The following is a 144,179-nucleotide window of genomic DNA, read 5'->3' as shown; positions in this document are numbered from 1 at the left end:
GGAAGTATCAATCCCAGGCTTAAATTTTGGACCACAAAGGGAGAAAGGTAGCTGAACAACAGATCATCTCTTTCTGCTTCCTGACTGTGGATGCAAAGTTATCCATTGCTTTGAGGTCTTGCCACTATAACTTCCTCACAATAAACTGGTCATTCCAACTGTGAGCCCAAATCAACCCTTTCTTTCTTTCTTTCTTTCTTTCTTTCTTTCTTTCTTTCTTTCTTTCTTTCTTTCTTTCTTTCTTTCTTCCTTCCTTCCTTCCTTCCTTCCTTCCTTCCTTTCTTTCTTTCTTTCTTTTGTGTGTGATCTTTTAGAATAAAGTTGATTTTATTAGCATAAAAAAAATCACAAATCAGCCTAATATCTACAGTTGCTTCTGTTGGGGGTATTTTATATAGCAACAGGAGAAGTAACTGAGTTCTTGATCCTAAGTAAATATCTTATAGCATTATTTATTATTATTATTTATATATTATCAGTATCTAATGTCATTATTATTATTATTATTATTATCATTGTTTCATACTATAGGCATTTCCACCCTAGAGGTGTAGATATAGATAGATATAAAGGCCCAGAAAAAGGGCCAGTGATAAATGATTAAGTAGGTCAGAGTAGGGTTATTGAACTAGGATGACATTATTTTGTCTTTAGCTTTTATATATTCAATGTTGTTTTCGCTATATGAACAGTCTTATGGAAGAAGACTTTCTTTTGTAAGATGAATCTTTTATTTATAACATAATAATACTCCCTCCAATGTTTATGCTTCAGAAATCTTCCTCTGAGTTTTTCTTTTAATATGTTCAGATCCCGTTTCTTGTCTCTGATAAATTAAGTTTATCTGGGTTTTCTAGAAATGCTTTTGGGATTGTGGTAGGGGAGAAAGAAAGCATTTTTTCAAATGTAAGTGTAAATCACAAAACAATCTTTTGCAGAGTAATATAATAACAGATCCATGCAAATCCTGGTGGATTCAAGCTATAATTCTCTTGCAGTTTTCAGAATAAAACTATGATAAAGAGTGTAAGAGTGAAATATATATATATTTATTATATATTATAATATACAATAATAATATATATTATAATATATAATTTATAATATATATAATATATTATATATTATATATATATATAATCAGAAGCTTTCAAAATCTTCTTGTGTGAGATTTAAAATGAGTAACCTTAATTTTCCCCAAAATTCTAAACTGCCCAGGCTATTATGGTGGCAATCCCAAAGAGGCCTTATGTGGATGTTTGTCCCTGTTGATTTTTCAAGAATCTCATTAATTCCTTTTAAGTTCCAAGAAATGCATTAAGGACTAGATACAATGTTTACTATGGACTACTTTTGTGAACTAGTTCAATACAACAGTAACCAACTGTTATTTGGGAAAGGCAGATATTCTTAAAGTACAATAGAGATGAAGTAGCCAACCAGCACTGTTGGGACACCCTTTCAGAAATGACACTTAGCAGATTCTTTTAAGTTGTGTAAGCTTATCAGATGGAAGGGAGGAATAAGGAAAATGTCCTAGGACGCTGGGCCCCAAAGTAAGTCAAGTCATGAAGGAGAAATGGATCTCACGTGTTGGTTAGTGTTCTCATTGTTGTAACCAAATAAGAAATAAGAAGCAAATTAAAAGCAATGTAAGTGAATGGGAAAAGGATTTATTTTGATGTAGAGTTTGAATGGCTATAATCCATTATGTCATCAGAAGGCAGGGTGACAGAATTGGGGGCGGGGTTTTAAGCTAGGAGCTGCCATCAGGTAGTGGAGAGAGGTTTCTCAGCTTGGGCTAACAAACTGGTTTTTTGTTTGTTTGTTTTTATCTGACAGTAACTACCCCGCTGTACCTTCTTGTGAGTTCAAGGCTAGCCTGGTCTACAGAGCAAGTTCTAGGACAGGGTCCAATATACACAGATAAACCCTGTCTCAAAAAAAGAAACAGAAATAACAAAAACAAAATCACAATACCAAAACCCAAACAAACAAAACGTTTTCCCAGTGAGTATCCAAATGCACCAGACAAAGTAACAAACAATAATGAGATCTATTTATCTTTTATCTCGTAGTTTATGGTGACATGTGTAGGATAATGTATAGCATATCTATGTTTAAATTTGGGAATGTATTGTAGGAGGATACAGGTAGTAATCACACATTTAATTCTATAACTTGGTAACCACCTTCACTCCAGAAAGGACCTTATATAAGGAAAATAACATTGCTTTCATAACCAGAGTTTTCTTTAGGGAAATGTATTTATATTAGAATGACTAAGAAATGTTTTTGCATATGGTTTTTCTCTAAAACAAACAACAAACAGACCCTGATTAGTTGATATTTTAAAAAATCAAAATAAATTTTTTTATTTTTATTTTTGAATTTTTTATTTTATTTTTTTTTCATTTTACATATCAACCACAGTTCCCCTTCCTTACTCTCTTTCCCCCTACCTTCCCCCCACTCAAACTCCTATGCACTCCTTAGAAAGGGCAAGACATCCATGGGAGTCTGGCATGAGGAAGGACCAAGCCTTTTACTCCCGTCATATCAAAGTCTGTACATAGGGAATGGACTCCAAAAAGCCAGTTCATGCACTGGGTCCCACTGCCAGTGGCCCCACAGACTGCCTAAGCCACAGAACTGTCACCCACATTCAAAGGTCCTAGTTCAGTCCTGTGCGGGTCCCCCATCTATCTGTCCAGAGTCAGTGAGCTCCCACTCCCACTAGCTTGGATCAACTGTCTTTGTATGTTTCCCCATCATGAGCTTGATATCCTTGCTCAAATAATCACTCCTTCTTCTCTTTGGCTGGACTCCAGGATGTAGGCACAGTGATTAGCTGTGGATCTCTGCATCTACATTAATCAGCTACTGGAAGTTTGTTTAATGATGACAATGAGGGTCATCATCAATCTGATTGAGGGGAAGGTCAGCTCAGGCACTCTCTCCACTATTGCTAAACTGGGGCCATCCTTATGGATTTCTGGGAGTCTCCCTAGCGCCAGATTTCTCCCTAACCCCATAACTGTGCCCTCTATCAAGATGTCTCTTTCCTTGCTCTCCCTCTCTGTCCCAACCTGACCATCCCATTCATTTGTGTTCTCCTCACTCCCCTTAACACCGCCCCCCCCAATTTACTTAGGTGATCTTATGTATTTCACCTTTCCAGGGGCATGCATATGACTCTCCTAGGGTCTTCCTTGTTACCTAGCTTCTCAGTGTTTTTTTTTTCTTTTTTTTTTAAATTAAATTATATAATTTTACAAATTTTCACCTCCTCCCCTCCTCCTCCCTTCCCTGCCCTGTGGGAAGTCCACGTTCCTCTCCCATCCATCCAGGTCTAGGAAGGTGAGGATCCAAACAGACTAGGTTCTGCAAAGCTAGTATATACAGTAGAATCAAAACCCAGTGCCATTGTCCTTGGCTTCTCAGTCAGCCCTCCTCGTCAGCCACGTTCAGAGAGTCCGGTTTGATCACATGCTCCATCAGTCCCAGCCCAGTGGCTCAGGTGCTAAGTGTGGGTGCTTGCAAGTCCAGAGGTCCAGAGTTCAATTCCTGGCTGAGAAAGGGTGGCTTTCAGCCCTCTGGCCCGATTGTGTGCGCCCTCTTGTGGCGTGCGTGAAAAAAGACAAAATAAATTTTAAGATTTATAATGGCAGAGGTATTTATTTTAGGCCCACCCTCACCAGATTGCAAACTAGCCTGCTCATATTCATAACTCAAAAGGCAATAAGATGTAGCTCCTGGTCTGAGAACACCCACCTGATCTAGAGTGGTCATGTTTGCTCTAAGAAGAATGGCAAGCTTGCTTCTCCCCAGTTCTCTAAATCTACAAACAAAACTGTTAATCTGAGCTGCACAAAGAAACAACTGCATTTCCAAAGCTGGGTGCCTATATCTATGGTCAGAACACTTAGTGCAAAGCATTATTTCAATATATTTAGTTGGCTTTTTTTTGAAAATTAATAGATGTATGTAGTAAAGGAGAGAATTTAGAAACTGATTCTTAACTCCATTTTCTATTGACCTGAATGTATATTTTTAATACCTTATTTCCTCAGAGAACCAAGCCCCCATATTCTATTAAGGAAAAGAGATTGAGGTTGCCAATTGAATGATCTCTGGAAATAAGTTGAGTCATAGTTGGTGGGTTCAACTTGGTTATGTATGTCCATTTTAGAATGAATTCAATTCTTAGTCTTAACAGAAACATAAATGAGCATAATGGTTTGAAGTAGTATTTGCTTGTCATATGTAAGAATTGATTTAAGGGATCAAAGTTATAAACAACAAACCAACCAACCAAGAAGCAAACATGCCGGTAATTGAAAAAAATAAACTAATATGAACAATAGCCATAAAACAGAGACATCCTCAGCCACGGTTTTCAGCAAACTGGTCCATGAAAGCACAGAGCCATGCCTGCAGAATTCTTTTGTATGTCGCTGTAAGAAAGATTGCGGCTAATACAGATACAAAAGGGAAACAGCTATTCTTAAATGCCATCTATTTTCCAGACCTGAGCTGTGTAAGGATTCAGACTTGATTCATTCAATCACTGCTCCCAGCAGTGTTCTTGCCAGAATATTGCTTTCTTGACTGTTCAGGAAAACCCGAAATAAGATTGGTTTGTATGCAAGAAAGACCTCAAAGAATGAAAAAAACAAGTGATTGGCTTTGAAGCCCACAGACGTCCCTTCTACACTTCATGTTGTTTGAATTGTGACTTTTTTTAACTTCAAAAAGCAGTCATAAAATTGACATTAAATCCAAAACATGAATCTAGAAGTTATAGTTTGTGGAGATCCCAAAATAACAGTCTAGTTCTCTGGTGAAATTAGGTATTCTATTTCATAAGCTATGAAAAAAAAAAAAAAAAAAAAAGCTAAAGCTAAAGCTAGCAGAATTAGATAAATACATTTTTCTTTTTATAATTTTTTACTATCATTTTACATTCCAACCACAGTTCTCCCTTCCACCCTTGCTTCCGCCTTTCCTTGCCTCCTCCCCCCCAACTCACCCTCTATCGACTCCTCCCAATGGACAAAGGCTCCCATGGAAAGTCAACAGAGTCTGGAACACAGCTGAGCATGACATCTCACCATAGGGAATAGATTTTAAAAAGCTAGCTCATGCACCAGGGATAGATCCTGGTCCTACTGCCAGGTTCCCCTCAGATAATCCAAGCTCCACCACTGTCTCCCCCATATAGAGGGGCCTAGTTTTGTCCCATGGATACTCCACGGCTGTCAGACTAGAGTACATAAGTCTCCACAAGCTTGGATCAGCTGTCTCTATAGATTTCAGCATCATTATCTTGACCTTCTTTACTCATATATTCCCTCCTCCCTCTCTTCTACTGGATTCTTGGAGCTCGGCCTGGAGCTTGCTTGTAGATCTCTGCAACTGGTTCCATCAGTTACTGGATGAAGGCTCTATAATGATAGTTGGATATTCACCAATCTGATTATAGGGGAAGGCCAGTTCAGGCACCTGCTCCATTATTGCTTGGAGTCTTAATTGGGACCATCCTTATGGATTCTTGGGAATTTCTCTAGCACCAGATTTCTCTCTAATCCCATAGTGACTTTTTCTATCAATATCTCTCTTTCATTGCTCTCCCACTCTGTCCCTCTCCCCTCATCCATCCTGTTCCCTCATGATCTTATCTCTCATCCCCTTTCCTTTACCACTCCACCACCAGATTACCAGAAGAGCTAGTCTAATTCCTCATCCCTGGGCGATCCATGTGTGTCCCTCTTAGGGTCTTCCTTGTTACCTAGCTTCTCTGGGGTTGTGTATTATAGTTTGGTTATCCTCTGCTTCATGTTTAATATCCACTTATTAGTGTGCACATACAATGCTTGTCTTTCTGAGTCTGAGTTACCTCACGCAGTATGTTTCTTTCTAGTTCCATCCATTTGCCTAAAAATTACAAGATATCATTGCTTTTACCGCTGAGTGGTGCTCCACTGGGTAAATGTATAACATTTTGTTTATCCATATTTCAGTTGAGGGGCATCTAAGTGTTCCCAGGTTCTGGCTATTACAAATAACACTGCTAGGAACATTGTTGACAACTGTCTTTGTGGTATGATTGAGTATTCTTAGAGTATATGCCCAAGAGTCATATCACTGGGTCTTGAAGTAGATTAATTCCCAGTTTTCTGATTTCCAAAGTGGCTGTAAAAGCTTTCATTCCCAGCAGCAGTAGAGGAGCGGTCCCCTGACTTCACATCGTCTCCCACCTAAGCTGTCCTCAGTATTTTTTATCTTAGCCATTCTGATAGGTATAAGCTGGTATCTCAGAGTCATTTAAATTTACTTTTCCCTGATAATTAAGAATGTTGAGAAATTCCTTAAATGTCTTTTGGTCATTTGAGATTCTTTTGAAAAGTCTGTGGCTAGTTCTGTAGCCCATTTTTCAATTGGATTGTTTTACATTTTTCCATCCCCTGTTTTACATTTTCCATCCATAGCCATATATAAAGTTTTCTCTTTATATATGGCTGTAGTTTTAGAACTGAGAAATGAATTCAAGGCATCACCCATGCAGGATAGGCATTTTACAACTGAGCTCTGCCCCAGCCAGGCAGGTTGAATTTTGTCAACACAAGTCTAGAAATAACTGGGAAGAGGAAATCTCATTTGAAGAACTGCCTACCTCGTACTGATCTGTATATACGTCTTTGCAGGTATTTCTTGATTAATGGTTCATGTGAGTATTCTTGGGTCTTTTGAGCAGGTGGTCTTAGATGCTACCAGAAAGCAGGTTGAGCAAACCAGTAAACAACTGGTTTTCTGCTACAGTTCCTGCTTCTATGTTCCTGCCTTGAGTCCCTACCCTGTCTTTGCTTCATAGTGGATGACAGCCATAAATTGAAATAAACGCCTTTTCCCCAGGTAGCTTTTGGCCCTGTTTTTTTTTTTTTTTTGAAGAGAAATTTAATTGGTATAACAGTTAAGTCACATGTTTAAAGGTTATGTTAATGATTTTTACCACATTCTACATAATTTACTGTGTTAGAAGTACTTCCTAAAAAGGCTGGTTTGTTAATTTTTGTAATCCACATCTTGTTTATTCCTGAATAGTCTCAGTAAATGTGCTACTACAATCCGCAGTGGAATCTGTTGAACACTGAGAAATGATTGGTTTAAATTGTAGCTCCCAAATTAACATGCTCACTGTGTGTTATTTTGACTTATAATTTTCCAATGGTCTTTTATAGCGAAGATGAGTTCAGTGTCACAATTTGTGATTATTTTGTGTGTGTGTGTGTGTGTGTGTGTGTAAGGGGGTGTTTGTATATATATTCTCTGGAGCTTGGTATGTGCCTTAAATTGTTTATATTAAAAAGATAGAAAATAAAGTGTGATAAAAATTCTGTATGCATTTAACTAGTTCTTTTAACAAAATGTGGTGGATACATTTACAAGACAAAACCTAAAGCTGGGGGTAAATGATCTTAAATAATCAAGGGCTGGTTATACATCTCAGTTGTAGATTGCTAGCCTCTCATGTTCATGATCCTGGATTCCATCCTAAGCACTGTAAAAAAAAGTTAAAAAGTTTAAAAAGGTGTTAAATTTTTTAATATAATTTTCTTAAGTTAATTCTGCACCACTAATTTTTATTTGTTGATAGTTTTCACATCTTTAATATATAACTGACATGTAAAATGAGTACACACACTTTTAATATAGATGTGATGATTTGATATATATTTACTGTTAAAATATAATTGATGTGTAAAATGAGCGTGCACACTTTTCAGGTAGACATAATGGCTTGATATGCATCACAAAATACGTTTATGGGAATTGCTTTCAGAAGTATAGATGACTCAAAATAAATTGTATCACATCACGGAGAGCTCACTCTGGTATAGGCTCCTGAGAGCTGTGTCCTTGGAACTCTCTGCCTACCAACCATCCTGAAATTAGCTTCCTTCTCCCAGAAACTGGTACTACTCACACAAATACACAGAAGGGCTTGGGAGTCTTGTGGCTTTCTGAGCATCCTGGACCTTGTTGGGATCATCAGCTTGCACTTTTCAGAATCTCTTTCTTCCCTGCAAGAGGAAATGTGGTTCTGGCAAAATAACTGTACAACCAAACTCCATGTGCACAAAATGAGATTAAGAAATTCATATGAGTAGTAAAAGGGGCCATGGTAAAGCAAGTTGGCAGCTCTATTATTGGGATATTCATTCTCTTCTTTAAAAGATGAAACATGGATAGAATCGAGTCCTCTTTTTGAAAAGAAAATATAGTATTTTCCTAATTTTACTCAATTGCGTCACTGTTTTTATTTTTACACTATTAAGAAAAAAAAATGCTTAACGTTTAATATTCGGTAGTGTATGCCGTACCATCTAATGGTATCTCCAGACCATCTATCAGCACTTTTTCATGTTCTGTTTGCAACTGATAATATTAGCCCTCTACACTCATATTTCCCCTTCCTATCTCTTCCCCCTTTTGTCCCACAAGCTGTTCTATGCTACTTCAACACAGCTTAGCTACCTCCAATTCCCAAAACACTATCCTGTCCTCAGAGCAGCCTTTGATGTGCTTTACTGGAACAATTGTCCCCAGTGAAAGCTCCTATAATATCAGTTCAACTCTGTCACAGTGTTAATGGCTATTATAAATAGACATTTGTGCAGTATGACCTTAAAGAAACACTTTTGCTCTGTGAGTTGTGAGTGCTCAAAGAACAGGAGTCCTGCTTTTGCTGTTGTCATCTTATTACCAGTTTCACTTGTTATTTTTTTGATAACTCATTATTCTTGATAACTTGTTATTTTCCTGATAGAAGAGTGTCCGGAAAAGCAGAAAGCAATATACCATTTTGGAATAAATACTAGACTACAGCACATTCACATATTTCAAACTGTATTCTTTGTTTTGTAAACCTTAAATCTCTCTTCATGAATGATAAAGCATTGAATCTATTAAACAGAAAATAACTGTGATAAATGTCAGGTGATAGAACTGAGGTGTTGCATATTCAATAATTGTTCACCTTTATGCAAAACTGTCTCAATGTCATCTTAAAATGGAAATAATGGCAGTAATTATAATAAAAATAACAAGCAGTCACTTATGGCAGACATCCGACTCAGTCATGTAAGACACCATCTAAATCCACCCCTAGAATTCTTACGTATGTCAAACTAAAATAAAAATAAGATACCATCTTGCTCTGGTGTAATACGAGGTGTGCAGCACACTTGAGCCATTGTATCTACGGTTGCATTTGTTTTACCTAACCGAATCATTAGGAAATTAAATGGAATATTTATGAGATGCACTGTGAACAGAGTTCACCAGAATACACGTGCTTGATCAATAATTATTATGTCTTCTTGATTCGGATAGAAAGCACACTGCCATGTCAGCAGAGTTGAGCCATACTACTTGAGGACTCGTGCTATGCGAATGAATGATTTTTAGTTAAGCACCCAGAATGTGTTCTAAGGCCTTAAATGTCTTCGTCAGACGCACTTTCGGTTCATGACCCTTTGCAGTCATCCACCGTTGCTCAGTTTCGCTTGTGAAAATTTGGACAGATGACAGTGCCCATTTAGTATGCCAGCCTCTGTAGTGCTGCCTGGCCAGAGGAGAATAGAACATTGCATCCTAATAGCATGAGTAAAGTGCAGAGCACATAAATGATTTCCCCTCCCTCCAGACTTACAAAATTATATTTTAAATATGTTTACATCAGAGCTATGGTGTACCATAAATGGGTTTCTTTAACATGTATTTCTGAAATAGTTTAATACATGAAAAGTAATTACTCATCTCACAGAACTGTGTGAAATAAAAGAAACAATGTCCTATGGTCATTTCCAACTACTGAAGAAAACAGCTACAAAAGTGAGATCATTTTAAGCAATAGAGACTCTCAAAGGTAAGTTGAATAGATTTACCTATTATGAACTTAAAAACATTATGTATGAAGTATAATGGGGCATGGGATCTTGGGGGAGCGTATTAAGGTTTTAAATTATTTATTGCATGAAGCCTAATTTTCTATTTTTCTTTAAGTCTGTGGTGTATAACCTTTTTTCTGCAACATAGTTGCTTCACGTACTTCTTAGTTTGATCAAGCAGAGCCCTTTTGCACTTAACTTCAGGAATTTTCTAACCTCATTTTGTAAACCTGACTTTTCTAGAACTTTTAAAAAAAGACATCAAATGCTTCATAATAGTAATAATGTATATAAAATTATAAAGGTTCACTTTCCAGATAAAGGAAGCTTGGGAATACTCAACTCATAACAAAGCCCTTAATTACTTTTAAAAATCAATAATATGGAAGGTAAGTATTTTGGAGCAATGTTTAATAACATAGCAGCCATTTTCCAAAATTTTACATTTATTTATTTAGCAACTGTTCATGTGTGTGTGTGTGCATGTGTGTGAATGCAGCACATGTGTGCATATATGTGCATATATGCTAATGTACATGTTTATATGTTTGTGCATGTTTGTGTGCCTCTATGTTAGTGTGTGTGTGTGTGTGTGTGTGTGTGTGTGTGTACATGTCAAAGGGAAGCTTGCAGAAGGCTGTTCTCTCTTTCTGCCATGTGTCGTCTGGGAACAAAACTCACATATCAGACTGGTCTGCAACAACAGTTCTGGGCTGAGCCAACTCATCAGCCAATCAAACCATGTCTACCATAATCTTTGCATTAAGTGAGGCACTATTTAGGTGGTACCTAAATACAGGTAAATCTCTTTATGAAACTTGCATTTTGAAACCGAAATATAATTAGAACTTGCTAGAATGTTATGTTTTGTCATTATTTAAATGCATTTTATCATTATTTAAATACATAATATTTTGTGTTCATGTTTTTTTACGTTATTTTTAAAATGTACCATAATAAGTGCTTATTGAAGAATTCTGAAGTCAGGCATGAAGGTATGTCTGTGAAATCCCAGTATTGAGGTGACTAAATTTGTAGACAGATTCTGTTGAAATTTTACTTTATAATGAAACATCTTATTTTCTCTATGGATGGTGATTTAAGGTTTCATTGGATATAATATTCTGTGCTAGTTTCTGAGGTCTCTTAAGAGTCTGCAGAACATCTGTCTAGACCCTTCTGGTGACTAGAGTCTCCAATGAGAGGTCATGAGTAATTCTAATAGGTCTGGCTTTATATGTTACTTGATCTTTTTTTCATAGTTATTAATACACTTTCTTTGTTCTATATGTTTAGTGTTTTGAATCAAGTGTTGAGAGGTCTTTGCCTTCTGGTATTTTTTTGGTATTCTATATGCCATTTGTACCTTTTATAAGGCATCTTCTTTAGGTTAGTAAATTTTTTCTTTGATGATTATGTTGAAAATATTTTCTGGGCCTTTGAGCTGAGTGTCTTACTCTTATTCTATTTCTCTTCTTCTTAGATTTGATTTTTAATAGTTTTCCAGATTTTCTGGATGTTTTGTGTCAGAAGTTTCTGACATTTAACATTTTCTTTTACCAATGTATCCATTACTTCTATTGTATCTTCAATTCCTAAGATTTTCTCTTCTATCGCTTATGTTTTGTTGGTGAAACTTCCTCTGTAGTTCCCGTTCACATTTCTAAATATTTCATTTTCAGAATTTCCTCAGTTTAGGTATTCTTTATTGATTATATTTTCATTTCTAGGTTTTTAACTGTTTTATTTGCTTTCTTCAACTGTTTTAGCTTATTTATTCAATTTCTAATGAGTTGTTTATTATTCTATGTGCATTGGTGTTTTGTCTACAGGTAGGTCTGTGTGAGGGTGTCAGATCCCTTGAATCTGGAGTTATAGATAGTTGTGTTGCCACATAGATGCCAGGAATCAAACCTCCTCTTGAAGAGGAGACAGTGCTTTTAGTCACTCAGCTCTCTCCAGAGCTTGCTTGCTTATTTGTTTGTTTGTTTGTTTGTTTGTCTGTCTGTTTGTTTATTTATTTATTTATTTATTTATTTATGGGATTTATTAATTTCCTCCTATTGTTTGTTTGTGTTTTTCTAGAATTCTTTAAGGGATATATTAATTTCCTCCTTAAGAACCTCTATTATCTTCATGTAGTTAGTTTTAAGGTATTTGTGTGTGTGTGTGTGTTTCAGCTCTGTTGAAATATTCAGGGCCTCGTGTGGTAAATCAGATTGCTGAGTTCTCCTGGATTTAATTTTCCCTGGTTGTTATAAATTGTGGTCTTAAGCTGGCATCTAGACATCTGGGTTTAGGGTGATGCAATTCTTAAATATAATTTTTGTTTCAGTTTCTTCATATGTTTTAAAGATATACTCTTATTTCTCTTTTTTAGTTTTATTGGATAATTCTAGAGAAATTTTTGGTTTATCTTCTTGGGTTTTGTTTTGAACAGTTGTTGACCTTCCTGGATATCATGATATATCTGTGTTTTCAATTTAAAAAGACTGTAGGCTTATAAAATATTATGTTGAAGTATAATATGTTCATAAGTGTATTCAAAAGTACAATTAGAATTATTACAAACCATACAATATATTAAACCTTTATTCTATGAATCAAGAAAATAGAGGTACAGAAATAATAGCTATATGGATGATCAATAGATAGATAAGTGGATGGCATATAGATGATAGAGACTTACATAGATGGATGGATAGATAGACAGATAGATAGATAGATAGATAGATAGATAGATAGATAGATAGATAGATTTGCCCTTTTGATTCCACATAATTTGAGGAAGCACCTGGATTAGGGCATTAGGAAACTACTTATTAATATTTATATTCTTGGGTTCTACATTCATGTATATAAATTTTTCTTTTCATGCATAAAAGTAAATAAATTTTTTTCTTTAATTTCATTTGTTTGGTTTGTGGGTTGTTTTTTGTTTCTTTGTACACACACACACACACACACACACACACACACACACACACACACACCTGTGTTACTTTGAGGAATATTAATCCTTCAGGAGGCTCCACTTCAGTAATTTTTTTGTTGCTTTTATGAGTATGAATTAGAGTTCTTTTTGTGGATGTAACTCAAAGAAGTCCTCAGGGGAGCTGTATTTTGCACCTAGGTTTTATATAAATTTTAACTTTTTCTTGCTTTCCATTTTGGTAAGAATATTGACTTTTCCCACCTATTAAAGATCCTAGCACATCTACCTTAGGTCAGGGACTTTTCCTAAGGGATATTTCTTATAACGTACCCTATGCTGGGATCAAGATGACACAGAATATATTTGGCTCTTAGTCATCCTGTTCTTATAATCCACTGTCAGTTTCTCCTTTTGTGTATTTTATGGAAACAACAATTACAGTAAGGTAATGAGCAATATATAACAAAAGGACAAGGTTTCTAATGTTAACCCTTGCTCTCAGGCATATCATTCCCTAGAATAAGAGACCTTAGTAAAGCAACAAAATACCATGTTGCTACATTTAGCTTCAAATTTTTCAGGCGACCTTTCAGGGTGATCTCTTTGTCCTGGGAGACTACAGCCCATAGTTCATATGCTTAGAAAGTTCAATCATAAAATGCATGCTCCAGCATTTCTGCTGATTCATTTAAGACTTATATTTTGGCTTAATGTTGTGCAGACCAGGATTAAATGTACTTTTGGATTATGTTCATATGGATATAGAAGGTTCCACTGATTTGTATTTTCTACACAAGCTTAGAATAACAGGTATAGTTCCAGCATGACAAGTTTAGACTGGTTATAAAAGCTAGTGTTTTTACTTCATGTTGGCTTATTCTTACAGTGGCAGCTTCATGGCTTTGTTTTAAGATACGGGAACAAGCACCATAGATTCCATTTTATTTCTATCCTTCTGGCATAACTTTAAAACCATCATAAAATAATCAGGGAAAGTGTCTCTGTGAACAATTATGAGAAAGCTATTTAAGCTGAATGCCTGTAAGAAAAACTGCAAGTATGAAGTTACTTTGTTGTAAGACATATTTATGACGAGGATTATTATAAAGCGAGGTGACAATAGCAGAGCTGTATAAGCCCTAAAGAATTAGATAGTTTGTTCTAAGAACCTCCTTGTCTTCTCTATTCCTTCCTTTAAATTTAGGATAAAAAATGTATACAGAGCCTCATTTTCAATATTGTGCTTACAGTTTACGATTTTTACGATATTTACAATTTACCACATCGACTACCATTTACACAAGAAATATTTCAAAATACTTAATTTGGGGGTGGGAAACATCTGTATCCAATGCCATTGCCATTTAAAATTTCTACACATGAAATTTCTAAGTTTATCTTTGCCCAAATCTTCTTTTCTTATATGGAGAGAATGTAGAAGAGCACTAAGTTGTCCTATCTTCCTGCCTGTCTACATTAGATTTACCTTCTCTCATTGGCTGTGAGCACTTCTTTATTTTAATTTAAAAAGAAAACAAACTATCCTTTTTTATTTTACATACCAATCCCAGTTCCCACTCTCTCCCCCTCCTCCCGTCCCCTCCACTTACTTCCCCACCCCACCCCACATCCACTCCTCAGAGAAAGTAAGGCACGTTGCTTTGGGGAAGATCCAAGGCCCTCCCTACTATATCTATGCTGAGGAAAGTATCCATTCAAAGAGAATGGGTTCCCAAAAATCCAGTACAAACAGTAGGGATAAATCCTGGTGCCACGGCTAGTGATCCTGCAGTCTGCCCCAGCCATACATCTGTCACCTACATTCAGAGGGTTTAGTTTCGTCCTATGCTGGTTCCTTCTCAGTCTGGCTGGTGAATTCCTATTAGCTCAGGTAAACTATTTCAATAGGTATCCACATCATGGTCTTGACTCCTTTGCTCATATTCTCACTCCTCCTACTTCTCGACTGGACTTTGGGAGCTCAGCCCAGTATTCTGCGGTGGGTCTCTGCCTCTGTTTCCATCAGCTGCGGGATAAAAGTTCTATGGTGACATTTAAGATATTCATTAAACTGACTACAAGGCAAAGTCAGTTCAGGCACCCTTTTCTCTTTTACTTAGGGTCGTAACTGGGGTCGTCCTTATGGATTCCTGGGTTTCTCCAGTGCCATGTTTCTTGCTAGTCCCGTAATGGTTCCCTCAATCAAAATATCTCATTCCTTGCTCTCATCTCTGTCCTTCTTTCATCTTGACTATCCTGTTCCCTCAAGTTCTCCCTCCCTCTCCCCTTCCCTCCTCTTCCTCTTCTACCCTCCCCACCCCCATGCTCCCAATTTTGTCAGGTGATTGTGTCTATTTCCCCTTTCCAGGTGGATCTCTGTACGTTTTTTTTAGGGCTCACCTCATTGCTTAGCTTCTCTAGGATCACAGATTATAGGCTCGCTATCCTTTGCTTTACAGCTAGTATCCACTTATGAGTGAGTACATACTGTGCTCATTCTTCTGGGTCTGCGTTACCTCACTCAGGATGTTTTTTTTCTAGTTCCATCCATTTGCATGCAAATTTCAAGATGCTATTGTTTTTTTTTCCCACTGAGTACTACTCCAATGTGTAAATGTGCCGTGTTTCCTTTATCTATTCTTTGGTTGAAGGGCATCCTTTATCTATTCTTCGGTTGAAGGGCATCTTGTGGAGGCCTGAAAATGTGAACCTGTTTTCACATTGACCAAAGGTCAGAGAGTTTTGGAACTTTCCTCTAGTTCCTTCAAGGTTATTGTGCTTTCTACCACAAACAAAAGTCCCACCTAGCTATTCAGAGAGTTCTGCTCTCTTGAGGTTATTGTCAGCAGGTGTGGCTAATAGCCAGACCTTTTGCTCCAGGAATAGAGAAATAGATTGTTCCTACCTCAAACAAGAGTCTAAGGATCCAACTAAGTTCCAGTTCCCTTTACGGAGGCATCTAGGTTATTTCTATTGTACCCAGGACTCAACATCTCACAGTCTTTCACACCACACTTCCTCTGCCTGGAGCAATCTTCTTGGGATCCTACTCATTCTAACTCATCACTCTCCTAGGAAGACATCATCACCCTGAATGTCTCCTGACTTGATGGTAGAAATCCCATTGTAATAATTTGTCTAAAAGTCTCTAACTCTTTCAAATAGTAAATTTTTGGATAGTAATTTTTTTCAGGTAATTCTCTGTACCTAATTCGCCTTTAGATCTTCAGTATTAAGCCCAATTATTAATAAATACGCTCATTGCAGAATAGGTGCTCAATAAATATGTACTAAATGAATGCAATTCTTATGACTTGCAATTCAGCCCCGATAGCATTTTATACCCAGATAAGCACTAGTCATCAGCTCCCAGACAAGATTTAGATTTCCAAGAGATTACAAACTCAAAAACAGAATCCCAGGTGCTTTTTAAAAAAATTAGCATAATATAGTTCACAAATTCCACTGCAGACTCTGCTTTTGAAATGCTGAGGCACAATATTAAAATACAGAGAAGATGAAGCTCATTTGCATGAGCGAATTATTTTCTCCACACAGAAGGCAATTACTACTCTCAGATTCCGTGTGGGATTCTATTTTTGCTGTTGGTCTAAGGATCAGAAGACCTGGTTTGTAGTTCTGTGTCCTCTTTGCTGAAGCCATGAATAATAATTAGAGAAATTTTATGGAAGCTCTGTTTTCTTATCCACAAACTGAGTGATAATACTTGCCACAATCGTCTCTTACTGATATGGTAATGTCTAAAATGGACCAATGCACTTAAAAGTACCTTGAAATACATAAATTGCTGCAAATGTGTAAAATTTTTTTTCAGGTAAAGTAAATTAGCTTATTATAAAAACAAAAAGAGAATAATGTGAATATTTGGGAGCAAAAATAGATGAATAAAAATTCTGGATATATTTGATCAAATGTCTTCTCAATAGCTATGTTACCAATATATTACCTTAATACTAGCTAAATTGCTGACATTTTGATACTGGAGTTCATGTAGATTATCCCAGTTATTTCTACCTGCATATCCATGAAGTAGGAATAGTTATAATCATCACTTACAGGTAAAGGACATTAACATGCCAATACTGAGTAGCAAGTTTGCTCCTTAGCATTGTCAAGTTTTAGTATTTAAACTAGTTTAGATGAGGAAAAGGTGTGTGTGTGTGTGTGTGCGTGTGTGTGTGTGTGTGTGTGTGTGTGTGTGCAGTGTGTATTTAACTTAAATTTAGATCCTTGGAATATTCACGCAAAGAGTGGGGAAAGGCCTTAAAATGCTAGCATATATTCTTGGTGACAATGCACTTCAATCTTCCTTACTTTCAAATACATTAAGGGAGGTCACGTCTAGCACACTAGGTTTGCATATACCTGACTTGAAGTTTTCTCATACTTCATATGAATATACATACTGGAACATTAATGGGGGAAGTCTAGGTAGAGTCTGTATGTGGTGCTATGCTGTTCCTTGAAACCCCGTGTGTCCTCTTGAGACTTTCCTTTCCCTGTGTTGCTTCAAGCATGGTGTATCTACCTCTTTGCTTATTCTGATACCAGAGGTTCTTCTTCAATATTTTCTTCTTCCCTGATTTACTCTCCTCATTTTGCACAACTACCAGTTTCTTCTGGTTGTCAGTGTATCAGGATTGTTTCTTTCTGCCATCCCCTCTCTTTAACAGTAGTCAAGAGGTAATTGGAAGGATCATCATGAATCTAATCCTCAACACTACCAGTGCATTTTTGAACAGTTGTATTGATATTTACCATCTCATAAATACAGTCATGCTATGCCTTTAAGGGGTGCCATATCCAACTTTGAAATGAGGGCTTGTGCCTAGTCTTATTGGAATCTGTTAAGCCTTAGTTGAGGCCTGCTCTTTGTTTAAAAGGAAACAAAGGAGGAGTAGATTTAGGGGAGAGGAGAAGTGATGGGGACTAGAAAGGAATAGAAAGAGGGAAACCTGCAGCCAGGATGTAACATAGGAGAGAAAAACAAACAAACAAACAAACAAACAAACAAAAGTGTTTGTGGATTCTAGTTATTCCTGGAGTGTAAGACTACAGCTCATCTAGGTCTCTAGGTTCTATATGATCAGCTTTACTTCATCTCATATTTTGATTTTATTTTTACATTTTATATCTTCAAGAAAAACTGGGTTTATGACAGTTTAGCTAATACCCATGTTTATATCCTGTATAAATTTGCCCATGCTTAATTCCTCTGCCTGGAATGCTCTGACTCACTGAACACATAACTTTGATATTATGGAACCCTTTCCCAGTCTTCACTTCACGTATCAGTTCACAAGGAAGCCATTCCCCATTCCTCAACCACCTCTAGATTGAAATCAGATTCCCTAGGTTAAATGCTTTCATGGCATATTAGGTGTTTTTAATAGTTCATACCACAATGGCTCTTAAACACTATCAAAATCATTCATATAGTTATATAGACAACACAATCTATCCTTATAAATGAGTGAAATTGACGAGGAGGGCCATCTGTCTTGTGCTATTTTCATTGGTTAATAAAGAAACTGCCTTGGCCCTTTGATAAGACAGAAAATTAGGTAGGCGGAGTAAACAGAACAGAATGCTGGGAGAAAGAAGGTAGACGCCTCAGGAAGTCGCCATGCTTCTCCTCTTTGAGTCGGATGCAGGTTAAGATCTCTCCTGGTAAGCCATCACCTCGTGGTGTTACACGGATTACTAAATATGGATTAGTCAAAATGTGAGAGCTAGCCAATAAGAGGCTAAAACTAATGAGCCAAACAGTGATTAAATGAATACAATTTGTGTGTTGTTATTTCGGGTATAAGCTAGCCATGCGGGAGCTGGGCGGAAACGCAGCCCGCTGCTCCTTCAACATGAAATAAAAAAAATGAAAGGAAGATGGTAAAAGATGATAAATGACTTTCCGGTTGCATCTCCTACCACAAGTATTTTATATCTGTTTGAGGACAAATTTTATAGCTTTCTACTTGTTCTGTTTGGTTCTTTCATGTTGTGTGACTACAGAGTAGTGTCTGGGATAGAGTTGACATACAATGGTTAGTAAGTAGTGAGGGAATATTTTGGGTTCCTCAGTAGATCATTTAGGGCTCTAGAATCCTACCTTGCTATCATAAAAAAGTATGAAAGCAATTTTTAGTGCTTAGATGAAGGGCAATGCAGGCAATGTTCAACATGGTCAATGTTCTGGCATGTTTTAATTATTTAACATCTTAGAGATATTGATGACTCATCCTAGATCTATGTCCAGAGGAAAGCATCCTTTGGTCTAAGAACATGTATGTAAGTAGAAAATGAGCTACTATGTCTTAACAACCTAGAACACCTTTCAACGTTATTCTACCTAAGATCACTAGGTGGCACTCCATCTTGAGACTGCCTGTAGTAAAGACCATCAATCTCCCCCAGAGTCCCCTAGGAAACAGGATTTAGAAATGTCTCTTTAATTGGTATAGCTACTTAACCCTGCCCTATCTATCCTAGTTCCTATGTGATTTTTATTTCTCCTTTTTACTTTTCAGGTGCTCGCATGTTTCAATTATTCTTCCAGTCACTCTTTCAATTACCTTTTAATGAATGTCTACATGTTTGGAGTACATTCAAAAACAAGTTAAATAAAGTCTCTACTTTCAAAAAGCCCTGTTGGTGGTCAAGGAGTGAAGTAAGGAATGCTAAACATAACAAAAGCACAATCTAAATAGTGCTGTGCATTGTTAACTGTGAGTAGAAAGCTTACACTCTTTCAAGGGAAAGTACCTGATTTGTTTATGTTAATATTATGTGATGATTAATTAGCCAATATCCTATATGAGCTGTTTTCTACCTTACAACCCAGAAGGACAAAGCACTTTTGACACCCTCATTTGGGCAGGAACAGACTTAGGCCCTTGATGATGTTCTAGTCTCTGTTTCCATGCGAGACAGCCTTTAGATACGGAGCTGTATAGTCTCCTAATGAGATATAAGTGTGGCATTAGGCAGGTAGTTTGGTTTCATTATCACCAATTCTTACAGTGTGGACTTAACCAGTGGAAATAAGAGCCATTGTATCAGATGACTGGAGCTGTGAAAGCCTGGGTACTTGCAAATGATCAGCTGAAAATGAAGCAATTTGCTCAGAAAAAAAATAGGAAAAAGGAAAATCTAAAGGGCATACCGAGACACAGACAGTTTAAAAGTACATCTGATCATGGGATTCATTTATGCAGGAACATTAACAAAACGAAATACTTTCAGATTTTTAATAAATTATCTTCATCTTTGAATACTTTTGTCTTTTATCTAGTTCCATATCTGTTGTATATTCTTGGTTTTTACCCCCACACATTTACTTGACATACATAGGCACTTTTAACATCTATATTGTCGAGAAAGCATTGATGAAGGTAAAACGTTTCCTGAGCAATTCCATCATTTGTGTCCACTGAAAAGGAAATCTCCTGTGTCTTTAGTATTGGTTTTAGTATGAAATTTACGTTTTGTTCATATGAACCAGATTTCAGAGTGTGGTTCTGGTGTGTCTCCAATTTAAGGAAACAAGCTCTCCTGCTGAAACTCACATTCCTCTCCTCATGTTGTGTGTTGGCTGTGTGAAAGGTGACCATGAGGATAAATGCTATCATCCAGCCTACTTTCTTCACTGTGTTTGGCTTGCCTTCCTTAAACCATATTGCCCCATTACTATTTTTGAAGATGTTCCTTCTATAACACTCAAGTTTTGCCTTTCCTGCTATTGTAAGGCAGGCTGTGACAGACTCTTCCTGTCATAATAATATGTTAGATGTCATTAAAGGCTATGCCTAATGCTTCCAATACTTTCTTATTCTAAGTTTAGATTAAATTTTGGAGAGTTAGCTATTTATTCATTTATTGGAACAAACTAGTTGCAGCAGGTCACAGACCTCTCCAACTGTAATCCTTGCTCATCTCATTTATCTGATTATGTAAAGATTTTTATCCATCCCATATGTTGTTGGCGACAGCTAAGAGATAATAGGATTAGATGGCATTAAGTGACAATTCTCATGAGAACCCTGAATAAGACCAAGAGATCTGATAGGAAGTCTTTCTAACACACACGTATACACCACACACACACACACACACACACACACAAAACTGAAGATTGATCATGCTTTAAAAGCTTAGGTGAATAATTTTGTAAGGAAAAATGCATCTAACCAATAAAAGTACTAATTGAACTGTAATGCTGACCTTTAAAATAACAGATGTGATTAAATGCCTATAGCTAGAGTGGCCTTCCTGTCTCAATGTAATGCTTTTAAGTGTTTCATTCCTCTCTGATTATTGACTTTGGCTAATATATTCTGTGGATTTACACTTGATATATTCAGGAAAGTAGAAAATAATTAACCACCACTTAGGTTACTGTCAAGAATGATGAAGTAACAGCGATCCACTAGGCTTTCATGGACTGCTAGCTTCACAACATTTTAAATCTCCAGATCTCATTAGTCAGACTTCCAGCACAGTGTCTGAAAACAAGTCTTATTTCTATTTTCAGAAGGGACCCTTGAATTTCTTGTCATTTACTTGAAAAGAATTTCAGTAAAGGCAGGGTTGGATAAACAGGTACTAGCTAAACTCTTGAGAGACCCGGTGGCTAAACTCTACCGAATGAGTGATTGATATGATATACCAGTTTTAGAAAGCAGGGGATATAAGAGAAAAGAATGAAAGTCTTATTTATCTTCAGTGGAAGTTGAATGAACTAATGACTTTTGTAGGAGTACTTACGTTGCATACCAGAGTTATACGTTTCATCAATAGACTTCTCATGGAGACAGTAGGAATTGCAACTATTATCCTTCAAATCTGACAGGTACAAAAGCTTTGGTACTGTGGTTTCAGTGTCCCCCAAACTTTATTGCACACTTAATCCCAATACAATGGCTTTGAGAGGGGCAAATTTAAAGGGTGATCATACCATGAGAATCCTATCCTCGTGATCCAACTAATACCATGATTGTAGGAGTAAGTTTTTGCAAGGAGTAGCTTCAAGACAAAACACTAAGTAAGGCCTTCTTCCATTACTTCCATGTTATTGTTGCTAGAAAGTGGGATATGGACTCTTAAGGAAGATTATCCTAGGATCTGTCGCTTTAATGCTGTTGATCTTATTGAGCTTCGAGTTTACTTTGGAATCATTCTCCCACCCTAATTTCCTCCTTCCTACTTATGCTCTATGGAGTAGAATATCTATTCATTTTTTTCTCTCATAGTACTTTGGGAACACATAGCTGGTAATTGTAACAGTCTCTCAGTTGAAGGGAAGTTTGTCATAGGGTGAATCATGATGATGTGGTATTTCCCTCTGTATACTGTGAATATGTTTTATTACCAGTGGTTAATAAAGAAGCCGCTTTGACTCATGACAGAGCACAATATAGTAAGGTGGAAAATCCAAGCAGAGAAAGAGGAGGAAAGAAGGCAGAGTCATGGAGACTCATGTAACCACCCAAGGAGCAAGAGGTAACAAACCTCATGGTAAAATATAAAATATATTTTATAAAATATAAAATAATAGAAATGGGTTGATAAAAGATGTAAGAGCTAGCTAGGAATATGCCTTAACTGTTGGCTAAACAGTGTTGTAATTCATATAGTTTCTCTGTGATTATTTGGGTCTTGGGGAGCAGGAAATGAAAGTTCAGTCTCTGTTTACATCATGATTTGAATTTTATTCATGCCTTGTTTGACTGACACTTAGAACATTTGGATTTTGATTCGGTACCTAAGCCAGTCAATACTTGGAGGCACCAAATAAAAACAATGCATCTTAGACTGCTTCTTATGTTAATTTGGTGGGCTAAGGTGGGATGGTATTGAATATGTCCTTATGAGTCTTGTGTTAGAAATTATGTCTGTGAGAGAGGGACTGAAACAAGGGCCTTGGGAATGGCAGGTAAATCCCATTCTATGGAAAAAAACCTCCCAGCTCTGTGTGGTGGAAGCTTAGTCCACATGAAAATGATGAAAGACAGAAAGTTTAAGAAGTGAATGAGTTGATGCACTCATGGTGAGAATGATTTAGTTACTATGAAAGTGGGCTCCCGAAGAAAAGCGGGGTTTTTACCCTCCTGTCTTCTCCCCCCCTCACACCCTTCATGTCTGCTTCTTGCATACCTCCTACTATAAAATAATGCATCATGAAGAACCTTACTTGATTTGTTTTTATTTTATATTATTGTTATTACTATCAATATTATTTTAATGCCTTTTGTATTTTAAAAAGACACAGAAAAAGGGTACGGATTTGGGTCGGTGGGGAAATACAGAAGACCTTGTAGGAGTTGGGGAAAATCCTAATCAGAAAATATTATATGAGCAAAAAATCTTAAAAAACAGATCAGAACTTTCTAAAAAAAAGTGATAAGAAAAAGAGAAGAACTTTACCAAATATAGTTCCCTATACTTTGGACTTCCTTGCTTTCAGAATAAAACATAAATGCCTCCGCTTTATTAGGTGCCTGCTGTCGGACTTTTTTTTTTTTCCAGAACACACAGATTAAAGCACCAGGCTTGTTTGCTAAATTTCAGAAACTTTCTTAAAGGCAGAATGCTGGAAACCAAATTCAGATCACTGTGGTGCCACAATGATTTTAAGCACAGCATTGTTTGGTAGGGGGGAGAAAGAAATATCATGTAATTTAATGAGTCCAAAAGAACAGAGGATTTCACGATTTCACTTGGTGAACAGCAGGAACTGGAATTTAAAGGGTGGAAAGAAGAACAGTTTCCATAAAGAAGTTCAGAATCTGAAATGTTTCTGTTCCAGGCATTTTGACTTTCAAACTGACCGAATGAGGACATTTTCTACAGAACTCAAAGTAGATATTTGGCTTTTTCTGCTATGTTCCACAAAAAATTATGGCCCTAATATTTGCTCTTATTTTGCATTATGTCTAAGAGACACAGTTAGAGTCAAGCTAGACAAGACTTATTCTATAATTATTATCTCTAGATCAGCTGACTAAGGCTGTTTCATTCCCTTTTTATTCATTGCATGATTTAGCCTCTTTCATTTTGATATAATTAAAACAGAATCCACTGTTGAATTCATGTAACTACTACCTTCAGCTATTAATTAAGAAGTCATTCAAGCAGGAATTGGGAGAGTTGGAGGTTAAAAGTCACTTTCCATTTGCCAAAGCCTATAAGAATGACCCACAAAGCAAACTGTGACCTATTTCAAAGAGATTGTGCCAGAAAATTATTTGGAGTAAAATGACAGTTGGGCTTAGATTGTTCTCACACATGTCTGGAAAACTAGTTTGACTATGACAATAGCATTTTCCAGTGCCTTTGAACACCAGAACGATTTTCCATTAATGTCTTCTGTTGGTTTGAGTAGTATTATTTAAGAACAGAATAAGTATCTGTGCAGGTTGCTTCCAACATGCCTTGCCTCTTTTATTTCTTTTACTTTCTGGTGGCTTCTCAATTTGCTTCTAAGTAGAACATTATTAATATAACATATTGACTAGACATTGTAAGTTTCTTGTTATCTTTAATTGAGACCAGCAGACAGATTTTTGTTGTGGTTGCTGTTAAAGATCAAATGGTAACTGTTTGGGGCAACAAGTAAGATGTTGTTTATGATGCATCAGCATGAGCTATAGTGGGAAAGCAGTCATAGGCAATACATACATGTGCCTGCACTGTGTGTCAGGTAAGCTTTACTTAAGTAAATAATTAACAGGAAGAACTAGGGAGTTGTCAATCCCCAACTTAGTTTATCAGGAAGTACCCCAGACACGTGCGGTAAGTTGGAACTGGAATTTTAGAAACATCAAAAGTATAAGGTGGGTTTTTTTGTTGTTTGTTTGTTTCTTGTTTTTTGTTTGTTTGTTTGTTTTTTGTTTTTTTCCAGTCCTTTTAAATATAAAAGTCTAAGACAAGCATTAAAGGAGGGAATTTCTTAAAGCTGAACATGGACCCAGTGACAGACGATATTCTTCTCCCAGGTATGCCTTCTAGTAGCTTCATCTGTATTTGCACAGATAGTTACAGAAAATGGATCAAAACAAAAGGAGAGAAAAAGAAAAACCAGCTACTGGAGATTGTGGAAGGATATCTTCTAGCAGCCTATCATTTTGTATGTCCATTATGCAAATTTATGCTAATTTAAATGGGATATTTGGCAGGCCTCAGGGATCCCCATTTAGTTGCAACTAAGGAAGTTCTCCCTAAAGAATACAAACTAGAATAGAATTGTTCTGATGCCTGATTAATCTTTTTTTGTGGTCTGCATAGAGCTGCCCGCTCATTTATACCATTCCCTGAGCGGGGACATCTCTGCGGTGTCCTTTTATTTTTGCAGAGATCACACTGTGAGCATGCTTAGACTCATCCTTTTCATTTGAGCTCACAGCTCCCTCTGCTCACTGGGGCTTTGTGGTTCTTGATGGCAGGCACAGGCTGGAGGGGTCTTTCAAGCAGAAACATTTCATGTTAGGTGGTAGACTGGAGTTGAGCGATTTTTAACTTCGAGTGAGCTGTGGAGATGAAAGCAGGGGGTTGACTTTGGAACCAGGGTTTCAGAGTGAGAGACTTTTTTTTTTAAATTTTTTTTTTATTTTTTATTTTTTTTCCTCATTTTTTTTATTAAAGATTTCCAACTCCTTCCCTTCTCCTCCCCCTTCCCTCCCCTCCCTTCCACTCATACCCCCACTCCACCCCTCTCCAAGACAAAGAGCCATCAGGGTTCCCTTCACTATGTTAAGTCCAAGGTCCTCCCAGCTCCCCCTAAGTCCAGGAAGGTGAGCAACCAAACTGACAAGGCTCCGGGGAATAGGATGGTTGGGATATAGGAAGGTTGGATATGGGAACAAGGAATTATATATCTTACTTAAGAGTGAGAGACTTTTAAAAGTAGGGGTAACTTTCCTATAATGCGTTTTTACTGAGAAAACACTTTGAAAACACTAAGGGCAAACTCAAGGTTGTGGACTTTGAATGTAAGGATAAATAAAAACACATCTGTACAGCATTAAGTATAAATTTATCTAAAGACTAACATAAAGTGGCTTCTGTAAATATGAGGGCGACAATGATAAAAACAGAATTATGGTGGGATTATGATACCCCAGTTACACTTGAAAGTGCTCTAGATTTACTAAATAATTTACATTCCATTTTAAACAAACTCCTTAAGATGTCTCCATTCTATAAATTAAATCTAAAATTCTTCATGTTAGATAAGGATAGTCCTAGCCACTTTTATTATATCTATTGTCTTCTGCATCATCCATATGCCCTAGATATTTGGTGTTATTTGCTATGCTTTCAAAAGGCATTTTGGGGAGCTGGGAGAGAGCTCAGACAGTAAAGGCTTGCTGCACAAGCATGAAGAACTGTTTGATCCCTAATAATCCACAATAACGACTTGGTGGCATGAGCCTGGAATCACAGCACCCCAGAGAACAAATAGATGTCCCTGGCTTACTAGATAACCAGCTTAGGCTGCTGACAAGTTTGAGGCCAATGAGAGACTCTGTCTCAGAAGGCAATGATGTAGGTGTGTCTTCTATCTATCTGATGATTTCATTGGATAATTAATAAAGAAACTGCCTGGCCCATCTGATAGACCAGCCCTTAGGTGGGTGGAGTAGACAGAACAGGAAGAAGGAAGTGAGGTAGATGGCTCAGTCAGATGCCACACCTCTCCTAAGTTAGGCAGACCGCCGTGCCTCTCCTCTGAGAGAAGCCAGACGGGATGAAGCTCCAGCCCAAGATGGACGTATGCTAGAAACTAAACGGTAAGGCACCACGAAGTGGTGCTACACAGATTATTAGATATGGGTTAGTCAAGATGTGAGTAAGAGGCAGAAAATAATGGGCCAGGCAGTATTTAAATGAATACAGTTTGTGTGTTGTTATTTCACGTGTAAAGCTAAGCATGCGGGAGCAGGGCAGCGGGAATCCGGCCCACAACTCAACACTACAAGGCAATGTAGGTGGCTTCTGAGAAATGACAGCTGAACAACTGAACACCCGTGTGCATCTGTACTTGAGTGCACCTGCTTATGCACACCCATAAATAAAGAATTAATACAAACAAATAAGTTTTTTTTCATTTTATTTTCCTCTGGACCAGAAACTTCTTCGGTGCTGAGGTTATTAAAAAATAGAATTCCCTTTCAACTTTTAAGGATCCGACTCTCTAGCTGGGAAAAAAAAAATATTTTAAGCTATTTTTGGACTCATCAATTTCAAGTTTGGAATGTTTGTTATTGACCTAAAACTGTCTCTTTAAAATTTTTCTTTGCAAACTTCATAAAATGCATTTCAAACATTTACTCCCAAATTATCTTTACTTCTGATCTATCCCACTCTCATACCACTGGGCTTGGTGCCATCATTTAAAAAATATTTGTTTGTTTAATAACCTATCAACTACAGTTTGTGCTGTTCATATACTTCTGGGTATGAGGCCTTCGGGTAGATCATGACTGAATTTTCTGGAGGCCCACCCTCAAAGAAAACTGACTCTCCCTCTCCTGAAGCTATCAGTTGTCCACATTTACTTAGTTAGGGGTGGGAACTCATAAACTCCTCTCCTACTTCTTGTAGAATGCTGATTATGTTGTTCATGCATCAACAGCCACAGCTGCTGTGATTTCTTGACTATATATGTCCTGTCATGTCCAGAAGGCACTGGTTTGCTTCTAACCTTCATGACTCGTGGCTCTTACAACCTTTAAAGTGAGCTATCTAAGGATATGCGAGAACTTACAGATGTTTCTACAAAATGAAGAAGTTATATATAGTAGGATTAATGTGATTGCTGTCTCTGGATTCTTTTTTTTTAGAATTACTCTATCAATAATTTTATATTAAATTTATTTTTACATATAACCATTTTAAAGGATATTCTTTATATATTCATAAAAAGGTATATTAACTCTAAAACATGTTTTTGCTTACCACGTAGAAAGAGTATGTAGATTCCAATGGTATCAGGTGTTTAATTAAGGTCTCTCTGTTTAATGTAATCATAGGCTGGTGTCAGAGGTGCTCCTGACTGTCACCTGGGTATTTTATTGTCCTTTATTCTCTTCATTTTCACAAAAGTAAACAAAAATATATCTTCTAGGCAATAGATTTTTTTGGTACTTGGTTCACCTATATATTTCAAAATACAATAATAAATTTCACTTATATACAATGCTATTATTAAAAGAAAATTTGATTCCGAGGCCTCTAAATAGTTAGGGGAAAAAGTAACAAATTTGGTTTGTGGCAGTATTAACTACTTTGACATCCAAAGATTCTTCTGTCGCTATTAAAGTTTTCTAGAAGTCTGATTAGTGTTGGGTCATCAATCTAAATGTGAATTTGAAGGAGTTATAACTTTCTTTGGATAGTTAAGGGAGTTGTATTATAGTGCCAAGACAGTTATTTAATGATTGTTGGTAGTTTTTCTTTAAGTCAAAATAGCCCATTATCTAACAACAGAACCCCAATTTTGTTTTTTCTTACCTTATTCTATGCTGTTTGTGAGTATCTGGACTTAGTGGGGAATAAAAAGACCACCGTATCTTCTGAGTTTGAGGATTAGCTTAGGGTTACTTATGTGACCTAACCAGGTTCAGTTAGAGTTTGTGGAAATATGAAGAAAAAGAAGAAAAAAATATTCTAATAGTAAGATAAGAAATAAGTTGAGTTGGAATCTTCCAAGGCCAGCATGTCAAATTTGAGAATAAACCCTTTGAAACATAAAACAGAGCTAAATGCTGAAAAGAGAAGAAGCCCTGTGACCATCCACCGGATCCTTGATGTAGCCTGGGGACGATGATAAAGGACCTGGGTTTCCTTTAGTTTCTAGGATAAAGAAATTTGAGTTATGTCTTATATATTTGTAATTGAGGCAGTTTAACATAGTATACCAAAGAAAGATCAGATGAAAATACACAAAGCTACTTTATGTTTAATCATCATCATTAATTGTCCTCAAAGAGAAAAAAATTTCAATTTACAAGAAAAGGAAGAATAAAAGAAAAGCATTTCAGGTAGAACTAGTTTTACATTATAAAATCATTGCACATGAGGTGCTGATTTCTTAGTAGGTAAATGAAGCTTTGTTGCACTGAGGAATTGCTGGTCTAACAGAACAGGGATCAGGTGAGACTCAGGAGGAAAAAGTCCAAGTCCCTCATGGTAGGTGGAGACTGCTTATTCATTCCTGGCCATCCAGACCCGAAATAATTACACAGAAACTATATTAATTACAACACTGTTTGGCCAATAGCTTAAGCATATTTCTAGCTAGATCTTACATCTTAAATTAACTCATTTCTATTATTCTATGTACTAGAGGCTACAAGGTTTACTTGCAAGGTTCCAGGGCCCGTCTGTCTCCTTTGTGGCTACATGCCAACTCCCTGAGTCCATCCTCTCTTCTCCTCTTTCTCTGCTTGGAATTCCCGCCTTGCCCTATTCTGCACTGACATAGGCTCAAAGAAGATTCTTTATTAGGTAATAAAACATATTCAGCATGCAGAGAGGAATCCCACATCGCCTCATCTATTATTTTGTTAGTGGGAGTTCCCATTAACAAATCTGTGCCTAGGCAGATTTTCAACTGGGCAAATAATTCCTGCATGCCATAGGCCAGTTATATGGAGTAAAATAAAAGACTGGTTTATATTAAATATTTAAAAGTTCCAGGCATCATAATGGCCATGTGTGGATTTCCTCCTTCTGTTTTAGGTAAGTTTGACCGTGTTCTGTGAGAACTGGGGTAAAACTGTTTGCTTCATTGCATTCATATACAGTCTTTCAGCCTCTGTGATACAGTGTCCTAAAGGTTTTTGCTAACATTTTCCACAAAATTTTATTCTGTTGCCCAAGGAACTAACTGGGGGCATCTCCCTGGAAACCTGGGAACCCCTCTAGGGTCAAGTCTCTTGACAACCCTCAGGTAGCTCCTTAAATTAAGATATATGCTTCCCTGCTCCCATATCCACCCTTCCTATATCCCAAGCACCCCATTCCTCCGAGCTCCCCCCGTTCTCCCCTTCACACTTTTCTCTCCCCATCTTCCCTTGGCCCAGTCTTGCCCAACCCTCAAGTTCCCAATTTTGCCTGGCAATCGTGTCTACTTCCAATATCCTGTGGGAGCCTTCTCAGCTTGATCGATCACCTTCCTGGACCTGGGGGGAGTTGGGAGGACATTGGTCTTAGCATAGAGTGGGGAACCCTGATGGCTCCTTGGCCTTGAGAAGGAGGGAGGGGAGGTATGGGTGGAGGGGAGGGGAGGGGAGGGAAGGGGGAGGAGGAGGGGAGGGGGGAGGAGGAGGGAAGGAGATAGAAATTTTTAAATATAAAAAAAAATAAACCATGAAAAAAAAAATAGAAAAAAAATTTATTCTGTTGTTGTACAACCACATCCATTGAGTCTGCTGGTGTTAAATGAAATAATAGTTTTTTTAAATGCCGTGTGTGAAGCAATGAACATCTGTTTTATGGACTAATTATGTGATATGTGGTGAGCTTGGTTCTTGTTACTGTTCATAGCTGTGTTTTGAAGGATTGGTCAATGAGCCATATCATAAACACTGTTAAAATGGGATTCTTGTGCATGAATAAATCTGAGCTCTTTTCTGTACTCTCAGCAGACATTTTATAAAAGATAGACTTGATTTCAAATGTATTTTGTAGCCAGAATGAACTGCCTGCTGTTAAATCATCTTACCAGGCACAATGTCTGATTTAGTGAAGCTCAGTATTTCCTTACCAGACAACTGTTCTCTCTTTTCTCTTGCGTGTGTGACTCCACTTTGAGACAAGGTGGAGGTTCTATAAATGGCGGGGGTGGGGAAGGCAAAAAATAAATTGTGTATGGATTCCTCAGGAAACAAAAACAGCTTTATGATATATGGTTAAGGATCGGCAACACATCCTTTAGCATTTGTCAAAGAAGAAGAAGGGAAAACAGGATTGCCGGTAAAGCAGAGATTGGCAACTGTTCAGGAGAGTTATTAATTTGGTGTGGCTGGTGGGTCAGATCGTCTGCTCATTCACGTGAATGTTTTTTTTTTTTCTTCTCTCAGTTTGACTTTGCAATATCCTTCTAATAGGGACCAGAGGTAATGGGTCATTTTGCACAACTTATAAAAGCAGAATGAAAGCAACAATTTCTCCTCCAGGAAGCTGCGGTGAGGACATGCTTGGGAACATCAAGGTCATACATGTGGCCACTTAAATGGCTTGTTCAAAACCAGAGGTCCTCAGTGTTTCCAAGTACTGCAGCTTCAGAGAAGACACTGTGACTTTGCCCAAATATACGAGGAACTTGTTTTCAAATGGAACATTATGCGTCAGGTGGATGCTATGCTACTTCATTCTAAGCTTACTGAATTGAACTGATATATTAATTCTATGATGTATGTCTTCCATAGCCATGCCTTCAAGGGATAAAATAGATTTATCTCCTCCTCGTCTTTAAAGATGAATGGTACAATAGATAAATCATAGATTTTCTGGAGCTATGCTCTCTTAGAGTGCTAATCAGCTTTCCATTACTACGCCAAAATATCTAAAACAATAAATTCAAGAAAAGGAAAAGTTGATTTTATGAATTATGATTTCACAGTTCATGTTCAGTTGCCCTGGTGCTTTTGGCCCCTGAGCAACCAATTTAGAAGTATGTGGTGAAGTAACCTCCTGGGGGCCTTTCCAAACCCAGTCCATAGCACTTGATACCTTAGCTGTTTGGCTGTTTTACTTATGAAAATATGCTCATATAATTTTCCTTACATATAATATAGGAGAAACTATTTCAAAGGTTTGTGAGGATTAAATAATAAACTTCAGTAAAAGTGACTGATATATTTTCTATAAGTTCTCCTTTAGTGTAGCATATCATTATTATGATCCAATTCTAATATTCTGTTCATTCCTGTTTTTCTCTGCTTTAGAAAAAAAATATAATAGCCACATAGTCTATTCCAGAATATTTACCGATTTCATAGTCTGTTTTTATTGCTGCCCTCTTAAGTGCCTTTGAAGACAGAAAAACAGATGGTTAGCTCTGAATGACTGTGGTGATGATTGACTTGGGAATGCTTTTGAACAGTTGAACAAAAATAGTAAATTTCAGGCCCTCTTTAAACTTTTGTTTGACAGAATCAATTGAACAATCAAGTAAACATTTATATTGAAGACACAAGGTACAAACATGGATGTGTGGTTCTTTCACGCTGTCTGAATCTTGTTGCCTTTAGTGTCTCAGCTCTGTGCATTTAGGTTAAAAGTGAGAAGAGAATCCAGGTGTCAAGGCTGCCCACACACGGTAAATATCTGTTAAATAATTGGCTTTTCGGTTAGCAGCAGTTTCACACGTGCCTTGTTACCCACGTTTCAGTTACTTTGTTCGGCTGACTACTCGTGTGTTATGGAGTTCTGTCCTGGGCATATGGAATATTATCAACATCCCTACTCATTTAATTCTCCATTTTTCCTCCCTCCAGTTATGACGACCAAAATCATCTCCAGAAATTGCTAAATGCCACAAATGTCAAAATCAACTTCATGAAGAACAACTAATCCAAGTTTATCATCAGACCTTTTTTTTGCCAAATGTATGATTTATTTTTGGAAAAAAATAATTAAACTAATAAGGTCTTCCCAATAAAGGGGAGAATTAACAATAAGAGACCATACATACCCTGGTTACATGTAGATGACCACATTCTGCAGAACGTGGGTGTGTTCAGCACATACTCCAGAATATGAGTAGCATTTGCAATGTTGCAATCTAAGCCACCTGCCGATGTAAACCCATAAATGATGAAATAAATACCTAGAATTATATATATTTCTCAGACCTTTTAAAATCAGAATTAAAGATGAGGAGGCCAGTTTTTAGTTAGCAACTAATTATTTAAAGAGATTTCGCTGTGTCATCTGTCTGGTAACTGCTAGGGGAGTTCACGAACCTGGCACACCTTTAAACCCTATGTCTTTATCTGACTTATCTAACTGTATATAGCACAGAGGTCTGTATGTAATGATTGAAATGGACAGTTTATATGGTACCATAGTGGATAAGATTTACCTGGGATAGAGTGGTGACTTCAGAGTGTCTCTCCAGCTGTCCCAGTATCCTCTGGACCATAGTAGAAAGCAAACTACGTGGTCCCCTTGACAGCTTTTGGGAATCAGTAATTTTGCAAATGGAATGTACTCCTTATCTAAATTATATGGCAACGACGAATCCATTTTATTCAGAAAGGCAGAGTAACTTTACACAGTTTGCCTGCCCACGGACAGGGGTTCTTAGTGTGGAAGGGCACCTGATTTCGCTTCTATTTGTGATAGTCTAATTTAATTTCCTTTCCTTTAAACAAAATATTCAAATTTTTCCTAGGGGAAAAGGGCCTAGGGTCTGGTTTAAATCATTCATGCAGACTAGTCTATGAAATACAATTGGTGTTGCTTGCGGGTGGTTTTACAGACATGAGAGATCTAAATTTTACATAACTGTGAAAATAAATTAGGAACTTCTCCAGATAATGCTCTGCAAACTATAAATCTCCCGTGCGGTTTCAAATTCTGTCCAAACAACTTGGCATTAAAATGCATTCAAAAAGATACACGGGGCTCAAGCCGGTGTAAGGGATGATGGTAATTAATAGGGAAAGGCCGGAGAAGAAGAGAGGAAATGAAAAGTAGCAGAAAGGGATGGGGAAGACACAGAGTGTGAGAGGACACAGGGAAAATGAATACCTGAGAGTAATTTACAGGGCAGATTTAGTAAAAGAGAGATGAGAACCCTTGATTTGAGATCAGATTTCTTAATATGAATAGTGTATGCAAGACAGATAATCGCCTAAGAAATTGGACTTGGATAGAAAAGTGTTTGTGGTTAAATGTTATTCATAAAGCACTGTTAATGTCATTCGTAAAAGAGTCACTGGTTGTATCAAGACCACCATCAAAGTGTTAGAAGCAACGATGGGATTCAGCACATGAAAACTAGTCTTTTCCATCATCAGCCTCTCAATACAGAGTAGCCTGGGCTGAACGGGAAGGAGTTTCAACACAGAAGCTGGACTTGACCAAAAAGTTTCTGATTCAGTAAGATCTCAAGTATTTCCCTTTGTGATAAGTTTGTGTGCGGTGCCAAATCTACTAGACTAGGAGCCACACTGTGAACCACACACACTTAGTTTTCAACAGCACCTACGTGAAACCTTCATTCTGGTTGCAGAATGTAAGTGAAGACTACTACCCCCAAAGTGGGGTGTGTGTGTGTGTGTGTGTGTGTGTGTGTGTGTGTGTAATTATTTAGAAGTGTATGTACGCTCTAATCCACTTTGGGATACTTTGTTGGAGACATAGATTAGCTTAGTATACAAAGAGAATCAGTGGTACATGCTAATGTCCTCACGGATGTTTTATATTATTAAAAATTGTGTGAGTCGGAGTGTGAAAATGTCTGTGAGGCTGTGCATCTGTGAGTGTGTGCTGACATCTGTGATTATGTGTGGCAGAGTTTCTGTGCTATTTGGATGGAGTCTCTCTGGTTATGTTTTCCTTTGTTTTCTGATTACTTTTTTCAGCAAGACAGATGGAAAAGATGTGCTGGTTGGCAAATCTAGAAATTACACTCTCAGAGATCACTGAAAAAACCATTTCACATAGTTTCAGAATATGAACCATTAAGGATATGTCAGGTTTTTATCCTCAGTAAGTAATTTAGAAAAAAAAAATCACCGTCGTTTATGAAGAAAGATTAATTTAGATAGTGAATGTTAAGGTTTAAGTGTGGAACATTCCCTTCAAACTCATGTTTGAAAACTTTGTCCACAGTTGCTGGCATTGTTTTGAGAGATAGCAGAAGCTCTCAGATAAGCAAACCAGTAGGCATACACAGGGTCATGTCTGAAATTATACTGACTTTCACTTCTAGGTGAAGTTTCTGGTTCATGGTTGGCCACTATCATGTGATGAGTCAGTTCAGCTCCTATGAAGATGGGCTGACACTACTGTCACGTGTTCGACACTGGTTTAGGTTCATGTCTGTTGTGGTTAAATGCCCTGACTAAAAGCTGCTCAGGGGAGAAAATGGTTTATCTCATTTAGGTCACACAGTCCCTCACTGAGGGTAGTCAAGAACTCAATACAAGAACCAGAAATTAGGCCTTCTGGCTATTGTGCCTAGTATTGCACATCTGAAAATATTTAGTATGTTTATTTTAGAATTGCCTGCCTAGGGAATGGCGCCATCTTCAATGAGCCCTCTGGCACCAATTAATAATCAATACAGTACCCCACAGACATGCTCACAAGACAATCTTATCTAGGTAGTTTCAAAATTGAGAGTCTCTCCTCCAGATAATTCTAGGTGCATTGAATTGACTGTTAAAGCTAACCAGAACGCCTGCCACAAAAACCTGAAATCCTCTGAAGCTATGTGTAAAAATCTGTCCAGCCGCTCTCTCAGTTGTTCTGTTACAGCAAGAAGAAAAGCTATTAGCATTTTTGACGATCTCGAATTATAAGAAACTCTAAAGGACAATAATATAAAAGCTGTGACTATTTGAATACTTGTTTCCTCATTTCCAAGAAGAAACTTCAGGTATCCAAATCAAACATTTTTAGTGCAATTTGGGAGAAATTTTATCCATATTCAAATAATACTTTTTAGTTATCCTGTATGCTGTGCAATATCTAAACTGGAAATAAAGCACTTCTAAATGAATCAATCATATTTTTAAAGACTTGGTCTTTCCATAGAACCAAGCTCCTCTCATACTTGTATTGTTCATTCCACAAGTTCTCCAGTGCTGAGAGTAAAGCCCTTGGGTACCACATTCAGCTCTTGCTCCTAATTTTAAAGAAGCTTGCAATATCTAAGGATGACAGCTTATAAATTAACATACAATATAAAATTTTCTATAATGAGGGTATGAAGTAGAATGAGGGTGGATAAAAGGGAATAGAAAATATAGTACAAATGGGTAACTGTTTTTAGAATGAAACACCTAATGAGTGATGAAAATAACCATTTAAAATAATTATTCAAATCCAAGATAACTATTAGCTTTAGCGTGAGTAAACTATAAAAATAAGAACCTGTAAATAAATTTTCTAGTAAGTCATGTTCTCAACATTAATCCATCCAAATAAGGTTCCTCCTCCGTGAATTACTAAGTCATTTTCTGTTCATGCTTTTACCCTTGTAAGTGTTCAAAATAGCTTGAGGTATTGGAAATGCATGTCCATTCACTAAGAATTTAAAATTACTTGGAATAATTTACCACTATTTCTCAACACAAGCACTGAAATCTTCTAATTGTGGGCATTCTTGACTAGAGGTATGATAGAAGCTGGAAGGAATGTGGCTTCATGTGTTTCTAAGGGTTCCAGTCTCACTGAATGTCAAAGCAAGGACTGAATTTTAGATTATTTTAGGTTTATAGTATCAGTATCGTCTTTGCAACATTATATTACTTCCCTTTAAAAGCTGAAATGTTCCCATGTTTGGACTATTTTCAAAGATGAGTAGGTTTCAAATGAGAAGTTTCTTTGGCCAAGAGTGTAAATCATCTTGGCAAGTGAGATGTGGTATAGTAGATTGAAATAGTAACTTGAATTGACATTGGCAAGAAATCATAGAAATTATCCTTCTTTTAACGAAATAAGTTTTTTTTTCTTTTTAAGTTAAAAATATGCTTTTTTTTGGAGGAGTAATTTATGTGCTTCCTCAGCAGATCCCGTATTAGTAGGGTCCTGGAAACAGCAATGGACCTTTTATTTTGTTTCATTGATTAAGGTAGAAATTGCTTGTTATAAACCTGAAACTTATTCCCCCAAACTCATATGTTGAAGCCCTAACTCAGCTACGGTAGTGCTCAGAGATACAGATTTCAAAGGAAAGATTACAAGCCCAGGATTGCTGGAAGCAAAGACCTGTGCTTGATTATAGCCATCTTAGTCACAAATTAAGTAAGCTATTCAAGAAGCCTCAGTAGGGCAAGTTCCAGGCCTAGGATAACCGCTATCTCCCTGTGAGTTAAGATTGCCTGTGACTTGCAGATCCCAGGCACCAGAAGTGATTAGCATTTCCCCCTGCAAACATTTACAGACCCTCAGCATTTCCTTATCTCTTCCTATCTCCAGACCTGGCATTCCCGTTAGATCAATGCCATTCCAGAAACCTACCCTCACTCTGCCTTTTTGCTATATAATGTTTCTGAGAAAAAAATTTAGCAGCTTGATCAGAATACAGACTTGCTGTCCATTTCTTGTGTCTCTTGCCCCTTTCATTCCTCTTTCTTCCAGGGCCCAGGGAGCCCGATTCGTTTCCTACTGGTCATGACATGGGATCTTACTCCAATGGAGTTGATGTCCTTATTGAATAAGGAAGAAAATCCAGGTAACTTTCTCCGTAGAGGGAAAGGACCATGTTAGGACACTGTGAAGAGAGTCACCCTTGTAGTGGCGTTTCATCTGTATTTTAATAAATAAAGCTTTTCTGAAGATCAGAGTGTAAAGCAGCCCCACTGGTCAGCCTTACAGACCAGGCAGTAGTGACACACACCTTTAATCCCAGTAGCCCCACTAGTTTGCCGTATAAACTGGGTGGTGCATGCCTTTAATTTCAGCCCTAGAGATGAATATATGCCCAGAGACTTGCCTCTTTTGTGATTCCATAACTCAAGTTGACAGTATTAACCATCCCACATGTATTAAGTAAAACAAATTAAGTAAAACAATACATATAAAATGTCTAATGTAGTGTTCTGTACATTAGCTATAATTGTTAACAAAATTGAATGATTCTATGCATATTAATAAATATATAGTATTTGAGACACACACAAAAAAAAAAAAACAAAAAAACAAAAAAACAAGAGGAGACAGCTCACAGGCACAGTCTTATTCTGAGAATCCTGGAGGCAGAATTGTCATGTTGGACTGAGGTAGATGTAAGAACCAGTGGCGGAGTGTTTTGCTTTTCTGAACTTCAGTTTGAACCCCTATTTCTGTCTCAGGGTTTTTATTAACCATGCTACACATCCCCAAGTCACAAACACTCTAGAACCTTGATTTTGGACTTCCTGTGTCCAGAACTCTGAGATTAGTATGTGTTCTCAAAGCTGCATAGCCGAGAGTATCATCATATAGCAATCCAAGTTTGCTGACAAACTGCCTAATGATAAGAAGTAGGGCATCCTCATTGTGTCCATGATTTCTGTTGGTCTCACTGTCCTTGTTGGCCTCAGTATCAACAGAATATTACTTAACTGGTAGAGACTTGACGGATATTTCTGAGTACTGTTTCTTAAAAAGACTTAAAAGATTCCTTGGTTGCAAGACTAAAAAGCAAAGGTAAGAAATTGCTCTAAATATACATGATTTTATATAATAAATGAATGTAGTAATTGATGTTTTGCCTTTAGAAAATCTCTATATATTCATACCGTGGCTAAGGAACACTTGTTGGTATATATTTTAGCTTTGTTTGCTTAGTACACTGCTCAAGTGCATGTACAACATGTACTGCGACTAAGGCAAACAGAACAACCAGCATATCCATTTCATTAAGAAAAGATTAGGTAAAGAGTCTGAAAATTTCCCATGAAACTTTGATGTACAATTCTTCCCTTCATTAAAAGCAAACAGCCTTGTTTCCTGGGATTATGCTAACCAATTCTACAAAAATGAGAATATATATTGATAAAAAAGTGTTGAAATAAAAATGGTAGAAAATATCACCAAGAAATTGCCCCAAGTGAATACCATACCAGAAAATGAGACAAGAGAGTGAAATATAGAAAGTGCCCTTGAAAATGTACACTCCAAACACTTCCAGTTTATATAGAATTAAATCTCCATTGTTCCGAATTCAGGTCACTGTCTAGTTCATGTGACATCAAGAGAGAGCAGACAGAAGAGGCTCTTGTTCTAAAGTATAGAGCCTGCCTCTCTGAGACTTTGGAGCTCATTCTGACCTCCCCTACTAACATACTCTGTGGCTCAAGGCAAATGAGTTAATCTTTCTGTGACTTCATTTATGTCTTTGTCAAATGGAAATATTAACACCTACTTCATGGAGAACATTCAGCGGTTTAATTAAATTAGTGCTTTGAAGTTCTCAAATGAAAGTTGCTATAGAAATGCAAAGGACAATTACTGAAGTCATTTCTCCTTATCCTGTATGCAATATGATGATTGAAGCACATTTATGTTAATTGGAAAAGTGACTAATTACCTAAGAAATCCTTCCTCATGTTGTTTGATATGCAGGGCAACAGGTCAAAGCTCTTTATAATTAATTGGCGCAAACTTTAATTATTTGGTAACAACAAATAATTTAACCTATGAAAAAAGATTTGGTTGCTTCAAATCATTCAGATATAAAAATTCTAATACTTAAAGCTAAAAGAAATGGGATTTATCTTATAATCTGTATCAGAAATGAGATTCCTTATATCATTACCATGTAACTGTTTTAATTCTATGATTGCTTTCCTGGTGAAAGGCTTAGTTTGCTTTTTGTTAAAACACAAACAAAAGAAATAAATATCAATAATAACAAAACTACCTAGTGTCATTGATAAGGAAGATATGGGTTCTCTGGGGAAAGTTTCCATTAGCAAACAAGGAGGTTAACTTCTCTGAGAAGGAAAAGTTCTAGTTCCTACTCTGGGCTGAAGAGACAGTTCACAGTTAAGAGCATATATTACTTTTCCAGATGCTTTTCAGAGCATCCAAGTTCAACTAACTCATTCTTAGCACCCATGTCAGGCAATCCCAGCAGACCTACACCTTCTTCAGGTCCGTAAGTTCTTTATACTTTTATAGTTATGTGTTCTCTTTTTCTCCTCTTCCTCTCCCTCTGTCCTAGACACACACACACACACACACACACACACACACACACACACACACACACGCACACACACACATAAAGATACATAATTAAAAATAGCATAAATAATGGAAAAGTAATTTAATCAAAAAATGTTCCTATAAGATACAAACCTTGCAGCGCTTCATTCTTGCTGCAAAGAAGCCAAGAGGGCTGCTGAGAAACATGAGGTAAAGAAACCAATAAGCCCAGTAGTGGGTTATTATTTACAGTGGTGTTGGAAAGAGAGATGATGAGACAGACTGTACATTTCTGTTTATGAAAGAGGGATAGTGACAGGTCTACTAAGGATTCTCTATAGAAGTGGGATGAATAGTGGCGTCTAATTGTGGCAATGAATGAATTGGTACCGATTTTCAGTCAACAGACATTGGGAATGGTGAATCAGCAGAAAGGACTTGAGAGCAGTTTTAGACATAGGTGTTATAGGGCAATCTGGAGAGAATACAGTTGCTTTCTAAAATAGCCGTTGCACCATTCAGGGATATTTGAGATTCCCTTGGATTCAGGTTTTAAGCTCCAATTACTCTCTACAGTCTCCTCAGAAACTATAAAACCAATGCTTCTGTAGGCTGCAGGGTGGAGCAAAGAAATCAGGGTCCAAAGTGAGGGGCTCTTGAGAAAAGAATGAATGAAACAAGGGAAATATGTAAATATAGTTAGCTACTTTTTGGCAAGGAGTAAGGCAGTGCTATGAAATAGTGAGGGCTTTCAACGATCTGGGCTGAGACAGCTGGACATCACATGGGGAAATTAATGGAGCCACAGGCTTTCTTGTTTCACCAGCCTAGAGCCTCAGTGGATGATAGTTCCAAACGTGAAATGCAGAACTACAAAACTCCCAGAAGAGAATCTAGGAGGAAATCAGTATGACTTTGGGATTGGCAAGGATGTTTGGTTTTAATGGTAAAGGCACAAGCCAACAAGGAAATGATTAGTAAGGTAGAGTTCAGCAATTCAAAAAGCTCTGCATTGTGTAGGGCATTGTCAAGATAGTGAAAAAAAATTGAAAAATCACTTTAAAGTCTGAGAATAAATATTTGTGAAGGTAATATCAGATAAAGAACTTAATCCAAATACAGAAAGAAATGTTAAAGATTAACATTAAGAACATTTGTAATTAAATTAAAATTTTTCAGAGATTTTAAAAGGACACATTACCGAAGAAGGTGTGGATGTTAAGAAAGTATATAAATATGGTCCATATCATTGTTCGAGAAATCAAGTTGAAACAGCAATGGAAACTCGGAGGCAGAGATCCATGAATACTCCAAGTCTGAGGCCTGATTGATTTATATAATAACTCTGATGGCAGCTAGGGCTATATAGTAACTTCAAAACCAAACAGAAAACCAGAAACAACAATGAGTTATTATCATTAATACAGCGACCCAAATTCACAACACTGACTGAAGCCGTGCTAGTGAGGATTAGAAACATCAGAACTTTAACCCAGTGCTGGTGGGAATTCAGAATTTACGGGGTCAGTTTCTCACAAATCTCAACATTCTCATCAAGCAGTTCAGCAGTTTTACCCCTTGTTGCTGATTCGAAGGAACAGAAAATATATGCCTACACACAAAAAAGTCTGCACACAGGTTTACAGAATTTTGTCTATATCTGGACAAAACTGGTTAGTGAATGTAACATACTTTAGTGAGGGAGAGAATAGATAAACAGTTAAAAGACACAGATTCAGACAATGGATTGTCCTTCATCACTGGAACAAAATAAACTATTAAATAAGCCATAAGAAGAAGTGCAGGGAATTTAAATGCATATTGCTAAGTGAAGAGAGTCAAACTGAAAGGTTATATACTACTCTATCCCTACTCTATGACATAGAAAATGCACAACTGTAGCCACTGTGAAAGCCAGGGTTGGGAGTGGGAAAGGAGCAAGGGCGTTTACATGGCAGTAAGGTTTCTCTGTCAAGTAGTATAATAATGGCTGTGTGCCACTGCATGCTTGTTCACCTTTGTGGAGTGTTTAATACCGAGAGTGACACCGCCGTTAACCTAACTTTTGGAGGTGGTAATGTGTCAGTGTTGATTTATCAGTTGCAAAGCATAGATCTACCTAATCAGGAAATCGATAAAGGGGAGGAGCTGGCAACACATCTGGGGAGAAAACAGGGCATAGAGTTTCTATCTGAACTGTTCTCAGAGACCTATGCGCTGACAAGTTGTCCCCTAGCGTGGTTCTATGGCCAGCAGGAACATTAGAGGTGTGTTCTATGGGGAGGCCTGAGATCATGGGGTGTTCCATGATCTCAGCCTCTTCTGCTTTTTCCCTTCTGTATCCAGTCCTTAGATGAACAATTTTATAGTGTGTTTGTACATCACAATGAGCTGCCTCACCATGGGTTCAAAAGTTATTGGGTCAACCAACCACAGACAGAAACTTCCAGAATTGTGAGCCAAAACTAACCTTTTGTCTTTGTAATAATGCTATCTCAGGTGTTTAGTAGATTTGGCTAACAGAGGAGATGTATAGAAAGTCTCCTCATTTTGCTTACATGTTTATCTGTCAACTCAAAAGTATCCAAATAATAGCACATTTCTTTTATTGAAATAGTTTTATTGAAAATAGTCTTTGCCCTCACATATTATATCATAATAACTGTTTTTCTCTCCTCCTACTCCTCTTGGTTCTTTCCTACCCCTTCTCCCATCTGGATCCACTCGTTTTCTGTCTCTCATTGGGAAGCAAACAGGCTTCTAAGGGATAATCATATCGTACAGTAAGCAAAGCATAATGAGACAAAACAAAACCATCTCGTTAGATTCGTAGAAGAGAAATAATCAGAGGGAAAAAAACTCAAGAATTGGAGACCCATTCCTTTGCACACTCACAAATCCCATAAAAACACTAGACTAGAAGTCATAACGTGCAAAGATAACCTGGTGCAGACCTGCGCAGGCCCTCTGCATGCTGCTTTACACTCTGTGAGTGCATATGAGCTTTGCTCATGCTGATGTAGAAGGACTTGTCTATTTTGTGTCTGCCATCCTCTTTCTTTTTGTTAAAACAGCGGGCAAATGTCTGCCAAACAGCTCTCTAGTAAGTTATGTTATAGACCCAACACTATACAAAGGTTTCAGTCAAGGTAAGAAGTGAGAAACCCTGAGTATCTTGTTTAGGAGGATAGGGCATTCTGAGGATCAGTTTTCTCCACCAGAGAATTTTCTTCAAGGATCAGAAGTCTGGAAGAGAAAGTCTAACATTTTAGGGTAGTAGAGTGAGTTAAGTTAGACCTAATGACGTCAGCCTGGACAAGCCATGCAGGAAGAGTCAAATACCTCTGTCAGGAACATGTAGAGTTTTCTTGCCTCCTCTTAACATGAGACACAGAGAAGAAGAGAGAAAAATATTTTTAGCAACCAAAACCTCATCCTGACTCTCTCTGTTAGGGAATAGCATTGTTTAATACACCTAGTAAAGACCTGAGAATTCGTTTTTGTTGTTGTTGTTATTTCTTGTGCTTATAAAAACTCACATCTCATTCAGGTGGACTCATAGATTTTGACAACTGAGGGATTTGGTGTCAGTCAGTTAATAAATATTCTGTAAGAATGAACCCATCTCAACACAGCCTGCTGTGAAGGACCAGAAAGGGGAAATCATCTCTCTCTCCCTGCTACGGATTTCAACTCACCAAGGCTTTCCCAAGGGTCCATTTTGTGGTCTGGCCACTTGGCTGTCTCTAAGTGGTGGGTAAAATGAGATTGTACAACTTCTATGGTTCTGAGAGTCAAGTAGTAGGAAAAAAAACTCACCTCATAATGTCAGCATGCATTGAAGACTTGATATGTCTTAGGAATTTAGGAAGTCAATAATTGAACACAGTATTTAGGATTGAAGATAACCTGCAGGACCTCACTTTTCCTATGCTGTTTTAAAGCTATGGCACTTCTGTGGCATTTAGGGAAAACAGCCCTGAAACGGAATAGGACTGTGGGCGAATGGCCCAATACATCTCACTTAATCAGACTCAGTGCCAACGTTGTTTACAGCACTGAAGACTTCATGCACTTTCTCTCCAACTCTACTCTGTTACTTTACATCATCCCATCTCTCCTGCAAGGCATTTGTTTTATTTTCCTGGCTGAAGCATTGGGGGTTGGCGCTGCTCTGCAGACTGCCTGGGGGCTGCTTTAAAGGAGAGTTACTTATTACCGCAACAGATGTGGATGATTTTTAGGGAAATGCTGACTCTATATTGTGAATCTTTATCTCTCTCAGGGAAAAATAAGGAATTTCCCATTGCCTGCTAGCCATCAGAACAGAAGGGCTTAACAGCCTGACGATAAAAGTAGCGCACTAAAATTCCGACAAGGGGGACAAAAGAAATGGCAGGAAATATTCGTGTTAGTTCTGATTAGAGGGGAGACAAATTTGTCTCTCAGTGGTTTATTCTCCTGTTATGGTTCCACAGACACAATTATGAGAAGGGAAGAAAAGTTCAGCCAGAATTTTGAAAACACTAATCGCTGCTGTCTGAGTAAAGGAAATAATTATGATGACAACAGACGTGAATGAAGACATTATGTGCTTCCCTCCTGTCATTAGCGTAGTTTTGCTGCTATTGCTATCAATAATAGCCAAGTGGTGGCGGTCTTTGTGGGAAGCATTACACTAAGCATAATGTCCCATTGTTATCCTTTCCCAGGAAAAAGAACTCAGCCATTTCACATGTGTCATTGGCGACGTAAGATTTGTCATTTATTTTACTATGCTATAGGACCATCCTGTTTCAATAAATATTCAAACCTATTATGGACATAAATCTAGACTAGCCAAAGCCACATCAAATTTAAAGAGGAAAATAAACATTGGGCATTAAGTTCTCCCTTTAAAATAATCATTAACAGTGGGTTACCTCATACCTTCTTTTATATACTGAGTTATCCCACAGATATTTGGCAAGGAAAAACACTATATTGTGGGCACCTAAAATTGTAAGACAGCTGTCATCCATGATAGGATGGTGTGTTCTGTGTTATTATTTGGAACAATGAAAACTACACAAATAATCAGGTTCAATGGTGTGGAACTTAGTCTCACTGACAAATCTAGTTGAATGGCTTTTGTCAAAGTGACCAGTAAAGGAAAAGAGAAAAAGAAAAAAGAAAGAAAGCCTGAATATTAGATAGTGAGGAATGAGAAACAGAAGTTTCTCACAAGTGGGCAGTGGCTACATCCTCCTCTACCAAAATTCACGACAGACTTAGTCACTCTCTAGCAATTGCAAAACTCAAAAAAGTTTCATTGCCCCGCGTTTTTCATAATAAACTAAAAGCTCAGATATTGGGTAATTATTGGCATTTCCTGATTACACCTAAAAATATATTCTGATCAAAGGAATAGATCCTCTCAGCTACCCACTGACTGTATGCAATAACCTGGATTTTGTATTTTGAAATCCTTATTTGAAAGCTTTACTTTATAATTCTAGGTTTCTTAACTTCTCTTATTTAATCATTCTAATCTAGCATATTTTGCATAATCCCCCTTGTTTTGGTGACACGGTGTTATTAAGGTTTCAGGATGTTTTCACTGGGTATATTTCAAAATCAGGCTCAAGAAAATAGCAGAAAAGTTAGAAGCTCCAAGCAGAAATATTAGCCTCAGACTTATTGATATGGTAACAAAAACTCAGATTCCATTTGGGGATTTTGTAAAGGAGCCTTGCTTGTTGTTTCTTAAAACCCAAGGAAACCGTATTATTCTTTCAGATCAACATACCCCGTGTGAACCGCTATCCTGAAATATCAAACATACAGCTTGTGTCATAAGATTTTATAGCATCATTAGACACCTCTGACAGACTTTGGTCTAAGAAAACAGCTCACGGAAATTTGGAGAGAGAATAATTTGAACCATGCAGGGAAAGGGCAATGATTTTGTGACTGTTTTATCATCTTGTGAGCCGGTCCTTTCCCTCGGTCATTTCATTTTAAGCAAATAGTACAATAATTTGAAATGTTGGCCCTTGTTTTAACATAATACAAGTTACTACTTAGCAATTGATTGGAAACTTTTGGAAACTGTGTAAGCGAGCTTTGTCTTTCATTTCTCCCTTCCCTCTGGTGTTCTCCCTTCAGGCTGAGCTATACAAGCATCCGAATCCCTGTTCATGCCCAGCCTTTATTGATCTTTTAGAAATACACAACACTTGAAAGTTGGAGCTGAAAGAAACCTTGGGGACCGCATATTTAAGTGGTTTCCATACTTTGTTTTAAACAACAAAGTGCTTCTTGGGAATAATGGCATAAAATAAGAACTGTTAAAAAGTATTTAAGAATAAGGTTGCTTTCCTTAGAGGTGGGAAGAGTGTTTGTGATTTGTTATCTCTGTCAAATTAAGTTCACCTGTGCTTTCATGCTAGATTCCCCAGGAATCCCTTACAAACTCAAGCTTGAAAGGACAGCCTTGAAAGACTACTGGTAACATTAAACATTTTTATTTACAAAAAATAGAAATGCTATCAAAGGCATGGCAATAGGGATAATTTTTGAATAAGTCTTCTAATTTTTGCAATGCTTTATGTACTTTATAAAGGGATGTCTTGTCCTTCACTGATGTCACTTACAAGGCATTGGCAGATGCTCCATTTTAGAATGATTGACTGACTAGTGACCACTGGGTTTCTTAAGCAGCGGCCTTTGGAAAGATAGCTAAGAAGCAGGCCATAAAATGTGACTTGCCAATGTGGCTTCTTCACCTTCTTTTGACTGTGTAGTACAGGCCCTTTGTTAAGGTTCAGACTGTTCTGCTGAAAACCGTGTGTTTCTTTTTTCTTTTTTTTTTTTTTTTGTCCCAATAAAGCTTTATTGACAAAAAACAGATGGGAGGCCAGCTTTGGCTCCCAGGTAGAAGTTGGCCAAACCCTGACCTACGTGATCTCCAGGGCCTCTCAAGTCCTCAATGCCAGATCTGGAACCACAAACCTAACGTCTTCAGAGACCCTGCTGCAAGATAAAGACATCTTTAGGGCCACCTAACCCTTTAGCGTTGTATTACAATGCTGCCATTTACAGAGTTCATGCTAGAGAAGTGCTCAACTGAGTTTCAAAAAATACTCCCCAAATAACGTCCAGATGTTGGACCCATTTACTATTTTGTTGTGGGCAGCATTCATAGCTCCCCCAGGCCTCACAAGGTCTACAGGTTGAACTGCAATGTGCGCTAGCTGCCTAGCATGGCTGCCCGGGAGACTGAGACCGCAAAGACGCCAGCTCTTCCAAGATTTTATTTCCCAAGAGAAACTTGAAACTCAATGTTTATGTGAAATCCAGATTTGCACATGTTGACAACTAATTCAAAACCGTGTGTTTCTAAGAAGAGTTTCCTTACAGAGGAAAAATGCGAAACGGGGAAGCAAAGGCTGCATGTAGAGCAAGCTGCAATGATTTTTACTTTAAAAATGGCTATTTTTATTACTTCTGATTCTGTGTTCTTGTGGGTTTGTATGTATGTGTCTGTATCTGTCTATGTTTGTGTTTTTTCTTTTTTATTATACTATTGTCTGTTTTATTTATTTGTTTGCTTTCTAAAGAGAGATAGAGAAAGGGCATGGAGTTGGGTGGGTGGGAAAGTAAGGAGGATCCGAGGGGAGTTGAGAAAGGGAAATATCAGAATAAATGGTAAGAAAGAATTAATAAAAAATAGGTATTTATGGGACTCCCTTTAAACCCCTCCCCCCGATTTTTGGTCATGGAATGAAATTCACCATACCAAAACAGAGTTAACTAACTTCAAAGAGAAAATTAAGCCTTGTTGACACTTTTTACATGTAGAATTATACATTAACAATAAAATGAAAATTTATATTCATTACAATAATTTTGTCTTAATTTCCCATAACCTTCTCTGAATTAAAACAGTCTGTTTAAGATTACCTTTTTGTTTTGTACCTCTTGGTTATTAAACACTTGTCCTGTCTAGGCTCTCACTCACTGTGCCTGGAACTGGTATATAGTGGCTAAATTAACATAAAGGGAGCATACCTTTGCAGTATTATATGGTAATCACGTCTATGCGCATGTGTGTATGTTTGTTTGTATGTGTGCAATGTGGTAATTGTGCACGTGCATATGCCTGTGTGTGCACGTGCATCTGCAAGCTAGAAGCCAATCTTGGGTGTCATTCCTCAGACTTGTATGACAGTCGTATTGCTTCCTGAGCGGTCTCTCTCTCCAGTCCCAATGGCATGAGAATCTTGGCAATAGAAAAACCAATGCTATGGCTCTTGGAGATTTAGTTTTCATCAGTGGTGTGACCCACAGTCAGTTTTCCATGTTTCTTGGATAGAGCCCTACACTCAGGTGCATAGTGGTAGCTCTAATCTGTTTCAGTGGGTTATAATAAAAGCGTTTAAAAAGCTATGAAGTTGGGAGGGGTATGGCATGGGTGTCAGAGAGGAATTGGTTAAGAGGGATTTCAAATATCAGTACTATAGGAACAAGAAATGACCTTTGTATGTCTCTCAGAAATACTACAACAGTTTGAATGGGTGCTAAAATATGAACAGGAGCTGAGTCAGATGATCAAAGGTCAGTCTTGATCATGATTTATGCAGCAGAGACGTGTGTGCCCGATTCTTTCATATGGTTTGGCAGATAAAGGCTTGTTTGGTCTGGCAACAATCCATAAAGTCATTGTTGATGAAACTGATTTTTAGCTAAACAAATGTGTACAGCTGATAATAGAGGGAAAGAATAAAGGTCAACAGACAAAAGACATATTCCTCAAAGGGCGTGACTCATAGATACATAGACCTAAGGTAGACTCAGTGAGATTTGGAAGTAGTAGATAAACAAACAAACAAAAATCTGGAAGGCAATTGTTCATAATAAATATCTAGGACCAGCGTTGATTGACATGATTACATCTTATCTTTTCTTATAAAAATTTCAATTTCAATATAAAATTCATATACTAATAATAGCTTCTAAGAGAGTTAGTGGATATAGAGAAAGAGAATATGAGAATCTTATTTTTCTGTAGTACTCAGAGTTATAATCCACCTTGCTTTATTTGGTGGAACCCTATTTCCAAAGTTAAAAAAAGTGAAAGTAAGGAAAGAAAAAAAATACTTATATTTTATTTATACTGGAATAAAAGCTAATGGATATATGTTCTCAAGTCTTTTGAGAGAGAAAACACAGCAAATATAACAAGCTTCAGTGCTCTGCCTTGTTTGTATTGTAGTCTTAATTTCTTTATTTTATTTTGTAATTTTTATGCAAATGCGGTGTTCATCAAGCATGTTATTTCTTTTTGAAGTTTTTTTGAAAATTCTCTGTCAAAAAAATGACATCTTGAATTTTGCAGGCAAATGGATGGATCTAGAAAACATCATTTTGAGTGAGGTAACCCAGACACAGAAAGGCAATTATCACATGTACTCACTCATAGGTGGTTTTTAACCACAAAGCAAAGAAAAGCAGCCTACAAGTCACAATCCCAGAGAACCTAGACAACAATGAGGACACTAAGATAGATATACATACATCTAATCTACATGGGTAGTAGAAAAAGACAAGATCACCCGAGTAAATTGGGAGCATGGAGACCTTGGGAAAATAGTTTCTAATCCAAGGTGAATGTTTAAACCTTTCCTTTTGCTGTTTCTATTGCTTCAGTAGCTAATTGAGAAAAAGACTTTATATTTAAATCTGACTAAGCTTACTGCATCTGTTTCAATGCCAGCCCAAGTTGAACCCGGCTGCCAAAAGACTGTATAGGAATTATAATAAATATTGTCAAATAGATGTAGGACAGACTTAATCATACAAATTATTGGTTCACCAAATTTGGCAAGAATCTGTCCCAAAGACTGGATTACAGAAACATAGTGAGATTTAACGTAATTCCAACAAAATTGCTGTCTAGTTTTATATTGAGATTTAAGAAAAAAAAACTCAATGACAATGTTACAATGCTGCTTTGTTTTAAGAGAGAGCTGATTGAAAGTTTTACAGGCTGAAAGAATGATCACAGATAGCTTAGTGATAGGCACTTAGTCAGTGGTTAATATGCAGATACTTGATCAATTTGGGACTGAAGCAGATTGGACTAGCGCAGGAGTAGCCTTTCTGACCAAGGTTTCCCTTGAGAATCTGATGACAATTCAAACCTACCAGAAGGACTCTGCAACCACAAAAGAAACTTAAGTTTGGTACATATTTGTCATGGGATCCTGTGATCTCTTATGTAATATCTTTAACTCCAAGTTGGAAACTTGCAAACTAGATGAAGGATTGCAAATATTGTTTGGTAGCGCTTTAGAAACAGAAAGGCAGAAGTCATGTATTTGCTCATATCTCATGGTGACATTCCATTCTTTGAATGACTTTACAATCGGAAGTCTATCTCTCTAAACATTATTGGAGTCTATTGCTAGAAGACTCCAACCTATCTCTATCATCAAGATTTGAAATATTTTCATAGTAGTTGACTCAATGAGAACAGAGCTTTCTTATTTTTATTGCAGGCTATTCCTACCAGTATTTTAACACATGAAGACCTATGTCTCTGTTGATGTCAGCCATGAGCCTTGGTTCCAGAGTATCTATTATTAGCTTCTAAATAAGTAATTCATTTGGTAATTTTGATGCATGTCAACTACTCATTCGTTTAGTATATATGTATGATACATTATAAATTCAGAGTTCTTGTATAAAATCAAGGATTGTGCAACAAAAATGTGAATGGCTATGTATTATTGCATTATAGAGGACTTCTATAACAATCTAAAATGGTTAGCATTTCATTTAGTTTTTTTTCCAAACTTCATGAATTTATTATGTACTTTCTGGAAAGTTCTGAAACCACACAGTATTTAAACATCAGAATTATAATAGAGAATGATATATTGTGATAATGTTTTAGTCATTTTTAAAAATAGATGTCAGCTCTTCTTGGTATGTTTGGCCACTGGTAAGGAATGGTATTTAATGGTGAACTGTATGTATGCTTGGTTTAACAGTGAACTATTCATAGTACTGAGATACCCTGACAACTCTTTCATATGAAATGTGTTGCTTCATGTCTTTAATTGGGAACAGTGTTATAAGCTGGCTATCATGATTGACATGCATTCTTGGTGAAGTAAAATCCTATGTTTTTATATCATTTTAAGACAATGCTTAATAACTATGTGTGTGTGTGTGTGTGTGATACTTACCTAGAATTAATGAATAGATCTTCAAAAAAAACAAGCTTTATGCAACCTAGTTGATCATTTTGGAGGAAGGGCTGAATCTAAATTGGATGAAAATGTCTCTATGTTTGATGCCCAAATCAAATCAAACTATGTAGCATAAATTCGGCATGTGTGATAGGTAAATCACCTGGGTAAGTTAAGTTTGGAAGAAAATTTTTTAGTTGGCTAAATTGCATAACCAATAATATTATATTCATCATTTAAGAGATTTTCATGAATGAAATTTACAATTTCTTAGAAAAATAATATAAAGGTTGTAATGAAGTAATTTTTTTCTTCTAGATTGTGATTTAAAAAGTTGATGCGTATGTCTGTGTGTGGGTATGTGCATGAGGCCAGGTACCCATGAAGGCTAAAGGTAATAGATTCCTTAAAGACTAAGTTCTAAAAGAACTTAGTTTGTAAACTAGCAAACTTCAGAAGTCGTGAACAGAACTAGGTATTACGGAGGAGAAGTAACAACTCCACTGTTGAGCTGCTTTCCAGCCTCTAGACATTTATATAACCATTGAAAAGGTCAGATTTTATTTAATCCCAAATAGTCTCTGTAGACCATGTTAATGAGAAATTATTAATGTTTATGATACATCAAGTTAATTTTAGAAAATGGAAACATTCTAGGATCTTGATTTTAGTAAAGACACAATTTATTGAACTGTAGGACGTTGGATGAAATTGGGTGTTTTAAACTTACCATTTCTTATTGTAAGAGGTCAGTAATAGAGATTTCGTAGCATTTTTGCTTAACCAAGTGACTCACTTGTCATACTATGTAGACTGCTTTGCTATACAACCTTCTCTTATGGTCCTTCTATGGGATGATGGAGAAGTTGACTTTAACACTGAGTGTTGTTTGATAATGTCACAGAGTCTTAATTTGCATATGTGATAAAGAATTTGCGATTATGCTTGAGTCAGCAAGATGCAATTTTTGATTGTGTTCTTTAAACTAACCTGTTTCTGTATGGTTTGGCCTTTTGAAACTCTACATTGGCAACATTTTTGGTAACTGAACTAACTTGAAGGTCTGCTTTTTATTTTTCTCCCAAATGTATTCCCATATAACCTTTCCAAAACAAACAGTCGATGATCTCAAAGCTAAGTGGTAGTGCTGCTTTAGATTCACATGTTTTTCTTTTGGGAGATTCAAACATCAGAACTAGTAGTTTTAAAACCCCTCTTACTAGGGGAAAATTTTTTGTTTTCATGTTAAAGTATTCACAGTTTTATAGGGTCATATTTCAGGAATCACCACTCTGAGTGTAAAAGTTCTACTCAGAAATTTGGCTGTGGCTTTCAAACTCAAAGACATGGTCCTGTTTGTTTTTTCTTTAATTAAAAGTAAACATCAATAAGAAGTTAATATTTTCTGAAGTTTTCCTCGCCAAGAGTGCTTTCCATTATGAAGAAATGAAACAATAGTGATAACAACTGGAGCTACTGGATTTTTGATAAAGCATGACTAATTACTCATTTTCTGCACAGATTGCATCTGTTACTTCTTTCTCCTTTATTCCTACACATTGTTAGCACCATGGAAGTTCACCGTTATCCAAACTCCTAGAGATAAATTTATGCAAGTAAAGAGCCTTGTGATTCAAGGTCCACAAATACAAATAACACAGCACCACAACCTGACCACAGATATATTATTTGAATGACACGGAGTACTTTAATGATCGGATTAATGTAGAAAATACCAGTTACATAGTTCACTTTCAGACATAGAATTTCTGAGCTGAGATCTCTGCACTGAACGGAGCCTAAGGATGATTTTAAAATACCCATTATTTTCCTCATAAAATCACTTTATTTGCTGAAGATTAAAAAGGAAACAGTGATTAAGTTCTTATTTATTTCAGGCACAAAACTGAACATAATTTATTAAGGAAATGCTCATAAACTGCAAATGTTTAATGCAAGTCATATTTTAAGCGCATGTTACCCCACTTCGAGTGACAATAAAATCTTAGCTTGCTCTAGCAGTACATACACTAAGTATTGGATAGGTGATGAAACCATACATAGAAAACAACAGGGCTCTGTACAAGATGCACACTTCACAAATAAGCCATAATCATCCATATTTTAAATGTATGTGATACCACATAACATAATAAGAATGGTTCCTATTAGAGATTGTCTGCCTAAAAATTGATTCATTTCTAAAACTGACATGAGGTTTTATCTTATACAAATTGCTATATGAAGTAGGAACTGCTTACATTATGATATGTGTAGTATGACAAATGAGTCTCCTAAATTTCCAGACTCTTATTTGTGGATGGGGACTTTCATAAATGTTTGTGAAGAGAAGTCACCATTATTAACAGACCCAGAGTGCCCATGAGATCATGCTTACGTTTCCTGAACAAAAATTAGCTACTCCTTCAATCTTGAATTTCAAGATTAAGTAATTATATTCTCCAATTTTGATGGGATATTTGAGAGCAACGCTTCAACTGCAGAATTTAAAAAAATTACTCTGAAGATCATTATCTGTTTATGGCGTGCTTCGTCTGAATTACCATTTGCTTATTTTTTAAAATGTGATATTATATATGACAAAAATTACATTAGGTTATATGATATTTATTTTAGTATATATTTTAAAAAATTAAAATACACCCTTATTAGTTTTCATAAAAGCGCCTTAGAGGAATTCTTTTGAATGTAGGGAAAGAACTTCTAAACTGATTGGCATGTTCAATATTGATTGATTTTATGTTCTGTGGAATTAGTAACATAAATGTTATCAAAGTTTTGCTTTTTAGATTCTTTAATTTTGATCATATTGAGAGGGGAGGTATTAGGGATTGCATTTTTAATTTTCTGATTTGTTTATACATTTGAAACCAAAGAAAACTCCCAATTCTTTTTATCATTTTCTTTTGTACAAGCTTGCCATTAACTCTTCATGGTTTATAATTTTAATATAGAAAAAATATGCAAATTTTCTTTCCTTAATAATTTTCATGTGCTTAATATTATATAAGAAATGGCATTTTGAAAGTTTTATGCAAAATATGTTAAAATACTAATATACATACTATAATAACACTAATATGATAAAAGAATAGAATCAAATGCAGTCTTTATAACATAGCTGAATACTTTTCAAACTATTATGTGGGATACTTCCAGGAAAAAGAGTATCACTACATTGGATTGGTGCTCACATTGAGAGCCAATAGTAGAATAAACTTTGTACCAAATAGAGTCTGTATAGGATACCTGGTTTAATTTTTTTTTTAAGTTTATAGTACTTATGTGAAGGGGTAAGCAAAGATGACCTTTCTTGACCACACTTGGAAACTGACTTGAATAATTACTGAGACTAAATTTTAGTGCACTTTATAAAAAATGTTACTTTCATAGAAGTGAAGAAATACAATGTATGATGGTGGTAACATTGATAGAAATACATACTGCCAAAAAACGTCAGCAAGGGATTTAGAAATGATTGCACAGCACCGCATCAGAGAATGTGGTAACAGCAACATGATTAATAGTATTTTCCATATAAATAAACTCTTTAAATCTCTCTGTATAAATAAATGCGGGGAGAGTGCTTTTCTTTTACCTTAATTCCTATGAAAATATTTCTGGACGTAGATAGAGCAAGAGACAGTAAAAAAAAAAAAAATTACAGTTCAGAAAAGAAGACATTCATGCATTTAAGCCACCATTAGTCTGAATCTAATACAAGGCAGACCATTAATCTTTTGCAAAACTATGACTCTAGCCACTTAAACTCTTTTTAGTGCTTTGCATGACAAGGGCATGATAGGCCCTGTAAGTTTAGGAGTTAAGATGTGTTTCTAACGCGTTAACTTAGACAAACACTTTTTGAAACTCCAAATATACAATAAAATACTTGGTTTTGGAGAAATGATGACAAGTCATTCAAGGAGAAAAATATAAACACAGAAAGGTTCCTATAGAGTTTATCATGAATGACAGTGTAGATAGATAAAAATAAATGATGACATTTGCCTATGTGTCATCTTCAGTCTTAATGATGTGGAACAGGGTAACATTGAACAGGACCTGGTGGCCATTGTTCCAGGCATAAAGAGCTCTATCTCTAGCATTGTAGTCAAGCATGGATATGTGAAAGTATTGGTTATGGAAGGGGATGTCTGTGTACTCATATGTGGAAGTTTTTGTGGAATAGGAATAATACACTTTGGCTCCCGTTAAGTGAGAATTTGTGACATACAGAGTCCCACAGATCATGAAGGATTCCCCTGCACTTCTCTTGGGATAGCCAGTGCTCCAGCTCTTCATTACCTCCAAGGTGTCTTGATTAAGCTGGCTGATGACAATATTGCCTGCATTTTGGTTAGTTGCGTACACAGCCCACAGCCCAATTTCATCAGCCATGAGGTCAATGTCCGAGAATCCACCCCACGTGTAGGGGTATACGTTGTGAAAGCCAGCATACTCCAGACTTCTCTGGGCTAACACTCTCCCTAAATCAAAGCTGTATTTGATGATGATATTACTCTGATACTTGTTAAAATAGAGTGAGCCGTTGTAGACAACATGGTTAGTTCCTGCCCACTTGAAAGGAAGGTTGTATGTCCTTGATTCAGCTCCGCTGACAAAGTCTGCAATGGACTTGTATTCACGGACTATTTTATTGTTAGTATAGCTGTCCATGTACCAGACCTGAAAATAAAGGGGGGAAAAAAAAAACAAGAGAATCAAACGGACTGATTAAATTCTGGATTTTCACAAAAATATTCAAATAAAGACAGTTACAAAGTTTCAAATTTTGGATGCCAAATGCTCTTACTTATAACCCATTCAAATGTGATAACATTGCCAGCCCTTCTAAAGATATTGTATGGAGGGTCAGCAAAACGACTCAGTAGGTAAAGTTGCTGTCAAGACTAACAAGCTGAATTCCATCCCCCAGACCCAAATGGTAGAAATCAAGAATTGCAGTGTTCCTCTGACTTCTCTATATATGTGACATGGAAACACACATAGATATATTAATTTTTTAGAAAAGAATATTTGTATAAAAAACAGCTGATTTTGCTAGCTTCAAATTAACTTGTTTTCTCTTTATTTTATTTCTGGCTAATTGGTGCCTATTGCTGGCCAAACCCATCACATGTTATTTCAAGGAATATCTCCTGATGCAACAACTGTAAGGCTTTATCTTTGTCCTGCACATGCTCTAAAACTATGTCTATTTTATTTTACATGCCAAACCTATGGTTACCTCGTGGTTACCGCAGAATCTTCTAGTGACCACTATTTATTGGATTTTCTTGTAGATTTTAGTGAAACCATTGCATTAATTTAATAAAAGCTCTCATTTGGATATGACTACTAAGAACCTTAATTCAGAATTAATTCATTACTTAGTAGGACTATAGTAAGTTATTTCTATATTTAATTGCATAATACAGATATTGTAAACCTAAAAAAACAATCTCACTGCTTTCCGTTGTATTTCTTTTACAATTATCTCCAGTAATATAATGATTTACATAATAAATTGGCTCATTACTCAGTGCTCAGGGTTTTTAATATAAAGATCATATTTCTTACGGAATATTCAGGAAATTGTATGTGAACATGATTCATACATTTCAAGCATCAACCAACACTAAATTCAATAACAATTAGCCTACACTACACTGAAGAGTTGTAAGAACAAATTACTAAAATTGGCTTGTTCCACTATATCAGCAGTTTTAATCGAAAAATATCAAGAAATAAAGCTCTTTACATCATAACCTATATCATAAATAAAAAGAATAGCCTGGGAGAAATAGTATAGGAGAAACATAATTATAAGCAAAAGCACTGATAGAAGCAACATACTCGGTTATGTTTTTCAGATGCTAAGGGGTCTGTCATCCAAGCCCCAAACCGTGTTCCAGATGTCTTGACTGTGATGGGGCCTGTGATTTTCATCAGTTTTCCACATGCTGAAATTAGAGGAACATAAACATGCTGGTTGAACACAGTCAATGAGTCCAATACACAAACTCAGAAGAAAGCAAAGGGAGGGATATAAGGCCTAGTAAGTCCATGAAATGAATGTCATATGTTCTGAATGAATGAGCATCATGTTGACTATAATGTATTTAACCGCTCAAAGGAGCCATGACTTGCTATTTCAATGCTTTTTATGTAAAGTATAATACTATAGGAAAAATGGTTCATATGACCTGAAAAAAAAAACTAAAGGAGAAAAGTCATTACCATTCTATCAATTAGTCCTTGTTTATTCTAAGTAAAATTGTTGTCAACCTTGGTTACTTTTCTTTGTTTTTCATTTTAAGACTTTATTTTCATTGAAAGACACTCCTTTTTAATTGTAAATTGGTTCTTCTCTCACACACTACATCCCGACCACAATCCCTGCCCTCGACCAATTCCCAGTTCCCTTTAGCTCCTGTCTTTCCTAGATTCATCCTCTTTCCACTTTCTTTCAGAAAACAATAGGCCTCCAAGCTGAACAGAACAAAACAAGATACAATAAGACAAACTGAAAGTCCTCATACGGAGGTTGGACAAGGCAACCTAATAGGAGAAAAAGAGTCCCAAGTGTAGGCAAAAGCTTCAAACACATCCTTGCTCCTACTCATGTTTGTTTGATTATCAGCCACCTACATCTCTCTCCCTCTGCTATATTTTATGGTCATTGGACGTACATAAACTTAGATAGAACTCTGAAGGCGATTTTTAATGTAGAATGAACAATATTAATTTCATGAAAAATATGTGCGTATATATATTTAATACCTATACTAATATTTATATTTATGTATGTAGTCATGTTGGCTGTGGATATGTCTTAAGTAGCTGAGGTTTCAGAAATTCCAGAACCAAAGGGCAAACATTTTTTATGGATTTTTAGAAGTAATTTATCATAGACATTTATTTTTCCATTGAAATGTTGACTTTTAAAACACAATTGGGAATTCAATCATAGACTACCTGAAAGTTATAGAATTTTGAGGGGTCCAATAAAGATAAAAGGGCTTGATAGAGCAGGCATGACCATACAAAGAACAAAACCTTATTATCTCAGGTTTTCAGACTTCCAGAGAAAATATAATGAAAGTGTCAGGAACCCAAAGTATAATGAACAATATTAATTTCATCAAAAAATATGTGTATAAATATACATATTAAATATTTATAGTTATATTTATATATGTAGTCATTCTGGCTGTGGATATGTCCTAAGTAGCTGAGGTTTCATAAATGCCAAAACCAAAGGGCAAACATTTTTATACATTTTTAAATAGAATTTAGAAATAATTTATCATACACATTTTCAAAAACAATTTGCCTATAAATATTTAACTTTGGTTTAAACAAGGAAATAGCCTTCCTGTCTATTTATTAAATTTTTTTTCTATTTTTTGTCATCTTATTGTATATTTTTCTATAATCCTTTGGCTAATGTAAAAATTGATAAATTTTTAGTTTATTGCCATTCGCACCTATGTCTTTGGATAAAAAGAAGAAATGCTCAAGGCAAATCATGGACAAAAGCAATCTAGCTTGGAGCTTATTTTGGCTCATGTTTCTCTCTGTATGTTCCTCATAAGAATAATTTGTAATTGGCAGGGTACCAAGATGCCTAGTTGGGAAGATGAAGCATGTGAACGTGTTTTGTTTTGTTATTGCTACAGTAACTACACATTCTGTAATCCCTAACATTTTAGGATACCTGAATTAGAATCCTGTCCCACTTTCTTTGAAAGGAATTATATGTGATCTCACCTCTGTTAAGTTTATCATTTTTAAGATTTCTAAGGCTCAGTTTATCAAGACAGTACTAGTGATTCATTAGATTGCATACCATATTTCTTTCTTTTTATCTATCTATCTATCTATCTATCTATCTATCTATCTATCTATCTATCTGTCTCATAGCTTAGGTTAAGACTACTTGGAATATGGCAGTTCAAATTGTTTTCAACACATAAAAACATATGAGCAAAATAGTATCCTTCTGAATTAGAGAAATGATAATGTATTTTGAATAGACCTAGTTGAGTAGATGATATGAATATATAATTTGTCAAAGTGATGTTTAATGATGGCACACATAAATATTTATAAATGAACATATGAAAACACCATGAAAATTTCCAGTGTACATAGATTGAAATAAAAAGATATCCCTTTCTCCAATTAAACCACAGAACTATATATGAGTGTTTTATTTTCCCTGAAAGATGGAAAAATAATTCTGGCTTGAAATGATGGACTAATATCTGTCCTTAGCTCTTCTATTTTCTGATTCCAATGAAACTAAAGTGGAGCGTAGCATTGAATTTTTTTAACCCCAAAGACAGGGGAAAAGTACAAAGAGCTACTTGCAGAGAACTTTCAACAAATCCCTCAAAGGCACAGATGATAGAGAGCAGTCATGCAAGATTTGGAATGAGATGTGTCAGCTTCTGCAGAGGAGATTATGGTTGAAGGAGTTGCATTAACATTACCTTGAAAAGTAAAATATGGTCTCAGAAAAGTATGGAGAGAACATTTGGAGTGTTGTAGCAAACTGAAAGCATCGGCACTACTGAAAGAGTGTTAAGAGCCATTGATTCCATTTTATTCCCTAGATGTAGGGCTCCAAATCAAGTCAACGCACCTGCAAAACTGTGTGTTAGACTTAAAGTGGATAATATAAATTTGGGAGGCCCAAGGAAAAAAATGTCAAGCTTTATGTAAATACTTAAAGTGACCGAGGGGATTATTGCTCAAAATTGTAAAGTTAGTAGATAACACAAATAGCTTTAAAATTGTGATAAAAACAATAAGATATTAAAAGACAGTATTCTGATAAAAGACAATACAGAGAGTACATGAGACCCTTCCTGCTTTAGACACTTTTGTACTTAACATTTAGGCAATGAAAAAAAACTTAAGAAATCTATTACTAAAGGAAAACTATGATTCCATTTTACAAACACCGCTGTAAGATTAAAAGCATTTTCCCCAATCTGAAAAATGTTAACACTGAAAAAGGGGGAGGAGAAATGAGACACAGTATTGGTTCAAGTGTCTAAGTAAGAAGTATCGACTAGGAAGAGACACAGAAAGAGTAGGGGAAAGTAAACAAATTTGCTGAAGTACCTGCAGTAAAATTACTGTGAAAAGTAAGATAGTTAAGGAAAAGACATCCAAGCTGCTTACATGTAAACAAGTAGGAATTAGATTGCAACTGAGCTTTTTTCACACCACATTGAGTCCTGGAATGCAATAAGGGACTCAGGCCTTTGTACTGAAGAAAAAAATACCCAAGGAAAACAGTGTACGATCTTTGGTGCAATGATGTGCACCATTTCAGAACTCTATTTTCTGTGCAGTTTTCTTAAGAATTTATTTGAAAATATATTCCAGTGAACAAGTTATTAACTGATCAGAGAAGGAAGCGAGACAAGGAAAACAATGACTTCTTGTATGATGAGAACTGCGCAGACTTTGAGAAATCTTCCAGAACAGACAACTCTAAGAGAAGGACTCATATGTTTGTGGAAATGTAAATTAATACAGCCATCCTGAAAAACGATACAGATGCTTACAAATACAGGTATGTTTAATATGATTTAAACATCACACATACGTATATATATATTTTATATATATATATATATATATATATACGTATGTGTGTGTGTGTGTGTGTGTGTGTGTAGACATCATATTACCACCATGCTCAATTTGAAGATTATAATATCAGTTAACATTTTTTTTAAAAAGTGGTAAGTGGATTAGATCTTTAGATGGACTTGGATTTTAAGAAAAGATATATTTACTTTAAGTGCTTGGGTGTTTGTTGGCATATATGTGTCCACCACAGGGGGAGCATTCCCAGAAGCCAAAACAGGACATGGGATTCCCAGGAACTGGAGCTACAGATGGTAGCTGACATTTTAAAATCATAAAGAAGATAAGTTGATTAGAGTTGTATTTCTAACAAGTTATCACACTGTATTCCTGCCCATATCTTTTGAGAGAAATTATATTGTCTGTTTAATCACTTCTTGGCCTTTAGCTAAAAGCAAGTATATAATCTGCTCTTACCATTTTAGCAAATTGTCTGAAGAAAATCCATTTGCCATTACATAAGAAAATCAAATAAATTTTGAAAATTTTATAACTTTAGGTTTTCTTAGACATTTCAGTTATATTCAAATTATTTTCAATATACATAGATGATAGTATGTGAGCTATGCCTTCAAAGAAAGATACTTCAAATCTATTCTTTGACCATGGAAGATCCCATGACATAGATGAAGCTGTCCTTTGCCTTCCAGTTCCTCTCTGGGTTATGGTTTCTCCATCATCAACCTGCATGTTCAGCATCTACTCACCTTTCTGTATTTCCAGTGACTCACAATGGACAATGGTTGCATCTGTCTTCCCCTGTTTGACCTCAGTCTACCAGAATTTCTCATCTGGGGACATGTATCTTGAGTAAACTAATTTTGTATTAATCTATGAGGCACACTAGTAGTAAGGTATAGCTGAATTTTTACATGCCTTTAATAATTGGCTAATCTCAAATAAGTGCACGCATTTAAAAATTCAGACTCCACCTAGGTAGGTAGGGAAGACCTCTAGCTTAAAATATGCGATGTAATTGACAAGGAATCATCTATTGGCTCGTGTTTTGATGTGAATATTACTTAAGGTTTTATTTTAGTTAGCATATTAGCCATTTAGTGGTTTAAAGATGTAAAAGGCAGCTTGGGAAAGGCAGGATTTTAAAATGGCATGTAACAAGCTGTAGGTTAAGGATACCATCTGGATTTGGATTATATCCTTACTCTTTTAGGACCCTGAGAAATTTCTTAACCTCTTATTGCCTCGTGGGTAACAGTAGCAATCAAATATCTTTTACAGCTCAGTTGAAAATATTAAATAAGAAACACATGCTAAGTATTTAGAATAGTACTCAGTACACAGACACATTAGACATATTAACTATTGCACGTGTCCTTGCCATGGATCGAAGACTGATAGAAGAACAGCCAATATCATTAAACTTGTCAAACCAATGTGAACATTTTATTTTATTTTTGTAGATATGATCTAAAATCACAGAAGTTTAAAAGGGAACATTAGGAAATCAAAACAGATGTGAACTACAATTTTAAAAGAAAAATCTTTTTATGGATAACAGGTTACAGAAGGATTGAAGAGAAGGGAGAAGTATTCCCTACAAGCTATCACACTGTTTGAGTGAGGGATAGAAAGCAGGGATAGAGATAGGAAATTGGTCCCATTTTCTGGTATCCTCTTCAATTTCTTTCTTCAAAGACTTAAAGTTCTTGTAAAATAAATTGGGTGTCTGATTTTAAAGGTAAAGTCAATAGGAACAAACTTTGGTTAAGATGAGAAGATGGAAAATAAAAATAAATGAAGAATGATCTAGTGCAGCATGAAAATTCATGGCTTGCTCACTTAGGTAGACTTTAGGGCCATCTACTCAGGTAAAGAGTCAAGGGAGGAAGAGGAAGAAGAGGGAAAGAATGTCAGTATTCCAGAGAAGGTGATTTGAGGCTGTGCATGGTCTGACGTAGTATCTGGGAGAAAGCACGTACATGAAGAGAGCAGATGCCCCAGTGAGAAACAGTTTTGACCTTTGTGAGTCTGGTGATAATAGTGAACATCCAAGGAAGGATGTATTAGCTTCGTGAGGGGCACACACAAAGAAAGGCATGCTCAACAGAACTCCACAAATAAGCATCTAGAGGACCTTGCGGTGAAGTTCTGGAAGAAGCTATCAATATTGTGGGAAAATATATAATATTATGAGCTCCAAGTTGTGGGGGCAGTTCTTTTTTTCTGAAAATAATTCTTGCCTTCAGAAGCTGAACTTTGGCCAAGTCTTGCATTTGAGTTACTAATATGCCTCGAGAACTTTAAAACTGGTACTCAGTCTGTTCTCCTAGTATGTAATCAGCCTGCTTAAAAACTGTCTTTAATAAATCCATGTAAAGAATCTAAGATGAATGTATAGTTTCAGTCTATTTATATATTCAGTCTATTTATATATTCAGTATATATTATATACTCCTATACTCCTCCATGCCCCTGGCCCAGAATTGTGTGTGTGTGTGTGTGTTGTGCTATTTGTTTGTTAAAAGCAGCCATGAAATTTCTCATTCCATTCTTTTTTTATTATTATTTTTAAAATTTATTTAATTTTAATTAAAATTTTCCACCTCTTCTCCTCCTCGCATTTCCCTCTCCAGTCCAAAGAGCAGTCAGGGTTCCCTGCCCTGTGGGAAGTCCAAGGTCCTCCCCCCTCCATCCAGGTCTAGGAAGGTGAGCATCCAAACAGACTAGGCTCCCACAAAGACAGTACATGCAGTAGGATCAAAACCCAGTGCCGTTGTCCTTGGCTTCTCAGTCAGCCCTTCTTGTCAGCCACGTTCAGAGAGTCCGGTTTGATCACATGCTATATCAGTCCCAGTTTAGGTAGCCTTGGTGAGCTCACAGTAGATCAGCCCCACCGTCTCAGTGGGTGGGCGCACCCCTTGAGGTCCTGACTTCCTTGTTCATGTTCTCCCTCCTTCTGCTCCTCATTTATTTTTTTTCATGGTTTATTTTTTTATATTTAAAATTTCCATCTCCTCCCCTCCTCCTCCCCCTTCCCTCCCCTCCCCTCCACCCATACCCGCCCTCCCTCCCTCTCCAGGCCAAGTAGCCATCAGGGTTCCCTACTCTATGTTAAGACCAAGGTCCTTCCAACTCCCCCCACATTGGAGCACTGTACTGAGCTCCCAAGGTCCTGATGAGGAGCAGAAGGAGAGAGAACATGAGAAAGAAAGTCAGGACCGTGAGGGGTGCGTTCACCCATGGAGACGGTGGGACAGAACTAATGGGAGATCACCAACTCCAGTCGGAATGGGACTGATGGAACAGGAAACCAAACTGGACTCTCTGAATGTGGCCGACAGTGGGGGCTGACTGAGAAGCAAAGGACAATGGTGCTGGGCTCTGATTCTTCTGCATGGATGGGCTCTCTGGGAGCCTTCTCAGCTTGGTCGATCACCTTCTCATTCCATTCTTGCATCATATTTTCTGTGCTGTCAATTCAATATAGGGCAAAGCCCCTTGTTAGGGACAGAGGAATACAAAAATGAAATAAGTTGAGAATTCAAATTTGGGTTCATGTTTGGTCTAAATTATTCTAAGAGGATAAGTCATTTTCTTTTTTTTTTTTCTCATGGTTTATTTTTTTTATATTTAAAAATTTCCATCTCCTTCCCTCCTCCTCCCCCCTCCCTCCCCTCCTCCTCCCCCTCCCCTCCCCTCCTTACAAGGCACCACTAGACCAAGCAAAGAGTTCTTCAGAATACTGGTCCTGTCCTATGGAGAATACCATCTTTATGGCTAACAAGACATTTTCAAAGAAGTATCTATAGTATTTAGTGGAAAGAAATCATAAATGATCACAAAGCTTATGCAGAAAGTGATGAACCACAATTTTGATGGGAGTTAATTTGAAATCACTATAAACCAAATGAAAGCAACAGATGTTCCTTTGAAGGAAAAAGAGGAATGGAGGAAAGGAGAGGCCGGGAAACATGGGGTCACAAGAATTATATTTCTGCTGTCATTTAGTAAAGTCAGGTGTATATATAGGGACCATCTGGTAAGCAGGGAGTAATGAATGTTATAAAACATGATTATGAAATAAATGAAGTCCACAAGTAGATAATAATCATTCGCTTAGTATCTATGAGTGATCATGCTTTCATTTAGCCTTTTACGTATATGTGCATTAATTAAAAGCAAATAAAGAAACAGACTCTCCCTACATACTTACAACACAAAGGCAGACAGTATCAAGTCTTGTCTCTCATACAGGTCACATGCTTAAATCGTTGTATAATGACAGATAATGCACTTACTTGCTGAAGAGGACTTTCTTCATTTATAAAATCCAAGGTCTAATGTCTGACTTTTTTTATTTTAGGGGTAAGGGGCCTTTGAATTTATTAAAGATCAAGAAGCTTTGATATTGATGAGGAGAAAGTGATATCTGTGGTCATGGTCCATCCAACAAACAAAAAATAAGTAAAATACAAGTCACCCCTGTGCCCATGTGATGGTCATCACCATGCTGTTAGCATCGGATAGACATCCCCAGCAGGCAAACAGCAATGAAAGAACTCTTGGTGTTGATTCCTTTCCAGGAGAAATTTCCTTTAAATTGGTCATTGATTTCCTAAGCTAAAGTTTATCTTGTGAAATGAAATCAGTGGAATTTAATCGGCACATATTTATGAAACTGGCTGCTTTCCCAGTTACAATTTTGTGGGCTTTGGTGTCAAGAAAACACAGGCGTGTCTACATTCTAAAGAAAAAGAAGCATTGAGAAAACAAACAAACAGTAACACTCATTTTTGTTTCGTGCCTTCTCCAAACTAGATTTTGTCGAAATGAATCATTCTCTTTCTCATTTTACTCTCATTTTCTAGACGACAAAGGAAGTTACTCAGGAAAGTAAATGTCCCCGAATGCCTATGAGACAAAGATTCCCACAAAGGTGCATGGCAAAAAAAGGAGGTGGAGTCTTGCCTCGTTGATGTTGCCTGCTACTCTCCTCTGTCTTCAGTGTGACCCATGCAAGTATCAGCATTGATAACATCTACATATTCAGAAAATACACTGAATAGGTTATTGAGGAAAGTGGCCATTTTATTTCTCTGATGATTCCTTTCCTACCGTAAATTACCACCTATCATTATCAACCACCAGTTGAGGAAAGGGTAGAATTTAGGATACAGCTTGAGGAAGTTGTTTGGATTATTGACACATAAAACACACCTACCTGTCCTTTTTTCTTATGTTCTTAGCATATGAAAGTGCTTTACTATACCTTAGTCTAATAGCTTCTGCCTTTGTATCTTTAGGCCAAACCCATTCATATAATTTAGATAGAGCAGGGAATGTATCTATGGACATAAAATTAAGTCTTTCTTCTTAAGGCCATAGAGAACTCATGTAATAAGAAATACATATGATTTGATTGTACAGTCTATTAAAACTCCTATAAAAAGTTTATCTCTCCCATACTTTGGGAGCCCTGTAAAATCAACTTAAATTATTTAAATTTTATCTTTCTATCAAGTCTTATATGCTGCTAGGGATAGGATTGGGATAGTTACCCCGTGCTTCTGGTGGGGATAACAGCAATTGCATGTGTGTCTAATAACTCATATTTTCTTACAAAACACAACTTTACTTTCTTAGTCATTAAAGAAATTCCTTTGATTCTTCCATTTACGTTTCCTAATACAAACTTGAATTAGGAGTATATCTTAAAGGAGAAGCCTTTTTAAACTTAAAACTAAATGGACACTAAGGTAATAAAATCCCTGATAACTTAGAAATTTGTGCTTTCTTCTGGGAGTATGGTTGTGTCCTTAAGAGATTTAAATTTAATTACAATTTAAGAGCATATAAATATATGGAAGATTAATGATAATGGTTTATCTTTCAATCTTCAGATTTATGTGCTGTGCTCTATGACATTTTCCTTAAAACGAACTCGGCTGCGGAAGAAAATTGAGGGAAATGCATTCACAGTTGTTGAAATTTGATTCTCAGTCCCCAGTTCATTTCTAGCCTCTGCTAATCAGCTGTGTGTTGAGAGGCTTCTGTGAAGACCAAAGACGCTAATGATGAATGAGCCTTCTTGTGCATTTACTATATTTATAGTAATGTATAAAGGTGATTAATTATGGAAAACCATGGCTAAAAAAATTTCAGTCTAAAAGTTATAGAAGAAATAGCCTAAGGTGTATGGAGTGGAAATCAGTGCCATTTTATGATGCAGCTTAAAACTTGTGTGTATGTGTGTGTGTGTGTGTGTGTGTGTGTGTGTGACATAGTCTAGCAAATGACTTCAAGTAACCTATTATGAATTGTTTCCGTTTAATCTGGAGATACATCCTCCAAAATTGAGCATGGATTTCTGATTAAGCATCACTTTTCCACACCATGAAGCCAGAGTTGAACTTTTCTTTAATTCTTACAGCCTCTGAGATGTTTGGTGTCTATAGAGTAAACTATTCCATATTTTCCAATGAAGTACTAAAATTGCTATTGTGGAAAGAACGAAAGTCAATAACAACACAATACAAAACCCATGCTGTGCCTTTGTAATCTGCTTTTCTTCAAACGTTTTCTGAAAAACACATGTATACCACACACATCCACACACAAACCAGACACATGTACATACATACACAACACATACATTCAAGTACACACACTACACACATACATGACATGTATACTCACGTACACACATTATACACACATGACACATACACTCGTGTACACACAATACACACACACACACACACCGTATTAAAAATTTATTTTAAAAATGAAATCCTTCAAGCATTTGTAGAAACTGGCTTTCCGTACTGTGTTTGAGATTTGTCATGCATGTCTCCAAGTCTTAACTAAAGCAAGGCAAGGGCAGTTCTTTCAGTGCAGGAACAACGTCTTTATAATGTACAAACACACACATACACCTGTAAAATGTAGGAATAAACTTAGTGTCGTAGGGAGCGAAGAAAGAGATGGTGGAACAATACCAAAAGAATGCAAATCCTTGCAGGGCCAATCAGGTAAGGCTGTGCAAAAGAGATGGTGTGCACAGTGAAAAGTGTTAGGGTTTCAGCAGTTAAGCGAGAAGAGTGCTTCAGGGAAAAGTAAAGAAATTAAATGTCATAGAGGGTTGAAATAGGCAAATGGGAAATGAAAGACAGAATGGTCAGGCATTGGGGCAGAAGGTGGCGCTTGCTAAGGACTATGAAGGAGGGGGAAATAATGTAGTGCACATATCACCAGCTTACGTCATGCAGAAGTGCTTGGATTTAGTTTTAAAGGTAAATGCTTGAAACGCAACTAAAAGATGCCCCAGTTTGTACTTTCAAAAGATAAGAATGAATACTGAAAGCCACAGAGAAGGTCTGTGTTCATTTAAAAATGGGCTTACCCATTGCAGATTCCAACTGAAACATGGTGAATGATGCTCTGGATTAGGCTGGTGGAAATGAGGATGCAGAAAGTGGCAGTTTGGAGAAATGTATAAAGAAGGTGTAAGAAAATGTGGTGACCATGTGGAGAAGTGAGCTTCAGAGGATAATAAAGAAATAAATGGCTGTCTCTCACACTTCTTTCTGGGCCACAACAATTGATGGATGGATGGATGCATGTATGCATTCATACATGGTAGTTTTAATCAATAAATTATATTTCCTGAGCTATCTAAACAACCTGCTATTGAAAATAGTTTTACAAAAGGAGTAAATATAAATAAGTGCCTGCCTTGGGCATATATTTAAATACATACACATAGCTGAATGAATGTTTCATTACATGGTATGTGGAAAATGCCATTGCCTCCTTGAATGTGATGTTCTTTCTCCTGTAATTTGTTTATGCTGAACATAAATGATAAAGTTGTTTTAGGGCAAAGAAAGTATCATGTATAGGAAAGAAATCTGATTTTAATTTAAGAATGACGTGGTCTTAAAGTTGTTATAACTTTTAAAATCTATGGAAGTTTAATAATTTTTGTGTGTTTCTTAAATTTCCAGTACTAATGCCTAGCACAGAGTTCTTTGAGGGATGAAAACAAATCTGTGAAGCAGCTAGTATACTGTGTTTCAAGCAGTAGGCAACCAGTTTTGCTGCAATTACCTATTTATGTGCTTGCGAGTCTTGCTTAAAGATGGGCTTGTTTTCCTCAGAGAGGTGTTCTTTTGCACTTCTTGTCTCTTCAAATACCCAACAAAGGGCCAGCACATATCACGGAGTCAAAAATATTTGTTGGGTATTCATATTCTACTGACACATAGAAAGTTTGATTTTCATTGTAAGAAAGAAATTTGCCATAGCGTATAGTTAGACAGGTCTCAACACCTTGACCTCAAATGGTTGATTAGTAAAAAGATGCATCCCTTGTTTCACTAGAGGGCACCAAATCATGCCCTAAAATAGACACAGCAAGAGAGAATTGGGTTAGGTAGGGGTAGGGAAGGGGGCAAGCCTGGTTATAATCTCTATCAAATATCTGTTGGTGATCTCATGGGGTGTGTAAGAGTTTTAGCCACGCTTTATCAGGCAAATTTTCACAAGCATATAATTATATTCTGCATGTCGTGAAACCTGATATGATTTAATTGAGCACAGGGGACTTTATTCTATTCAGTCTCACAGAGGAGAAAGTGAAATACTCTGGAAAAGACATCATTGTATTTCAGTCAGGCCACAAGGGTGCATTGCTGTGGAAGCTTTGTCTAGTTTCTACTCTCTGCAAACCTTTAATTCTTCCATAGAAATAAACTGAATATTGCCTTTGTAGTCTGCAGGACTTGTGATTCCCTGGGGGTCTTGTTTACTGTTTGGGAAGGTCCTCAAAGGCAGGGAAGCTGGTTTAATTTTCAATCTTCAGATTTATGTGCTGTGCCCTGTGACATTTTACTTAAAGCTAACTCCACTGGGGAAGAAAATTGAGGGAAATGCATTCACAGTTGTTGAAATTTGATTCTCAGTCCCCAGTTCATTTCTAGCCTCTGCTAATCAGCTGTGTGTTGAGAGGCTTTTGTGAAGACTGAAGATGCTGGTGATGAATGTGTCTTCTTGCTTGTTATACTAGATTGGAATCCTCTCTGTCTCTCTCTGTCTCTCTGTCTCTCTGTCTCTCTGTCTCTGTTTCTCTCTCTCTCTCTCTCTCTCTCTCTCTCTCTGTTTTTCTGAGAGGTATAGCAAGTTGATTTTAGATTCTTTGGAATGTTGAACCCATGAAGTGTCCCCCTCTATCCTTTGTGCTAATGGTCTTGTTGTTAATTAATTCTGTTTTTCATCCAACCTAAGAGTTTATGGTCTGATGCTTTGATATTCTGGTTTGAAAGATAGTGATGATTATGAAATTAAATGATTCTCAGAGATGAATTCAACCAACTTATACCAATACCAAGAAATGTAGATACTAAAGTCAAACTTAATTTAATCAAACTCTAACCCAGTGATATTTTTTGCTTTAGTTCCTGTTTCTCTGTACACACACACACACACACACACACACACACACACGATATGATATCTATTTATCTATCATCTACCATCTACAAATGCATGATTCTACCATATATCTATATCTCTTTTTCTCTGCCTGCCTGCCCCATCTATCTATCTATCTATCTATCTATCTATCTATCTATCTATCTATCTATCTTCTATCTATCTATCTATCTATCATCTATCTATCTTCTATCTATCTATCTATCTATCTATCTATCTATCTATCTATCTATCTATCTATCTGTCTGTCTGTCTATCTATCATCTATCTATCTTCTATCTTCTATCTATCACATATCTATACATTCATCATCTATTGTGTATCTCTTTATCTTCCATCACAATTTAGATTCTCTGTTTAAAACTTCTTCTCTGTTTGGTGATGCTAAATGGTTAATTGTTCTAAATAGTGGGAAGAACAAAAATCCCATTACTTTTGAGACAAACCCCATCAGTTTGGACACTGGTCATTATGCTAGTGACTAGGAGACAATGACTCCTGACACCTGGAAAGAGTTCACAAAATAGCAGAATACAGCCTGCTCTTATTTTCGTGGGTTTTGTATTTTCAAGTTCAACCAACCAGGAATAAAAACATTTGGAAAATAATTTGATCTGTAGTAAACATGTGCAGACAAATTTTTCTTGTCATTTTCACCTAAAAGCTATCTACATTGCATTTGGACTACATTGGGTTTTTATAAAGAATAAAGGAATTACATAAAATTTATGTGATGGCATTTATAAACTATAGTTAAGTACCATACTGCTTTATACAAAGGGATTTAACAATTGTAAACTTGGTATTTGTGAGGGAGGACTCTGAACCAGTTCCTCACAGCTACTAAGGCACTGCTGTGCTTTTTGTGTTTTATAGATACATCTCAGTTAAATCAAATATCTTATTAAGTAAGAGCGATAAATACAGATGTTACTGCATGATACTTTTAGTCTATGGACTGTTAGCATACATATATCAGAATATTTAAATTCAACACATAAATTGTTCTGGGTTTCATTTCCAGGACTGAAAACGAAATAAATGAACAAATAAAAGAAAAGAAACATTTGTAGCTAACACAGTTGCTTATTTTCAACAGACTAGTTATCTGAAATCACAGAACCTTGACATTGCAGAACCTTAAACAACAGTTCTTAGCCATGCTTAAATAACTAAGGGACACTTGATTCTACAATTCTGGCCTGAACCCCTTTAGCCAGGTCCTTCCCTCTGAATTCCTTCAATGTTAGGACACAGTCTTCTAGGAAACTGAAGCTCATGACGTCAGCAATTGAACAAACTCTACTCTCTACTCACTTAGCTTTTTCATGCAGTCACGCAGCCTGGTTTCCAAACTGAGCACCCGTTGGTGCAGTTCTTCATAGTCATATGCACCGATTTCCTCCTGAATCCCAGTGAGGACTGAGGACAGATTCCGAATTTCCTCCTTAAACTGCGTGATGAGCTTTGCGTCTGTTTTGTACTGCTCCAGCACGGGGATCAAGGGCAGCAGCTCGTCCATTTTCTCTTTCAGTTCCTGCAGAAAGCAGCAGAATGTTTGCAAGGGTCATTTATAACAGAAAAAAAAAACATCTATGTTTGTTGCATATGACATGTAATTGAGCTCATTGAAAGACATTCAGAGTTCTTCACTGATTATTATTTTTTTTTTGTTTGACGTCAGGTATGTTTTGATGATGCAAGTGGCCCTGTGATCCTTAGTGAAAAATTTGCCTATCTCAGCTTCTTAACACAGCAAACCCTTTTGAAGAAGTTACATGCTTCGATATGAAATAAATTGATTCTTATCATGGTTAGAAAAACCTTCTTATCATAGCAATTGTGGTCTTTGTATTATCTTACTTTTTTTAAAATAAAGTTAACAGTGCATCATCTAGTTAGGAAACAGAGACTTGATCCTTTTCTCCAATGATGTATTGAATGGTGGTAATGGAAAGAGAGCAAACATCCTATGAGAAGTTAGTGGAAATGAATTATCCAACTACTGACTATCCATGCCATAGAACTACATAAAGGAAAATGTTCAATTATAGATCAGCTTTCTCCCTGAACTTAAGGCTTTTTCTGGCCATGGCATTGTACTCCTTTGTCTTTTATTTGTGCTCAGGTGTTCTGTATCCTTTGAAATATCTATCTTAAGACAACCTCGTTAGATTGTAAGCTAAATCATATATGATAAATCATATAAAACTTCAGAACGATTGAGGAGATATATGCTGCTGTTTCCATTTTGAATTATTAGCCATACTCTGTCTCTATTTGTCTTATAGCATAGTTCATTTAGGTGACATTACAGAAGGCAGAATTGCTTACCCACCCATGTAGTGAATTAACTCCTTAAGGGAACATGGTGCATATCTTGGAGCAGCTACACCGAACTGTTCAATACACTGATTTTTGTTAAGCAAACAAGCAGTATATGTTATCAGTCAGTGTCCTCCATTCCTAGGCGTCACAAGACTGGGCCCCAACTGCACCATCACCGGCAACTTCTGCCCTTGTCACCCATTCTTCTTTCCCTTTACTTGGGAGTTGTGCACAACAAAGGTATTGCAGGAGTTTGACTCAACTGTGAATTTACTGCAGATGACATAATCTACTGAAGGAGTTCCAAATTTAGGACCATTTGAGAATAACCCATAGGTGCTGTCAGAAGCCATATTATGTAATTATTTAAGGGGCTAAAAATTACATTTTAAAATTACATTTAGAAAATGTTATTACTATAAATACATTCGAGTAGCAGAAACTCCTGTCGTTGCCCTAATTAATGGGTTAGTGTTTCTTGTAGAGGGATTTTTATATTCTCTATAAATCTGGAAATCTTTGAGTCTGTCTACATGTACACGTTGAATGGGAAGATAAAGAATCTTAGTAATGAGAAAGATTCATAACTATTGCATTCAAAAGGCAGAACTGCAGATTGTTGCTCATTTCAGGGCTCATCTTGAAAGAAGCCTATTAGTTTAAGCATCTTTCAGTATCCCTAAAGGGAGACACAATTGTTTCATTAGAATTTTAATGCTAGCCATTTTGCTCATACCATTTGCTGCAAATTATAATAACAGCCACAATGAAAGGTTTTCATTCTACCAGTGGGTGTATTCAGAGGAACAATCTGATGTCAAAGTTTTGAAAGTTTCTTCTCTTTTATGAATTACAAAGTTTTTTTTAACCTTTTCAAAATTACTAGACTTTTTACAATCAATTTTGAAACTTTGGACTTTTATTAGAAGGACCTAATAAATATATAAAAATATATTATCACATTCTAGTTTACTTTCTAGTATGTAGATCTGGTAAGAACCAGACTATCTTGCCAAAAACAATTCACCTCACTATGATGGTTAACATAGCTTTCTTCCTGAAAGGCCATAGAAGGAAAAGTTGACAGTGTTTATCATCAGTTGAAAAATTTGCTGCAAAAGAGAGTTTTTTTTTTATAGAGTAATTTTCAACTTAAACTTGGTTTGAGAATGTTCTACTTATAGTATACCTTTTCTCGGTACCTAGAGGGAAATGTGAAGTATGATGTCACTCCATGAAGAAATGACTTCTACAAGCATGTGTTGAAACTCTAATTATTACTCTGATTTCAGGGCAGGGGGGTGAGCTCATGAGGTTGGGACTGTGGGCATGTGCATTGGTATGCATATTGGCATATTATATGTTTCTATGTGTATATGTGTTTAAGTATGTGGACATGTTTGGGTGTGCATGTTTGTGACTGTGACTCTCTCTCTCTCTCTCTCTCTCTCTCTCTCTCTCTCTCTCTCTCTCTCTCTCTCTCTCTCTCTTTCTCTCTGTATGTGTACATATCTTTTGTGAGAGCCAGACATTGATGTCAAATGTCTTCCCCAATCATCCTATGCTTACGTTTTTATTTCCTAAAATAGGATCTCTCTATGGATCCGGGAGCTCACCTACTATGTTAAACCAGCAGACAAGCTTCAAGATATGTCTGCTGTTGCTTCCCAATGCTGAGGATACAGGTGTGCATCCGCCAACCGTTTTCATGTATGCCGGGGATCTGAAATCAAGTCCTTATTCTCATACTGTAAGTAATTAACTAACGACTCCAACTCTGCAGTCCCTCTTAGTCTAATTTTAATTTGGAGCACTAGTTCATGAGTTCAAGAAACTAAGGTTTATTGATCTGAATCTTCGGTGAGATGCTAGAAAATCTGCCCATAGTTTGCGTATTAATTCATCTGCTAGGGATAAAAACACCAAAACAATGCTTGTCTCACAGGATTGGTGTGATGATTAGATCAATAAATATATTAAAGTGCTCCAAACTTTGCTGTGAATATGTACGTTCAGAAAAAAATGATTATTGTTATGATTACTGGTATTTAGATTTTGGCATTTCCAACATATTCTTTGATTACATGAACGGTAAAAAATCAAAATTACAATCAGGTGGTACTTCCTGAAAATTCAATTTTATAATTGACATTATGGCTTTTGTTAAGCAAAAAAAAAATCTATACACTACGACGAATTTTTTTTTTTTTGGTTCGGGGGTTGTTCTCCTAAATTTATTTCTTTGTTTTCTGCATCTTCATCCCCAGTGCTCCTGACCAAGGGAAGTTTGCATGGTTCCTTGGTTCACCATGTCTTCAGTTCTTTGTCTCCTGACATGCTGCATGTCCTCTTGTTGCTATCCTTTCTGGAATGATTTCTCTCTTCCACTTAGTATTTACAACCTTCTACTTTGAGAACGACACAACTTGAGGTTCACATTGTTGCTTAACATTCTACCCTCCAATTCTGAGCATTGAAAGTATACACTGGAACTCTGCAAATTTCTAGATCCTCTCTAGAATTTAATATCTCAGAGAGGAAGTCATAGCAGCATGTTTTCTTAAACACTGTGGTGGCATTTCATTTGTATTTTAATAAACAAAGCTTGCCTGAGGATCAGAAAAGTAAAAGAGCCAGTCACTGGCTCTTACCTCTACCTCAGTCCGAAATGACGATCCTGCCTCTTGGAATCTCAGAATGAGACTGAGAGCTGTCTCCTCCCGTTTTATAATGCTCTTTTATAGTTTTATAGTTCAGGGATAAAGGACATGCACCACTACTGCCTGGTTTCTATGGCAAACTACTTTGACTAGTGGAAGTAAAGGTGTCTGACATTGTGTCTACTGGGATTAAAGGTGTGTGTCATTGCTGCCTGGTCTGTAAGGCTGGCCAGTGTGGCTGTTTTACTTTTCTGATCCTCAGGCAAGCTTTATTTGTTAAAATACAAATGAAATGCCACTACAGAACACGGTTAAATTTCCTAATTCTTCAGCAGATCTTTGTGGACAGATGAATAGCTCTTCTCTTTGTACTCTTAAATGGTGTTGATGCCTTGTTTGAGTACAGTCCGTTTCCTCTTACTTTTTATGCATGAGAACAACTTGAGTCTCATTCCTCTAAGAAGGGCCTGGCCCTGCCTCACAGAGTATATGTGCTCAATGAATTCTGGTTGACATGGATTCCTTACTCTCAATCCTTTTCTTTCTTTTTATCGTTTCCCCCATAGTTTTCTGTTCATCCAACTTAAAGTTTTATTTCCTATAATATTCGATTGCATTGTGTCTCCTAGTACTTGCTCTGACTTGTTTCTCCTACTTCCGGCTTTAAGTCTCTCTTCAGTTCAAATTCCGTAAATCAACCACATTAACTTTTGCTCCCATATATTTTGTCAACTTTTGTATCCTTGTTTTCTTCTTCGGAAACTGATTATGTATTGTTGTCTGTCATCTGTACCTCTGTCCTTAGTTTCCAGAGGCTACAGAGAAAGTTCCAAAGCATGATGATTTCTATCACATTAAAATGTACCTGGTAAGGATCCTGTTTGTCTCTAATTCTCTCTGTCTCCAAAATGCTCAAAACCCTTGACTGCAAGCTTAAATTCGAGTCATTCCTTTTATACTAGGATTGAACTTTACTGTTTAATTGACAGAGGGGGAAAAAGATGCTTCATATGAAGAACCTTAATGGTTTTTTAAGACAGATAAATTATTTTAATAAGAGGCTCAAGTGTCATTATCAGACCAAGAAACGTTTTAAATAAGTGACTTTGTCGTGTATCTTTAATAAAGGCTTCACAGCATGCTCAACACATTTTTTCCATTTCTAGTTTCTAGACAATTGGCATTAAACCACTTGCAGTCTCGAAAAGGGAACTTGTTTATATAAACTTAAAAACTGGTTTTTTAAAAATCCCTTTATCGGGGGCTGAAGAGATGGCTCAGAGATTAAGAACACTAGCTGCTCTTCTGGAGGTCATGAGTTCAATTTCCAGCAACCACATGATGGCTCACACCATCTGTAATGAGATCTGGTGTCCTCTTCTACCTAGGTGCAGGCAAAACACTGTATACATAATAAATAAATGAACAAATAAAAAAATAAATAAATCTTAAAAAAAATTCTTTTATCAGGCTGGAGAGATGCCTCAGAGGTTAAAAGAACTGGTTGCACTTCCAGAGGTCCTGAGTTCAATTCCTAGCAACCGCGTGGTGGCTCACAACCACCTATAATGAGATCTGGTGCCCACTTCTGGTGTGAAGGTCTACTGTATACATAATAATTAAATGGATTTTTTAAAGATCCTTTTATTATACCTTCCTTTAATAATTTATATCCTTTATAGTTTTCATTTCAACAAAGCATAGACTCATGTGAAAGAGTTTTGGTGATTTAATTATTGATTTTATTGAGATATCCCTCTTTCCTAGATTGAAAAGTGCCTGTAAATATACCCAGAAACTCCACAAACCTCAGAGTGGGGTCACCTTTTTAAAAAAAAAAAAATAGCAGTTTTCTATGTGTTTCTGGCTGCTAATGGCCAAGTTTTACTGACAAGACAGTTCACTCCCTAGTGAGACCTTAACTCTGTGCACATGGGCCAAGACATAGTTATTTTCAGCTGAGTGACATGCTAGCAGTCTCATGCACTGAATTGACAAGATTTCAGGACTCACTCCTACCTGAAAATGCTTGGTCATTAGTGTCTTGCGATCATCTTCAATTTGCCGAAACTTGGCCTTCAGCCCTTTCATTTGGGTTTCCATTTTTAAGACATACTGAAAATCTCTCTGGGTTCTCAAGTTTAAGACTTCTATAGATTGGGACATATTCTGCACCTGTCAAACGAAGTCATTGGTTGTATATTAGTCTCTGTCTATGGATACATGCAATCTCTACTAACGTATCAAAAATGTTATTAGCACGAAGAACAGAAGTGCCAAATCTATAAATGCATGGCTGCCTGACACGTTTTCAAGATTTCTTACATTCACATAATTTAGCCAAAGAAAATTACTTATACATTTTATAAAAAAAAATGGACACGTATCATTAGAAATGACCAAAAAAAGCAAGAAGATAGTAGATTTAGAAAAAAATTAAAATTGGTTTTATTCCAAGGCTTCAGAAGGTTATAATACCCCAAGGTGATGCGTGTTAAGATAAAATGTGTCTGTTAACGCTGTTTCTTACCTCTGAAATGTCAGGAGTAATTAGCAGCAGTGTTTGGTAGTGACAGATTCAACAGAGAGTTCAATATTGTTAGGCAAAAGAACAAAGTGGAGAGTGAAAAGGAGATTTCATTAAAAAAAAAAAACGAACAAAGTTTATAGAAGAAACCACTTGGCGGAGAGAAAGACTGGTGTGCTCATTCTCCACCACTGAATTCTACCATCCCAGCAGGTGCGGAACATCCTCAAACTGTCTAAAGCAGGTCTATTGTTCGTAATAATACTAGCGTACATCCCAGGATGGAGCTTTAAAATGCTAAGGACACACACACAATGCATGAACTATTTTGCAGAGCTAAGTGTCACAGAATATGTGTAAGAAATCCTATACAGGTGCAAATGAGCCCAAAATGCAAATTACTCCAAAAAGCCCAGGGTGTGTAGCATAAAAGCCTGTATCCTTTGTTCAGTGAGACACATAGTTACTGAATTCCCACTCTTCAAGCCAACCCAATGTTTTCTTTCTTGAAAACATTTCTCTTCCTAACAAACTATGCTCTGCCTCTGCTGTATTTCTGTGTCTCTTCTCAATTCTTTATTCTAAACAGGTGTCTGGATTCCCTCCAGATGAGCTCATTGAGCCTGATATCAACTCATGCTGATTTCAGGGTATTAACATTGTGATGATTGTTTTAAAGTACTCTGAGTTGACCAGGACAAGTGCTGGTGGTGTTGGAACACCTTCTAAGTTGCATAGCTTATGTTTGAGGGACTTGGGAAATGGCAACAACACAAAAGTGCCTTACAGATAGGCAGAAGCACATGTTAAGCTGGTGGCACTGGTCCAGGTTCATTGAGCCCCAGGCTATTTAGCAGTAGGAAATAGGTGACCTAGAAAGAGTGCAGAAATGAAAGAAAAATGGCTTTAATTTTTGTCATAGCAAAAAAACCCTGAAAACAAAGGGAAGCCTCTAAGAGAGGGAAGCATTTGAATGAAGAATCGTCTAAGTATAAATTATTCTAAAGATTAAGATGGATCTCTATCCATCTGGTACTTCAGAACTGTCTTCAGAGCACAGCTTTGCCTCACCCAGGAGCTTGTCAGAAATTAGCACTCCAGAACTATCTGAAAGAATCTCAATTAGTATGCGTATTTATCAAGATTCCCAAGTGATTTCTACAGCTGACTTTTTAAAAATGATTTATTTATTTATTATGTATACAGTATTGTGTCTGTAGCAGGCCAGAGGAGGGCACCAGATCTCATTACAGATGGTTGTGAGCCACCATGTGGTTGTTGGGAACTGAACTCAGGACCTTTGGAAGAGTACGCAGTGCTCTTAACCGCTGAGCCATCTCTCCAGCCCCTACAGCTGACTTTTAAATCTTGAGATGCACTGGTCATCTAGGCAGGGTTTTCCTAAGAGATAAATGCAATATGGGTACAGAATTCAGTCCTTTATCATAAATCAAATATAGTCACACATGCAAAAAATAATATAATATATTAAGAAAAAATCACAAAGAAATGTAATGGAAAAATTAGAAAAATAATTAGGTGTTCACATTAAATTTCTGAAAGAGGAAAGACATCTAGGCAAACATGTATGTATATGGTATGTATATATAAATCTATTTTGATTAAATGGTATCTTTGTTTTCATAAGTATTTGCACCAAAGAATGAGCACAAAAAGGTGATAGAATTGCAATTATTTCTTTGTTTAAACATGTGAATGTGTTTTCATTATTTTTAAGTAAATATGCATCAGTTGGAAATTAGCAAAAAGCTAGTTTCACCGAAAAAAATAGTGAACTACAAATGGATGTTTTGTTCAGAGGTAGACTTTTCCATCAGGTAAAGTTGCAAAGCTCAACGCACACACCAGTTAGCTGCAAAGAGACCCTAGCTGATGCACGCCCCACAACTGTCATCCTAAAAATGCCAGCGGGCTCTGCTGCTCTGACTTGCCTCAGGTCTTACCTCTTGTCAGACAAGTCAATTTTCTTTCCTCCTTCTCCTCTTTTGTCTTGATCCTTAGTTCTCCCCTATGTCTGTTCTGTCTGTTTTAGGCATGTCACAGTCCGGCTTACATTAAAAATCATTTTGCAATGTGTGCTTGGACAATGTCAGCAAAGGGCCCTTGGTCTGCGATCCTCATCAGAGGCTGTCTTACATCTTTTACTTTCAAGATGTTACACAGAACCAGACACAGAAGAAGTGCTCAATAAATATGTCCTGAATAAAATCATCTTGGGTTTCTAATAGTATAATGGTAATTAGGATCATACTATTTCAGGAAGAGTTTTTCTCTCCCTATAACTGCCAGACACAGCAGTATACAGCTACACATATTTCTTAATTTCAAATTATTATTATATTCAGAAAGCTTCATATAAAAATTTTTAGTGCAGTACAAAATTAGAGATGACACTGAACTCATGGAAACTTCATCATGGATAAAAGCATTGTATTCAAAGTAATTTTCTAACCTCATTTAGAGTTCAGCAGGAATAAAGAAAGGCATTTGCATTAAAGAAGCTGGCTACCTATTTAAATATGTAACAGTCTGTGAAGGTACCCGTCATTAGCATGGCTGATATTCTCCTATGGGTTTTCTACACCTGGCCATATTCCACACCGTTAGAAGATTATGTGCAAGAGGAAATATTCTAAATAGAATTAGAATAGTGTCCCTTATTTTACATTTTACTCAAACATCACATTTAAATTTTCAACTTAATTTGTGTTATGGGAAAATGAAATGAGAAAATTTCTGTTGAAACTTGGTTGGGATCATCTATATTGTACAACCTTGATTAATTGCGGGACTATATCTGGTGTATAGTGTAGCATTAGAGGTATCTAAATGGACAGTATTTGAGTCTGTGTTGCCTTTAGCGTTTCCTAGGAAGAACTTCCTCCTATTGATAGAGCATCATTTCAGCAAGCCTCCTGAAGAAACAGAACATGGACTCTCCATTGAGTGACTCATAGGAAGCAGACCTGTCAAATGTGTTTCTTCTTCTACTCTGCTTCTCTCTGAAGCCATTCTGCAGTTCAACATTTTATATTTGCTTGGAATTCAGTTATGTTTTGAATACCAGATGGCACCTACAGGGTTGGTTTTTAGATGATAGCATTATTTTGATATAGTCTGGAAACATAAGAGGTAGGGCCTAGCTGGAGGAAGTTAAGTTTCTAGATGTATATCATCAAGAGCTGTATCATGTGTATATTGTTTCGATGTCCTCCCTCCCTGTTTTCTATCTGTTAATTCACTTCACCACATTGTTCTGTTCATGACGTTTTGCCTTATAAGAGCCAGGGAACAACAGGCCTAAGTAACAGTGAAACAAACCCCCTAAAACCATGAGTCAAAATAATTTCTTTCTCTTATAAGTTGTTTTTTCTAGATATTTGCAACAACTATGAATTTCTACCTAGCAGACTTCTATAATGCTCGGCAAAGTTATTGTTTCCCATCTCTGATAATCCTTTTTAAAACTATTTGTACTGATTGTTTTTCGTGACTAAAATATATGAGATCCTTATGAATGAACATAAATAAATAAATTTTACTCCCAGTTACTCAGATGGCTTTGTAAACAAACAAACGAACAAACAAACAAATCCACACGACTCAATATGCTTGTCTAGCTTTGGTTTAACGAAAAGAACAGCAATTTCTTCGCTGTGGGACTTTACAGGAAGTATGGTGTTACACTGCTTTTGAAATCTTCAAGGTGAAGTACTATGTATAGTCTCCTTAAATTGATTTAATTGGTGAAAATGTTGTCCACTTCCCAGTATGAAATCATGTTCTAGGAGCTATTGACCTTGGCAAAGCAGAACACCTGTACTAATACCCCCAAACTATGCAGTTAACAGTAAGATTTTAGGCCATCAAATTTGTGTCTGGTATATTCAGATCCAGGCTATTAAATTTGCTGTATTTTTAAAGTATTCAGTAACAATTATTTGCTTGTGTATCAGACAGTGATAGCATCTCTTAATAAGTGTTGAGACCACTAATGATGTGCTGACATAAAAACCATGTGGAAGCAGCCTGACACATTTCTACAGGTTATTGGCTAAGGCACGCTGAAAGACTCAGAGAGGAAAAGATTATTTTTATATTAGTTTAGAAAATGAACCATGTCTTGTGTAAAAATTGAATGGATATAAAGAATTTTTAAAAAAAAACTATACATTTAAACAAAAGCCAAAAAAAAACCCAAATAATCCAATTTAAAAAGAGATAAATATTTGAACAGAGAATTCTAAACAGAAGAATCCCAAATGACCGAGATACACTTAAAAAAAAATGTTCAACTTCCTTAGCCATCAGGGAACTGCAAGGCAAAACAACTCTGAGATTCCATCTTACACCTGTCAGAATAGCTAAGATCAAAACCAGAAATGATAGCTTATGCTACAAAGAACATGGAGTAAAAGGAGCACTCCCCTACTGCTAGGGGGAATGAAGCTTGTATAGCCACTTCGAAAATCAATCTGGTTGTTTCACAGAAAATTGGGAATTGATCTACCTCAAGACCCAGCTATACCACAGCTGAACATGTACCCAAATGATGCTCAAACATTTCACAAGGACACTTGCTCAACTATGTTCACAGAAGCATTATTCGCAATAGCCAGAACCTGGAAACAACCTAGATGCCTCTCAACTGAAGAATGGATGAAGATAATGTGGTACATTTGCACAATAGATTATTATTCAGCTGTTAAAAATAATAACATCATGACATTTGCAGGTAGATGGATAGAACTAGTAATAAAATGATCCTGATTGAGATAACACAGACCCAGAAAGAGAAACATGGTATTTACTCACTTATAAGTGGATATTAGCTGTAAAGTAAAGGATTACCATGCTATAATCATCAGGCCCAGAGAGGCTAAGTAGCAAGGAAGGCACAAAGTGGATCTCTTGGAGATGGAGAAATAATAGAGATTTCATGGGTGGACTGGGGTTAGGTGGAAATGAAAACTTGTGGGGTTGGGTTGGGGTGGATGGTGGAGGATCTACTGAAAGAGATGATTGGAAAGGAGGGTCATTTGGGATTCGGGTAAAAATCCGGTGCAAATGTGCTATAGGAAGTCCTCCAGCCAGTAGTTACCCACCCACTGGGGCGTGGCCACTTATACTATTTATGCTGATATAGAGTATGCACCTGCTCTCTTTTCCGGCTGTGGGATTCGGGTTTCTGATCTCCATTCCAGCAGAGGATTCTGATTTGTGAGGCTAACCCTAAGTAAATAACCATCTGTTTCTCAATTCTGAGCTAGCGTGGGGTTTCTTTTAAGTGTCCTCTTCACAAACGAAACTCTCCAATAACTACAAGAATCACCACAGCCAAGATTCTAACAATGGTGGGTACTTATTCTGAAATGGCCATCTCCTCTGACCTGCCTGGACTTTCAGTAGAGGAACTGGGAGGCTGAACCAGCCACACAACCTTTTACCTTCAGTCTGTCCTGCCTGTGAGATGTACCGGAGGGTAAGGTTGGCACGAAGATTGTGGGAGTGGTCAAAGACTAGTCCAGCCTCAGACCCATACCATCTAAGATAAGCCCACTCTTGACACTGCTTGGAGGGCTAGGACCCAGAATCTGGATGTCCCAGAGACCTAGGATAGAGCCAAATGCTATTGGAGAAAAAAATGTAAACATATTGATGCCTAATGATATCTGCTATACTCATAGAATGATGAAAAACCCAATTATCATGAGAGACCTTCTGATGGAAACGGATGCAGAGATCCACAGCTAAGCATTGGCTTAGCTTGGGTAATATTGCTGAAGGGAAGGAGGAAGGATTGGACAACGTTGTGAGTCAAGGACATTACAAGGGAACACACAGAAACAACCAATAGGAGCTTACAGAGACTGAATTCACAGCCAGGGGGCCTGAGTGGGAATGACTTAGCCCCCCTACATATGTGTGACAGTTGTGTAGCCTGGCTTACTTGTGTGACTCTTAGTAATGGGATTTAGGGGCTAATGCTTTGGCTGGCTTTGGAGACCCTTTCCCTCATACTGGGTTGCCTTTTCCTGCCTTAATAAAAGGGGAGAAGCTTATTCCTACCGCAATTTGATTTGTAATGCTTTGTTGACAGCAATGGGAGACCTGCCCCTTTCTGAACATAAACAGAGGAGTGGGTGGGGAATAGGTTAGGCAAGGGAATGGAGGGAAAGGGGGGAGGGGAAACTCCTGTTGGAATGTAAAATAAATGGGTACATTTAATTAATAAAAATAATCCTAAAGCAAAAACAGTAAAAATGGAAACAATACTTTCATTCTATCTCTTACAGGCATTTGTGTTCCAACATATAGAATGATCTACTTCCCAGCAGTCACATTTTATTGAATTTTTAAGTGGCTCTTGAAGAAATAATGTGTGTGGTTTTGTTTCTGTAATGCTGTACTGATTGATACTAACCCAATATGAAGTTATACTATCTAACGAAATCTTGTGCATTTTATGTAGAAGTAAAATGGCTGGGCAGAATGTCGGTAATCTGAGAAGAAATACAATTTTATAGAAGAGGAAAAAAAGTTATTTAAAAGGTTAAATCATCTTCTACCAAAATTAATTTCCCTGGTAACTAAGCAGTATATTTGAATTCTTAAAAAAGATAATCAAGACTAGAAATCAATACCACTAAAGTAATCAAAATATGCCTATAATAATTTCTAACAGTCAGAAATTTTAATGAAAATGGCACCTACTCTTGTTGGGGGTGGGGAGAATGGAATCTCACCATAAAAGGAGGCTTGACAAAAGAGACATGATAATGGGAGCTCCAAGGAGAGGGAAAAGAGAAACAGAATAAGTTTTATATAAAAGCAGGAAAGCCAGCTTTTAAAAATCTTGCTTATCAAAGAATTTCTAAATGATGCTCACAGAGGAAACTTTATGACAGATAGAAGAAAGTTGGGGTAGCTTGGCTTGAGATGGTGAATGTTTGTTTATATTATCAAGCTAAGTTCTTACATTTTCCCCAGCTATCTCAAATCTCATGTGAAAGCTTCCTATTTAGTGTCTGGGGTGTGTGTGTAATCATGAAAATGATAGGACACAGAGTGAAGTGGAGAACAAGGTGTCCTCTATACCACACACTTTTTAATTCATCTCTTTCTTTCCATGATACTTAAAATTCAAACATGTTGTCATCCTTACCTCACTCTGAGCACCCCAGCTGTCCTCCTGTATTCAAGAACCCTGCACCGTGCCAGTCTGAATGGGCATGGTTGAAAGAACCATTCATTGGCTTTCCCCCCTCCTACGTACACATAAACAACCTTTCATGAGCTGACTCTCGTCTGAAAAGGGGAACAAATCAAGGGCATTCTGCATTTGATTGTTATGGATCCAGTTTAAGTAAATTATGGCAAGAATGCCATTGAATGGAACTGAAGAGCTTAATGTTCAAAGGAATGGTTTAGAAAATGAAGATAAACACTTGGAATTATTCATTATCTGTCCAGATAGCTTGCATTTTTCATGCCATTATTTTAACTTCCTAGCAAGATGGTTAATAACCGTCTAATGGATGAGCTCAAAGAGATTTGTGTGAGTCTTACAGCCGAGGCTGAATTGTGAGCGTCGGAAGAACACTCCCTGCTTCCTGAACCCTGGAAAAGAGAAACTGACTGGATATTAAGATGTCTTGTAGAGAGCCTGTCTAAAAAAAAAAAAAAAAAAAAAAAAAACCGATTATGAAAGGTAAGGAAACCACAGATATGGAATGATTCAGCCAGAAACTTGAAACTCCTCTTTGAAAGAACGAGAAAGATTCGTGTTAAAAGAGAGCTAAAACCAGTGATACTCATCAATCAGAGTTGCTTCCTAAGAAAGAAAGATTTTAATGAAAATATCCCCAGGGGACACAAGTCACGTACCTTCTCCAGCAGCTGGCGGAGCTGCCTGCTTTTGGCATCTCGGGAGCAGAGATTTTGTTCTGGAGCCACCACTGTGCAAATGCATCTCCCGTCAGGGTCCTGCGCTGAGCTGTACACTTGCCAACCTTCTTTGGGGCTAATCTGAGTCTAGGAAGAGCGATAGCAAACACAAAACAGACTTTCATTATAGGTAAGGAGAAGACATATTGGAAGTATCATAAGGAAAACTTTTATTATTTTTTTTTAAAGAGGTTTTCTGTCTTTCTGGTTCAGTTTTGTTGTTGTTGCTGCTGCTGTTTTGTGAATGTATGTGTATGTGTGTATGTAGTTCTAACAGCCTCTGCCATCCTCAGGATCTCTACACCTTGTGTTTGAGACAGCGTCTCTCACTGGTCTGGAATGCCTCAAAGCTGGCTGGCCAGCCCACCTCAGTGATCACTTAATCTCAGCTTCTCTGATTGTTGTTTTCTCTGTTAGTGCTGAAGATCAAATTCAGGTCATCATGATTGTATAGCAATCGCTTTACCGGCTCAGCTACTTCCCTAGCCTTTGTTTCTTTGAAGTTAGAAGAGAAAAGAAGATAAGCGGTTTATATTGGTAGCGACTTCATTCTGTTTCGCCTTCTTACAAGTGTCACTAATGAGTTTTGTGGTCTCAGATTCTTCACTATTTACTGTCTGTAGATCTTATGCCACTTTTCATGCTTTGTGCAGTTTCTGATTTGAACTCCCATGCTTAGGCACTGCTGCCTTCCACTTCCTCACACCTTACTGGTCTTTCTCCATTAGACATTCTACTTTTTCTTCACAGGAGGAATGTAATTGATAGGAATACTTTCCTGATCGTTATGCATGTCTGATATTCTGAAATAAAGCCCCAAATTATCTTCTGAAAAACCTACATCTTATACGCATAATCACTGGACCCCTGGCATAAAAAGTAGCATCCCAGTTCTGTTACAATCTTCTTCCTGTTTACATTGGCAATTTTACCACATGGACTCTCCAAACTACAGCAAAGTTGGTTTCTGTGTGCCTGATATATTCATATATTCACCAGACATTGAACTGCATCATATAGTATTGCCATTCATACTACAGTGGGCTTATTTTGTATAAAAATGTGAAATTTTCCTATCTTTCACACACACACACACACACACACACACACACACACACACACACACAGATTGCGTCCTTAGATTTTTCTCACTATTGTCTTTTTATTCAAGACAAACCTCTGTTGATTTTCCAATAATATACACAGAAGACACATCTCTTCATTCTATGCTAGTGGAAGACTCTTTCCGTGACTAGACTTAAAGCTGCATAACCTGGAAATGTCTCTGTTAACAATATTGGATGTTTCAATTTTCTACCATAATCTTACTCTATTGTAGAAGAGAAGTTGTGAGAATGGCTCGGTGCACTTTCCTGGCATTCATTGTCCGGTTGCTCAGAGCATTTATGTTTTTTCTCTCATCGAACTGTTCTCTGAGTGTTTCCTTATCTGAAGAACGATGATGCCTTCGTGGATTCCAGCAGCTCACCTCCACTGACTTAATGATGCAGCCATAAACAGAATCAACAAAGGAGCAGGAAGTGCTACCGCTGTTATTCTTTTCACAGAATGGGGTGTAGATTCCAAGTCTAATGTCCTAACAATGCCTGCCATAGACCATGTCATCCCATACAAAAAGCCAATACATAGGGTGCCTTGTGAACCTATATTGGGAGAAGCATAAACTATAAACTCAGAAAGCCCATAAAGATATCATAAGCCTTGTCTTCACTTTTTAATGAAAAGAATATGCCAACAGACCTGTCTTTAGTCTCTTCATAGTTAACTGATTTTTTTAAAGATAATTCCTACATTATTTTTTATTCCTGAGTAGATTGACTTCTTAACATGACCTCTCTCTTTATATATTACTAATCTTTTCTAGCTCTTGTTCCTGAAATCCAGTTAAAGAAAAAAGATGTTCTTAGAAAAATATAATGCTAAAATTAAGTAAAATATTAACTAGAAGTAGGTTATTGGTTTTAGTTATAAAAGAAAAATTCAAAGATTGTCCATAGGATGAAAATAGAAATGACTTAGTAGTTTTATCATTTAATTGAAGGCTTAAGCTGAGCAATGGCTTGGGGTTAATTTCTCTGGACATAGGCCCTTTGGGCTTCTTGTAACATTGATCACAAATCTGAAATATGCCAGAAAATTAAAGCATGGCTCTAGAATAAACTCAGCTTTTGGACAAAGGAGCAGGGCCATCCAATTATCATATTAAAATATTTTAACAGCAGTGCAAACAGTGATTATTAAGGCTGTCAGCATTTTCATTAATGTCATTGGCTGAGTCTTTACCCACAGTGCAGCTTGTCACACAGGGTCATGTGGTGGTCATTCTCTGTTGTTGCCATAAATGGGAAGGGTGAACAGAGTTTGATTTTCATTTAGTGTTTCTTGGAACCTCCTGCCTAACAACAGTAAAGACACAAGCCATATTTATACCTTCAATTGTCTTCTTCTAAGAATTACTGAAGAGTTATGCCTTTTTGGACTGCAGTCCTTTGAATGATCTAAAGTATAAAACTTCACCTTTGTGTTAGGAAAACCAAAGTGCCTAGCTCTTCTTTACATTTTGATGCAAACCCCTGTATTTGGGACAGTGACAAATAGAGACACTTTGTAAGTATTTCTAGCTCTCTTTTAGGGTTCCCAACAAGCACTGAATAGACAACCAAAATAAAACCAACTGTGATCTCAGGTGGAAGGACATATTTAGCTATTTTTAGATACCCAGGACAAAAGGCCTGCTCCAATTCTGACTTACAATAACAATTATTCAAATGTCAGTAAAACTCATGTATCAGGAAGATCAAGCATTTGTGGATCTCTAGCTGCTCTGGGGAGAATTGTGTAACTTATTATCCCTTACTATCTTGATATTTTTGAGGTCTAGGTGATACCATTCTGAGCAACCTCAGAACAAAAAGGAGCTTTCCCATAGACACACCAGGAATAATCAACAAAATTATGGCATGAGAATGCACAGTCTGATCACAGAACATGAAGCTTAAGCACCATATTAAACTCTCAATTATTTCAGTTTCCCTTAATACAAGATGCTGTTACCCCAAGGCGGCATCTATTTATACTATGGTGGAGCACAGTGGTTGGACCTGGAAAGTGAATACAGTTGATCATGAATGGCCCACTGCACCCACAAAGAGCAGCCTTTACTGATGTAGCTCTCTTTGAACTCTTTGTGTTAATTAGAAGAACTAAATGAACTATTTAGCAGTTTTTAATATTACAACACTCATTAATATTTAAGGATACACTAAATAAGAGAATTAAAACAATCATTTAACAGTTGGATGTGGTCTGATTTCTTTGATTGTAGTTTAAGTGCAGATCTATGCTTTATAAACATAAAGATACCACCTGAGAATTCTCCTGAACCATGGAGATTTGTGTCAGGAAAGATGTTTTCCTGAGAAGCAGGAAAAGAAGTTCAAAATACATTTCATTTCAGTAGGGTTTCCTTATAGAATCTCTTCTCTTGTAATTGCATTCATTTCTTTGAAACAAATTGCCCTTAGAAACGGACAGTGTTTTAGATTACAAGGAAGCCACAAAGTAAAGAACGTAGGGCATTTTTTTTCCAAGTCACCATTTAGTACGAACGTGTACGTTTTCTGCAACTTTCAACCCAGAGTTCTCTACGATCATACTCAACAGAGAGACCATCTATGTTCCTGTACTGACAGTCCAATGCAGGACTGTTGAGGAAACAGATCCACCAGCAGCTGATTCTCAGCAGGCAGGGACATTACCTTTTGTGGAGATGTGACCACTGTGATCCCAGAGAAGCAGCAAGGTAAGGGCAAATACACTACTCCCACAAAAGGAACTGCGGTCATTCCCAGGGCCCAGGCAACATAGAAGGCCAAGGAAAGGATTCTACCCTTTTGAAAAGAAGTAATTTGCAGGTTAAATATTGTTAGATTTTGCTTCTCATGTTCAGTTTGTAAGTCTTTCACAAAAATAAAGACCAATGAAGAAAGAAATGAGAACTCAAAATACAAAAAGGGGGGTCTGACTTGGGAGGTGTGCGGGAGCCCACATGTGACACAATTTCCCTCTGGAGTAATATCTGACTTAAAGAAGTCATTTGAGTTCAATCATGCCTGCTCTGCTTTTTCCTATAACCTTGAAGGCTGTGAGAGACTTCTGAGTTAGCCCGTGAGAAAAGAACACTTTCCAGGTCCAACCACTGTGCTCCACCGTAGTACAAATAGATGCCGCCTTGGGGTAACAGCATCTTGTATTAAGGGAAACTGAAATAATTGAGAGTTTAATATGGTGCTTAAGCTTCATGTTCTGTGATCAGACTGTGCATTCTCATGCCATAATTTTGTTGATTATTCCTGGTTTGTCTATGGGAATATATATAGCAGGAAAGAATATATAGCAGACAGTATACTGCTGACGACAAACCTCAGAAACATCAGGGCAGAAAGCAAGGCTGCTCCCGGGCAGCAAGCACATGTTGGTGAGGAGACTGCTCAGTCAAGGACAGGAATGGCCTTGTTAGATGCTGACTGATCGTCTGTGCTGCGCTTTGTTCTGCTTTTGTATATAAGCAAACTCTAAAAAACTCGGAGCTGTTTGGCTGCTTCAGCATGACCATACATACCTACAGATTCTATCCTGTCTTCTGTTTCTTCTGACTTTTCTTTGACCTCGAGGATCCCCTATCCAGAAACCATAGCTGACCTAGCAGGAGCAGGCTCTTATAGAGATGTAAAGTAGAAAACATCTCTCCATCAAAACCTAGATTTCAAAATGATGCTATCCGAGTGATAAAAACTCCCACAAAAGTCTTATCTAAGGATGTGTCTGGTTCCAGATAGTGAAGTGTGGAGGAACATATTAATAGTTTTGGTTGAAAAGAAAGGGGAAATGTGAGGACAAGAATTAAAGAGAGGTTGAGAGATCACGCTGGAAGATATGCTGTGGAGAATGTGTTAATAAAGATGTCACTCAGTGGCAGATTTCTTGCTATTATAAGAATCTTTGGGACTGAAATAAGTAAGTATGCTTAATTCAAGGAAACCTCTAGGCTTTAAGGTGGGGGAAAGAAAACCTTTATCCATGAAAATAAAACCAATGATAAAAACAGCAAAAACGTCAGTTTTAGGGCTTGTAAACCCCGATGAGCTGAGAGTTGGGAAGCTCCATAGAAGTTTTATTTCATCGCATCCTTTCTATCCAGGGAAATTTCATGCAGATGTCTTTGTACTTCTGTTTGTCCTTGGCATGATAAGGACTCAGTGTTTGAAGTGCAGCCCTCCCACTGTGGGAAACTGGAGCTTAGGACTTGAAATTTTCTCTCTCTGGAAATGTTCCCATTTCTCTCTACTTGCTTCAGACGCTCAAATAAGAATAAATCCACTCCCGTTCCTTGGATGATGCTTCTATGAAAAGACATTACCATATTTTCTGTTATTCTCAAGATCTGCTATTTTGAGCTTTCCATCATCTCTCATTAATTTGTTTTATTTGTCCCATCACATAACAGTGGTAAGGTTTTGGAAGCTTGAAAAGTCAGATACAAAATTTAAAAGAAGGTAGTGTGATGGATAGCAGCATGTACATGGCTCTGGGCTCCTTCCTTACCACCACAAAATGAACAAACCCCAAACACCCCCTAATCAACAATAGTTGGTAACACTAGACATTATCATTCCAAACTATAAAACCATATTTGATATTTTAGGGTAACCTCCTTGGAAGATTACTGGCGCTGTGTTTCGTAGTATTCTAGAACTTTAAACTGACAATGTATCAGAGTAGTTGCCTATGAGGAGAAGCCAGATAGATGTCTGAAAATGCAGCATAACAAACGGCTTATGCCCATAGGTCCCTCCAAGGCCCCTTCCTACCACAGCAATAGGGCTGGCTGTTTGAGAACAGTATCTGCTGAACACTCTCTGCTTTTTTAATTGCTCTTTTCCAGGTTATTCTTGGTAAAGTTTCCACAAGGAGAGGGATTTTTTTTCAGAAGCTCAGCCTCCAGGGGAAGTGACTTTTCATCAGAGAGAAGTGCCAGAGGGGGGCTGAGTCTTCAGAGACCTGAGGCAGACTTGCCCAGCTTCTCCAAAGGCCATGGATCCACTCCAGTGTGAAGAAAAAAACTCAAGCAAGAAAATTAAGAGTCACCATTTAAAGAAAAACAAGAGGGACTTCCTGACTTAAAGAGCTGTATTTAATTGGTTATATTTAATTAGTTCCTGGTAGGCAGCATCCTGTGAACTGAAAACCTCCCTGAACTCTTGAAACAATCACACACTTCCTACTCTGTAGGCACCTGCTTAAACCCATTTAATTGTCTCCTAACATTTCAAACTCCTACTTTCTTGCTTCATTTTCAGGTCGTTTGAAACCATTGGGTTTTTTGTTTTGTTTTAAGAGAAACTGTGATAATATTTGCATAACTCTGCATTTTGTTTTTTTTCTGTTACATTGACATGCAAACATGAACCATAGTTGAAGCTTATGTGTGTGTGTGTGTGTGTGTGTGCATATGTATGTGTTTCATGTCTACAAAGTTGCATGTTAATCTCATACATATTGATTAACATAGAGGACATTTAACTGGATGTACTGTACTGAAGAAGTGTGTCTTCTTCATCTAATGAATCGTCTTGAGAAGAAGCTGTGTGGAAACAGAAGTGGTGATCTCTTGTGGAATTATTTGAAAGGAATCAGTGAGGAAAAGTCTCCTGGTCATAAAGCCCATTTACTACTTCATTGATGTCTATAATGCCGTTTAGGAGTTTCTTTTCTTCTTTATTGCAATAACTTTAAGAATGGCAGATATAAAATTGTTTTACTTAGCTTTTTTTCTTACTCTGTGAAGTCAAGGAGATGAATAAACGTATTTTAAATTGTGAGGATGTAGGTGTGTAGGAAGGAGATAAATAGAGAAAAGTCCAGGAATATGAGAAGCAGTTTGAGCAAGGCAGTGTGAACTCTGTAAACACTTGAAGCCATGAAGGCTAAGGATTAGCAGGTGAGATCCCAGAGACACGTTACACTGGGCAGAACTGTGGTCTTATGTTTGGTTCTATATGGTTACTATAGAAATCCCATTGGTTTTGTACATATTTTGAGTCAGCTGTCCCATTGTAGAGTGTGGATGTTTGATTATCTCATTCAGAACTCAGATTAAACCCCTGAGCTCTAGGTTTCTGTGGAGTGTCTTCACTGGGGCAAGGGTATGATTGTGTGGGAAGCAAGCAGATGGTAGAAGCCCAGCGAGTGTTTCCTCCTGCCAGAGATTTGAACTATAACCCCTTTCACACATTGCATTTCCTTTCCAGTTTTAATTGAAAAAAAAAATTCTTCACATATTGTCTAAGATTTAATTTGCAGTGTAAATAAATGTGTGAATAAATAAATAAATGATATTGTGAACACAGCCAGGCCAGGCAGTTGCAGAGGTCTGATATAACCTCCCCACATCAACATTTTTTATTTCTCTAAAGATGTACTGATTCCCTCAGTCTCTACCATGGAGATTCTAAAGTATGAACAATCAGCTTGAATAATTAAGTAATAGACACTAGCTCTCACTAAAGAATCAAATAAGATAAAATAGTTTTTATAATCTAATATATCTTCATTTCGGAAAATACTACAATACCATTTACTGATATGTGAAGATGAGCCATATGAGACATTTAGAATTCTGTACGCTTTTCTGTTTGCTTTTGTTTGCCATGGAGGAACAGCCAAAGAACTGATATACTGGGATGGACCCACATTTATAACGATACTTCATATTTGACTGACAAATTCTCAACCAGTCATCATTCACTTTAAACTTAAGAGCATATTTAAAAGTCTTAAGGAGAAAAGTACGACTCTTGGAAATTTGGTTTTCTTCATTAAATAACAATAGAAAACAAGTAAGTTGGTGCTTATATATACAAAAGACTATATATCCTATAGTTAATATGCCAAATTTGATATATAATTCACTATTTGTTAAGAATCATCTTTCTAAGAGTGCTAATTAGACAACTGTGTTTTTAAAATAGAAAACCTTGGACCCTGGAAACAGTTGGCTCCGTAATTACTAAATAACTAAAAATTTTGTTGTATAAATGTGCATTAATTACATAGCATGCTGTCTGTATGGCTGTAAATCTTAACAACTCTGCTGCTAGGCCTTGCTAAGCAGGTTATGGAGAGACTCCACACAAAAGGAGCTAAGGTGCCAGGAAGGACTCTCAAGAAGTAAGATGGGGAAGGTAGGTCATATCTGAATCTGACTTTGCTGGTGTGTCCATACTGCGAGAAACTAGAAAATTATGTAATTCAGTCAGAGTACACGGTTAATTGTTCATTGACTGATAAGTTATTATTACAAACAACACTTAAGATGGAGGGCTTCTCTCTTTGGCATGTTCCACTACAATGATGTACAAGATAGAAACTTCAAATATTACATTTTCTGAATACTTTATTTGATAGCAGGACAATTTTTAGAATATGTCTTTTATTTGAAAATTTACATTTTCATTTGTAAAACTACTAATTTATATTTTTCTTAAAATATTTAAGACTGTGGTTAAACACACCTAATTTCAAAATATCAGAGAAAGCTTTGCTAAAATATAGTAAGGATTAAGACTTATTAATTTTATATAGATGAAGACTATATAAGATGGATTTATGCCAGGAAATTTCTTTATGGAATGCTAAATAATACAGAAAGAAGAAGTTTTTATTGGGTTTGTTTTCTGTGGTTCACAGTCTTGAGTTGTTTTAAATATCTTTTTGGCCAGCGTTAAGTTGCTGAGGTTGTTTTATAATTCATTTATGCTTAAAAGGTGTTGACTTCTCTGCCTGAATTAATTACAAATTACCATAGGCATTGCATTCCAAAAGAAGAGCCTATTGTGGTAAAAATAGATTAAGAAGAGTATTCTCTACAGTTTATTCTGTAGGAAAAATCACAAAGGTTTCAAACAGCACACGAAATAAAATAGTGAGAACCAAAGCATATTAAGGAATCCTTCCAGATCTCGTTAATTTGGTTAAAACATAAAATTCTTAAGAATTTAATAAGACCAGCCTTCTTTTTTTTTTTTTTTTTTATAGCTAATTCCCTAGCAATCCCCTCTCTCTCGTTTCTTGGTGTAACTTTAAAGTCTTCATAAATATCCATGGAGTAGAGTTATCACACAGATATTCTACCTTTGAAGTCCACCAATGAAGAGAGCAGCAGACTCCCAGTCTTTGAAATTTACAACGCCCACTGTTTTAATACACCCCACGTCCCAAGATGGCCAAACCCAGGAGAGTGACTTACTAAGGTATCTGGAGCAGACAGCCTCGTGGTGGTGTTCAGTCCTACCAGGGATGGGAGAGTCTGGGACATCCAGTTTGAGATCATTGCCATGGTGCTGAGCACAGCGCCAAGCTTCAGCAGTGGAGCACTCATTGCTGTGGAGCTAATGAGTTTTCATAGTGACTGATTAGGAGCCCCGGAGCCCGGCTGGCAGCGGGAGGCGTGACTGCAGCCAGCCACATCTACAGCATGAAAAGAGATCAACAGCCCAGCTCTAATCACCAGGCAGATCTGGAAACCTCCTTCCCCCACCCTCATGGCAAGTGCCTTGCTTTCCTTTTCCACCTTTCCAGGACACTTTGCAAGACAAACAAAATATTCATGCTAGGGTTTGGTTCCACCTAATGCTCAGAGCAGAGAGAGGTTGGAGGACAGGAGAAGGCGAGCTTTTCCAGCCCCACTGCACTGATTCTATGAACAGAGTCGTCTCCTCTGGGTTTGGTCTATAATCAGTTTTTCTTTATCATTCATAGCAAAGTTGAAAGCCTCTAAATGGGGTTCTGCCAAAGTGCACATTTCAAACGCCAAACTTAATTTATACAGATTTCTCTGGGCAAGACCAGAGTGCCTTCAGAGGGGCATGAAAACAGTCTGAGTAATTTCCAAGATGATCATGCAGAGCGAACAGGAGATCACTTGTTCAAACAGCAACCCCAAATGAGTATCCTCACTTTAAAACCACAGCCAAAGATTAGCAGCTACTGCCGGTGTGAATGTAGCCTCTGGGCACCTTACACCCTCACACCCCAACAGACAGAAGAGCCCGCCTTCAAGGGAAACTTGTGTTGCTGGCATTCTTTATTTCTAGTTTTGCCTTCGAGAGCCCATGCTTTCCACTCTCTTTTGGAGCTTCTCAGTTCTACTTCAGACCTCATTAGCTCTATTTTCACTTTGTAAAGTAAGTCGCACGGAACAATACTGAAAGCCATGACCCGCAAGGATGTGTGATCTATTAAAAATGGGTGCAGGAGTTGTGAGGATCTGGTTGTTGGTTCCCTACTTGTCAGCAGCGAGTCAGACTGGTGACATAAACTTCCTTCGTTTTAGTGTTTTCCTATAAAATGCATCCTTTCAGGCTGAGGCCCTCTCCAGCTCTGAAATTCAAATATTACGTGGAATTATGTTATATTCTTTCTGTAGATATGATAAACAGGTTACATCTCAATCTCAGGCTCTGGGTGGAACAAATTTGAGACCACTGCATTTTTTTGATCCGTTTATGCATTTTTAAAATAAAAATGAAAAAGTACATTAGAGAAAATATGGAGGAATTAAGATAAAATGGAAAGAATTGAGTCAGAGAAAAGAAAAACATCATTGTTATACCTTAGGCTAATTCCCTTTGTTGTATGTAAGATTTTTAGCCAAGTGTGTGTGTGTGTGTGTGTGTGTGTGTGTGTGTGTACACATATTTCAACAGTATTATCAGGACAAACACAATGTTTAATAAAGTTGAAATAGATACTTATTTAAAGTGTGTGTCTGCTTTACCCCCAAGAAACTTTAAAGTGGGGTGGATGCTAAAAGCCTCGAAATGTTCTTTGAATCTATTAGCTTGGAGTCTAGTTAATATTCCCTTCTCTTTAAAATATATCCAAATGATTTCCTTTTGTTTTTATGTTTCAAAAATCATACCCAGAAAACAAAACACTTCCTTTTTGTCCTTCAAAAACCATGCCATCTGAGAGATCAATAAGGATTAAGCACATCAGTCTATGTACAAAGTAGCAAGAAATAACAGTCAAGAGAAGCAGTGTGACATTTTACATTAGTGCTACTGTCTTATAATGTAAGAATACAAAGTAGCTCTAGAAATCTAAATGTTTTGAAAATACACCTGGAACTCAACCAGTTTTAATAAAGGAGAGGGTAATTTTAGCAAAGCTTAATATCCACAATTGAAAATTAATACACATGCAATTATGGGATAATTTAAGAAGCCATGTGGCAGATGGTAATTGTACTCATTAATGAACTATCAGTCAGCAAAATAATAACATCTTTAGAAGAATATAGGATTGAATATCACAGAAGAATGGGCTCTTATTTGCACATTACAAAGAGAGGGGCCAATAACAAAAGCAACACAAACAGAATGCTCCTTTCAATTTCCCAGAGATGCAAATAAGTGAACCTGCATACCGAGAAACAACAATAATCCAAGTGTATGATTCAGTCATGTTTATGAACAGCATAAAAGCTGAAAAATGTTGTTATTACAAGAGGTTTAATTGCCACAGTGAAGTAGAAAAGCTCAAATTGTAATGGTTATTAATTGTAAGAAATTAAAATAACTTCAATTTACAAAGACCTAAATAGTTTGCAGTACTCTCATTTCCTATTAAAGTTATTTCCATTTTAAAAGTTAGTTCTAGTTTCCAGATGGAGGCTAGGGTTTTTGTTGTTGTTGTTGTTGTTGTTGTTTTCTGTGTAGAAGCTAGCAACTTGTGTTTAAGAGAAGAAACCCCCTGGTTTTAGAATTTTCACAGCACAGTGTGAGTGATAATGATTAAATAGGCAGACTGCATCAAGAAACAGGAACTGTGGCCAGATCCAAGATTTCAGATTCACCCAAATAGGTCTAAATTTCATCTGGTATGCACTGCTATGGTTTAAGGCAAAGCTGTAATGCCATTAGTTTCATGTGGTGAAATACAACTGGCATGTTTAGGATTCAAGGTAGACATGCAGGCGCTGCACAGAGAACAATCAGAATGGGAGACAAGGAAAAGTCACTTAGAGTGATAGTCCTATCGCTTAGGAAAGAGATGGTGAGATACCAGAAGAAGAAACGCTCAGTGGCATTAATAAGGATTTTCCTGGAGTTGTGGCAGCCCTTAGTGATGCAACAGATGAGAGACGTGAAGGAAAACTGTTCACCAGCAATCCTAGGTTTGAGTGGGAAGATAGATGGGCATGATTCATCAGGATGAGAAATAGAGACAGGGTCAAGGCATTTGGCGCAAGATTGAATTCCTTGTCCCACACCCAATGTGAGTCACCTGTGCTACAGAGCATTACAGGACGGCGATGAGTCCACACCTGAATTTCAGGAAAGAGTTAATTATTAAGTCATACAACCTGTATATTGTGTGAAGATTGGAGACTTAAAAATGTAATAGTGAACCACAGTCTTAAAACTACTTGGGGTTTTATTTTGACTTTAACTAAAGATAACCATTAAATTTATTACCTATGCATGTCATTAAAAGTTAACAAAAACAATATCCTCTATTTCAGATAAATAGGAAGTATAGTTGCCAGCACAACCATCTCACAGAAAATACAACCTAACTACAAATTTATTTTCTTTTTATCATCTCATAGCAAATCAATAACTATAAAATCTAGAACCAAAAATTATGGTACATGGAATGCTGAAATCTATTAACTAATATGTTTATTCATTAGTTTTCCAAATGGTAGCCTGTCTTATTATTTCAGAGAGTGTTTAATGAAAGAACTATATAATAAATAATTAATAAGTAAATCTATTTTAAGGGAAAGATTTATAGCCAATATCACAAAACACTGGCATGCTTTATCACTGAAAGATTTTCCTTTGACTTGTAGTGTAAAAGTTTAGTGTTGTTTTAATTCTCAAAATATGTTCCCTAATTTGGGGACCATTGGGTGCTATTGTGTGTGTGTATGCATGCTTGCATGAGTCTATGAGTGTGTTTCTGGGAAATATAGCCTAAGAAGATACTAAAAGTACATGTTGACTGGCTAAAAAATAAGAACCAAACTAGAATGGACTAGATAAATGACAAGGAATAAGCAAGTTAAATTGGAATATAAAAAGAATAGGCATCAAATAGAAGACTTAAGATGCAAAGGGCTCTAGGCATCAGGCCTAGAAGCAGCCCTTTCTTTACTGCAGTACTAAAAGGCACTTGCTAGTGAGATGACATTAATCCTCTGAATCTACATATTCTACTCTGTAAAATGGAGAAGGGCTGTGTGGAATGGCAATTCAGAAGACTTGAATAAAGAAGACATTTGGCAGAGTTTGTAACATGTCACGCATTCCATACATATGCTTATGCTTTGTGTGGAATGATAACCTTGGGACTGGCTGAAAAGAGCAGTTGAGTGGACAATGTTGTTTAAAGAATCACGGTAATATAACTTCGCAGACTGTGTTGAGCTTTTCAGACACACAGTCCTACATTTCAGTCACTGTTGTTGAAGAAAACAATACAACTTTCCTGAGCGCCATCAAGTTCCTAATATCTGAGCATCATGCAGAAGAGAAGGACTGAATGTGATTCTTCAAATGCTGAAACTCTGGACCAGTTACAAAAGAATTCCATAGAATTGCATGACTATCGCTGCCCAGTGGCAGCATCTTTCTCCACTTCTTAGTCTACATATTCTCCTGTGTCAAAGATACATTCCTGTGCTCCTACATTAAACTGATCGTCCCAATTTCATGAAGTCATTCAATACCTTTCAGTTTATGGTAATAGTATCTCAGCCACTTGCTAAGGTCCAGATTCCTAGGTACCAACAGCAGGTTCTGACTTAGCTGTAGCAAGAGCAAAATATTTTTTATTTCTCACAAGCTCCTGGACAGTGTTTATAGTCCAGTCTTGGTCCAGTGTTTGGACCAAGATCTCAGAGGAAACTATTTTAATTCTTTCTTATTTTTCCAATATCAGTATTTTTTGTTCTTAATGGCTCATTCCTAGATACAGACAAGAATTATTTTGCATCTCTTAATTTATATATGAACTTCTTCGGTGCAGTGTAAACAAACCAACAGCCTATTCATACTAGACAAGTGCTCTACCACTGAGCTACTTCATGAGCATTTTAACAAATTCTTGAGCCTAGTTTTTCTCCAGTAATTTCTTTCTCTCTTATCTTTATTAGTGTATCTTCTGAAGATAACTAATTCCATTCATCATCTTCAATTTCTGTCTTCCTAATCAGATATATTGTTAAAATTTTTCTCTTGTTGCACCAATACAATATAGCATAAATTCTATCCATTTCAAGGCTCTGATCTCACATTGCTAACTCTAGCAGTCAATTTTCAGACTTCAACTTCCTTGACTTTCATCAATATTACCTTTCTCTCCTTGGAATGATTTCTTCACTTGACTTACAGAATACAGCTCACCTAGTTTTCCTCCAGCTTCCTGACCTCTCTCTTTATTGCCTTTGTTGATTCTTCCTCATCTATATGCTAATGACTCCCAAATTCATTTCTTCCTCAAAGACCTCTCCCATCAATTCAGACTTGCATTTCCAATTATCTACTTGACATCTCCACTTTCAGTGTTTAATAGGCATCTTTAATTGAGCATGTTATAAACAAGCCCTTCATATGGCTCTCCAAACCTGAGCAAACAAAACTAAAGGAACAACAATAACAATAATACTTTTCCAAATAAACAACAACGTTATACTTATGCATCCATTTCTGTAATCTTTCTCTTTTTAGTTAGCTGGCATGTCTGCGAACTCGTCTTCCACAGTTATGTAACCAGTGATGAACTACTCATCTTTCAGTAGATAGTTCCCCACTCCTGCTCCTGCACACAGCCCTGCCTAAACTCAGTGATCCTCAAAGCAACAACACGTGAAAAGGAAAATGAGGACTTGTTGGGGGAGGAAAGGTGGTTGGTGAATGCAGAATGATGAAAATAGAGGGTGAAGAAAGGCGAATGACCAGAATATGCTAGAAATATGCATGAGATTGCAGAAGAAGACATCAATTAAATTTTCAACTGTTACGATTTCTCCATATATTTCTTGACAGTTTTATTGACAACCTAGTTTCTACCTTCCAAACATACCTAGAACCGGACTTTTTACACAGCTACCACTCTCCTTAAAAATCACATGGTCTCTCATTGGGGTGCTTCCAAGATCAACCTTGATCTAAAGCCACTCCATTCACTTATTGCAATTTATTAATCAAAATAATCCTGTTAAGTTATAATTTGGATGGTATTATTCTGCTAAAACCCAATAGATTTCTTTTGGAGTTACAGTACATAGTTTGAACTGGAAAGTTACATGTAAAATATTCTCTTACATCCATTAGCTGACATTTTGTTTCCTGCAAGGTCATCTTCTATCTCGTGGTCTTTTCCTTTCTTTTTCTCTGCTGAGATGTATTCTTCCTATTACTGTTGCACTTGCTTTTTTGTTTTCTGTACAAAAATTAGCTCTTTATGGCCATACTATGCTCTTATTCCTCCTGCTTGCTTGCCTGCTTCAATCTTTTTCTATTTTCTCTCTCTCTGTAGATGCTAGTTAAGTACTATGTATTTCTTCTGATTAATTATTTTCTGTTTTCTCCTCTGTAAACCAGGCTCCTTGAGGGCAGAGATACCATCACATTCCTCACATTCTTGGGGAATTCCCAGTGTACAGGAAAGTGTCAGGCATATAGTTCATGCTGAATAAAATATTACTAACTGGGAAAATAGGTTAGTACCTTAGCATTTTGTTTTAAAATGAGATCATTTTAGAATTAATTGACAGTAAAAGCTATCATTACAAAACCAAACCAATATGAAATATTTAAGCATTGACTTTGCATGTGTTTTAGAATGAATGATGTGTGTTGATGATGGTTAAAGAATCAAACATTAGTTGCAAGTGCTGTTTTTTTTTCTTCTTCCAGTTTACAGATTTAGAAAGCAAACAATTATGTTTCAATTAAAAAGGTACTAGTCCCAACTCTTGTTCTTTTTTCTGCTGATTAGCCTCAAGTTTTTCAAAATTTGGAGGCACACAGGTGTGAGTCTTTTTTTTCCACCTTGACTAAAGGTCAGAGGGTTTGAACTTATTTTCACTCTTTCAAATTTGTTGACAATAGTTGAGGCTACAAACAAGACATCTTGACTTAGGACCATAGAGGTGGATCCACTCCACCCTGACCAAAGGTCAGAACATTCAAGCCTATTCCTGCTCCTTCATTTTAAAATAGGAGGTTTCACATAGGAAGTGGCTGCATACAGGATACTTGGACTGGGTATATTTGCTGCATATCCTGACCTAAATATCAAAATACTTTACTCAGGAAATAATGGCTTGATGTCTCAAGTACTGAAGTAAGTAACTGTTCTGGTTGTTCTTTGTGTCATGTTAAAGCAGGGTTTTTTTTTTTTTGTTTTTTTTTGCCTTCTTCCACCCCTTTTATATTGGGATATAAAAGTGTATGAAAAATAAACGTGGGTAGATTCAATATTCAGTTTTTTACTGAGTTTCTCTCCTGGTACTAACCTATGTTTCTTTATTTCTTTTCTAACTCTGTCTATTCTGTTGAACATTTCTCCCATCCAAGTACTAACTAGGCCTGACCCTGCTTTGCTTCCGAGATCAGATGAGATGGGGTGCCTTCAGGGTGCTATGGCAGCAGACTGTTGAACATTTCTAATCCTCATTCCCCTACCCTAGAACTTATGAACTTGTCGAGCCTGGACTCTGAAACCAAAGCCATAACTAAGTGTAAGAACAATCTACTCTAAATCCTTTGACCTTTCAGGTTTCCTCTACCATAGTGAAAATGGAAGAAACTGTGGGTCATTGAAATGGTCAATTATTTAAAAACAAGCAAACAAGCAAACAAAAAATTATCATCTATATATCTTCCACAATATCATGTATATCTTAAATGTGCAAGCTATAATAGTGAAGAGAAATAGAAAAATGAATTGGAAATAGAACTATGTTTAATTATCTCAGTCTTATTCATATTCGCCATTGAAAACTGGAGGCCACACTTTGTTACTAAAAACCATTCTTAACAACCAACCAGAGGCCACACTTTGCTCCTGGAAAGCCATGCCCTGATATCGGTCAAAGGAAATACTTTGCGTCTAAAAGGTCACCCATTGCTCTTCCTGCCTTGAAATTTTAGTATTGTTTCAAAATCACTTAGTAAGGAAAGAATGAGTTTAGATGGAAAACATTAGTGTGGATCTTTAGGGAGGGGATTTCTGTCTTTGCCTCTTTGCCTTCGTCTGTGGAATTGACTGTTGCTTTATAAGCCCAGGGGATCCTCCTCTGGCAGCTGCTGTTGCTACTTCAAAGGAGAAGAACATGGGTGTGTGAGGGAAAAACCTATTCTGGTGCTTTAAAATGTTATTATGACTTTGTATACAGAATTGAAAAAGTGAGGAAAATATAAATCCAAATTTAGACAGAAGGAAATGGAAGGCAGAATAGTGTAACAGAGAGACCCTTGGTTGCCACTGTCTTGCTCTGGGTCTTAGGTTCTTCATCTGGGAGATGAGAACATGTATCTGAATTAAGTCCCTTCCCTAACAGAGTGGCACACTCAAAACTATTTCCAATCTGTCCTCCCACTGTTAAACCTCTCCAGGAACAGTTTCCTCATGTGTAGCTTGAGCTGTCAGGGAGCCTTCAACCTTTTGGAGCTTGTGAGAGTAAAATATTCTGCTGCATTAACACACTTACCACAGGGTGATAAGCTATAAATCAAGTTTTTTTCATAGGCATGCCAGAGAAAACTTTAAGATGTTTCTTTAGTACAACCTGAAGAAAGAAAAGACACAGGTATTTTTTATTTTATTTTATAATTTTTTAAATGTGAGATAAAGTATCAAGGGCCATAAAATTTATAGAAAATGGTCAAATCAAGATTTATCTTCTAGCCGGGCGGTGGTGGCGCACGCCTTTAATCGCAGCACTCGGGAGGCAGAGGCAGGCGGATCTCTGTGAGTTCGAGACCAGCCTGGTCTACAAGAGCTAGTTCCAGGACAGGCTCCAAAGCTACAGAGAAACCCTGTCTCGAAAAACCAAAAAAAAAAAAAAAAAAAAAGATTTATCTTCTATGTGGGCGGTGCTGGCACATGCCTTTGATCCCAGCACTTGGGAGACAAAGGCAAGCCTATCTCTGTGAGTTGGAGCCCAGCTTGATCTACAAGAGCTAGTTCCAGTACAGGCTCCAAAGCTACAGAGTACCCCTGTCTTGAAAAAACAAACAAACAAACAAACACAACCAAAAAAAAAAAAAAAAAAAAAAAAAAAAAAAAAAAAAAAAACAACCAAACAAAAAGATTTATCTTCTTAAAGTGTTTGAAATTTTCACTTTGGACATGCAAAATATTCATCTTTTTAGGACGTTTTGTATCTAAGGATATTATTCCAGAAGCTACAGGGAACAAACTCATTGCAAAAGCTCTTCGTTAAAGCCTTCCAATTTAATCCTGCTGGGCATTGTTCTATGAAATCTGCACATGCAACCCCTATGGAATGTGACTACTAATGTAACTAAATTATCAATAAGAAACAAAGCACTAAGGGACAATCAGTCACCTTAAGGAAGTTCACAGAGCAAAGAGATGAAAAGCCAGAATTAGAATGTGTAGTTGCTTTCTAAGTAGTAGTGTAATTCTAAGTAGAGATTATGTTCAAAGAAATGTATCTTCTCAACATGACCAAAGTTTAAATAACAATATTATAACTCATGCTAGATTTAAAAATTTTTGCTTTGGAAATAATTAGAATTATTTGGGAAAAGCACTGCAGTTCAGCTATCGCCATTCTCTCAGGTGAGCACAGAAGATATTAAAAGCAGCAACTCTTCTCTTAGTGGATTTATCTTTGAATAACAGGACAGAGCAAAGCTCTCACCAGGGAGACACTGGCTTTCAGGTAAGGGTTTAATCTCTGCCTCATTTTCATTGGATTCTAATTTCAATTATTTCTAATTCACCTAACTCACCAGGGAAGAGTCCAGTGTTAAACTATTGCCAAAAGCATATCTGAAAAAAATTGTTTAGGAAGAGAAATCTCAAAGAGCGTGAGAAATTGCCTGGTGATCAGAAAGGGGACTGTTTCAGGGCAAGCGTGAAAGAACAAAATTGGATCTTCGAGTGTGCAATTTTCTGAAAAGTTGTTACAAGTTGTTCCATAAAGCTTATCTCCCTCATGGAGATTTGAAATGTGTGTTTAGTAGGAACCAAAAGTGGTTGGTAGTAAACAACCCAATACATCAAAATGAAAAAGGGAATTACATTTGTAACTGCATTTATCAAATTCACATAAATAGCAGGAGCTCTGCTGAGCTGGTTTTGTGTATTGGCTCCAGCTATAGTGCCTGTCATTATTGGCCCTTCATCAATATGTGTAGTCAAGGTGGCTTTGTGATTTGAAATCTCTGGGTAGGTAAACACAGTTAAATAAGAATTTCTACAAATCTGAAGTTGGAGTGAGTCAGACATGTCATCATTGGAAGTATCATGAGACTTGTGCAGTTTTGCAAAAGTTCATCAAACTTGTTAAGACCAGGCAGCTACCACAATGCCATACAGATACAACTGGGTGAGCTTACCTTGGAGTTTCTCTTTGCATTTCAAAGTAACCCGACTCAAAAACAATTCCCTTTTGTGAATCCTCATCTCACAGCATGATGGTGACATAGAGAAGTCAACTAACCAATAACTAATAAGGGGAAACCTTTTTGACAATGGTTGCCTCTCTTTATAAAAGTTGTTTTAATTTTTTATGTTTTATTGTTACTACTTTTTAATCTTCAAGTTTTACAGCTTAACTGTGCATTGCTTCCTAGTGCCAGAAAACCATTTGTAGAACTGTGTTTCAGTTTCTTTTAAGGGCACCAATGAATTAAACATGTTAAGCCTTATTTTGGGTCATCAACTTACTATGCTGAAAATTATAATATTAACAATATTTATTTTTTGTTTTGTCTTTGTGTCAATGTGTGAGCATATGTGAAGGCATGTACTAAAGCACTAGTGGATGGATCAGAAGACACATTCAGTTATCTATCTTCCCCTGGCATCTTGTTGAGACAATGCATCTTGTTTGTCACCTCCTACGTCTAGAGTTAGCTAGCCTATGATCTTCCAGGATTCTCCTTTTCTTTTTGTGTTACTGCAGCAATGCTGCAATTGCTGAGATACAATATTACCTCTGCCACACTTTAGAGGAATTCTGGTGATGCACGCTCTAAAGGTTTGCATAGTGCATCCTGGAAGAGGACCCCGTGAGGACCTGGTCCATCCTGTCTCTTTAATGCTTCCTCAATCATCATGAGAAAGAATCTGTTCCATCAAGATCTTCCTGCCATTGTTGTCTTGCACCATTACTAGAGGTCCAAGGCGGTGCACACGTCCTTGGGCTGGATTCTCTGGAACTATGAATTGTAATTGCCTTGTATATATCACTACAACACAAAACAGCTAATTCAAGAAATGATACCAGATAGATTTGCTAGACAAAGATCAGTTTGTAGTGATGAGCTGCGGGCTGCATCCTGCCACCCAGCTCCCGGCTAGTTTACACTCGAAATAATTACAAGGAAATTGTTTTCATTTAAACACTGCTTGACCCTTTAGCTCTAGCCTCTTACTGGCTAACTCTCACATCTTGATTAACCCACATTTAGTAATCTGTGTAGCACTACAAGGGGTGGCTTATTGGGAAGATTCTAGCCTGAGTCCATCTTGGGTCGGAGCTTCATTGCATCTGACTCACTTCCCTTCTTCCCAGTATTCTGTTCTGTCTACTCCACCCACCTATGTTCTGACCTATCAGGCCAAGCAGTTTTCTTTATTAATTAACCAATAAAATCAACAGATTGATAGAAGACCCTCCTCCATCATCAGTTAGAAGCAACAAAGTAAGTATAGACAGATAACCAAAGTGGGAGAATGACAGTCAAGAGAGCAGTTGGGCAGCGTGTCAGTGCTTGGGTAGGAATTAAGAGAAAAACAGATGAGGTGTAAGACATGATCTAAGTGGAGTGTTATGAACTTCTTGCATCAATACAATACAGCACTGCAGAGGTACCAGAAAGTCTGTTTCCAAACTAAAGAAGAAACAAATCTGAAAACACGGCTGTGGGGAATATGTGTCTTGACAGTGGTTAAAACAGACTCTTGACAGTGCTCAAAATGAGCAATGCTCTATGCGAAGCATTTAACGTCAGGTCTGAGTTGCAGAGTGGACGCTGGTTTCTGTTTCCTTGGCAACTACAAAGTTAAGATAAATGTTGAATACTGTGTCTGAAAAACCCTTATCTGAAGCTTTGCACCTGGGTTGAAAATTGAGGCTGCTTCTTGGTGTCAAAGTGACTCAAATCCTCCAGGCAAAAGTGGGCTATTCCATTTTTCCTGATCCGGTTTCAAAAGGCAAAGTTTCTAATAGTCTGTGATTTTAGAGAACAAAGTACCTTGGTTCTCCATCCTCTGATAAAGCGACAAAAGCAGGATGTAGAGGTTAACCTCATAGGCTGCTTATACAAACGAGATGGGGTGAGGCATAGGATGTGCTGGGCTCTATACCTGTTTCACCGGCAAGTGTTATTGTTCTTATTATCTAGCTGTCCTTTCACTTAAATAAAAGCCCATGAGAAAATTGTTTTATAAGGGGCACTGCTCAGTCTTTGTATAGTTCAAAGCACAATTCCTAATACCTAACCAGCTAGTAAAGGGTTGGAACTTAGGAACCCCATTCTTTGAACAGTGGTTTAGCTAAAGCTCAGTCACTTTTGCCTTTGCTAATAAAGATTCCCTGACCACATTTCACCAGGAATGTTATCTAGTTAGTAGGCTTGGAATGCAACATATAATTGTGCCTTTCATCAGCTCCTGGTTTTCACCTGCAACTGATTTAAGGACACTCCCATACCAAACGGGCCATGGGGAAACGTTATAGAACCCAGCTGCTGTTTCCAAAAGATGAGGAGAAATTTCTATCAGATTGTGGCTTAAAGGCTGGCTGTCCAGCAAAGATTTCATTTTATCCTTAATGTTCTTTGTGACGTCTTTGATACTTTAATTTTCAACTTGAATACTTTCCGTGTTAACAAAGCTCAATACTATGCAATTTAATGCTTGGCTGTTGGACATTTCCACTCATAAGCATGCTCTTATTGCATCAATCTGCCACTCTTTGCCCCAACCATTCTTTCTGGTGGACCACTCGGGAGTTACATTTCTCTCTCTCTCCTATAATCATCCTTTAGGTGTCAAGATATTTAAAAGCATCTGTTTCTGTGAAGGAATTCATGATTTTGACTATTTTTCTGATGAGATGCTTTAAAGGTTTACATATCCTGGTTATTCTCATACCCATCACCGTTGGTCATGGTTGCAATGCTCAGAACAGAATGCTTTCCTCCACACACCAGAGATTCATCTGACCAACCTGATTCAGGTAAAAATATACAAGTTCATTAACAAGGCAATACGCATTCACTTCTGTAGGGTGAATAGCAATCACTACAATTCCAATACCCCACTCTCACCCTAGGTAATTACAGTTCTAATTGACACAGAGGAAACATGCCTCTTCTTTCGGGACAAAGGTTGTCTGTTAATGAAAAGTCCAGTCGCTTTCCCTTATGATGATACATATTTCATGCTTTAGTTGGTTAAAATAGTCTTGTCACCATGCACAATGACAGAAGATTCTTGATAGTTTTACATCTCATTAAATATTCACTCCACCAGGATTCCCCAAACAGCTGTTGATGCTTGCAAAGGTCAATGTCTCAGAGAACGGATGTCTGAGCAACTGTTTTAGAAGTGACTGAGACTCTGAAAAGCACAGTCAAGAGATCACCAGCATTGTGTGTGTTGTGCTCTCAGTCTGTGGACTCAGTTTCAGATTCAGCCCTCTCTTTTTTTTTTTTTGCCTGCTCTGCCAACAGTGTCAAGTATGCTCAGCCAGTTCATACACAATTGACTGACTGGAAAGTGGTGCTCGTGTTCATACATGTATGTTATTCAATGCATAGTTTCCAAATTGTTAATATTTTATACTTATGTAAACAGAAGCAGGGTGTACTATGAGAGCTTATTGTAGCCAGCCTGGTTCTTGCACAGTGTTAATGCATCTGACCTTATTTTGGGCTCAGTGTACTCATGCACATGGCTGGTTTGATTGTGTAACACAGTCCCCTTGCTTCCTCCGCTCTTGTTTCTAAAGCCTAACTATCTACCTAGCAAGCCTTAATCTTTCTTCATATTTAGTATTATATACTAAAATTCTTTACTTGTGATCTGTGAGTGATTTAATTGTGGCATCGCATCATATTGATTAGATAATATCCTTGAGTGGATATAATTAATATAATTAGATTATATCCACACCACATATTCCTATAGCTTTTCTTGACTTTGATGCCTGGTTTAGGAAATCACAGGTTCTCTTATGGATATGCATTTGCTATAGTAGAGGGCATTTAGTGAAGATTACATCCTCTGAACCTGCTAACTTTACTTCAAGATTTGCGGCCATCTTTGTTAGAGATGTCAATATGCCTGATTAAAGATGACATTTAGTGGCTGACAAGATGGCATCCTTGTCTCATATTCCTGGATCCTTAAAGCCCACAAACTCCAGAAGATGAGTAATAAAAATAATTCTCCCTATGCCCTTCATTTCTGTTCCCAGATGTCTGAGCTCTAACACATCCCATTTGGTATTTTCCCATGAGTTTGCTTTATCTGAACTGTAGGTTTCTGACTTTTTGTCTGTGAGTGGGATAGTCCAAGGATAGTGAGAAGGAATGAAGCAACCTGAGATTAGATACTATTTATCTGCAGTTGATTTAATTTAAAAGGAAAAGAAAGAGACTTTCATTAATACATTTAAGAGGATATAATATTTCTATTTGATCAAATGCTTAATTTCTCAAAGAACGTAGTAGTCTAGAAGATTTGGTAAGACAGCCAATGTAATAAAGCTGCTTGCCTTCCAAAACACAGGGAAGTGAAAAACTTATGATTCATTTATGGAGAGATTTTTATCAGCATGCACAGTTCTAAGGACCATTCATTTTGTATATTAAAATACAGGTGAAATTAAATGTCTGTGATATCTAGAAAGTTGTTTCTACAACTAAATGTATTTGTGGAAACATGATCTTTGGTTAATATAAGTGAATACATCGTACTTATTTATACCTCCAAAATGTTACAGATCTCTTGCAATTAAATCATTACATTTGAAAAATTCTTTTTGTATTTTTGACTCCATATACCTATGTATGCTATGTGCCTGTCTTGTGCCTATGGAGAAGAGGAGAGGGCACTGGTAGTGGGTCTCCTGTAACTGGAGTTTCAAACAATCGTGAGCTTTCATAAGGTTACTGGGAACCAAACCCAGGTCTTCTTCCAAAGCATCTGGTACTCTTAGCTGCTATGCCAACTTTTCAGCACCAAGATCATGACTCCATCTCAGCCAATATAATTTTAGAATAAATACAACTTTATGATGTTTTGGAATTGAATGAAATTCCTTTAAATGTATCCATTCTGTATTTTACCAAAATAAGTTATTCCCAATATTATTGTTTAAATATTATAATTATGCTAAATAAATAGCTACTAAAAAGTGCAAAATACATTATGCACATATTTTAGTTTATACTTTCGAATATCTTAATTGAAATACTTGCTTTCATAAAATGATAAGTAGTTTGTTAATTTTTAGAGCATATTGAGAATGTAATTTACAATGTAAGATCTGACTAGTGCTAATTAAAAGTAATTATAAATGAAGATGGGAAATTAAAGGATATTTAATAGTACTTAATAAATTTATCTAATTATGCAAATAAGCATCCATATTTTCATATTGTTTTAATGCAAGCATTTGGGATAATTTCTGCAAGTTATATGTTAACTGAAATGCAACATGTAATGATCACTCATTTATCCAAATAAATAAAATTATTTTTACTTTGATTATTGCCAAGGCTTGCTAAAGAAATTTGGTTTAATTAACTTTAAGCTTTTTGCATGTGCTTGAAAATATATGTATTTGAGTTTTTAATTAAACATTGTGCCAGCAGAAAATCAAGACAAAATAATGTACATAATATATTAAATTTATCTAATATAATTTTCTATAAAATAAAAATAATAGATAAATAATAAAATGGATGGTATATAAATTTTTAGCTCATTGCAGACATAGACAATGCTAATCTGCACTACTATCAGGCAGAGACAACATTAAGATGGAACACTTAGAACCTCATTTCATATGCTCTTATGAGGACTTACATTGAGGTACAACAAACAGACTTTTATGATCAATTCATATTATGAAACCCATCTTAATGATGAATAACTAGCACTGATTAAATTTAAGAAAATGTGGACCACAGTCGTACAAAATATAAAAAGGTTGACTCTCTGATTTATGTAATAGAGAGGTTTTTTTCTACCTAGTCATATTAAATTAGAACTGAAGGCTTTCCAGTATTAAAATCTCATGACTAACCTAAATTCAACAGCTACTAGAACATTCCAAGAGTGCCATTCTCTTACTGCCACAGTTATTCTCCTAAGGGAGAACATTCCTGAAGGATTGTTACCTTCCTTAACAGACACTGCATGTCGCTAGAGTAAATCCACACTAGAACATGATTCCTAACTGTGATGCTCTCATGCTCTGATGTGCTCTGTTGACAGAAACACATGAGGGCCATGGTTATGGATTCCTAAATGACACTGTGATTCATGGCTGAAGAGTTTGCAAATATCTCAACTACTTTACGTTTCCTGGAGGAATGAAGAACACGCCTCATAGTTACTCTGTGAGTTACTAAGGGGTAACCCGCCAGATGAAATAAATGTTTAGTGCAGTGTCCGAAATGGATTAACATTTAAAACCATGACCTGCTATTTATTTTACCATACCCATCTCATTTTGGGAGTAAATATTCTGAATAAGTAGAGTGTAGTTCAATAATAATTATGAACATATTTTTTGTTAATTATAAAACAATTGCCTCACCATGTAGATATTATTTTGTTGCACCTGGAAATTTGCAATGCCTTGGAGACACCAGTAGCCCCAAGGATGTTGTTGATCACCTGTACAATGTTCTATATTTCATCAACATCATATTCATGCTTGTCTCTTATAATTATCCCCAAGCAAGTTTGCAGATATAGTGCTAGGCAGTGATTGCTGGTGTCATGTTCCCCCGTTGGCATCATCGAGAGTGTATTTGTGAAATTACCCAGTTTCAGATTAGCTACACAAAACATATTTGCCTCATGATTCCAGGATGAGAGCTTTCCGGTGATTCACTGAACATTTGTTCTCTTTGCCTGGCTCTCAGTTTCTTATTCATTTCTTCCTATCTCTACTTAACTCATACCCGGATCATATACATCTGATGTCTCTATGTCCTTAAAAATTACTTGTTTCTCACAGAATCTTAGTAGACTGCTTCCACAAGAAAATTCAACTTCAGGTTTATACATTCCCTGAAAATTTCCACAACTTTTAGCCTTCTTCCTACTGAGAGAAGAATAAGAGAGTCTTTCCTTTCTTTCATTTGAGTTCATTTGGAGATTTATGTAAAAGTGATCGTATTCATTCAAAGTAGTTTGAGCCACATGTGCTGAGTCAAAATATATATGACACAAAAATTTTCCCATGTTACTTTAATGGCACACCCAGTATTTCTATTTCTTATGATCCTATAAAGTAATACTGATCTTGATCTTGTATTTCTTAAATCTACCTGCTTAGTGTAAGTCACATTACTTTGTAATTATTTTTGTATTTGTCAGCTGCTATGTATCCTTGAGGACAGGGATTTGTGTCCTTTTAATTAAAAAAAATTACATTACCAAACACTTGATGGAAATCAGTGTTTTTATATGGGTTCATGAAGGAATAAATATGCTTTATGAATTAAGGAATCATGTTCCTTAATTTATTGCAAATTAGCTATAAATCTCAGATGGAAAAATAAAATGCATGTATTTGTTGTTCAGTCAGAAGAAACAACCATAAAAAATGAAAATCAAATATTTTGCTTCATAACAAAGCTCCTGATTATCAGTCGCTTTCACTATGTATGGAAATCTATGCAAAATGAAAGGTAATAAGGTTGTTTTTCTTGTGTTCTCACAGTAGCATGAGTTTAAAGTGTGTAGGTTTGATTGATGTCTTCTGAAGAAAGATTTGCCATCGCCCTAAGAGTTGACAGCCTATCAGTTGACAAAAATACTAAAATAAACACAGATCCTAAAATAGCTAAACATCTCCATAGATATGTCACTCAAGAACAACAGAGCAAAGCAAAATACATAAAATCTGTATCATATAAGGAAGTTGCATTTAAATGGCAACTTACTTTTAAAGATCACCGGAATAAGCTTGGCATGTAGCTGACACCTCTAGTTCCCCCACTCAGGATTTAAAGACACGAAGATTACAGTAAACTTTGAGGATCTTCAGCTACATAGCAAATTCCTGGCCATGTTGAAGTGCAGAATCTGACTTTCCCTCAGAAATCCTCAAAAAGGGACAGGAAGATGGCTTTGGAGAACAAGGAGTTTGCTGCCAACAGGAAAAGAGTACAAATCTCCAGAACCTGTCTCGTGGAAGGAAAGAAGAATAGACTCCTTCAAGTTGTCTTGCTATATCTATAACTGCAGCATGGCATAAGCATCTAGCCAAAGCATAGAGAAACTGAAAACAACGCATAAAAAGCTTAGGTGCACATGAATTGCTAAGTACTAAGCATATGTAAAATATATAATCTACATTACAATCATTTTATAGCTGTAGTTAGAGCTCAGTAGAGCAGGCTGTGATTTCGAGCAGCATTGAAGAAAAAAAAAAAGGAAAGAAAAACCAGAATATTTCAGCCTGTTTTGAGAAGAGCTTGAGCAGCACACTGAACACTGGAATTCTTCATGTACAAACTAGTAAGGAAAGTTTTATACTTAGAAGGAGAAATTCTTCTTCAGGATTCTCAAAAGGAAGAACTTGCTTTATGCAGAGTAGTTATAAAATGTATAAGAGAAATGAAATTTCTCATCTCATTTCTGATACCTGAAAATGATGGGCTGGTTCTAGAGATGGAAACATCAGCTTAGAGAGCACAGAGACAGAAAGTGAGAAACTCAATGTTCTCAGAGTATTCATAAGTGCGATTTTCAGATTCATTGGAAGGAAGGTAGAGATTTGAAATGATATGTAAAGAATCTTGAGTATATGCGAATTGAAGTACTGACATTAAGTGTGCCTCAAAGATTTTTATGACAGTGGCATAATTGTATTCATTCCTTTGTTTATTTTAGTCAAGAATTCAATAGTTGAGTTGAGAGTGGATTTGTAATCAGTAATATGTACATGACAATAATTGAGAAGAAGTAATTTCAAAAGCTAGAAAATTATTGTAAAGGACCTGAAGAAATCAATAGCCAAGTGTAACTGTTTCCTCTGAGAAATGTGGGCTAGAGACTTGAAAGGCTGGTGGAGTGGGAGATGGAGAATTAAACATGATCACTCATGAGAAAGGGTACACACACCTAAGATAGAACTAAAGAAGGAAAACGGGGGTCGTCACAGATAGAGCTTGAGAGATGGTGTGAATTTGAGATCATAGGAGCAGAAGCACACACAGGTTCAGATAGTGGAGGCTAGAAGAGGATCCTTAGCTGTAGGGATTTAGTAGCTCATGGATGCATCCTAAGGTGATGGCATTGTTAAATCCCATTTCTGCAAGAGACCGTGGTCAAACTCATATGAATTCAACTGTATGTGAGACAGGCTTCTGTCAGTTTTGTCAGGTCTTTGGGTTATTTTCGCTGTTAGAGGTTTTCCAACAAATTTCACAATTTTGCTGATGTACGTCAGCTTAAGTAAGTATGTCTGCCAGAAGTTAGGTGTTAAGCACTTTTTCTTAGAGGAAATTAGTTGGTAATAACAGTTTACTTTTCACTTTTTAAAAATAATGTCTGTAGCACGTACTTACTTATCTCTCCTCAAGATCTAAACTCTTCTCAATTAATTTCATTTCTTGGGGAGTGAGATTTTTTTCCAAGCTAAATGATGAATAATTACTTTGTTAAGAAACTTTAACTTGGTATCAACAAACCAGACAAAATAAGATGAGTATGATTTTTTTTACCTTATGTACCTTAATGTTTAAGATGAGCATTCTGATATTTGTACAAATCCCAAATACTTTCTCTATCATTTTTACTAGAGTAGCCACTCTATTATTTTTCAGTAGGATAATAAATATGATGCAAAACAAGTCCTAGGAAAACATGAAAGAAAAAAGTATTGATTTTCAGAATCTTTTAAAAAGGGAAACCTTATTTACCACAAGGTGATGTGTGCTTTTGGGAGACATGTTGCTTAAACACTTTGAGATTACGAGATGTATCGCCATAACGTACAACCACTTCAGTATAAGTGAATGCCATTTAGAACTGTGTTGCATTCATTTATACTAAAGTGGTTGTACTTTATGGTGATGCATTGAACAGACCTAATACAATTTTAGCAGTTCTGTTTGTTTGTGAAAATCTGAATTGTATCATCTAAATTCTCTAAACACTCAATGATGCTCATCTTATATATTCTGTGTTTAAACCATGCTCTCACCATTTGCTTAGGTATTAATATGTTTTTTTCTGTTTTCTATCATACAGAAAGAAGGAAAAATGGTATTTAGAAAGCTACTGTGTAGGCTCCATGATGCAATTTGCTCAACATTTAAAAGTTTCAAGATCAATTAAATATTTATAAATATTAACAGCTATGGTCATAAAGAATTTGCATGTGATTTATTCAATGTCATTGTGTTCAACTCTCTTTCAGATAGGTCAATCAGAAAATGCATTAACTATCAAATGCAACAGCTTGGCTATTTGTTTGTTCATTTCTTCATAATTATGACATGTAGGTTCTACTGAGTACAGGCATGGCTAAGATCAAAACCACCAATGATCGCTTATGCTCAAGAGGTTGTGGACTAAGGGGAATACTCCTCCACTTCTGGTGAGAATACAAACTTATACAACCAATTTGGAAATCAGAATGGTAGTTTCTCAGAAAGTTGGGAATCAACCTACCTCATGACCCAGCAATATCACTCTTGGACATATACTCAAAGGATGCTCAGTCATACTATAACATTTGTTCAGCTACACTCATAACAGAATTATTTGTAATCTCCCAAACATGGAAACAACCTAGATGCCTCTCAATTGAAGAATAGACAGAGAAAATGTGGTACATTTACACAATGGAGTACTACTCAGCAGTAAAAAAAATGACATCTTGTAATTGTATGCAAATGGATAGAACTTGAAAAGCAATCCTGAGTGAGTTAACCCAGACCCAGAAAGATGAACATAGTATATACTCACTCATAAGTGGATACTAGCTGTAAAACAAAGGATAATGAGCCTATAGTCCATGATCCTAGTGAAGCTAAGTAACAAGGTGAACCCTAAGAAAACCATATATAGATCCACCTGGAACTGGGGAATAGAAAAGATCACCTGACAAGATTGGGAACATGGGGATGGAGGGGAAAAGGAGGGGAAAGGAGAAAGAGGGAGGAGAACTTGAGGGAACAGGATAGTCGAGGTGGAAAAAGGACAGAGATGAGAGCAAGGAAAGAGATACTTTGGTCGAGGGAGCCATTATGGGGCTAGAAGACACTTGGTACTAGAGAAATTCTCAGAAATCCACAAAGATGACCCCAGCTAAGACCCTAAGCAATAGAGGAGAGGATGACTGAACTGGCCTTGTCATGTAGTCAGATTGATGAATATCTTAATTGTCACCATAGAACCTCATCCAGCAACTGTTGGAAACAGAGACAGAGACACACGGTGGAGCACTGGGCTGATCTCCCAAAGTCCAGTAAGAGGAGCAATGTTGATGATTTTGAGATACGCTAAATAAAAATAATTTGATCATTGTGGAATTTAAGTGAGACAAATAATTCTTTAATATGTTCAAATGAGAAGTTCAGTCACATGAACTACGTCATCCAGGAGACCACAGTATGTGCTACAAATACAAGTATTCTTTCATGTTTTGATAGCATGTGAGGTATTGAATGGAAAAGAGAACAGTCTAACTTCAATAAATAGGAATGCAGATCTTATGTTCCCTTCCTGTTTAGCTACCAATTGATGTGAATACGATTGGTGAATAAAGAAACCACCTTGGCTTGTTGATATGGCAGAACTTAGGTAGGTGGGGGAAACTAAACGGCATGCTGGGAGAAAGGAGGCAGAGTCAGGGAGAAGCCTTGTAGCCCCTCCAGAGTCAGACGCCTGAGGGGTACATTACCCAGTAAGCTTGTAGCGATAAACAGAATAATAGACATGGGTTAAATTAAGATATAAAGGTTAGCCAATAAGAAGCTAGAGATAATGGTTTAAATAATTTAGTTTCTGTGTGATTATTTTGGGAGCCTGGACAGCCAGGAAACGAACAAGCAGCCACCTTACTACAGCCAATTGTCCTGTTTGAAACTTTCCATAGTGACTTAAATAAAGATAAAAATTATACTAACAGTCATTGTAGAACTGTCAATTCCAGTTCCTCTTATTTACAAAATAAGAGTTAGAATGACTAGGGATACCTTCAGGACTAAAGATTTCATTTAGCTAAATTATTTCTGACCCTGTAGTTCTGAGTAAAATCCATTTAAAGAAATTAGTTTATGAAATTCATTAAATTCACAGAGAATGAAGAAAAACGGGATGCCTCTGTGTACACCACAATTTTTAAGCAATCTCTCTTAGCCTAGCAGGCAGGAAACTTGGATGAAAGCAATTAAATGCATCTCTATTAAAGCTCTCAAAATGTTCTCTATGATGCTGCAATGGTCTTTATACACATTATATTTTATTCAGACTAAATGGAATACACCACACTGATAGTGAACTACATTGTCAACTGTAGATTTTGGTTAATACTACATCAGTATTTGTTCATTAGTTGCAAAAAATGTACCATATCAATATACAATTTCATCAAGAATAGTAAGACAAATGCATGTAAACTAGGAGTAAATGAGAACAATCACATTTTCAGAGTGCTGAATGCTACTCTTACCATGATTTTTTTTTATTAAGAAAACATATTTAACACACACACACAATATGTTAAATTAAGGAATATAAAGTGTATGCAAGAGGTGACACCACATTGTTGACAAATTATTTTAAATAGTTATTGTTTGTCAACAAAGTACTCTCCCCATGTAAAAGACAGAGAAAGAGCCCCATAAATGTATGTATACAAACAAAACTGAAAACATCATAATTTTTCATGCTTATGTCTCAGACATCTATTTAGAATTGCTGTGGCAAATATGAAACAATTTCCAGGAAAGATTTCAATACCTTCATGCAAATCAGTAACCACAAACTAGTTTCAGTTAAATAATAACACAATTTAGCTTTGTTAGAAGGAGAGATGGTAAAAGGTGGGAGAGCTGCTTTCATAGCTGACTGGTTTGTTCCGCTAAGAGAGAATTTATTAGAATTCTTTGGCAGATTCAGGTTTGCTCTCTTAATTTATTTACCATACCTCAGATTAAAAGGATTTGAGAAATAACACAGCACAATAGTAAATAGTTAAGAGATGATGCCTCAGATCAGTAATTTCTAATATTTGCTCTTTCAAATTTAATTTCCTCTTATACTTAAAATGAAGATTGGGACCACTCATAAATATTTATTTCATGAATATTTTTCTGCAACTGTCTCCTTACAATGGGAACCACATGCTCAGGGCTACTTTGGGTTCCTAGGGAAGTGGAGGGAGTTGGTAAATGGCAGAAGACAGTGATGCCAAGTGATAGTTGGCTTTTCAAGTTCCCTCTTCCATAATGTAAATTTCAAAGCATCAGGCAAAGAGTGCTCTCTTGGAAATGATGATTTCTGGCCACTCCATAGCCCTCACCCTCCCAAATACTTTTAAAGTTGTCATTATCTCTAAGTCTGAAGAAAGACTCATGTCATAATTATTACACACAGACATTTTCTGTGTCCGTTAAACAGATTTAGCTCTGTTCTCAACATCTGTTTTTAGACAGAAGTGAGTTTACATTTGACTAAAGTTAGAAGTAATTTTTGCAATTGAACTTTAAGTTATATTATTATTCACTTGGCATGTTGTACTTTTTCATATTTCCTGTGCTCAGATTATATTGTCACCTTACTTGAAATTTGTAGGGCTAAAATAGTAAAGAACCATGGTGTAGAAGGTTCTTCTGTTTATGTGTTGCTTTCATTGGTTAATGAATAAAGAAACTGCCTTGGCCTTTTGACAGGGCAGGTCTTAGGTAGATGGAAAGACAGAACTGAATGCTGGGAGGAAGAAAGGCAGAGTAGGAGAGACACCATGGATCCTCTGCCTGAGATGGATGATGGTTAGAATCTTCCCTGGTAAACCACTGCCATGTGGCGATATACAGATTAATGAAAATGGGTTGAATCAAGATGTGGGAGTTAGCCAATAAGAGGCTAGTGTTAATGGGCCAAGCAGTGATTTAATTAATACAATTTCTGTGTATTATTTTGGGTATAAGCTAGTGGGTAGCCAGGAAGAAACAAGCAGCCGCTTAAAACAGAACCATTTATCCTGCATTTTAGTTTCAGCTGTAAGGAATACTGAATCATGTACCTGCCTTCATATTGCATTGTAGTGGTGTTGGTTTTTTTTGAGATGAATGCCACATGTATAATTTTCTAGATTCTTATGAAACTCCACCCATTTCTTAGATGTGTTAACTTGTGTATAATTTTAAAATTATCAACTAAATAAAGAGAACACAACCTTCTTATGCAATATTTGTAATATACTTGTTGATGAGTGTAAAATTTTAAGATTATCAACTAAATAAAGAGAACACAGCCTTCTTATGGAATATTTGTAATACATTTGTTGGTGAGTGAATCCTTCATAGAATTAATTTGAATGAAAAGAAAGTTTACATAAGGAAATTTTTGTGAAGAAAGCAGTAACATACATTGAAAGTAATATTACAACACCTTAATATTTTTTATTTTTTGATGATCTGAAACCTACTGGAGCTGAGCCAAAACATTATAGTCTCTAGCTTGTCATTAATTTTAAATAGTTGTCCAAGACTAACACCATCAGTGTTTTGTGTTGTGTAGAAAACCAGATGTCTCTCCATCTACTTTCTTTCCACTCCTCAAAGACCACCTGAATCTGGTTAGAATTCATTCATCTTTTGTTGTTGCTATTGTTTTTTTTTTTTTTTTTTTTTTTTTTTTTTTTTTTTTTGAGAAAGGGTTTCTCTGTGTAGCTTTGTCTGTCCTGCAACTAGCTCTGAAGCCCATGCTGGCCTTGAACTCATAGAAGTCTACCTGCTTTTGCCTCCTGAGTGCTGAAATTAAAGATGTGTGCCATCTTTGCCCAGTTTAACCCATTCAACTTTAATTTCCAAGTCTGAGACCAAAAGATGAAAGTACAGAAGATACATTTTGTTCTGATCAAAGATTATCTGGTTTTATTTGAATTATGTATCAGAAAATAATTTTCAAGGAATTGTATATAAAACTTTATATAGGACACATAAGCAGCATAATGATGACCTTTGTATATTTTAATGACTGTGAGAAAATATTAATTATCTGGAGCATGTTTCTATAGAAACTATCACAGGGCCAAAATTACCTACTAATCATTTATAAGTTGTTGAGGAACTTAAAATTCACTTAATAGATGGTTTTTAATATTCAGAATGAATAGATAGTCAAAATCTGTTTTATTCAATATATACTATTTTTACTAAGTGATAATGATAAATTTTATATATACAAGCTTACTAGCATGCCATTTTGTTTAGCATTTGGATGTAAATTAGTTGACTACATGACATTTAACACTGAACTTTAGTAAAATATTTTTCAGATTTTATTTATGCTTTTTTCATTAAGGTAAATTGATGTTTAATATCATTGTAATAAAAATTTAGTATTGTTTTCAGAATCCCTCAGAGTGTGCTGAATAAGGGTTTGCAATTTGATAATGATGGCATAAAATATTCATAGAAGGTAGTCTTGATTTTGATACAGTTCTATCCAAATAGAGCGCAGAGGACTTCATGGATATAGTGGGATTGAATTAAGTGCTCTCCCTCGTGCAAGCCTTAGATTAACTCAAGTGGGACACCATGGTTTTCATTCTTGTGCAGTTTACAGGAGATAGGGAGAAATGTAGGGGTTTTTGGAAAGATTCAAATTTAGATTTTATGCCTTAGAAGAGGCACCGTAAGAGAAATGTTGGTAATGTTTCTGAAAATACAAAGAGATGGCATAGAGGATTTCATATACCTCATTACTATGTTAATAGGCATGGGCTACATTTTGCAGAATTAGGTGTTATGCATTGATGCTATGGTTGGTACACTTGCGTTACCTTTTTTTTTTTTTTCTTTTTTTTTTTTCCTCATGGTTTATTTTTTTTTATATTTAAAAATTTCCATCTCCTTCCCTCCTCCTCCCCCCTCCCTCCCCTCCTTCTCCCCTTTCTCTCCCCTCCTTCTCCCCCTTCCCTCCCCTCCCCTCCACCCATACCTCCCCTCCCTCCCTCTCAAGGCCAAGGAGCCATCAGGGTTCCCCACTCTATGCTAAGACCAAGGTCCTCCCAACTCCCCCCAGGTCCAGGAAGGCGATCGACCAAGCTGAGAAGGCTCCCACAGAGCCCGTCCATGAAGAACAATCAGAGCCCAGAGCCATTGTCCTTTGCTTCTCAGTCAGCCCCCGCAGGCTATTGTCTATGGAGTTTCTTCAATGCCATAGGAAGACAACGCTAATGTTTCATGCTGGGCACAAAAGTACATGGACATTTATGTATTTTCAGTCAAAATACTAAACCACCTCAATAATGTGAAACTGTATCCTAATAGCTCATAAACGTGTATCCTACATTACTTCAATAGTGAGCAATAGTGTCAGGTGCAACACTAAGGTAGAGATGCTTCTACCAGATCGGTGACTTTTGGCATTATTAGGGTTGATACAAGGAAGGCTAGAATCAACCTGTACAGGTGCTGGTGGCCATTATTTGTAAGCCTGCCTTAGAGCAGCAATGCATCCTCTGGGTCAATGTTTTGGTAAAAAATGTCACAACGTATCTTTAGAACACAAAACAATCACTGTCCTGAAAAGGCGATACAGAATTTGTTTTAGTATAAATCCGTATGCTTTAGGATGATCAGCTGTAGTTCAATTAACATACCTCAGATATAGAAATAATTTTTGGGTATGTCTTCTCACAACTTTAACAAATCAGTAACTGTTGCCTCTCAGAGGAGCCAAAGAAAATTAAAAATATGTGTCTGAAATATCTGTGTTGAAATATTGATCATCAATGGATGTTAGTGTAATATAATAAAGAATCTACCAATAAGATCAAACTGGATATGGGATAGTATTGTAGTATTGTATAAAATATATATGTTTAGCAATGAGATTCTAATGAAGTCACAGAGAACTGTGACATTTCTCCAGAGAGTAGCATCAAATCCCACTGGATTCTTTTGTCAAAGACTAATGAGAAACTTGTTTTTTGTAAAAGCCAGAAAAATGTGACTTGGCGCTTATGAATTAATCACGTTAGCTTCCTGTCAGCAGCAGTTTTGCAGTGTATCTTGTGCATGACCCTGACTCACAGCATAGTTTGAATGATGGATTTCCTATTAAATCCACAGTTCTTCCTGTCTTTGATCACATCTGCCCTTCGCACAAATGGGGACCTATTCTTTAAAATCACAATATTTCAGTTCCAGATTTTAGCTGCTTTGATGTATGCTAAATTATATAATGTTATGCTCTTACTATTTTATCTCTTCTTGTGAAATGCTATGACTTTTGATATGAAGCTATTTTATAAGTCTAACTTGTATTTAATGAGTTATTTTGCCTTTTGATATAGTATATTGAGTCTTGGTTCCAAATCTTTTTCAATTATTTTTTTTTTATCATGGCTGCAGCATTGCTAACTTACGTAACAAAAGTGTATTTGTATACAAGTCTGGATTTAACTATGGACTGATAGAAATCTCTTTCAATAGAAAACCTTCTGAATAGCCATTTTTCATGGTGTATTTGGGAAACTTTTTAGAAAGATGAGAAAAGATTACTTGGTAAATGTATTTGATAAGTTTCCTAAATATTTCCAGACTAAGAAGGCACTTCATGCATCTGTAACGAGCCTTTAAAAGCCCTAAAACCCAAGTTTCCACTAAATTGTTTTTTATCGAAAAGAAATATATGTCATTGAAGACTTTTTTTGAAAATCTGACAAAATTCTTTCTTCCATCTCTTAAAATATGGCACTGTACAAAGAGCAGCTCATACAATAAGCCTTTAGACCGTCTGCTGTCAAAAATCTCCTCTGTATTTATGAATTTCATCTAAAGGTTATATTAACATTCTGTTGCTTATGTGAAAAACCTCCTAAATGTGTTCTCACTGATTGCAAGTTTCCTTAAATATCGGGAAAATTCATACTAGACAAAACAATTTCATTAGTTTCATATGTTAAGCATGAAAGATAGTTAAGTGATATATGACATATGAATATATATATAATATGTGAATCATATATGTATATATAAGTGAGAGCATTAACTGTTTGTGCACATGTTTACAAAAATGTTAGTAGAAAGTGCAATATTAAATATTAAGATAAATGCTTTTAGGGAGGCCACTGTAATATATATATTATATATTATATATATATGTTGCTAATAATCTAATTTTCAGAAATATCATATCTAAATTATACTTAATATCAGCAAAATAGCATTCTATTGTTTAAACCTTATTGCTGTTACAATACACACATATGTTGCTACATGTGAATATATATGTATACAGATATATGTATATATTATAGTTATAAATGTTTTGTTTTACATATACATACATCTATAAAACATATTTTAGACTGAAATGACTGAAGATGGCAAGAAAAAAGTTGTATGTCTGTGGAAATGCAATCAGTACAGTGGTCTGATCCTGGAGCTGGGTCCGTCTAAGGGATAGCATTGTTTGCCTCTGTGAGACCCCATGAAAACGAGAAGGCTACCCTACCTGCATTGTCACCAGTTGAATACAGCTGGCAGGGCTTGTATGAACACAGTGAGAGGGCTCGCTATGTGTTTGACATGCACTTCATGTTTTCAGCAGAAGATAGCATCCAAACCCCTAGACAGGGCTGGATGACACTGACCACAGTTGCCAGGAGACAGCACTATTAATGGCTGACAAGGGCAGCAAAGCAGGGATCTCTGCCAGTGATGGTGCAGCTGTGAAGTGCCTCTGATGATGCACTGCTTCTACAGAAACTAGAGTGAGCAACAGCTCTTCACACACGAAACTAAAGACCATATATCTTTCTGTTAATGTTTTTACAGCGCTCACATCTGTCCTGGCCCTTTAAGAAATAAGAAATATAATGTAAAAGGGGGAAATGGGCACTGGTTTTAGACTAACACAACAGTCTTCTTAAAATATTAATTATCTGGAGCATATTTCTATAGAAACTATCACAGGGCCAAAATTACCTACTAATCATTTATAAGTTGTTGAGGAACTTAAAATTCACCTAATAGATGGTTTCTTTGTAGTTGTTGTTGTTTGTTTTGTTTATCTAAGACAACAAGATACAGAATACAAACATAGGCACTAGTTACTCAGGGCAAAATAGAAAGTTGAAGGAACCCACTATCACAGATAGTATTTCCAACACTAACCTACACCTTGCTCTTTATGCGACACACTAACCATCACTGATGGCTCAGAATCTCAAACTGTATTTGCAGATGGGAAAATGAAACTTCTGTTGTCAAGTTTCTGCAGTTTGATATTACATTTTTAATGTAGATCTCTTTTAAAGAAAATTTCTAGAACTTTTTCTGGATAGGCTTCTTGGGTCTGGAATTTAGTAATTGTTACTTTATCTGGGGTCTTGAAGGACGTTACCAAAGACAGAAGCAGTGAGGGACAAAGGAGCCTGCGGTTGTTTGCTTTGCATGCTCTACTCCAAAGCGAGCCTTGGAGGCTGTTATCATTTTACTAGGACAGAGAAAGCATGAAATCTTTTGCAACTAAAAAATAAAGCTGTTGTTATTGTTTGCGCCTTGATTACAGAGGACCTATCTGGAATGAACACTGAATGTTGACAACGTTTACTAGCTTTATTTATTGCAAAGGTAAAAGTAGATTTTTTTGACTTTTAATATAAACTACAATAATGTAGTTACAAAAATAAGTCGAGGCATTCATCACTGTGCTCTGAGCTACCTGACTTCTATGTGGTCAGAAGAGTATACTCTATCATGTATTCAGAAATCCATCTTCTTTAACACATGTCAGATAAATGCTTCTAATAATCTTAACAATGCTCAATTACAAATTTTGGGCTGTTGACTTACAAAGCCATGCATATTTCCATCTGTGTTAAGTAAAACTTTATTTTAACTGTTATCACTTTATATTGACTAGAGCAGCAAAATAATAAGAGGAGATATGTAATTATGTAGTTACTTTTTTACATCTCAAGTATCTATATTTTTAGAGTTATAGGTTGCATGAAGAAAGAGCAAAAATATTTATAAATACATTTATGACATTAAGTATACATATTTTATATATTTATATTTATCCATATGTCATAAATATATTTATCATATATATGTAGGGAGAAGTTTCTGTTTCATCCAGTCCCATAGCAGTTCAGTCCCAAAGAAATGCACAGAGGCTTATATTTATTATTAACTGTTTGGCCTACTGTTCAGGCTTATTACTAACTACCTCTTAAACTTAAATTAACCCATAATTCTTAACAATGATTAGCCATGTGGCTTGGTACATTTACTCAGTAAGGTATTCTCATCTTGTTTCCTCTGTGTATGGCTGCTGATAGACTCTGTCTTTCCTCTTCCCATAATTCTCTTAGTAAGGTTTCCCCGCCTATACTTCCTGCCTTGCTACTGGCCAATCAAAATTTTTTTTTTTTTTGGTTTTTCGAGACAGGGTTTCTCTGCAGCTTTTTTAGAGCCTAGCCTGGAATCCTGGAACTAGCTCTTGTTTTTGTACACTGAAAAAACCAAAAAAAAAAAAGCATTATCTCACAGCATATATATATATATATATATATATATATATATATATATATATATATATATGGCAAGGGACTAGGAAAAAGGGAAAGGACATTTAACCTTTCAAAGGGCAGTAAAAATGCCTATTATTTTTCTTCTTTTCTCTCTTCATTATATTGTTTCTTTTAATTGTTGGGATATCTAATTATCATTAGAATTATTATAAACAACTAGGTAACCTACATTTTTTGAGACTTTTTTTTACAGCATCAATGATTGTCTCTAGAAGACTATTTTTCTTGACTTCTTAATCTCTTTTCTTGGGCTGGAGAGATGGCTCAGAGGTTAAGAGCTATTGCCTGCTCTTCCAAAGGTCCTGAGTTCAATTCCTAGCACCACGTGGTGGCTCACAACCATCTGTAATGGGGTCTGGTTACACAGAGTATTGTATACATAATAAATAAATAAATATTAAAAAATATCTTTTCTATGTTTATCCATGTTTTTCCTGGATCCTAAAATTCTCCATGTTTTAATTTCTTGCTTTGTTCCTTTCATAATTTCCTTTTTTATGTTCACAGATCCCATGTTTCTCTACTCCTACCTTAATAATGTAGTTTCTGCTTTTTGGTTCTTGGGTAATTAGAATGATCGCACCATTTCCCCTCGATTTATATACAGATACCAAAGACAAAAGGAAAGGCTATTTAAAAACTAGAGTCTTGCAAAAAGTAATCAAAATCAAAGCACTTCAGTTGATAACATTTAAGCTGAAGCTAAACTTGAGAAATGAGCAAGTGAATCCTCAACTGTACCAAGTGGGACGTGTTAGTTTCCTTTCCAAGTGTATTCAAAATAAGAATTCTTTCTGGGCTGACGTTTGGAATTGAACTTAAAGAGAGGTGATGGAGAGGAAGAATAACATGCCTGTGACAGAAATATGAAAGTGAAGCAGAAAAACTTAAGGACTTGAGTTTTCAGTTTTCAGTTGCTTGTTCTATATGACCAACGCGCTTTTATCTTAGATATGTGATGATCCATAGATATCTCGGAAAGAGAGGTAGCTGGCAGACAGGTAGATGGTGTGGATGGTCCATGTATCAAATAAGGACTTGGCATTTCACACCTGGTTGAATCCCAGAACTGGAAATAAATTCAATTAGATTGGAGACAGAAGTGAGCATAAGAACACAGACGTTTGGCTTGGGGAAACCAGTTGCTGAGGCTTGCAAGTACTCCAGCTAGGATTCAGATACTTAGGGAAGTCATATAGGTTGATCCCAGGCACCCTCTGTGTATACCTAATTAAACTTTGCACATATACCTTCACATGAAGCCCGATAACACTTAGACCCATGAGATAAAATAAATTAATTTATAAAAGCACACATTTTAGGTGTGGTTTGTTTGTTGTAATGCAATAAAAAAGACTCAGGGCAAATTTCTTTACCAGTTAATAAAGAGACTGCATTTTTTAATCAGTTTCAGTTGATTCAACAAAATTGTATTAAATGTCACAGCAGCCTCTAACTATCATAAAATAAATATCATATGTATATTTTCTCTTTGGTAGATATCTTGATTGTAAAATTTTACTCTCAATTGCAAAATTTCTTGCAGAGGAGTATGGAATAAATATTTTATGATTTATTCTTAGCAAAGTAAATGTAGTGCAATAGATTAATTTACATCTATTGTAAACTGCCTGCAGAAAATCTTGAGTTATATAAAATAAGTTATAATGCATTAGATTGAATATTTTTATGACCTACTAGGTGATGTAATATGATAAAAAACATGGAATGAAAAAGTAGTGATTTAAGTCCCATTAAACCTTTACTATGACAACAAAATGCAATAAATAGAGGAAATTTAAAAATGATACATTGGAGAAAAGAAATTGTACCCATCTATGACAAAGAAAAATATTTTAAGTTCTTCATATTTAAAAACTTTAGATTTCTATATTAAAATCTTGAACAATCTAATGGAACAATAAACAAGAAATATGGATATTTAATGTCTATACCCACTAGTCTAAACCCTCTCAATGAAAGTAAAGTAAAAATATATTTTATCTTGAGAGTCACAGGTTATGCGGAGACCCCGGGGGAATGGGATGGTTGGGATGGAGGAAGGGTGGATAGGGGTGCAGGGAAGAAGATATCTTAATTAAGGGAGCCATTTTAGGGTTAGCAAGAGACTTCATTCTAGAGGGGTTCCCAGGTATCCATGGAGATGTCCCCAGCTAGTTCCTTGGGCAGCTGAGGAGAGGCAGCCTGAAATGTCCCTTTCCTAAAGCCATACTGATGAATTATCTTGCATATCACCATAGACGCTTCATCTGACAATGGATGGAGATAGAGACAGAGACCCACACTGGAGTGCAGGACTGAGCTCCCAAGGCCCAAATGAGGAGCTGAAGAAGGGAGAACATGAGCAAGGAAATAGGGACAGGGAGGAGTGCGCCCACCCACTGAGACGGTGGGGCTGGTCTAATGGGAGCTCACCAGGGCCTGCTGGACTGGGACTGAAAAAGCATGGGATCAAACCGACTCTCTGAACGTGGCTGACAATGAGGGCTGACTGAGAAGCCAAGAACAAGGGCACTGGGCTTTGATCCTACTGCATGTACTGGCTTTGAGGGAGCCCAGTCTGTTTAGATGCGCACCTTCCTGGACCTGGATGGAGGGGGGAGGACCTTGGATTTCAGCAGGGCAGGGAACCCTGACTGCTCCTTAGACTGGAAATGGAGGGGGAGAGAAGTGGGGGAGGGGGAGGGAAATGGAAGGTGGGGAGGAGGCGGAAATTTTTAATAATAATAATAATAACAATAATAAAAATAAATAAATAATAAAAAATAAAAAGGGAGAAAAAATAAAATGATTTTTTCTATCTGTATCTAGTATTTAAATAACTAGATTTGTATTCTCAAAACAGCTTATCTTTTTACATGATTTGAAGGTTTAACTCCATGATTCAGAAATCATATTATGATAGTTTGAAAAGCTGACTTGTAAACATTAAAACGCATGACACACAACAACTAAATCAGACATATAAATATTAAAGAGTATTTTCCAGGTAGGTTACTATTGCAGTTCTAAAGATTATATATGTGGATAATATAAAGAATTAATGAAAAGTAGTAGTGAGGTAATTAAGTAAGGCAAGATTAGTCACTGCTTCCAATACGGTTTAAGACTCAGTCAGCCATGTAGAGCTAAGCTCTTACACACATCCTTGCACTCGTACATACACGAAAGGAAGCATTTTGCAGGAAGTATCATGAGCAAATTTTGCTAGTGGTGAGTTTTTTAATAAACTTTTCTATAGCTTCCACCTTTTTAAAATATTAATATTCATTATATTTATGTATATTCTAAAGAATATATAAAAGTCGAAAGAAAATACCATAACGAATGGAGAAGTCTCTGCATTGTTTAGATGTTGACTTTTACTTCAGTAAAAATGCAGTATTTTGTGCTCATTCTTTAGGAATCTTACCTATTTCACACATTTATCCTATGAGCCTATTTAATTGAATTTAAACAACTTAATATTCCACCAGTTTTGTTTTGTTTGCGACAAAGTACAGAAATTCTTGAATTATGGAAAATAAAAACCTATTTGATTCACTCTGTAAGTCACTGTAAAAGCACAATTCAAAAAGTTGGAGATCCTGATATTTTTTACTCAAGAAAATAAAGGCTGATTAAATAAACAAGATAACACTACAGATAAACACAGGTAGAACCAATTAATCTTAAAAACAAAAAATTCCACTTTCTACTTGGTAGCTTTAATCTTTCCATCTTTATATAAAGTAAACTAATTTTAGGCTTACTAAATATTTGGGTAATCTGTGAATAAGATTTAATAAGAATGACCTTTGTTCAAATAAACTATTACACATTATTTTCAGAGTAATTTAACTAATTTATCCTCATAATTCCTCTGGCTGAGCTAATGTCAGCACACTGCACAGTTCAGTATGAAAGAGCATTCCTTTCAGCTCTCCTTCAGGGGTTAGGGGGATTTCTCTAGAGACTTTAAATGTGTATTAGTTAATCCACTTCATGAATAATTAATTTAGCATGCAAAATTTACAGTGTCTACTTGGTTGTGTTAAAAAAAAGCAATTTAAATCCTTTGCAGAGATTCAAAGGGGAATTTTCAAACTGGTCAATAGTTTTATAAGAAATAATAATGTACTTTACCAATTGTACCTGCAAACAGAAAAAGATAATATATAAATAACATAATAGTTATTTCTTGATTAATAGTAAGTTAAAAATAAAAGAACACAACTACTAACTATTGTTTCTTATAACAAGTGTACATTTTAAATACATATTTATAGTAAATACATATTTTAGGTGAATTTGTATTTTCTCCACCTAGATTCACAAATCGACTCCACGATTTTATGAAGTGATAAATCATGATATACATGAGATAATCTATATTAGTGTCAGTTTTTTTTAACAGTACAAGGATGATGTTTATTTGTGTGGGTGTATATGTCCTTACATGTTTATATGTGTTATACACATACATGTGACTGTGTGCAAATATTTATACATATGCCTTTAAAGGGCAGATATCAACTTTGGGTACTACCACTTAGGTCTGTGCATTTTGGGTTTGCAGTGGAGTCCCTCTCTGAGTTGGAGATCAACAAGTAGGCTTGATTCCTGCTCAACAAATTCTAGAGATGTTCTAGTCTCCAGCTCCACAGTACCAACCTCACTAGAGCAGACCGTCATACCCACCTTTATGTATGGATTCTACCCCTTGAACTCAGGTCCTCATGTGTGTACAGCAAGCACGTCACTGACTGTGCTAAAACCCAGCCAAAAATAGTTCTTTACTACAAATGGTGGTGAATGACTCTGAAGAGGATATTCAGAGCTACCTAATTTAATATTCCTTACCAGTATTTAAAATTTCATATGTATTAGGAAAATTAATTCCTTCAAAGTTATAACATGCAGTTTTAGTTTACTGTGTTCAGACTAAATGAAATTATCTACTTTTAAAGATATAAATGCTGAATATGAGCAAATTGGTGTTGCATACATATTTCTCCCTGGATCTCAAATTTGCCTTTATTTGTACTATGGAGTGTAAAATTAGGCATGGATTGTTAATTTTGAAATAATGACTTAATAAATACAATAAAGCATTTTAATATTATTTAGACTTTCAATTTCACAAACATTCATGTTTTATATTTTCTATGACTCTGCTGAGGAAGAATGGGACCTTCTGTACAATAAGTCTCTACTATTCTGTTGCTACAGTTTGTATATGCATGTGTGAGAGACCCCTCATGGAGACCAGACAGCAGGGAGCTTTGAGTAGTGTGTGAGCATAGGTTCCCAAGTGTGGGTGCTGGAAATTGAACTCAGGTCTTTCGTGAGAGCAGTGAGAACTTAAAATTTATTAGCAAAAAATAAAACAAAAGAGGATATGACATTGTGAATGACATATGTTTGAGGGGTCATGGAGGAGGATTAGAGGGTGGGTGGGGTGGATATATGAAGGCATACTGTAGCAACACAGTTAGTCAAAGAAATGGTATATTTTTTGAAAACCTAAAAGACTTGTTATAAAACTGTTGCTTTGATTGATTGCTACTTTTGTATAGAAATAAACCTGTGCCAGTATTGGCAATACAATATTATAGTTTAGCAACAAGTTCTGTGAAGTACGGAATACTAAAATTGTGCCAATGATTCCTTTTAAAATGATAGCAGTCACTTCCCAACACAAAGATTATGTATCTACCTAACTATAATTTGATCACTTTATATATTTGTTAATTAAAATTCCATAATAATACTAACACTAATAATATGCGGGCATGGACAACATATCTAAATGTGTCCTTAGCATACTTGAAAACGTTTGCCTTAAATGGAGATGAAACATTACATATAATGTACAAACACCCAAAGCAGGCCTTTGGTTCAAAACTGAGGCTGTAGAAAACAAAACTACACTCAACTGTCCCTCTTCCAAAAAGAGAACAGCCAAGCATGGAAGTCATTGGAGAGTGGAGAGTTCTTTCTTTTTTGGGTGGAGCGGGAGGGGATTAATACTGCACATCAGATAAACAGAACAGTAAGCCACTAGAGAAACCTTTCACCTCTCCCAGTGCTCATACCGAAGGAGTGATCCTCAGCCTGTCTTGTATCTCTATCAAACCTCAGACTCCACACTCTCCAGTGAGTTTCTGTCTCTTCCCCTTTCTATTCATATCTCTGTCCAGCCATAATTGCTTCTATATCCACCTCCCTAGTGCTGGGATTAAAGGTGTGCCTCAGCTCAGCTCGGGAAAAGTTATTAAAGGAGACAAATGTACGCGTATTCATTTGGGTCCTTTTCTGAGAATTATCACATGCCTGTACAAGTTATACAGCAGCTATTTATATCCTCAATTAATGGAGTTATTACTTGTCCCATTTTATCCCTGTACTTAAATAAATTTCTCTATCTGAGTTAGGAATCTATTGTCTTGTTCCTACTGGACTCTACTAGAAACCTGAACTTCCATTTTCGTTGCTGAGACATTTTGCATAGCAACCCACTCTGATGAAATTTCTATTTTAATTACATATGTATTTTTATCATAAACTAATGTATTATTACATATTGACTTCCATTAAAATAAACTTTTCATTCAACATTTTAAAGAATTATATATAAATCTAATACATTAACAATAGCTTTAAAATGATTTTACATTTTATTGTAAACTATCTCCATCAGGACTGGGTTAGATTTTTGATTATTGTCAAGACACTTCCCAGGGTAGTCCCTGGGCTGTGCTTTACAAATTCTGTCAGTTCATGACTGTGAGGTTATTAAATGAACTTAATAGGCTGTGAGAAGCAGCAAGTACTGCAGTGGAATAGAATACAAAATAATATATAATATAATAAATATACATGCATATATGCACACACATATACACACGCACACACATATATACATGTATATCATACATGCATGTGCAAGTATATATATATACATATATATATGTATATATATATACTTGCACATATATATGTGCAAGAGTATATATATATATATACTTGCACATGCATGCATGATATACATGTATATATGTGTGTGCGTGTGTATATATATATATCAGTGGCCATGTCAGAGGAGCAGCAGATAGCAATTGACTTTGGGGTGTCAGCCTATCAGGAAACAAATCCCTGATGGATGAGTCAAGACAGGACGGACCCCAAGACCACAGACTCCAGAATGTCTTTTGCTTCTGCTGTGCCTTTACAGGTTTGCTGCTCCTATCTTTCTCTGGTATCTGGCTTAATATGAATGTGTGTGGGGAGATCCCCACTGCCTGTAATGTACTGTGTTTATTTCACATAAAAAAGCCCATTCTACTGGGCTTTTTGCCTGTGAATTATTATAAAGATGATTTCTTCCTAAGCTGTACTGTCTGCTTGATAATAATAATGCTAATTTAAATAAAGTTTTAATGATAAAATTAAAACAAGAAAGTGCCAAGCAGCTAGAACACATGAGTTTCTATGGAGGAGCCACATTTGATGTGGTTTAGTTTAATGATTAAGAAAATCAATTGAGTCCCAGTGACCCAGCTAGAGTAAATTCTGTTCACAGGTTGCGGAGTGCAATTGTAGCTAAAACAAAGCTTTGAAAATAACTTAAAGTTAGACTAAGATGTTTTAATCAAGTAGTTTTAAGGTGAAAAATCCAAGAAGACAAACTAAAGTTTTAGAAAGACACATAGTTTTGTGAGGAACTCTTACTAACACATTTTTCTTCCTAGGATTGGTTGATGACCAAAGATGATGATTAATTCCTTATACCCCTTTCTGCCCTCAGTCTTCAGATGTTTTAAAAAACAAAAAACAAAGAAGAAACTGTTGAAAAGTGCGTATGTACTCTAAATATTTAAAGTATAGCTGACTGATTCTTTTTCATACATAAGAGTTTAGGTTTGTAATTCCTTTAAGATTTCTTATATGATTACCTTTCAAGATTAGTAATAACATAATAGACCATTTCTTTGTTACTGCAAAACCCAACCTGCCAGTAACAGACCTGACTGAGAAGAACACCTGACTTGCATACACTGTTACTCTGTAACAAAGTGCTTGGGTATGAATGTGTGTGTGCTTTTGGGATAATTTGCTGTAATATGCAAAACGTTTAATCATGTAAGGGATGCAGAAAGCACACTCTTTTTCACTTGTGTTCATTGTAATCATTAACTTGAAAAACAGATCATAACCACGTTGTAATTTTTATATTGCCGGAAAGATTTTGCTGGGGTATATAGGCTGTAAGAAAAAGAATAGAGAGAGAGCTAAAATGAGTTAGAAGGAAAATACCAGGAATGAGAGAGTTAGAAGGAACTGGAAGGGAAACACCAAGAATGGTAGCGTTAGATGGGAAACATCAAGAATGTGAGAATATGGAAGAATAAAGACAGCATTAGAAGGGAGACATCAAGAATAAAGATCGAGCTAGAAGGAAAGCAACAAGAATGAGAGAAGGAAATCACCAAGAAAATAAAGAATATAAAATATGAAAGAAAGCTATCAGGAGAGTGTGTGAGTGTCTTTTCCCATTACCCCCTCAGATAGAAAAATCTTAGTACGTGCTTACTCCATCGATTCCCTTTGAGTCCTGTGCTGATGGGGCTAGCCCTCTAGTCAACAAAATGCATAATCATAAAATACACTAACAACTGCAAAATAGAAAGGATTTTATCCATAGCTGCTCAAGGTGGCAAGAATGAGTAACAACAGAATGCTCAGCCCTAAACAGGATATTATATGATACCTCTTTAAGACCCAGGATCATTGCAGAAAAGTGGGCAGAAAGAGTGTAAGAGATGGGATATAGGGAGAAAGGCTGTGAAGTGTTATTCTCTGGCTAGTCTGTGCAGTCATGTGCCTGACCCAAAAAATTCTCCTTTCTTCTAAGCATTTATTTTTAGTTTTACATGAAAAAAATAATCCTAAAGCTTTACTCATTCACCGCTAACATTTATCTATAAATAATAATGTCCTTAGATTAAAAAGACTAGAGATGTTAGCCAGGAGGTGGTGGTGCACACCTTAATCCCAACACTCCAGGAGGCAGCCACAGGCGGATCTCTGAGAGTTCAAGGCCAGGCTTGTCTACAGAGCTAGTTCCAGGACAGACTCCAAAGCTACAGAGAAACACTGTCTCAAAAAAAAAAAAAAAAAATAGATTAGAGATGGAGATGTTAGCTCATACTTTCAGACATTTTCTTCTTAAACAGCAAATATAGAAAACAAGCATTATATATAATATAGAATTCAATGTGTTGTCTCACTTCCTTCACTAGAAGTAGCTTTAAAGTTGAGAAACATTGCACTAGTTCTTTGGTGTGATTCTACTTGGAGAACAGTATCCTCACAAATTGGATGTCCCATCTTCTGTTTATAGTTTATAAAGAAAGTACCTCATACTAAGAGAAAAAGCAGAAACAGATGGAGGATAATAAAAAAATAGTTGCTTGAAGTTTTCCCAATATAATACAAGTTTTAAATAATCATTTCAGGAAAATAGTGGATTGGGTAATTTAAATCTAAAAAAATTCATGGCAATTTTATGTGCATTGGCCTCTCTGGATTCTAGAAAAAACCTTGTGAGAGTTTCCTACAACTTGACAAACCTCTAATGAGTAAACAAAACCTTAAAAAATGAATCGTTTCAAATGTTTTGTGACAATTCAAAACTTTATATTTCTTCCTTATAAAGGTCAGGGTCCTATATAATTGTATTAAGGAAGTCACTATGACCTATGTCAGCTAGCCTGCAGAGCACAGGTAAAGCAGAACATTGCATCTGATCTTCAAGGTTTATGAATAAGAACCTTTTTCAGAATGTCTTCCAGGAGCCTTAATGACGACAGCTGCATTTTGCTAACTATTGGTAGAACATTTTGTCAGTTGCTTTGAAATATTAATGCACTTAATCTTTAAAAAGCCTCATGAGGTGGGTAATATAAATTCATTCGAGTTGATTAGGTTAAGAACTCACCCAAGGTCATATTCTACTAACTGGCAGATGCAGGATTTGGTTTTGAGCTGCTTCGTAATACACACAGCAAATAGCAGTTTTGTTTGTGAAATCATTCAAAATTTTTTCTGGTTACTGTGAGCGACCATGATTCTAAATGGCAGACTGACTTCATCTTTCCCTGTTTAGATGAATATTCTCAGTAATTCGACACATTATTTTGGAGCCTGTCCTGGAACTAGCTTTTGTAGACTAGGCTGGACTTGAACTCACAGAGATCTGCCTGCCTCTGCCTCTCGAGTGCTGGGATTAAAGGCATGCGCCACCACCGCCCAGCTAATTTGAGAAAGGTTTGATCAGTCAGTATTTGCTTTTCATTAGAAGAGTAAAGGGATTGCTAGTGCCACAGACCTAACTTGGAGCTACTATGACCTCCATTTCTGACCACAGCAAACAAAGAGACTATTGCAATAAAGGACGTCTCCTGGCGTTTTCCATTTCACCATATTCATTAAACGGTTTCCAATTCACTGTAGTGTATTAAGTATGGTATTACATCATGCACTGAAGCCTATCATATAACTCACTGAAAACATTCTATTACCAAAGCTACTAATGATCAAGGAGTATTCAGTGAGCTGCCATCTCTGCTGTGAGAGGGTCTCGCCTTGGTCCTGGAATCTGCTGACTGATTGGAGTGCTAATCACAGAAAAAATGAAAGTGTGATTTCTTAAAATAGAAAAGCAACAATATTTAAATCATTGACAGCTTCTTCTTTATATAAAAGACATCTCTGTAACATATAATTCCGTGTGATTGAGTCTGTAGAATGTCTTTCTCAGTTAGAGTCTGGTCTCCCAGACTACGTTGTTGCCTCAACAACATACTTCACCTAACATTCTGAATCCTGTTTTCTTATTTCAATGTTGTGCAGAGAACTTTCCCTAGAAATAGACTATCTCAAGGAACTATTTGTTCGTTTATTTATGTACATCCACAAGCTATAACTCCTCGTGTTCAATTTTATTATCACTCTGACAAAAATCATTGACAAAAAAAAAAAAAAAAAAAACCAGAAAGAAGGAAGGGTTCATTTCAGCTCGCAGTTTGTGACTCCAGTTCATCATATCAGAGAGAGCATGGTGTCAGGATCATGAAGGAGTAGGTTGCATCGTGCTCGCAGAGGATACTGTGCTTGCCACCTTTTCTCCTTTTGATTTTGGGTTCCCATACCCAGACCTATGGAGAAGTGCTACCCACATAGGAAGTGTCTTATACCCTCAACCAACCTAAGCTAAAGACTCTCCTATAAATATGCTTGTGTGTTTCCATAGTGAGTGTCAATGGCAACAAGTTGACAGTCAAATTATTTGTCACATTCTTCATTCCATAAAATTTTATCATGACGTTGACTTAAGTTTATCACATATTTAGGCTACATGTTTAATTCTAGTTCTCTCTCGGCCACATTTGCAGTCACTGCTTTTCCTGAATTCTAACTGTCTCAAAGTCACATGTAAGAGTGAGAATTGGTTTCTTTCATTCCTATTAGTGCTGATATTCTGACTCCCTCTATTAAATCATGAATATTCTTAGAATTTAGGCCAGTGAATTCTCTCCAGACATTTTTGTTAACTTATAACACTGAAACCCTTATGAATATGTTTTTTACATAGTAAGATCTGAAGGTCTAAACTACATTAGGATTCCTGTCGTGAACATGAGTGTTGATCTAATAAGCATAAAAATAATATCAACATCTATGATGGCTAATCTCTCAGGAAGACTGAACACTTAACCTTTAGCTGAAATACACATTTCTCTGCTTTTGTTGGATAATTTGTCACGGTAACAGGAAAAATAACTAACACAGTTGTATCATCTGTCTTCATCAGGTACGCTGATAACTACTTGCATTGTCAATAAGTAACATTACTTTGAAAGATATGTTTTGGCTTTATTAAATAGTTCTGATTTTTAAGTCTCAAAGCAGGATTAAAATGTTCAGTGAACCACATTTTATATTCTTATATAAGATTTGGGGTTTGTTTATTGTAACTTAAGAGATTTGGTATAATTCTGAAGGATCCCCTGATTCTTAGAAGGAATGACAGAGGACTGTCACTCCAACCTAGAATTAGCAACCATATTCGACTGCCACAGTGTACGCTGCCTGTCCTTTCAAGCTTAAAATCAGTCACTGTATTCTCTTCTCGACATGACAGTCATACATGGAATCTTCTACTATAAGGGTCTTTTGTCCTCATTGAAAACCTGCTCCTTTGTGTAGACATTTACCTCACTCACCCTTAATGGGTGTTCTGGATAACTCGTTGTAGCATGGAAATCAACACTTGTTACCTCACTCTAGACTTTTTACATTTTAAAGACAATTTTTCCCACTGTATGTGTCGGAAGTCAACCTCCATTAGCCTCAAACACTCTGCCTGAAGCTTTCCACCTGTCTCAATCTTCACGGAATTGAAAAGACTGTTTTTATTTTTTTATTTTTTATTTTTTCTGGACTGTGCTGTGACTCAAGGGAATGTTGTGGTTGGCTTGATTTGATTTCCAGACCACTAAAACTTTCCTCAAAACATGTTGCTCTGCGCCTTCCTCCATCCCTTCCTCCCTCCCTTCCTCCCTTCCTCCTTCCCTTCCTCCCCCTCTCCCTCCCTCCCCCTCTCCCTCCCTCCCTCTCTCCCTCCCTCCCTCCCCTCCCCCCTCTCTTTCTTAATCACTCATGCATCCACTGGAGTCAAAGATTTAATTTCCTTCAAGAGCTTTTCCTTTGCATTCAGGTTAAATGCCAGCAAGCATTCAGAACGTGACAGCTTGCTATAAAAGCCTTTAGTTTGCAGATTGTTTTGCCTTTATTTGTCACCAGTCTCAATTTATTTTTTTTCATTTAAATCAAATGAGAGACATAAGACTCTTCCTTTCACTTGTATATTTAGAGAGCACTGAGAGGTGACTATTCCCGTTTCAACACTGATGTGCCTGGGAATAGGAAAGTTGAAGGCAAAGAAGAAGTGAGTAGATAGTCATTGAACAGATACTGTAGGCAAGACAGTCTTACCAGCCATCTTAAACCAAGACAGTCTTACCTGCCATCTTAAACCAAGACAGTCTTACCTGCCATCTTAAACCCGTCAGAACACAGTCAACATTTAATACGGTTTCTGTCTACACAGTCACAGTTCATGAAACTCCCCCACAATTATAAAACATCAAATTATTACTGATCATTATTGTAATAGCTATAATTATAAGTTGTACTATTTTGAGATTTTTCGATGTAAGTCAGAGACATGTAGAGAGAGCACGTACTAATTGGAAATGGACAGCTATGAACTGTCTCTATGCATGATTGCCACAAAACTTCAGTTCTTAAGAGAACAATGTCTTCAGTGCTCAAAATGTAGGGTATCAAGAGCAAATATTTCTTGTATCAGTGTTTCTGCATCAAAGAATTGGGCTTGGTTGAGGTGAGTGCCTCTGTCTCAATGTTTCTAAAAAGCTATGCTCAGGAATGGGGTTTTGATCACATAATCCACACCCGAGGAAAGACCTTCTTTGGCAGCGTCAGGAGCCTCTGTGGTTTTAGACAGAAGGTGCTGTTTCTCACCTGATAATTGGACAAAAGAAGCTTAGTCCTTGACTGAGTAGACATTTCCTAGCACAACCTATACCATACTAGGTAGAATCACTCCTCAAATTAAAAGGGTAGTAAGAGTAGGTAAAAGGGAAGGAAGAGAAAAAAAAAAGACTGTATTCAGTTTTTAATTATATCACTTTCAAATATGCTGGCTAATGAGAGGATAAAGGTAGCTTTGGCCATTAGTATTAGAGGCATAAATTTTTTGGAGATGAAAGTTGAAAGAAATCTATTTGAAAGTCATTCTAGAATGTGAACTAAATAGAGTTATTAAGTGTCAGAAGTTTGCTACATAAGCTGATGTGTAAGTTTAAACAATTTGTTAATCATATTTTAAAAATGAATCGAAATGCCAAGGTTGGTTATGACACTTATTGGTGTTTCTAAGACCTTAATTTTATTTAAATTTGATTGCATTATTATGCACAAGTTCATTTCCACAGCTCAATTTATTGTTTTTTACTAAATCATATTAAATAGTATAAAAATACAAAGAAAAACAAGATAAAATATCTTAACTTCATACAAGTGTTTAGATGAATATTGGGCAAGACAAGTATTGCCATTAGAGGCTTGCATTGTTTAGAACATGCTAATTAAATAGTTGTTATAGCACCCGTAAAAACTTGGAGAACTCTTTGGAAGTTTATATTTGAGTGGTCTCTTGAATAATGCACAAAGTTTTATTGTAACACAAGGAAAACAAAAAAAAAAAAAAGAAAAACATCATCAAGAAGCTTGGAGAAAATGTGGAAAATATTTGGCAAAGTAAGAGCAGTCTGAATGGAGCTTGGGAAGCTAATATAAAATATGGGCTCATGTTCCCAAATGAAGATGTAAGACAAAAAGAGAATGAGTGTACAGTAATAAAAATGTGGAAGTACTGAACCTACCGACATCTTAAAGGCAGCAAACTACATGATCAGCAACGTAAAGGCCAACAACTGAGCATATTTAGAAGGAAGAAACCAAACTAAGAGGCTATTGTAACATTTCCTGCCTGAGTTATAATGACACAAGAGTGGGGGACAGGATTTGGATGTATAAAGAACATTATGATTAGAAGCCATGACATGCATACAGCTGTGGGCCCATGAACAGAGAGATGTTAAAGCTGAGTTGCACATCTTAGATGTGAGGAGAGTGACACCTAACAAATATGGAAATTCATTTGGAAAGTACTACGCATGTTGAATTTTCTGGTTTCATATTTACTTGAAAATATTAAAGATAAAGAAGGAAAGTGCCATACCTTACTTGATGTTAAACTAAAAAATTCTAGAGTGAGATATGAATTATTGATTGAGATTCATGAAAGAAGAATCAAAAGCTTCAGAATGAATAAAATAATCAGCTACTAGAGGGGAGATTAAAGTAAAACTAGAATGCGTTTTGACAAGAAACATTTCTACTGAAAGACTGACAGAGAAAGAGAATCCAGAACCGTAAATGGCCAAAACATGCTTATGAAAAAGAGTGGTGAATGAATTGGGGCCTATGGAAGGAAGGGGAGAGACTGTGCGGAAGGTGTTGCCTATTAACTAGGATGTCAGCAGCAGTTTTGAGACAAAAGCTTCAAGGTAATATTGGGGACTGTTTTCAATACAACAACCAACACACCCATTTTATATAATAAGCCCAGACTGAGCTTCGACAGCTCAAATTTAAATTCAAATTTAAATTTGAGAAGTAAGAAATTCTGAGAAAGGAAAGGCATCATAAGATGATCTATTTCTATAACTTTGGCAGCAAAGTAGGGGACAGATGGTGTGGAAGCTTGAAATAGTAGATGCAAAGAAAGGAAATGAATAAATTGGGAGTTTTTCACCCCAAAGTAAAGGGACTAGGAGAGAGAGGGGTACTGGTGCTGAATATAAGTGAAACTAGGAAGAATATGAAAATTTAGGATAGGCAAGGCCAAAACCACTATTAAAAGAGAAATGTTTGCAAGAAATCATCCGTCATTTTATATACAACAAGAGAAAGGGAAGTTCCAGGAATAAGCAGTGTGTTAAAGAAACACCAGTTGGTTGGTTTTAATTGTAGTAATCAATGAAAAAAAAAAAAGACTAGTGTTTGTTTAAGGGCTATTACTTGCCAGGACCCAGCTCAGAAATTTAAATGTATGAACTCATTAAAACTTTTGAAGAGCTCTATGGAGTGAGCATAGTAAAAGATCCTAATTTAAAAATTCAATGTAAGAAATTGAATTTTTAGGGAATGGAACTGTTCAAGTTTCCAGTGAGAGACAGTTTTCAGAATGCAACCTATTTCTGGCTCCATGGCTCATGCAGTAGGTTACCATGGTCAGTGTATGAGATCGCAATGTGACCATGTTGGGACTAAGGACTTATCACAGTCTAGGAGGTAAAGCAAGTCTCCTCGAAGCAATAATGATTTATTTGAAATTTTACTTGGGAAGACATCGCATTTAGTAAGGTCTTGTAACTTCCAACAGAATTCAATCAAGAAGGTCCTAGAGAATTCTAGAAGTTATATGGCCAATATTTTTGAAGAACAAAGTGGAGAAAAATCTAATGTGAAAGTAGATATCAATTTGAAATGACTGATAATAGAGTTCAATCTAGAGAGGAAAAGACGGGATACTTGTGGGGAATATTAACGGGATGTATAGGGGACAAGTAAATCCACAGCTTCACTAGCACAAAGAAGTTACTATGTATGGGAGTATAGGGAAATACACCGTGAGGTTTTCATGGCTTCAAAAGCAGGTATCACTGTGGTAATCATAGCACATTCAAAGGTTAATTAATCCTGGTACAGAGTGACATAAAAGGTTGAATGTGACTAAGATATAATTGAGGTGGGGTCACTGCCATCAGGAAACTAAGGAACATGAGGCCAAAGAGACAAAGGTGTCAGCCAGTGTAGCAGTTTGACTTCTGAGTTAATAAGCAGATGATGTTGACTTCAGATTTTATGCAATGAAGTTTGCTCTTGCTACTTCATAATCTTGTTTGTTATTCGTGATGCCTAATCGCTTAATGTTTTCAACTTATATTTTAGAATCTCTGACTTTTGGCATGCTTAAGGAAGAACATATTTTAAAACCACTCTGTAGACATATATATATATATATATATATATATTTGTGTGTGTGCATATGTGTGTGGTATGTGTGTGTGTGTGTGTGTTTCCTAAGGAAATTCGATTCCCAAAGAGCCTCAAACAAAATATATTTTAAGCATACTATTTCACAATAGTAATACTTATGCTTGTATAAATTGTTTTCATTAGTAATGACATGCAATAGGAACATAGTTACCATCTAGAAATAAATTAAGAATGGTGTTTCATATGCTGGTATGATGATAGGCACTTCACTCCCTTTTTAAAATTAGGGTTGCATTGGTTTTGAGAACAATGTAAATACAGGAACAGGATATGTCTTAATTTCAACAAAGCTTAATTTTTTAAAAATATTTAAAAGATGATTATGTATATAAGGAATATTGTGGATGCAGGTGCACAAGTGTGGAAGCCAGAGGCCAGTGTGTGGTAGCCAGCTATCATCAACCCATAATGTGTCCCTGTTGATGAAACTCGGGTTATAAGTCTTGTTAGCAAATGCTTTTACTTGCTGGACTATTTCTCCAGTCCCCAAACCTTAACTTTTCCAAACTATTCTTTACTTCAATTGTTTCCAGATTGCAGTGGTCATTATCTATCCTCAAGTGACAAACTATTATTATTTACTAGAAAATGTGGGCAGTTGTATTTTTTTACTTGTCTGTCCAGTCATAGTTCTTTATATAATAAATCTACCCTCACACACTAACTTAAAGAAACTTTTTAAGATGATCGAAATTAAATGAAGGAAGCTAGAAGGAAATTTTCTTGAGTGGTTGAAGATGGGAGAAGTTATGATTAGAGCGGATTGGAGCAGAACTTCGAAACTAATCATGTCAGACAGGAAGGAAACAAAAATCTTGACTTTATTTTAAGAACTAGCAAGAAGTACCATGTAACGTTTATCTGTGTGTAAGAACAGAGGGAAGTGGATTTGTTATTTCTGAAGATACAGCTGCTGTCTACCCTGGGTTGGAGATGGTCTACAATGTTTTGGGAAGAATGGGTGAGAATGAGTTTGCTAATCTTTAAGTAATTCAGAATGTAATGTTTTTTTTTTTCTTATGAGAGGAGGAAAGTTAAAATATTTTAACATTTGGCTTAATAGTAGATAAATACGTAAAATCTGCAGCATACCAAAATGTGGCCAGAAACGTAAAACCTAATGCCCAGCAACATAATTCAATGATTGCAACACATCTCCTTTTCTTATGGGAATCACTTCTTAGAAAGTGAAAATTAATGGCAATAAAACCAACGCAGGCTACTTATCTACTTTCCATTAAAAATGATCATCACATTTTTGGATATTCATGACCTGGGAACTGTGAAGTTGCTATAACATCTTCTCTTGCTCCTTGTTTGTTTCTCCAGGGCCAGCACCAATGCTTAGGTAATAACTCAAATAGGTTCTTTTCAGCACATAAGGACACAAATGAAACTTAGAGTCTGAACAGAAGAGA

At 36.5% G+C, this 144,179-nt stretch overlaps 1 protein-coding gene across 3 annotated transcripts; it reads right to left on the bottom strand.

Annotated features, from left to right (window-relative positions):
• Positions 1–55,052: 55,052 nt before the first annotated feature.
• On the bottom strand, positions 55,053–95,109 carry Olfm3 (olfactomedin 3). 3 transcript variants are annotated; one of them, XM_038311682.1, is made up of 7 exons: positions 94,961–95,109; positions 91,381–91,395; positions 85,590–85,725; positions 77,174–77,329; positions 71,484–71,703; positions 56,901–57,007; positions 55,053–55,730 (listed from the first exon to the last, which is right to left on the bottom strand). In XM_038311682.1, exons 1-7 carry the CDS (start codon positions 95,107–95,109, stop codon positions 55,053–55,055), a joined length of 1,461 nt encoding a protein of 486 aa, XP_038167610.1. The 3 variants fall into 3 exon arrangements, with proteins under 3 accessions (XP_038167610.1, XP_038167611.1, XP_038167612.1); XM_038311683.1 differs by lacking the exon at positions 91,381–91,395 and adding an exon at positions 88,263–88,293 and having other exon boundaries at positions 85,590–85,730; positions 94,997–95,109; XM_038311684.1 differs by lacking the exon at positions 91,381–91,395 and having other exon boundaries at positions 85,590–85,736; positions 94,978–95,109.
• Positions 95,110–144,179: the final 49,070 nt, after the last annotated feature.

The sequence above is a fragment of the Arvicola amphibius genome, chromosome 14 (assembly GCF_903992535.2).
Source record: "Arvicola amphibius chromosome 14, mArvAmp1.2, whole genome shotgun sequence".
Taxonomy (NCBI): Eukaryota; Metazoa; Chordata; class Mammalia; order Rodentia; family Cricetidae; genus Arvicola; species Arvicola amphibius.
The sequence above is the reverse complement of the archived record's forward strand: the minus strand, read 5'-3'. Positions and strand labels throughout refer to the sequence as shown.

Coding starts and splice junctions, on each gene's coding strand:
- Olfm3 (XM_038311682.1), bottom strand. CDS start 95,109: ATGAGTGCTCCACTGCTGAAGCTTGGCGCTGTGCTCAGCACCATGGCA. Junction 71,704..77,173: donor TAATGACCAAGCATTTTCAG/GTAGGAGTGAGT, acceptor TGCTTTCTGCAG/GAACTGAAAGAGAAAATGGA. Junction 57,008..71,483: donor TGACTGCATGAAAAAGCTAA/GTGAGTAGAGAG, acceptor CTCTAATTTCAG/CATGTGGAAAACTGATGAAA.